The sequence below is a fragment of the Eucalyptus grandis genome, chromosome 2 (assembly GCF_016545825.1).
Source record: "Eucalyptus grandis isolate ANBG69807.140 chromosome 2, ASM1654582v1, whole genome shotgun sequence".
NCBI lineage: Eukaryota > Viridiplantae > Streptophyta > Magnoliopsida > Myrtales > Myrtaceae > Eucalyptus > Eucalyptus grandis.
Window position 1 is genome coordinate 49,135,457 of NC_052613.1, and position 143,650 is coordinate 49,279,106.

Sequence of the window (143,650 nt, forward strand, 5' to 3'; positions counted from 1 at the left end):
TTACCCGAATCAACGCACTCAGATCCTTAACAATTAATCGAAAAACAATATCAAAAGGCCGAGTGAAAAAATATATTCTTATAACGACTCTCCTATATTAGGCCTATTTGTTGATAAAACAACACTTACACGCCAACGGAAGCTCGCATCTAAAGGAAACTTATTATTGTCTGCTAGGCACGGCCTGCACACTAAAGTTCGTTGTGCCATAATTTCCTCTATGAAATTCTATTTCGAGCCATCTCACAATCCTTAGAAAGTTCTCTTGATGCACTACAACAAGGTGAAAAGCGCCCTCTATAGAGGCAAGAATACCTGCCTTTTTCTAATACTAGTGAAATTCGAACTAAAATAGCCCAACTTAGCTGCCCCAAAACCTCACCGAGAATGGCTAAAATTCAAAGTCAAAGTTACTGTTCCAGAATGTGCACCAAAAAATTTCGTTCTAGGCAAACCGTAAGTTCAAATCATAATTTGTAAAATGCTATAATTTCATAACACCCTAAACTATCATTTCTATAAAAATATGCAACTCAACGATTCAAAAATCGGACTTCACCGGACAAATCTTCAAGAAATTCGAATTTCGAGCCTTAATTGCGATGACTTGTTCGAATAGATGATTAAATGCTTCGATCACTTACCAGCACTGCAAAACAGAGTTAAGTTGGTTGGGTGAAGCATCCGAGACGTGAACGCGCCAAAAATTTTCCCTTCCTCCTTTCTTCTTTCTCCTTTCTCTTCTTTTCTCTCCTCCCTTTTTTTCTTCCTTTCCCCTATTTTGTCTCTGCCCAAGCCCTCCTTCTCTTCCCTTTAAAAACAGTCGAAGCCTCCATTGTTCTCCTTCAACTTCTTTTGTTGACTTTTCAAACCCTCTTCTTTTCTTTCTTTATTTTTTTTTTCTCAAAGCTCATATATTACGGTATGTGCGGAAGAGAGAGAAATTTTGAAAATGAAGAGGAGAAGAGAAGAGAAGAGAGACAAGTAGGGGAAGAGGACATGGCCATCACTCCACCAATGACTAGGGTCGCCAAACCAACCTTTGGACTTGCCGGTTATGCTTCTCCAGTTTAGTTATATTTCTTCATTGTTGTCGGTGTTGTTAAGAGTACACAGTAAAAATCTAATAGCTTCATTAAAAAGTTTAAATCAGTAAGTTATTGGACAACCATCCTATATTGGTTCTCGAATTAAGTTTTTCCAACACAACTCACACATACATCTCAACAATCTCCTTCTCACGTGTGAGTTCCATGTTAAGCCTTCTTCCCCCTTAATTTAGATATTCTTATGACATCAAACTTGGTCTTTTTTCCCCAAGTCTCCTTTGCTAGATCAAATTGTCTGAAAATTGGTCACAAGATTCCTTAAATATTTATACCAATTAATCATCAACTTCGATACCATTAGTTGAGGGCGTGCTTTAGAAAACTAAAACCAATTGCATGTTTTGCCCCATTGGCAAGATATGTCAAAAGTAAAATAAATTTGTTGAAAGTGAGACCTTTTTTTTTTTCTTTTATTGTCAACAATCATAAAGAGGGGTTGCCTGGAGGAGGACTGTCATATAAGCTGTTCCTAAAACACTACTGCATAAATCAAGTAAGTTAGAAATGCTGATTGCAGGGAAAAGGTTCGGAGATTCACTTGCAATTTTGACATAGAGTTATGAGACCAAAGGTCTTGTTATTAGTTTGCAGCCCCAAACAAAAGTAAAAACTGAAGGAAAAGATAAGAGTTGGAAAAAATACAATTAAAGTAGATACACAAGCAAAAACTAGTTTTCTACTGGAAATTTTACATGGAAAGCTTTATACCTATCGAATAATTTGAGTCTTAAAATTTGCAAATTTTTTTTCTAAATATTAGATGCTTTCTAACATAACTTCTTAGTGACTCCCGGATAAAAAGATGTCACCTCATATATACTATTATTAGGTGCTATGTAGACATTTTTATGATACTCTTGATTGCACTTTTTAAAAAGTTTTTGAGAATTAATTTGAAGTGTTAGATTTGATTGTAGCAAGCTTCTTCCAATTTCAAACTAATTGTCATATTTTCACCAACTTATATGTCACTTCACACTGCAAGAGAAACTAGTTGACGATGGTCAAGAGTTGTATATGATCTTTGCGGCAGAAGATGCACTACAAGTGCCATAAGCTTTCAAGACACCTATTACCCTAAGTCGCCATAACTTCAAAAAACGATACACTTAAGTGCCACTTTTTTTCAGTGGGACACTTAAGTGCCACCTTCAGCGACCCTGCCGGAAATCCTACGTGTGATATTTTATTATTTTTTTGCCTACGTGGCTCGCTTGGGAGCTCCAAATCGCATAAAAATAAAAAAAAAATTTAAAAAAATTAAAATTTTTTAATTTTAAAAAATTTTAAAACTTTTTTTAAAAAAGAAAATTTTAAAATTTTTAATTTTAAAAATTAAAAATTTTAAAAATAAGAAAATTTTAAAAAGAAAATTTTAAAAATTTTTAAAATTTTTTTTAAAAAAGAAAATTTTAAAAATTTTAATTTTAAAAAATTAAAAATTTTAAAAATTTTAATTTTAAAAATTAAAAATTTTAAAAATTTTAATTTTTAAAAAAATAAAAAATTTTAAAAAGAAAATTTTAAAAATTTTAATTTTAAAAATTTTAAAAATTTTAAAAAAATTAAAAAAATTTAAGAAAATAATAAAATTTAAAAAATTTTAATTTTAAAAAATAATAATAAGAAAATTTAAAAAATTTAAAAATTAAAAAAAAGGGGGGGAGGCGGCGGCGGCGGAGGTGGCGGTGGTGAGGGAGCCGGCGGTGGCGCAAGGGAGCCGCCCCGTTCGGCCTCCCACTCCCCACTTTTTTTATAATTTTTTATAATTTTAATTTTTTAAAAAAATTTCTTAATTTTTAAAAAATTTTAAAATTTTCTTAAATTAAAAAATTAAAATTTTCTTAAATTAAAAAAATTAAAATTTTCTTAAATTAAAAAAATTAAAATTTTCTTAAATTAAAAAAATTAAAATTTTCTTAATTTAAAAAAATAAATTTTCTTAATTTTTTTTTTTTAATTTTTTAAAATTTTCTTAATTTTTAAAATTTTTTAATTTTTCTTATTTTTTAAAATTTTTAAAATTTTAACATTTTTAAAATTTTTCTTAATTTTTAAAATTTTTAAAATTTTCTTAATTTTTAAAATTTTTCTTAATTTTAAAATTTTTCTTAATTTTTAAAAAATTTTAAATTTTTCTTATTTTTTTTAAATTTTTGAATATTTTAAATCTAATTTAATTAATTTATATACTATTATTTACACGTAGACGTGAAACGGCGTCGTTTTGCATTTTCTCCGCCACGTCGGCGTGCAAAACGACGCCGTTTGGGGACCGAGCTCGCCGGAAAGTCGCCACGTCAGCTATTTGGCGGATTTTCGCCGGAGTGGCACTTAAGTGTCCCATTTTACTCCGATGATGGCACTTAAGTGTACCATTTTAAAAAGTTATGGCACTTAAGTGTCGGCGTGCAGAAAGGTTATGGCACTCAGGTGTCCCCGCATTTCGATCTTTGGCATATCTTCGTTTACTTCTCCTTAAACAATTTCATTTGGCTTGAATGCTTAACCTAATCAAATCAGATTTATATGCTTTTGGGAAAAGAAAATGAAACCGAACCAAACTAAACCATAGCTTAAAACAAAACTTAGTTAGATAACATTTCATGGTTCGATTTGGTGAGGAGCCAAATCGAACTGTTTTCTTCTTGTATTACTTTTTTTTCTTCAAATTATTTGCTAAGAATCCACTAAATGGTGCGAATAATCCATGGAGTTGCTATGATTTTTAAAAAACGTTGGCAAAGGTGTTATGTCATGTTAGATTTTCAATACTTAGTGAACGTTTTGAAAAATGTTTAGCACTTAAGGAATTGAGTCATCACTCCTCCTCCTAGTCACTTTTATCCCTCAATATTTTCCACCTCTTTCTGTTTTTAGAATGTCATGTTTAGACATTTCCGACCACGAGAATCTCTACAATCCAACAACTTACACAAGATGTTTTCCTTCTATTTCATTTTTTGTTGAATTTTATCTTGATATTCTATCTTGTCTTAGCTTTTAGTAATGGGATAGTACCGAGCAACTACATTGCAATATCACGACTTTGACCAATTATATTATTATATAATAGTACGTCATAAACAACTATTTTCTTTTTCATTTCCCAAGTAGAATCACTATTAACATGTGTAACGCACACCTCAAATTTCACATGAAAAGAAATTGAATATGGTGAACTTACAGCTTGTGAGAATAATGATTGAGTAGTTATATCTTTCAAATCGTACAATTGATTCAATTGAGGTCAAAACGATACCATATCATTTATGAAACATTATCAAAATTGCTCAAATTTCATTTTGTACGATCGATTTGAGGTCTAAACAATATGTATTTAGTAAGTAAATCACTAATCTCTACAACTTTTAGGGGAATATATCGACTCATTAACAAGTCTGCCATTTAATATGTATTTATCAACTTACTTTTTAAATAATAATCTATCCAATAACGCAATTTTTTGGTACTTTGAATAAATACGCTATTTTGACCCGCACCCCCCAAAAAAAAATACAAATAAATAAAAACATACGCTATATTTTTTATGGTTTCAAATTGATCGAAATCGAAAGTACATTTTGCACTTTACATTGCAATAATATATAAAATGGCATAAGATATATGATTTACATTTGAGCGTGATCCTCATCTAAATAAAACAACAGAAAATTATGGTTTCTTATATCGTGTGCGATCCTAATACCTACTCCTCTTCCCATCTTTCAGCTTTACAAAACATAGGCAAAAAGATCTTAAAAGTCACCATGAATGAAAAGCTTTCATTGTTTAGATCCTCACCCTCGAACTCCAACAGCAATTCATGATAGCAAAATTGGAACCTTCACATTGTGTAAGATAGTAGCTCAATCAGTTAGGCATGAGATTGCACCATGGACTCTCCGTGCATATTCCAGCTATCATCTCATAATACAATTTAAGGAATTTATGGACTTTCATTTGCTGTATTGATCGCTTTCAGAATGTCAATGTAAGTAGCAGGTAAACTATCGCTACTTCTCTAGAAAGAGAGAAGAAGAGAGTGGAAAACGAAAATCTCCCACCGCAAGGACACGAAAATTGCTAGACCAACCTTCTCTTTTGCAACAAGGAACTTCAAGATCATGACACCCTCCTTTCCCAGGGCGACTGCTTTCCAGGACAGAACAGAAGGATAGACTGCATGGCACTTGAACTCTACGTCAGAACAGGAATTTGAAATTTACCCTCTGAAAGAATCAATTAGAGAAGCAAAAATGAAGATCAATTTCTGTTTGAAAGACCCTTGAGCACGAGGATTCCTAGACCGCCGAAAGCCAGGGTGCAAATAAGAGGAATTTTCACACGGTCTGGGTCAAGCACACTTTTCCTGCTTGTGGTTAGATGGCGGGATCTCTCCCCTAATGTCTCCCGGAGTAGATTACTGAGGTTGTCAAGCTGATGCATGATTTGTCTCTGCCCACGTGCAACTGTTGATATCTAATCAAGGCAAAACAGGGGCATAATCAGAAAACATGAGGAAGAAGAACATTAGCCAACTCTCCATCTCAAGTTCTAGGATATAGTGGATGGCAGAAAACTCAATTGCAGATGTTTGTTTATTCAATAATATAGTAACAGTCAAAATACCAACAAAGAAAGAGACGGTAAACTACAGCAGAAGACACATAAACAAAATCAAGTCTACCTCTTCCATCAACGGAGACTCCCTAGCAAGTTGGGAGGATGACGAGGAATTGGGCATTATGGATCCAGTCAAAGAACCATTTCCCAAACCAGAAATAAAATATGAAGTTGGAGCTGATCCATTGCAAGCCTCAGGATTAAGGGCCATATTTTGTTGGCTCAAGGAATTCTTCTTTATTGTTAACTTGGAATTCAACTCTTCAATACGGGCGGTAAAATCATCCATTCTGTCATGCAGGGAGGAAATTTGATCTGAAAGCTGAGAAATGACACCCTGTGAGGAGAAAAGGTATCATCGAGATCAGTATAAGATAAGGCTTTACAACAATCACAAAAGAACAACATCCTCAGACAAGTCACCTGGTTAGGAAGTGTTAACGATGCACCCGAGATTCTATCATCATATCTCGGATTGCTGAAAGCAAAGCCAGCAACCTTTGACAGATTCTTGTCCCTTTGGGTTGAATATGAGTGTGACATACCACTGCCCAGAGAATTTTATGTCATTCCAATAGTTAGAAAGGATGACAGAAGGGCAATTTTGTGAATGTCTACTTTACCCATGCCACATAAATTCAAGCATGTTTCTCCTCCTTGAAAACAGATCTCAGCTGATCTAAGCAATTTGTGCAGAGTGTGTAGGAATGTCATGTAAATCATTGCATCTGATTCTGGAATACTTCATGTGTATATGATGTCCAAAAAGATAATAAGGCAAAAACTGTCAAACAACACTATTACTTAAGTCTCTTCCTTTGGAAAAGAACACATAAAGATATCACTCAATTTAAATACAGCAGCAGCACCCACTTAACACGGAATATATGTACTAATTTACTGATCTAAGAAGGGCAATCAAAGAATTTAGTTGATGAAAGAAACTACATCTACGGCGCACATCCTATAGTATCACATTGTGATTTATAATCCTTCCCTCTTTCTCTGTCACACATTTCGTGATAATCAATCCAAAAATTTGGGAAACATTATACTATCCTATAAACTGGAGCTCTGAACATGCACATGGAATCATTCCATAACTCCTAAACTTGTAATACACATTGGACATCTTCAAGAAAGCATCAATCTGGAAGCATATGTGATAATTGGATTAAAAAGTCTCCTAACAAGGGGGTTATCCAGGAAGCCTCTTTAAGGAAGCACCATCACCTCTTTAATCATGTGGAAATGCATACAAGGAGAATTCTCAAGCACAATTTTACACATAAGATTATATAACTTTAGAAAGCAACCATTTCTGAGGATGCAAAGAACTCAAACTGGAGAGGACTAAAAGATGAAAAATAAAAAATCGAAGGATCAGACTATTGCACCTCTTCAAATGCTTACTTCTCATAGCTACCCTATCAGCAGATGCTTGAGAAAGGGCTTCTTTTGGACTTGCAACAAGATCCTCGTCTAGGCTAAGTTTAGTCTTTAAGTCTTCTGGCAGTGCCTATAAATGCCTAGGTCAGCATACATTTATAAGAAACAATATTGTGAACTTGGGAAGCTGCCATACCATGACCTCATTAACAAGCTTTTCCAGTTGTATTTGTTCAATATACGTGCGGGCAACATATGAGCCTTCCAACCCAAGCTGCTCGGCAACACCTTGCACAACCAGGCGATCTCTTCCTTGCACCTATTATAAATGCCTACAGTCTCAGTTTGAATATCAAAAGGAAAAAAAAAAATTGACACATGAAGATTAAATTACCCACAAACTACTGAATATGACCACTCCACCTGACCCCATCTCTTAAATTCGCCAGATCCGCAAATAGAGCCCTAGAACATTCTACCTGTCTTGAAAAATTCACTAGAAGATATCTAAGTTCTTGGCAGTTCTAGTGATCTAGAGATTATGTTAAATCAGAATGGATACTTCAGTTTCATTCAAAGGAAAAACTCATATTACTTCTTTAAAACAACCTGTTCAATTTTGATGGGTTCTTCTGTGAGTACTCATAATTGCAATTCCAGAAAAGAACACGTGATTGCATCAAACAAACAGCCGCAAGTTGACAGTTAAACCAAGGACTTTCCAATATATATATATATGTGTGTGTGTGTGTGTGTGTGTGTAAACGGGGCAATAAAAAAAAAAAAAAGATATTGAAACTCATCCAATAATCAACATTGTGTGAAAGGAAAAAGGACGACAAAAAAAAAAGAGCACGTACAAGCTTGCACAATGTTGCGTGTGCAAAAGCACCCAAGGAGAACAATGGCTCATGTCAGGATATACAAAAGTTACCTGAAGATACTGACGGTTCAATTGTTCTAGCCAATCAATCTTCACAGTCACCCTATCATCGGAGAACACGTGGCTGCTTCTCTTGAGAATTGTTGCTATTGTGTATCCCAAGGCCATCAACCCACCTAGGAGGCGGACACTCACTTCAAACGTTATTCTAGGTGATATCACAAAAGGGTTGTCAGTCACCCATTCCTGGGAGGAAAAAAAAAAAATCAGATAAAGTACCATGTCAATATTGCTGCCAATGAGGATTGAACTTTTAATTAGTAAATATCTTAAAGTAAAATTGTTATCAAAGAGAGATGGAAGCAGTCATGTTCTGAAACTCAATGCCTAAAATTTACAAGCCCTGGAGCTCAAAGTAGATGCCCCAAATGACACCGGATTCATCCACTGATAGCCTCGACTGAAACTTTCTATTTCTTATTAAGTAAACAAACAATCATGAAACCTATTCTCTTGCTGATGGTACAGTAGCTGATGCTCAATAATAAAATAATTAAAGTAAAGATCTCAGCATTAAATACAAACCTCAAACATAAGACTGTACTTTCCATCTTTATTCCGCATCCTCAAATACGATTGGCAAGATTCTGGATCTTCCCCTGGGGGTAGAAGATAGATATCGTATGTCTGCTCGGAAGTTTCAACATGTTCCTCAGAAAATACAGCCTTGATTTGATCGACCGCTACATTCCTCGATGACTATAACAGCAACATATACATGATATGGTATCTCAAATTTGCAAATTACCCATAGTGACCATCTCCAGAATGAGGTGAAGCAAAGAAGTAGCCAACAAACCTGTCGTCAAATAACAAACAAATAAGCAAGATGCCATACCTTCAATATGTAAGTGGGATTCTGGAATCCCGTAAATGGGTTGAACTTGTTGATTATTTTAATATGTGCTGTTTGAAGGTCAGGCTCAATGAAGGCTTTGTACATTGGATATACCTGTCAATCATAAATATCATCAAGAAGGTTTGCAGACGTGTATGTGATTAAATAACCAAGTCTTAATGACCATGGAAAAGCAAACCGTTTCAGATATTTGGTGGATTATCTCTTCTGGTTCTTGACCAGCCCGCTGTATATCCCTTAAAACCCGTTTGACAAGATCAAAATGAACTCCACCAGTGACTGATATGCGAAGATCCAGCAAAGGTCTCAATTTTTCATTCAGTGCATAGATTCCCTCAATAATAACAATTCTGGAACTTGGAACTTCAAGAGTCCTGACAAAATTACTCCATATGAGAATGACTTATAAAGAAGGTGTGGGTTGTGTTTGAGAAGGATTGCAAATAAGAGGAAGAAATGATTTAGGGAAAGTCAAACAAAAAGAAAAAAAGTTAAGAGATAAGGCGCTACAACAAGAAGCCACAACTTAAAGGAAGCAGAACTACATAACCGACATTTTATCATAACCAGACCATGACGAGAGCGAGGGCTATCTATTTTTTTTCACCTAAAAGCAATGGATTAAGAGAAAAATGCATTGCAGACTACAGGTGAAAGCATCAGCATGAAGACATAACTATGTTATGCACCAAAATCTCAGAGTTCCTTCAGTCATTCACTATATTAAGCATTTGCAGAAAACTTGAATGCTTAAAAGAATTGATTCCCCAGAGTTTTTTCTATGGAATGGCATATATAAACTCAGAAGCCATCCTAATTAGTAGTGATAGATCATTCCACCTGTATCCTGTGCGGGAGCTAGTCTTGAAGTCATAAATAGGTACTTGGACTGGTTTCCCTGCTTTTAACTCCTCGACATTCCTGAGCAGAGTCTCATAGTCTGTTATGCGTGGATCTGTACCAAAAGAATGCACTATTCATCTTTGCAAAGGGATATGATGAACAAACTAGTGTGTTACAATTTCAAGGCACAATGGAGATGTTGGATTATTCAAAGCTTTGAGAAAACTACAAAAGGTCCAATAACAATTGACAGCTTATACAAGCAAGCAACAACCCCTTTGATCAGCCTTACCATTACTCTTCTTTGTCCCCTTATTATAGTAAAATGTCCTGTACACCAAAAGCTGGTAATCACTCATTTTATCAACGATCAAAGAGATTTGTGTGCACAGATTTCTTTCTTTCTCTCTCTGTTTTTTTTTTTTTTTTTTTTTTTTTGGGGGGTGGTGTTTGGGTTTGGTTAGGTGATGGGTCATAATTGACGACCCTCCCCAGCCCTCACAAAGCAAGAGGCCTCATGCACTGGGGATTCCCCTTTTTATCTCTCAGAATGATCAAACATATTGCTTCAAAGAGATTGCTATCAGTTTTCCTAACCATGTTGCTCAATCATTGGTTTAAAAGCATACTAGGAATAACCAGATAAGCCTGGTAAACTAATGTGTTCAAAACTTCATCCTTTAAATTCTTAGTTTGTTCCTGAATTTTCTCCACTGAGGACATATATTGTCCAAAAGAAAATAAATAAATAAATAAAAACTCCTTAACTGCATAAATAAACCAACTCACCCAATCTCTTCAAGCATAATGCATGATGAATATAATTATATTTCCTGTACTCCTTTCACACAAATCTGAAGATGATGAGCAATATGAAGCTACATAAAGCATGATGGTGAGGTACATTTCCCAGTCAACATGTTCAAAACCTGTGCGTGACTCTCATCTTCAATATCAATTTGAGGAAGTACTCAAAAACCATTAATATAAGCCAAAAGGAATCACATGCTGGAGTATAAGTGTGAAAGATGTTATAGTGAATATGGTCACTGGTCATAATAGCTGCCATGCCCAGAGTGCAAACATGTTCTACTGAAAAGCTGTGGAAGAAGGAAAAAAGAAGGGATAAATTTATCTACCATCAAAGTTGCCATCAACAATTCGACTAGAGTCATTGTAGTTGTCCAATGATATAACAGATATGCTAGGCATAAAGTTCACAATCTTTTCTGTAAATACAGTCTTTCCAGCACCAGAGGGACCAGCCAAGCCCACCAATATGATTTCTTCATTCTTCTGAGCCAGTAATTGGCATGCACGAATTACTATGAAGAACCCTTTCTCAAATGACAAAGGATCTTGGATTGAAACTATCTCATGGCGACCACTGTCCTTCCTCTTCACTAATCTGACCTGATCTTTCAATAGTCCTGGCTTTCGTTGGTTTGATTCAACACTAGAACCATCTTGAGTCATTTTGCAATTATCCTGACTCCACGACTGAAAAAAAGCCATTAGTAAGTACAGTGAAATTATTTATAGTAGTGGAAAGGGACAAAATTATGGTTCTCAACAGAAATCTACATTAGAATGCCTATCAAACGCCATATGCTCAATCGAAGAAAAAGCCGATGGAATGAAAGTTATGAGGAGAGGGAGAACAAATCTTAGGTGGGTCAGGGCCACATGAATTTCCCAAAAAGTTTCAACCAACGTTGCAGTTGCACATCACAAATCCTAAAGTACAACATAAAGAAATCGGTTGCAGAAGCCACTCCACGCGGTACAAAGATATGATCACCAGGCACTTCACTAACTTTAAAAGGAACATCAGCAGACTATCACAAAAATCTAAATTTAGGTCAGATTCTGTTAAATTACACTGAGTTGTACTAGAAAAAAAGTCATCTTGCAGGCACCAACCGCAAAAGGCCCCATGTTTCACCTTTAGCAGTAGTAGTTCGCACGCAAGCCAGATGGAGACACTGGGGACATAAGCGAAAATCGACACAAGGAAAAGGAAAGGTTCAGAGACTCGATCACACCTCCAAGCGTTAATTTCAAATTTCCCAAGAGAATCGAGAAAAAACAAAAAATAAAATAAATAAATAAAACAAAACGGGTCCAAGAGAACGGAGGACGATCCGAACATCCTAGTCAATTACACCCGTCCCGCCCGCCGCCCTCACTACGGACAACACAGTCCGACAAACAAACACGATCAGCTCCTCCCGGACCCCGAGCGCCTACATAAAAAAATTAAAAAAAAAACACTCGGACGCCAGCCGGCGATCAGTCGCCGGGAGGAGCCACCTCAGGCCGAAACAAACTTCAGCAGGGCAACATTCCTACACACGCGCCATCCACCGAAACGAGGCCAAGACCTCCGGCACAACCGCTCGGTCCGATCCGCCGCCGCCGCCGACTCGGCCGGCGGGCATCGAATCGAGAACCACCGCGACACGAGAAGAACGGAACCGACTCGAGCAATCATCGAGAAGAAAGGAACGAACCGCGATCGCGAGACCGACCCCAATGCGCCGATTCCGAACAACCGGGAGGAGGAGCGGTGACCGAGTCGCGCGGAGGAGAGAGCTAGCTCGCCGCCGCCGCCGCCACTCACTGAGCGAACCGAGCGAGTCGAGCAGAGACAGAGAGAGAGAGAGAGAGAGAGCAAGGGACGAGTTATGGCAATCTCTGGCGGAGCGAGTTGGAGTGGGAGTGGGAGTTGGAGTTGGAGTGGCTTTTTTATACGCGGCGGCAACGAGGGCGATGGCGATTCCGCTGCCTCGGTTTGGAAAGAGAAGGGGAGGAGGAGGAGGAGGAGGAGGAGGAGATATTTGTGGGGGATTTTATGGGGAAGCGGGATTTTAATTTCTCAGATGATTTCCGCAAGCTCCCAAGCTCCCTCTCTCTCTCTCTCTCTCTCTCTCTCTGGAGACACTGTAAAAGAGAGAAGACGGCAGAGGAGGTTGCCTTCTTTTAAAACAATTCTGCATAATTGCTATTTCTTTAATTACTCATTTTAAAATATAATTAATATCACCAAGAATCCGAATGTCAAATTTACTCTTGAATTGATTTTTGCATCTATAATTACTCTTTTTTACTCTCTAGCCACCTTATAATAACCCATCACTGTAAAATTGAATGAAAATTAATAAAAAATAAATTTATTATAAATGTATTAATTGAGATTTTTATTGTATTAACCCTTTAGAATATTTATTGCCAAATGGCTCGAAACACTTGTTAAATTATGGTGACATTAAATTTTCTTGCGATGTAAAGTCTGTGTAAGGAATTTTTTGGAGAAAAAAATTGAATGTTGAGATATGCTTGATAAATGTGGTCTGGCAGATTACTAAAGCGCGTTTTTTTTGGAAAATTCAAATGGAACCATCATTGAGAAAGTCACCCTGAGTCGCCCAAGTCCACGGTGTACTTGCCCGACACGGATCGCAAGTACCAAAAATAAATCATTTCCACGTTTCTTAATGTCAATCGGAGAAGGACAGGCTCGGGCCTAGAGTCTGGGCCAACTAAAAATATGTGCGTCCCCCCTTCCCGGGTACTTGTACCATTCTCTCTCGCAAATAGATCCGCCGAATGAATCGATTGTATTAAATTTGAGTTGAGTCGAAAATAATATGATTCAAGTTGACGTATTTTCATGTAATTTTTATCTAGCAACGCATATTTGACTCACCGTATACTATTAAAATACTTGATAATTAACCTAATTTAGAAATATCCATATAGAAATTAAGTTTGTAAACCCAATTTAACATTCATCCCATTTTGAGTTTTACAATTCTAAACCCATTTATAATCCATTAATTGAATAAAAATAATTTATATAACAACTCAACTCATCAAATATATATTCAAAAGTAGGTTTATGATCCATTTTGACTGGTCTAATTGCAAAGCATCCCTTCAATCACACTTTATTCTTCTAATCTAGCATTGAAATCCAGAACTAGTAATTTGACTAATTTTTCCGAAGCAATTTTGAATTGTTAAATAGCGTAACGCATCCCGAAATCTCTATTGTATATGGTGTTCACAAAATATGAACAGGATCCGCAATGACACGTTACGATCTCATTTGTGATTCACAATTCAAGCGTGGGAATCTACACAGGCCCAAAGTATCGATTGTTGCTTGATACTCCAATGTCTGAATTAGAGCCTTGATACGTCTTCAAGGGGAGCTTTGTTTAGCTTATTCAACATTCATACTGCAAATTACAGAGTCATTTCGAAAGAACTTCAAAGCATCAAGCGCGGGCAAATACAAATGTCATCATGTGTGTCTGACGAAATCAGTTTCTTACGCCATCAGCAACACCCGATTGACACACACAACAACACAATATAATGATCAAATTTGTTGTTCGCATTTCGATATGAAAGATCACACGCAATGCGAGAGCATTCACATGCATCTCGCGTGACACGATCTATGCTCAAGAATCTGCATTTTCAATCGCGCAATACGTGTATATGTGTAAAGGAGTCGATACTATAATATCAGTTGGGACTGCAAAGCATTTTTAAATGCATGGATAAAACGTGTACTTATGCTAAACGGTCACTTTAGAGTCATTAAATTGCACCAGATGCACGTAACACAAATACGTCATACGTGCATCGCGAGCTCAGCAATCAATTGTGCATGATCGATGTCTGTGATTACACACTATGATCACATCAAGACCATCCGCGCGCATCCTCGCAATGCATCCCAAACCCTCGTTTCACTAATCTTATACAGTCCCGGACATTGCTTGAGAAACACATCGACATAGGCTTCCAAATGCATCAACCGCGCGAAAAAGAAATGCAGCGAGGCCAATTGCGTGCACGTGCATCATCCGCTTCTTTCGTTCATATCCCATATTCGCGGACAGGCAAGGCAAATGAATGCCCCCACATGCACAAAACCGTGCACAGATCCAAAGAAAATTGTCCCTTGCGTATCATGCTTAATGCGCCCTCTCCTTCACAAGTTCGATCTCTCTTTGACCCTAGTTCGATCAGTCACTGTCACCCTCGAGTTCAAATAGGTCTATATGGGAGCCGCTCGTCCCGAGAGTTTCGACTCGCGTCTTAATCCACTTCATAAAATTAATGGGACATCTCGTGCCACCACAACGATCCTATCTATCTATTCATCAATTAGCAAATAAATCCCATCGAACGAGGTAGAGAAATTTGCCTACAATAGCGGAATAGCTGAAAAAGACGACTTGGTCACTGCATTTGGAAAGATCTACATCTGCATTAGCCCATCTCAAGATGTAATGCACTTGGACGCTTACCCGATGTCCTCGATGCTCATATCCACGTTGCTATGTCGGAGAAAAAAAAAAAGGCAGTCAAAAAAGTCGGACATTCATTTGTACATTTTTGGTCGGAACCAGAATAATGGCTAGTACCATGATAAAAAAGGACACCGCCAACTAGAGAAGACCGATTTCAGACTAGAAAGATTTCACACCTGAAATTTGTAATTTATAATCTACCCACCTTATCAGACCGATTTTTACTTTTTGAAATCTCAAACCGACTATGTTGATCCGATTCGGTTTCTCTTTTTTTCTTTTTAATCTCATTTTTTTGTACAACCAAAACAAATAACAGTTAAAACTAAATAGTATAAGTAGCAAAACAAAAGATAAATAATAGAAATAACTACAACAATCCTTAAGAAATGAACATGTATAATAAAATAAATAATAAAATGTCTAAAACACATAACATAAAACGTGAATTGGACAAAGCCATTCCTCATTGGCTCATTAAAATAAAAGTTCCTCCAAATTCTAACCCCCTAAAACAAAACAAACAATATAGCTAATCACTTAAAAATAGTTTAAATTAAAATTAAAGGGCAATTTTCCTGCAATGGAGTATTTCAAAAGAATGCCGTTCAAATGTTACTTCACATATTTTTAAAGAATGATGTGCTATGTTCTCTATATGAGACTAGAAAGTAGAAAGTGAGAGTGAGAAATGAGAGAGAAGAGGTTGATATCTGAAAAGTAAGGAAGTAATAGGGTTTGGTTTTTAAAATAGCTTCTAAGCTACCGATTCTCGAGTGGATGGGTTCTACATGCAAAAATGGGAACCTACCCGCACAATATTGATTCCAAAAATTTGGAACTCAAGAATGATGGAACTGAACCAAAACCAATCGGGTAGGAGCAGTTCGATCCGATTTCTTGGTATACCTAGACATGAACTCACCCCCTAATATTCGAGAGAAAAGTTACACACCAAGTGGGAAGTCAAATGCAAACAAAAGTTTGCAATTGCAAGTCATGTGGATTTTGCTACTATCTAAAAGGGTGATTTGTCCACAAAATTGCCATAAAATTGCTACTCATGTAATGTAAAGATCAACGGATCAACGATGCACATAATTCATTGCCACGTTGTACACGGTCTTGAGCAATTCACTTTGAAGTTAGATGCCAACTAACCTCAGTCAAGAAGATCGTTTCGATGGTAGATGTTTTGTTGAATGTTCTCCACTCATATCAATTATGGCTAGATCCACTTGCATTGGCCAAAAAGGAAGGGGACAGGATTAATGGAGCAGTGAATCAATGGTTGGTGAAGATGTTGAATCAATGTAGGTGCATTTTTAATGAAGTGATTGGATTGTTGGAGTAAGAAGAGGGGATTTGCAGAGAAGAGCGAGGAGCGAAACAGTATCGCGCATAATTTATTGCCATACTCTATGTGGTCATCAGCCGTTCACTTTAAAGCCGATGCCAATTAACCTTAGTCACGAAGATCGATTACGATCTACTTGCTCTGATAGGGTTTATAAAAATCTTTTACTTGAACTAGATAAATGCCTATCCCACATACAATGATTTCACGAGTATATTGGGGAGCAAACAGAGAACGATGTGACATCTCATGATAAATCCCAAATATAAATACTAACAATGCAGTATCAATTGAACTAATATCCATAATTTCACTCCTCTTCATTTTTGGCCAGTGCAGGTGGCAACATATATTTAGGGATGTGACAAAATTTGCCAAGCATAGGTGCAATTTGTAATCTTTTCTTTTTTTTCTTTGATGTCGAGGATCTAGCCTAGCTCACCTTCGAGAGCACAGCACCGACTATACTTTGGGGGAGATTGGCCCAACAACTCACCGTCGGGCCCCCCTGCTTAAATTACGAAACTACTCTGAAAGTCGTGAGTAGTCAAACCTCTAACCTTGTGCCAAATCAGGGGGTACGCCTCAACCAGCGTAGTCATGCGTATTCGTGAGTGGGTTGCAATTTGTAATCTTTAGTATTAACTGATTGAAAGAAACTGTCAAGAGAATTGATGCTCTTTGCGCAACATGAAGAAGCCTGGGCATGTGATAACTTCATCAGGCCTGACTAATGAGCCTAGAGGAACTTGCAGGACTTCTAAGTCCATTTCCCTTGCTTGGCTGTAATTGGCAAAAATGATTAAAATCAAGTTAGGTGCATTATTGATGAAGAGATTAGATTGATGGAGGGAGAAGATGGGACTTACAGGGAGGAGCGAGAGGAAGAGGAAGTGGAGCAGAGAAACGGCCAACGACAATGATTTCGACCCCGTGCTCAGAAATTCTCGCACCGTGCCATCCCGACCGCGGGGGCTACTATCAATTATACATCCATCAATTGGAAAAGGGCTAAAATTCATCGTTAGTACATGATTGGTGTCATGTGTTAATTGGGTTACAGCTTGTCAAAGAAGAGGTGTTATGTCCATAGCATGGACTGTCTGTTTTTGTATGTTGTGAAATAATTCATCTTCTTTTTCTTTTCTTTTTCACATTTAATAATTCACATGTTAAGTCAAGTCCCACACTTACCTAGGAACATGACTTTTCCTGAAATTGGGAACTAATAAATATCTTACCATCTGGGAGAAACCTGCATAACACATGGAAATATCTCACCAACCTGCAAGCCCTTAAATAGTTTCTTATTTGTGAAATAGACATGCCAAATAGGCTCTGGATATTTAAATAAGTGTGATGTATATGTGCAAACATGTTTGCTTAGATCTCTCGTCTTGTCGCCTTATAAATAGGTTTCAATATTAAACTAAATTGTTCCAAAAAAAAAAAAACCTCGGATATTTGTTAATCAATCAATATTGAAAAGTTTGCAGTTTCTAATGCAATACGATCATGTCAATGTGTAATCAAGGATCCATTCTTGTTGCTTAAATGCATATATAATCAGTACCATGAAAATCAAAATATTCTTAAATAGTTCAACAGATATTCGAGAAAAAAAGCAACCGTCAACGACAAGCAGTCTGCCAACGAAATTTCCCGAGAGCTTCTTCGCCCTTTTTTGATGGAATATAATGGTTGGACAACCTTATCATCACCAACCAATCGCCGACCAAGCAATGACATTTCTCCACGAAATGACTCGTGAAGAATCCTAGTCAACAAACTCGTGACCTTTTTCCAGCAACCCCACATCTCCAAACACGTCCTAGGCATCGTCCCTTTTCTAAACGATGCGGAAAGGTCAATATCGAATCGATGAATACAAAAAAGAAAAGGAAAGAAATCCTAAAAGGCGTGATTCCCATGATTAGCGTGATTCCCATGATTTCACATTGGCACAAGATCTTTCATTTCTCTCTTCCTTTTCACTATTGCATGATTATTGCTGTGATTAGGAGAAGAATAGAGGAAGAGAGAGAGCACAAGTAACAATCGACTGCCTAGATCTCTGGAGCCCATGTGTTTATGAACCTACAGTTCTTCCTCACTTCCCCATTGACGAAGCTTTCCGGGTTCGTGATGTTCCCCATCCTCACCATCGACTCCGAGAACTGCTGAAAGAAGGCGATCGGGTCGGCCGCGTACTTCTTCACGATTTCCCTCGTCTGGACCGCCAGGATGCTCGAGTACATTTCCTGGTCCGAGTTGAGCAGGCCCTCCCCCTGTAGGAGCAGGTGATAGAAGGAGTTGTCGAACAGGTTGGGAGTCACGGAATCCATAGGCGCGACGTTGTTGTTTCCTCCCCCTATCGGGGGGCAGACCGACTTCAAGTGGCCGAGGTACGCCTCTGAGGCAGGACTGGCCCCGGATGTCGCTTCAAAGTCCCCGTAGATCCGGGCTCGGAAATTCTCGCACCGTGCCATCCCCACCGTGTGAGCCCCTAATTATGCACATCCATCAATTGGAAAAAGGGCAGAAATTTGTCATCACTACATGATTGGTTTCGTTCGTTAGGTTAGAGCATGCCAAAGAAGAGTCGACATGTCCATAACATGGACCGCAAGTCTCCACTTTCGTATGTTGCGTGATGATTCATCTTTCTTTTCTTCCACTCAGATTAATGAACCTTGCATCGCTTTTTAGCCTCTCCTTTTGTGTACGATAGTACAAATTTCGATAATAAAATGGAAATTCGATCTTGAATTGGTCCACGCTACCTGAGGCTAAAGCCTTATCCTTTCCGCTCGTCGTGATTCTTCTCGATATTTTATTACCAGAGGAAGCTAGAATCTAATTAGGACCGAACAGACTCAACAGTCATGTACAATTGAAATTTCTGTTTTTTTGTGGGCGTGGCTAAATGAAATGTTTACAAATACATCATAATTTATAAGCGACGTTATATTTTTCCTTGAGAATTTGATTTTGACCGGAGAATAAGACGTTTTAGAGACGGGTGCACATGTGGTTGGGGGAAATATTAGGTAGAGTTAGCTTTACACGAAGTCGCATTTAATAACAACATCAATCTGCAGTCTGGAGGTGGAATCTATTATGTAGCCATCAGCATATTCATCCGACACTCGAGAAGTTAGCAAAATCATAGGACATTAAAATTATTTAAAGAGCACGTAATCGATCGCGTGATAGGACATTCTTGAGCTTAGTTAATTTACCGGCGAGAGCGACCATGTCGGTGACGGAGAGGCCTTGGAAGAGAAATTTGGAGATGATGGACGGAAGGCTCTCGTCGGCTGTCGGGATGGCGGAGGCGAGCTCGTAGCCCGCTGTCCTCGAGTCCTTCCTTCCCAAGGGTACGTCCCAATAAGGTCCACCAACCTTGGCGAAATCCAAAAGATTACAATTTATCATCGCATTAGAACTTCGTCTTAAGTTTAACACCACGACTAGCGATGGCATAAGGACATGAATGACGAAATGGAGCAATCAATGCTTTTATGCTTGAAAAGAGACGAAAGTTAGCGGACATACCAAAAGCGTAGCATCTCTTGCGGCAACCGTGAGTATGTCGGCGCAAGAGACAACTCCGGGGCACTCGGATTCAAGCATGTTCTTGATGCGGTCGACGATCCTGAACCCTCCTAGAGAATTTATGCTGGGGGGAGCTTTCTTCTCTCCTTGGAGCGTGATAGTGTCATCTAGCAAAACCGACCCGTCGCATCCCTATATTCGTATCCCAATTGTTAGGGGAAAAACAAAGGACCGATCACGATTTTACAAGTTCTAATAACCTCTGGTTAGCTTCATCTTATTCTAGTCGTGGTTACTAGCTCGAGCTCTAGACTTATTGATCGTGTCTCCCACATTCAAATCTCTCAGCTTAATGCACAATTAGTAGAAAGACATTTTCGCATGTACATAATGAAGTTGATCTGTAAAAATGAGATTGGTGGCAGCCCTTCTTGAAAATTAATCATTCACTGGGCCGAATCAGGTATATATATCTACGAAGACAGAGACACATCATTCCCCGTGAAATCAAATATAGAAATACCCATTGTGTCTACAAAGTTCAAACCTTAGCAAGCTTGCAAAGGTGGCTAGTCCGGCCTACGTGAAAATACTATACAAAATGAAAACGAACCTGAACAAAGCAGTCGTGGAAATGCAACCGAATGATCAATGCGGCATTGCGAGGGTCAGAGAGCACGGCACATTCCATCTCCTTCCTCACAATCTCGAGCACTGACGGACACGACGACTTGTAGTAATCCAACGTCAATGGAGGGTCGCTGGCGCAATATGTTTTGCCGAAGCCTAACAAGAGAAAGAGAGCCAGGAATTTGGAAAATCGGGGCGTCGAGCGTGGCGATGAAGTTGCCATCGTCTGTAATGGTCTAGTACTTCCACGGTAAAGAGAACTCTAGTAGAGAGGGTGGAGGAAGACGGATGTGACTCTGAGCGATATATAAGGGAAAAAGCCTGTGGACTTTGCGTTGGTTTGTTGAATAGTTTCGAGTCAAGAGAAGATGCAACTAATATTTGGCCCGGTTGGTTGTGACCCCAAAACCATGCACACAGAGAGAGAGAGAGAGAGAGAGAGAGAGAGAGAGAGAGAGAGAGAGGCCTGCATAAATGTTACTTGAAAAGATAAATATGAGGAAGCCACCAAACAACATAAGCAGATGCTTGCAAGAATTTTCTTTGTAGTAACAAGCTTCACACGCCTTCGTAGAAAACCCTTCGATTTGGAGTATATATTGGATTGCAGGTTATCTCGTAATCCAGACCAATAGCTATCGAGATAATTCGATGCGATAGTCAGTCAAAAAAAGCATACAAGGGATGATTTGTGTATGATGGATTCTCGTGCAAGGGGGCTCGTTCTTCTAACTATTTGACACTGCCTAGCAAAATAAATCAAGGTGACCACTTCTCAAACCAACAGAGGCCAGAGGACAGCTGAGGGATCTGTCCCTATAAACGCTAAGCAAAAGAACTTAAATCCGACGTTCAATTTGATGTTGACCAGCCCACCCTACAGCCCCATCGTTGCACTGAAAGTCAAATACCCATCTGCACGATGCTAAATACATGCACTACCCCTGCAAGTAGTTTCGGCTTCACGATTCCAGTATCCATTTGAAAATGAAAAAGTAGATTATTGTCTTAACCAATTCTAGTTGTCTTTGAGCACGATGGTCTCAAAAGCGCACCAAATTACGACAAGGGGGCTTGTTCTTCTAACTATTTGACACTGCCTAGCATAATAAATCAAGGTGACCACTTCTCAAACTAATGAAGGCCAGAGAACAACTGACGGATCCGTCCCTCTAAACGCTAAGCAAAAGAACTCACATCCGGCGTTCCATTTGATGTTGGCTTAGCCCACCCCTACAGCCCCATCGTGATACTAAAGTCAAATACCCATCTGCACGATGCTAAATACATGCACTACTCCTGCAAGTTGTTTCGACTTCACGATTCCAAGTATCCATTTGAAAATGAAAGCGTAGATTATTGTCTTAACCAATTCTAGATGTTTTCGAGTGCAATGGTCTCAAAAGCGTACCAAATTACAACGTCCTAAGAAGTAATATTTACCGGTCAACATTGTCAGCGACACATAGCAGGATTCAGGTGTGCAGTTGAGAAACTTGGAGCTGGTTGAATTCGCATATGTTTGTGTGTTCTCCAAGCAATATGAACAGGGGTATTGTTTGACCAACTGATTAAACAATGGTGGATGCAACACTCGTTCATTTTGGCTTCACATAAAGGAAGGCTATCAGACTGAGAAGGAAGAAACAAGAAACCAAGTAGAGGAATGACTCATATCAGCCATCAAAGACAGTGCAGATTAACATAAACACAACAACAGTACTCAAAATTCATGAGGTGAAGTTAAAACATGGAGGCTGAGTAACACAAGGGGTAGAGACGATCTGACCCGAATCCATTCTCTGCATAGTCTAAGGGTTTTAAGTCATCTATAAATCTTTTATCGCAGACAACTGGAGGGAATGGGCATCAAAGCGATAATTAAGAATCTCACAATATAAAGTTCAAACATCTAATTTCCACCCTTTCCTTTGAGAGTGAAGTTCTTCTTCTACTTCCTGTTTTTTTTTTTACATGAACCGATACTCACATTGACATGAATCTAAAGCAAATGAAAAAAATAAAATCCAAAATACTCGGGCCTAAATAAAAAAGAACTCTAAAGCATACTCAAATCTAATTTACAATCGCCTCCAGCAAAGCGTAGCTTTACATTTCAGAGGACACGTGCAAGACAAGTGAATATAATCTGACCCATTCTAATGGACTAATAGCAATTTGAAGAAACACAAAGCCTAGCACTGCATTGGGCTGCACTTAAACAGACATGGAATTTGCATTTTTTTTTATTCTGGTTGATTCTGTCTACTGTGTCAGTAATAAAATGAATATGAACCCACACAATATGTTCCCAAAAAATGAAAATATGAACTCCAAATGATCAAGAATAGATTACATGAGACAGCTGTCCTTTACCAAGCGATATTGCATCAGAAACCTCATCCTTCTGAAATAAAAGAACCAAAACTGGTTCTAATAAACGCAAAAGTTAACAGATTCAACTTTCATACATCTGTTGAAGGAAAGATAACTCATTCAAGTTTTAAAAGTGTAGGAAGAGTTTCCTGCTAAGAGGCATCCTCTAGCATAAAGTCTAACCCTGTAGTATCACCCCTTCTAACTTCCATAGGCCATACAAGAAAGAATCACAACTTGACACATCAGTAAAAAATTAAAGCATTCGACGCAACAGTCCAATGTCAAAGACAGTTAACATTACAACTGTACTTTTTTGGAAGTAAAGAGAGACGGACCGCCCTACTGGAGTAGCCTTCTTTGTTGTTTGCTCATGTTTGTTGTCGCTTGGATTTTCATTCCCTCCTTTTTTGAGCTCTACTTCAATTTTATAGTGAGAAGGTGTCAGGTATAAAATTCTGGATCCAATGGCTGGTCCTTGTAAAGAGTAGACCTTGATAACTGCTCCCCTCCATCGCAATTCAAGCGGAATCTAAAGTGAGGCAACACATTCCTGTGCAGGATAGATTTTATCATGGCCACAACAGAGCCATCAAATTCAGGCCATGAAACACAGAGCGCCCCTCTGATGTTCATCATCTCACATCGTCCCAACAGAGCAGCGGCCAAGCCATCTATCATACTTCCTGATGGAAAATAGTCTAAGCCCTTTAGCAAAGATGAATGTCCAGAACCAGTATCTGCACTACTTCTTTCTGGTGATGTCTCCAGCTTGAAAGCAAAGGTTTCATCTGGTGAGAGCTTCCCTCTGAAGTTCTGGCTCTGAATTGAAGTAAAAATTAGAACCCTCTCAGCAAGAATACATTGACCAATCAACATCTTGGCAATGAGGTGACATCTTTCTGCAGCCACAGGACACTGAACAGTGACCAGTAGTATCGAATTATCAGCAGCATCATCGATAGCATAGATGTTGCAGGACTTATCTCCACGAGAAGGTTCAACCGAGATGCCAGACAAGGCAATCTCAGGGAGGATGAGAGTTCCAATTAGATTTTTAGAAGGTATTTGGTCGAAGATGAAGAGAGACGGAGAAGATAAGGCAATAATCAGGAGAGATGGGCGAAGAGGTCCATCAAGTTTAGGTTTTGAGAACACAAAGAAAGGAGTAGGAAGAGGAGGCGATGGGGATATAAAGTTGTTGAGGTCTTCCTGGAAAAACCTTGACGGTGGAGGTATCTCAGTAAGGACATCTTCCATGGTTAGACCTGCCCAAGTTGCACACCCTGAACAATTATCACAAAATCACATTCTCAAGTCTCGCCCCAGTCCGGGGGTTCTCAATAGTTAAAAGAAGAAGACCACAACAATATGTTAGACCATAGTCAACACACTGAGCACCACATTTACCATATTAGAGTTCCTACACCTATAACCTGAGTCCATATGTTTGATTATGCTGGACTTAAAACTTCATTCTTAACCTGGGGACCATATAATGTCAATAACAGCAAGCAATCAATTCAATAATCACCAATGCCCTTGCTTGCCGTGTTGTGTAAACCACACAAAATCACGGCTTCAAATAGCATCTCCAATTATCGTGCGCGAAGCATGCAATATCCATGGTCGCAACTGACCAGTCATTTTTACGGCAGTTGCTAGAATCGTCACCGAGCAACATCATTTTGGGGCAATGAACGAATCATACCATGGGAGCAAAACCTGCGAACGCATCACGCATACGAGAAAAACTATAACCATTTTTCTTCCTTAATTTTTGCCTACTTAATAATGGGTAAAAGAAAATGCACGTTATAGATGACATCCTCCCTTGAACAGCCGATAACCACAGAAGACGAATTGCGGAGAACAAGAGGAACATCCGAGGGCAGAACTAAGATCCGTTAACGACAGCCGCCGCGGCCGACAGTTTCAGCGGAAGCGAGGGAGAAAAAATTCGCGGAGCTAAAACCCAAAATCCGAACAAAACCACCACCGCCAGCAGCCGAAACTAGCCTACCACCGGCAGCATCGCCCCAGGCTAAGAGATTTCGCAGGAAAAAACGAAGAACCACCGAAAGAGAAGCCGAACACGAGAGTAACTCCCCATAAAATTTTTATTAAAAAAAAAATAATAAAAGAGAGAGCTTGTCGCTTGCTAGAGAGGGAGAGAGGGAGGGAGGGAGGGGTTGAAGGTACCTCCGACGGTTGAAGAAAGCAAAGCAGAACCAGTGAACCGAGAGACGATTCGAGAGGGCGAGTGAGTCTCTGCTTGAGCTGGGAGTGTCGAATGGCGACGGACTGCTGCCAATCGCAAAATGCTGTGCCCCCTCCGAATACCCGATTTTTCTTCTTCCTCACGAAAACCGAAGGAACTCGACTTTCTCTTTCTCTGCCGTTATTCCGCCGTCGTGGGCCGGGTGATAAAGCCCATTCTGCATAGTCCAAAGTAGAAGCCCAAGACTTTGTGTTCGATTGACCCGGACCCGACCCAACTCCCCCCCCGCCCCAAACAAAATTTAATAGCTCTCGCTCTACTGTAGTCCCGGCTTCTACATAGATCCTCTAATTCGTGTCCACACAATAGGTTTGTTGCCGGCGTGGGAATATGTATCTGGTGGTGCACTGACACAAAATGACATGTTAATCTATACAATTAACATCCTTCGAATGAATCAAAAGAGTCAATTTGCATATTATATATCTATTATTCAATTAAATGAACGTGATTAGGCTCAACGAGAACATGCTCCGTCACGTGTGATGCGTTGGATGCATGATTACCGGGACAGGTCTTAATCAAAACTGGCAGACCAAATTGGAGAGCTAGAACACGACGGAAGTTGGGGGGAAATGATAGAGTTCGGACTCATCGAGTGAAGATTTCGCGTCCATACTTTTGGAGAAATTCGCGATGCTCCTCTTGTGTACTTAACCGGGGTCAAGCATGGTCCGACCCGAGCAGTGCCGGGCCGAGGACTTTTCGAGAGGGCGCGGACAAGGGTATTTAGTGAAAAACCATTGCCCCAGGATCCATATGTAGAAATCATCACGAGCAGCCTTGCGCAAAAAGATTAGATCTATCCCGAGACCGTCCAATGATCATCTCTAAAAGAGACTACTCAATAAGTTCAAAACCAAAGGGTCAGAGAGTGAGAGAGAAATTCTTCATCTCAGCCTGGATTCCATACCAAGGTTTCTAAGCAATGAGCAGCTTGATAAATTGTATCAACGAGAACCTCTTTTTTCCTACAGCTGGAATTGCATCAACAAGAATTCAGTTCCTCAAGAATCCACTTTATTCAATGATACAGGTGAGAGAGTTGTATCCAAAGTCAAGAATCAAGCTTTGGTTAAAAGAGAGAAATGGCCAAGAATCAAGCTCTCTGGTGGACAATTCGAATAAATCTCCTCTAAAAATGCTTCCGTATCAATCCTAAATGAAATCACACATCCCTTCGGGGTGCAAAAATCAGCTTTACGCAGTGGCACTTGGTATTAGCAAACGAACATATCAAGTACAGAAACTAGGCTGCAGTTTCCCATCTGTGAAACAAGAAAATCATTAGCCACCATTCCTGAATGACCGGAAAACACAATGCCCTGAAACAATTCATATTCTAGCAACACACCGAGCCATTAACGTACAAGGACATATCCCAGACGGGGAACTATGCATTTCAAGAACAAATCATCCCATTTGATGTAACATAGAATTTCGAAATGGAAATTCTATGCACTCTGTATTTAGAAGCAACTTAACATGTAGAAATCCTTTCATAAATCTGAAATCTGAGACTAATATGTTCTGCTGTATATTTCTTTGGGGACTTTTTTTTTTTACAAGTTATATAATGTCAATTATTTTATAACCTCGGTCGTATCTAACCAACCAAACATAGCATAGGATGGTAGATACCGATCTCCCATCTCTAACCCAAGATTTCTCAAACAGTGCACCTGACATAAGAAACATGGAGATTTCTCCACCTATTTTGTCCTATTCTCCAGTTGCCATATCCTGTAATCACATGCAGCTAATGTCTATGGCATTGGATGGCCAAAATAAGAAAAGAGGGTCCACAGCATTCCCACTCACATTAGAGCTTAATGCTTCTGGCAAGAAAATCCAGTCGTCCCAAACATAAAACCAAGTTGCTGCAGTATACCAGCATAACTCTAGTCCACAGTCTTCCACAAATTTGAAATTTGTGACCATTCCAATTCATACACAAGTTCATAACTTTTATGTGATTTTAACTTGCACACTAAGCATTCAAATGGTTTTTGCAGTGAGCTTTGGATGCTACAGCAGCTTACCATTTCCTACTCAATCTTCATGTCCATCTTTTTTTTTGGTAAAATCTTCATGTCCATCTTCATCTTCAGAATCTGCAAGGAATTAAAACTTTTGAGAGAGGCGGGACAAGCACAAAAGCCTTGTGTAAGAGCCACAAAAATAAGAAGCATAGGCTTTGCAAATAATGGTTCCTTAATCTTCCTATCATCCTGAGACACCATGCAGCGAAATTAAGGAAGATGACCCTCCGTTGCGTCTACAGCATTCCAATAACTTGTAATGGTGTTAACTTCTGCTTGGTCCTTTACAAGTTCCAAATCAGCTAACAGTAACCAAAGACAAGGAGAAAGAAATGGAAATCTAATGGACGTTCTGTTTGAGTGCATAAAGAAGGGAGTGACAATGTGTCATGATACCACCTAAGCAGATCTCTGTAAAAGTTTTCCTGATAAACAAGATCCTGACAGTGTACAAATCAGTTATGACAACTGGTGAAAAGATGGAAATCTACTCAGTGTTCCATAATAACGTTATGGGTCCATAGCTCCCCCAAAATCCTGCTTGGACTAATGAATATTCAATTAATGCAATCTTTTGAGAAAATCAAACTTTTCCCATGGAATATATAATTTTGGCTCAAGAATTTGCTAAATATGCTTTATGTGCCTTCTACGTGAGAAAATTTCAGATCTACTTTTTGTCAAAAGAAAATTTTTAGTGTAGAAAACACAAAATGATGATCCTTTTTGAAGATCAAAATTCAAATAGAAAAGCCCATCCTTATATGTCCTCCAATTCCCCAATGCGTTCTTATCATTTCACGCACTCTAATATCTTAATTATGAATCTCATGCATTGAATGATGACAAAGTTTTCCATAAATTTGCCTTCGAAGATCACAGCTTCCATTTCAAACTCTACCAATACATACTGATTATTAGTTATACATCAGATTGGTAATTTTGTCATAATGATATAGAAAATGAAACAAGGGCCAGTGTGGAGATATTTCTCCATAGAGAGACTTTGAAATACTATTCCTGAAAAGTTCACAGAGGAGATGACATGGTAACGCAGTTTATTATCTTTCTTTCATCAGAGGCATTTTTAACATTAGACCAAGGGAGACTAAAAGTCTTCAAACAGAAGGGAAAAAATCAGGAGTTCCACCGAGGGAATGATAATAAAGCATATTCACTTTTGCAATCGTTAAAAAGGCCCACGCTTGGACTCACCAGATCTGACATCATCAGTGACCTGCCCCCTCGCTTGAATTTGCTTCACAAGCATCCGGAATATCAATACCCACCAATAGACATGAAGAACAAGCAAGCAAATTAGAAGAAAATTGAACACATAATAATAAATTGGGCCGTCCACTGTGTGTTTGTCCTTATCCAATGTCAAGATAACCTCGTAGCTGTGGTTTACAAATGAAAACAAAAAGTCAGATATTAACTCCTGTGCAGGAGGCAGCAGCATATCAAAAGGCAGTCCCGTGAATGGCTAAAAGCTTATAATTAGTTATAACTAGTAAAGCTAAATTCTACGCTAAGAAGTGATGCTTTTCCACTACGATGTATGTTGATTAACATTTAAGAATGCCAAAGATTCACTGAGATTAGCACGATTACCATGAAGCAGCCTTTATTTTCTATGTTAGACAGAAAAAAGGACATCGGAACCGTTGTTCCGCTTCGATAAGATGCACACAGATTTTGAAGTTTGGACCACACAGCAATGGAGTGTAGCCTCTTTATAAAGAAAGAAGGCAAGTATATGGTGGGAGTCAGGACCATGAGAATGTTCAAGAAGGAAGTTACTGAAAGCTTTGCACTTTAAGGATATACAAAGTTGCTACCTTTTAGAAGAACCTAGAAATAGCATGACAAACAACTTTAGCAGGGATCAAAGTCAGGTGGTTGAGTAATCATGTGCGATAAGTTTCATTGTCAGCATGTCGCATCATGTGCCTTCCACTTATCCTGTAGTATCTGAAAGATTTTGAACTACGAAATATTCATGCAATAGCACAAAATCATTGCCCCAAGTAACTGCACATAACTCTTAGCTTGTCATTCTTGAACAAGTTAGGAGTATAGTAAGTAAATTAGAGTGGTTGAGTATTCTGTTGAGTCAAATGTGAGTGCAACTTTACAACAGGACTTACATCCGCACTGACTGATTATTTCTATTTGGCTCATAAAAGTTTCACCACAGGGAAGGATGTGTATCCATAGACTACAGAACTTCAAAATCAAACCTGAAAACAATCAACCATACAAATAAACATGACCACTCTATAGGTGACTAATCCAATTTGTTACCTACGCCTCAGATTCAAAAGAGTCATGAATCGCGGATATGGAAAGTGATGGAACACGCTAAAATTTTGCCAAAGATAAAGCAAACCATGAGCACGCTAGGTGATAAATGTTTACCTTGTACTCCAAATGATCCAGAATGGATAATAAATAAGACGCAAAATGATCCAAGACAAAACAAAGAGTAAAAATGCGCCACTGGCAACCATCTCTGCCCCAATGTACTTGGACATCTTCCCTATTTCCAGAAAAACATCACTGGCATCATGAAGAGCTAATACAACCGAACCCACTCGGGCAAACCTGCATAGGATAAATATGGAGAAAAAGAGAGAACTGTCATATGACAGCTTAATTTGAATAAAGTGTAGAGCCAATGGTGGAATAACTATCTTATCGAATGAATTAAGAAGCACGCTCTCTATCACAGGTGCCTATGCATCTAAAGAACTACCAAAAATTTTAGAAAGAAACTGTGCAGTGTTCTCCTGAAGCAAGAACCATGCCTTGCCATGCATGAGTACCCGATGCATCTACATTGCCAAATAAGATAAGCCTTCTGCTACTCTCTTTCTGCCAATTTACACGAATTAAAGAGTGAACCCTTGAGCAAATTTTAAAACATACCTAAATATGTAAGATAGCACAATTAGAATCACAGTTGCGACATGATGACTCATTGACACTCCAAAGTCGGATCTTCGTGTTTCCCAGAAAACCAAAGCAAATATGGAGTATGTGTAAAATCCAGCAGCATACATGTACACCGCCTTCAATTTCAATCTGAAATTCCAAAAAGAAAAGTCATTAAACCGATAAGCATACTTTCTGGAGGAAAACAGGATTAAACCCATTAGAATTTCAGTATGAGACACATGGAACTCACTTAATCTTCTGGTCAGGCCAGACCTGATCTCCTGGTCCTACCCAAAAGTATCTAGTATTAGTGAACCAAGGTTCATCATAGGTTACGTATAGACCCAGAAGCTGAGATGAAAGAAAGTAAACAAATTTCCATGCTGACTCCTTGAATTTTCGTATCTTCTTCCTGCCATCTGACTCTACATCCCTCGTTTGCTGCCCCTTCCCCAAAATCATCCATCTACCAACTGTCTGCGACATCATCAATTTTTTAGATGAAGCACAGAGATTTAGAAAGCAGGCTAACTTATCAAAGTGCAGAAAAGAAGGCTATAGTACCATTGAGAGCAGCAGTTAATAGCATTTTCAGTATGTTAAATACTTTTTGAAAAAAAAAAAACCAATTTAAAAGAGAGACTGATATACTCATTATTCAGTAACCAACTAATGCCAGAATCCTCAAAACCCCCCAATGCCCTCCTCTATACAGACCACAAAATAGCAAACGCAAGTCAAATGGTGTCCAAATAAAGGTTCAGTTTGCACAACCAAAGTGACTATACGCAATCACATAAATTTGATTCCCACCCAGGAGCCACGAAACGGAGAGGGCCAGAGCAAGCGTATGTACGTTGCAAGAGGAAAAGACCTCAGCCTCTGAACTGCTACACACTTTTGGGCAAAACCCAGCATCTCGACGAAAAGTTAACTCATGAAATTCAGCCTTTTCAGCGAGTCAAAGCCCAAGTCAGTACCCAGGACAACAAGTAGCAACGCCGCATGAATGCAAGTAACGCATCCGGTGATGTTATCTACGCTCTTCCAGTCGAGGCCTAGTCGAGGCATGATTAATGAACAGCACAGAGAGCTCGACCCTGTAATCCCCCCACGCGAACCATACACAACGCACCACGACACGCGCTACTACTACGTACTGCAACCGGACAACAAGTCACCGACCAGCTCGAATCGAAGTCAGGGACTCGCCAATACGCGGGGATGAAGAAGAAGGACGGCAATAATCCAGTAGAGCCGAATCGAACCGTACGCATCGACCGAGCAACGCGCGGGTGGGGGGCAAAAGACAAAAAAAGAAGAAGAAGATCTTTACCTCGAAGACGAACCTGTCGAGGAAGAATCGGGCGATGAGGAAGAAGAGGACGGAGAAGGGGAGGACGGCGACATCGCCGTACTCGGGGTACGACTCCCGCTCCCAATCGGCGCGCCTCAGCTCCTCAAAGTACTCCATGCCGGCGGGGTCGACTCGGGGCCACGAATCCCGACGCGGAGCCAATGCGTCCGGGACACGCCGATGCTGCTGGCGTCGGCGTCGGCGGCGGCGGCGGCGTCGGCGATGGGGATGGTTTCTCGCCTCGTCCCCGTGCGCGTGGCGTTGAAATCTGGGGAGAAGCGGAAAGGGACGGGACGGGGGGTTGCGGAGTTCAGGGGATCAGCGAAAGAGCGTGGCGGATCCATTAAAAGAGGATGATGACGATGGTGATGGAGGAAGGTCACGAAGTGGAGGTGGCGGCGGTGGTGGAGCCATTATTTTAATCGAGGATCCCAGAAATCGCACCCCCGCCCGCCCGCCCCCCGAAGCGCAGCGCCCGTCTCGAAGCCGCCCGTGTCGATGGCCCACCGCGCGGACACGATCCGCGCGACGCGGCCGAGCTCGACGAGCCTTGCTCCGCCTCCCCGAGTAGACCCCCGCCGGATAGTCGGTGGGGCCGGATTGGATTTTGTTCGGGGTCACATAAAATATTATTTGATCTGAATCTACTTATTTGTATACAAATTCAACGATTGGTAGCTCACCTAATTGTATCAATCCATACGTGACTTATATTACCATAGCGTGTAGATGCTTAAAAAACACCAACTTTTATGTTATACACGTGGTGCAAGAGACAAAAAAAAAAATTAGTAATTTTATGAGATTCGAATAAGAATTTTGACTTGTTTACGATTTTTTCCTTATTAAAAAAAAATTCGAGCTTCACAACAAAGTTTCTAACATCTCTTGAATTTAATAAGATAATAAATATTGACACGTAAAATCAAATGCTAATTTTCACGATTTTCAAAAGTGTTAAATTCTTTTACTATTTATGCTGAGAATTAGAGAAAACTAGATTAGTTGCAATATATCTCATAGTAGGCAAACCTCATGTTCAAGCCTTTCAAAGATTGCCTTTTAGCTACAAACTGCTTAAAGATTTAGTTTAGAATATAGAAATAATAAAAAATGCTAGGATGGAAACATTTCTAATTAGCTAAGCTGTATTTCTCAGAGAATCCTACCAGACTGAAAAAAAAAAAAGAAAAAAAGAGATGTTTAAAGAGAAATGAGAAAATTTTCACAAGCACACACTTTACATTCTTCGTGCCTTTTATAGGCTTCAAGAGGTCTCATAAAACAAAGATCATGCTCACGAGTCTTGAAACAAACATAAGCTGTGGGAATCCTAGTTGAGAATTATTTTAGGTAATATGAATAGTGATTTTTCTAGCCTATTGCTATCGTACTATTATCGTGATATGTGCTACGATATATTGTGCAAGCTAATCATCTTTGAGGGATAAGGATTCGTCTTCTGATGAAGTGAAGTCTTCCGCATTACGTTCTTGAGAGAATCTTTCTTTTCTGGCTCTCCTCCTTTCTAAAGCAAAAAGGACATTTTCAAAATTGTCTAGAGTTTATTTTGCTCTCTCATTGCTAAAGCTTGGGACATTGGATGCCCTATAGATACTAGGACAAGGTACATTAATGTCTCTAGCATCTGGGAAATTTGGCTGGGGCCAAGTAGAAGTGTTAGGCATTCCGTATGGAGGGGCATCAATGAGCATGCCAGCTAGTAGAATTCTTCTTTCAGGCATGATTGGCTAAGGCCAGTTCAATGTTTGGACATAATAAGAGACAATGTTGGGGTCTGATCCAAGAGATAAGGATAAGGTCTGTGATCATAAGAGTCTTGAGAGAAAGGTCTCCCCAATGAGCATAAGAGTCTTGAGAAGATTGTGCAAGATCATCTGTATCCATCATCTCTTGTTCTTGTGATTGAGTTGTCCTTACCTGATTCCGTGTCTAATTGAATTCTTCGAGTGTCTATCTGACTTCAAGTGTAAGTTCGAAATAGTCTCATGGGGCAGGTGTTGAATAATCCATATTTCTTTAGGAGCGGTTCGGTTTTCCTCACTTAGAATTCTTTAGAGTTCTCTCTAGTTATATTCAATAGATTCGGTGCAATTAGGGAATGACTTGTAAATACAAACTTCTTGAAGGTGTGGTTGAGGTTTGTATGTTATGGTTTCTACTCCTGTTGGAGCACTGGTGAAGTGCTACTATTTTGCATAAAAGTCCATGGTCATCAGAAAAACACAAGGGTATGTGTTTCTGGCTCTACTTGGGCAATTCTCAGCTCTTTTAGGAAGAGGCATTTCCTGTAAATCGGAGGATAAAACCATTTGAATACAGTCATGAGGTTTTTTGTCACTTTCATTCTCATTGTTATAGCCAAGTGCAATCAGTTTGATTAACTTAACAATGGATTTTTTAGTAGGAAATTCAATAGTTATTAAATACTTATTAGTTAAGTACCATAACAGTTATCGAAGCTTTTTAGGGAAATTATCTTTATTCCAGATTAATGGATATATGAATGGATATATGGGGTTTAATTCAAAAGGATGAAGAATTAAGAATCCATGGAATTTGAAGGGATATGTATGACACTACCACATGAGATTGTTAAGATTTTCAGTGAAATTGTCATTCTAGGTTTTGCTCAATGACCTCCTAGGGCTTTCCAGACTTGGCCATTCCTGCATTCTCTCAATCTTATATTTTTCTTATTGGAGAAAAGAATGCCTTGAAATGTACATATTGATTTCCGCCAGTACCTTTGGCTTGGAGAAAAAATCAACAAGCACATTTTTTTGCTCGCAATGTGTAGTTTTGAAGGAGTACTTCGAGGATCATTTAGCCCATTGAAGCAGTTAGGAATGAAATATTTGAATTTAGTCATCTGAGGAAAGGATGCTATATCCATTTATACTAGAACCAATAATATGAAGTTCAAACTTTTTTATTCCATTTTTGATTGCCAATATTTCATTAAAAGTAAAATAATAATGCATTTCAATCTAGGATAACTTTCTACTTTTGTATATACAAGATGCCGCTTACTATAAAGAAGATGTGAGTAGAATATAGAAATAGAAAATAAATTACCCCACCCAAAAACTCCAAACTTGAACCCAAAGATAAAGTGAAGAGGGCTTGCAGGTGAATTGAATTTTAGGCCCATTTAAAACCCACATTTTATTGGATGTTATTACTTATACCCATATGAATTTATTTAGTAATATTTACATAACTCATTTATGATCCAAATCATCATATATGGATCAATAAATGGATTTCAACTCATTTTGACATTTCTACTCCCAAGTTAGAATTAGGATGATCACAACAATTTGGCTTGTGTGTTGCGTTTTATATGCATCTCACTTCCTTTCATTTACGAATTGACGATCTAACCTCATTGATTAATTGCATATTGCGTTCGATGAGTTGTACACAATAAAAGCTTATGAAAATGTAAGGATTTTCTATTTCAACGCAGATTTACTCCATAGATTTTATAAAATTAATTGAAAAATAGGAATTTGTAGACGTGGCGTGACTTCTTATCCAGATGGAGCTACAAGGCTTGTAAAATACAATTTTTTTTGGTCACATTGTAATATACAAGTTCAAAGATTCATTTTTTGGGGAATGTTTCAGGCCATTTTTCCAAACTCAACTTAACACTGCATTATTCGGCCCATTTGATATTTTAGTATTGATTTATCCTATCTCAAAAGTTTAGTTCAATAGGAAGTTCAATTAAATGCGTTTGGCAATCATGATAAAATTCAGAATATAATAAAATTTATCCTATCTTACGTTTGGTACTTACTTAAGACAGCATAAAGTTGGATGGATATAGGCAAAATAAAATTATCCCATGGAAAATGTGAAATAAAAGTTGATAGAATTTCTAATATCCCCAACCAGAAAGTTAATTTTCTTAAATAACAAACTTATTAAATTAACAAAATTGAAATTGTTTTCAATATAAATAATATTTGAATTCTAATATAAGAAATTCAAAATAACAAAAAATAAAAATGTAGTTTTTAAATTTAATCTTATATATATTCGAATTTAATTCTATCTTATTATATAAATTAAATATATAAATATAAATATATATTTGTATTTATTACATATTTTAGGTATTTTTGTATTTTAAATATACTAGTATATTTTAATATTTAATAAATTTTTATTAGAGAATGATGGAAGGAGAAAAAAAGAAATAAAATAATAAAATAATTTTAAAAGATAGGAAAAATAAAATAAAAAGCAAATAAAAATAAATTAGGGAATAGTATAGCGAGAGATTTTTATCATCTCCATTTGTGAACTTTTGGGTTTATTTACACTAATATACCATATATAACATTTATGATATTATGTGAATATATTCAATATAATTATTACGATTCACCAAATAGTAGATAATATATAGCAAAATTCCCGAATTTCATAATCTATTATATCAAATTATATCTTGATTAGAAATCCAGATGTAGCCTTAAAGGTTTGTTCCACTTTGGAAATAAAAAAGAAAAAAAGCATCATGGGAGTTTCTCGTTTCTAATTTTACAACAAATGTGAGGGCTAGCTTGGTATGCAAAAGCTTTTATAATTTTCATCTAAGCGAAGAGGAAAATAAAAAAATAAAAAAATAGTCTTGATATCCTATTTTCTTGAAAACGTGTTTGTTTTGTGAAAACAAGAATATTTTCAATAGAAATCAAAATTTGGAAAGGTATTTGGTTGGGTTGTTTTCAAAATTTAAAACATTGTTTAATCTTATTGTTTTTTCACGTACATATCCAGATAGACTGTCTTATAAATTTTTGAAAAAAATAAAGAATTTGTCACGCCCCGAATCTCGAGACACGTGAACAATCTGCCATGGTCATGTAAATGTGACATTCCCAAGTAGTGTCGCCGACCCCATTTAAATTATTATGCGTATGCGGAACGTGCTAATAAACCCCTAACAAAAACATACAGGATAGGACAGCAGAAAAATCAATTCAAAATCAAACGAACATACTTTCATACATCATCATTCCAAGGCTTACATACACCAACATGATCCAGAGACTATATGCACTAAAAATGGGTCCGAGTTTATGTACATAAAAAAGGATCAGTCTACACAACATGGATCGGTCCGTCAAAAAGAGGAACAATCCTAAGACTACTAGTCGGCCTCGTTCGTCGATCCCACATCTTCCACATCTGACTACACTAGGTCCGGAGACGGTGGGTTGTCCACCCTACCATCAGGAAGGTCAGCTACACCCTCACCCAGAATAGTATCCATCACGGCCAATGGAATATCAAAATTATCGAGTGGACCAATCCTAAAGCCATTGGCCCCAAAATGGAACCAAGCCCTAAACCTATGTGGTACCCTAACATCCTCAGTCTCCTGAATCCATACGGTGGTCCTGATCAGCTCGTAAACCCAATGACTTCCAGGATCAGGGAAGTTGTGCACCTGCTCGATGATATGCAAACTGGGATGCCATTCTTCTCTGGAGGTCCTACCATCTACAGCCCTATAATATTTTTCCCACAACAGGGATGAAACATTGTCTCAGCAAGTTCACCCCTCCTAAACCCCTATTAGAAAGAAAATACGCCACATAGTGATCTAGCCACACAGCACAGAAGACTTACCTCGCCTTCTTGCCTTCCTGCAGTTAGTACAATTCATATCACTCAAACACAGGTAATAATAGGAACTTAAACCATCGGAACACAATCAATTTCACTTAATTTCGCAATCACAGTAAGCGTTCCAAATTATTATTCACTGCCACATAAGGGCATAGCCTACTCGCAGTTCGGCTATCTATTGACATATAGCCAAGCATCGCCTCCTCACCTTGGAGCGTGGCTTCGTCAATACATCAACGGCGTTCCCGAAGGAGCATGAGCCCAGAATCAACTGCGACCCGCATCCGTTGTATGGGGCATCTCATATAGGGGCAATTCTAGCTCAATAACTCAAGACAATTCCTCTTAATCATCATACAACAACTCATAATCAACCCAAAGCACTTTGCACATCACTCACATACCCCAATTACAATATTAATCTTTAAAAATTCAATTCCGATGCCAAACCCAACATTTGAGATTTTCTAAATAAAATCCATATTTTCCACAATCAACACTCAATTTGCATTAACCACTCATCAATTTCAAATTCTAAATATACAAAGAGCGATCGGCACGAAATTCTAAGTAATTGGGATCAAAAATAATTTTTCGAGTTTTTTTTTTAAATTTAAAATTTTCGGAATATAATAATTATTAAATAATCAAATAATTTCGAAACATTTATTTAAATCATAAACAAATCCCTTTAAGTCGCATCAATGCTTATATTAAAATAAACCTACTTAACCTTTAAACTGAACATACTTTACCTTAATTAATCACCTTAATCTAATCCACAACTAAATAAACTAATCTAATAACCTAATCTCAATCAACCTAAGCTAAACACACTTAAGGCATCATTAACCCGCTAATCAAGGTTTAGTGAGCTAAACTCACTGGAATCGTTTTCCGACGAGTCTTCGGCGAAGAGCATGACGATGCCGACGACAAATCTACACAAAGCAACACCAAAGGAGGTCGGGAAGAGCCCGGAAACGCTCCTTGAAGATTCGGATCTTGCTGGCCGAAGGTCTCACGGTCGGAACGGAGGCACGCCGGCGGCAACTTGGATGGAGATGGACCGATGGAGGCAGTCACGACTCGAGATGGCAACTTGCGGCGACGAACGGCGGTGATAGAGGCTTCGGCGAGGTGCTGCGATGTTGGGCAACAGTTGAGGGACGGCGGACAACGGGCTGGAACTCGTGGGCGAAGGCAAGGTAGCTTGCACGCGGGACGGCGTGTGGTCGTGCGCGGACGAGTGGCGACAGCGAGCTCTGGCGGCGAACGGCAAGCGGCGGTGAGCGAGCGGGCGAAGGGCGGACGAAGGGGGGGTCGGTTTTGTTGGTTTTCTTTCAGCTTTTCCCTCTCTCTCTCCTTCCCAAGCTTGAAGATGATGGAGACAATGGGGAAGTGACATCCCACCTTTTTGGGATTCAATCTCCACCCTCCAAGTGTCACCACCCTAGCCAATCTTGCCCCACCCCATGACATCAATTGTGATGTCACAATCTACTAACTCCAACCTCCCACAACCTTAGTCCAATAGGTTCAATTTCATTTTCCGCCGGAGCATAAAATCTTGTGAGCTAATTTCTTCAATTCCATTCAATCCTCTTCCAATTAAGTCCAATTAAAGTCTATAAATTAATCCAATGTTCCTAATAAGATTTGTGACACACCATGACTTCCAATTTCAAAATTCAATCTTAATTTCACGATTAATTTCACTTTGGTACGATACTAGCACATTCTAATCTACCGGGTAGCTTATAGAAATTTTTATGCATTTGACCTGTGGTTGATCAACTCAAGCCACAATGTACATCTTTGATACATTGGCAACTTTTAGTTGTCGGGGTAATCTCAAGATTTCAAATACGGGCACAGGATACCCAATTGATCGAAAAGCTGGTCTAGTGCCGATCGACAAGAATTGTGTAATCCGGTGGAATCACCCACACCTGATCACATGCCTCTGTTGAGCCGACCTATTTCCGATCTCTAATTGATTTTTATTTGTGCCGTAATGACCCTTGCAGATTATCTCGGTCGAAAGGTCGCTTCCTGATCAAATTCTCGAGTCTGATGCATTAGAATTTTTTAACGGTTTCACCTAATATACTAGTTTTCACATGAGTGGCCGACCCAAGGAAATGAACTATATGCGTGCCAAAAATGCCCGTCTCAATTTATTGAAATTAGAATTGGAAAATCGGAATGTCACAACTCTTCCTCTCTTATAAAAATTTCGTCCTCGAAATTTAAATCATTACACATCTGAAGCAAAAAGGTGAGGGTACAATTCTCTCATCGAATCTTCGGTTTCCCAAGTTGCTCCTTTAGTGCCGTGGTGTTGTCAGACCACTTTGACCAATGAGATGGTCTTGGTGTGCAAAACTTGCTCCTTGCGGTCCACAATTTGAACCGGGCTTTCAACATACGACACCCCGTCATCCACGTTTAATTCCTCAAAATTTAGAACGTGTGTTGGATCAGGTTCATACTTCCTTAACATCGACACGTGAAAGACGTCATGCACTTGTGCCAACCTCGGCGGTAGTGCAAGACGATACGCCAAAGTCCCTATTCTTTCCAAAATCTCAAAGAGACCTACGTACCTCGGACTCAGTTTCCCCTTTTTGCCAAAGCGGGAAGTTCCTCTCATCGGTGACACCTTCAAAAAGACATGCTCACCAACTTGGAACTCCAATGGCCTTCGACGCTTATCAGCATAACTTTTCTGACAGTTCTGAGCGGTTTTTAATCTGTTTCTGATGACTGCAACTGCCTCCACTGACTGTTGAACTAACTTTGGGCCGGTGATCTTTCTTTCCCCGACTTCGTCCCAACACACTAGCGTTCTGCATGCTCTGCCATACAACGATTCAAAATGAGCAATTTGAATACTCTGCTGATAACTGTTGTTGTAGGCAAACTCGACCAGATGAAGCTGTTCCTCCCAGCTTCTTTTGAAGTCCAAGACGCAAGCTCGCAGCATGTCCTCAAGAGTCTGAATTGTCCTCTCAGACTGGCCATCAGTCTGCGGGTGATAGGCCGTACTGTACTGCAGCTTCGTTCCTAAAGCGGATTGCAAGCTCTTCCAAAAAGCGGCGGTGAATCTCGGGTCCCTGTCCGAAGTAATTGTAATCGGCACTTCATGCATACGAACCATCTAACGTACATACATATCTGCGAGTCTATCTAAACTCAAGTCCCTTCGAACCGCAATGAAGTGAGCTGATTTTGTCAGCCTGTCGACTACTACCCAAATCGAATCATTCCCTCTCTAGCTCATCGGTAGTCTCGTCACGAAATCCATCGTGATATGCTCCCATTTCCATTCTGGGATCTCGAAGGGTTGTAGAAGTCCTTCCGGTTTGCAATGCTGAGCTTTCACTTGCTAACACGTCAAACACTTGGCGACATGCTTGGCGATGTCCGCCTTCATGCCACGCCACCAGTAGTGTTGACGCAGATTTTGATGCATCTTGGTACTACTAGGATGAACGCTGTAACTACTACAATGCGCTTCTGATAAAATCTCCTCTCTAAGCTCCACATCATCAGGTACAACCAATCGTCCTTGGAACCTCAACGTTCCATCTTCAGAAATCTGAAAGTCAGCCTTCCTTTTCTCGGTATCCTCTTGCAGGATTTTTTAAATATCTAGATCGGTCTGCTGAAGCGTTCTTATTCTGACCTGCACTTCCGGCTTAATTCTAAGGGTGACCATAAGATTTAAAAGGTGGCCCACCTCGAATTTGAAATCTGAATCTCGTGTTCTCTCAATTAGACCCCATTCCTTGAGTACCATATGGGCAACTAAAGACTTCCTACTCAGTGCATCGGCGACCTTGTTCGCCTTTCCGGGGTGATACAAAATCTCACAGTCATAGTCCTTTAAGAGCTCCATCCATCGATGTTGTCTCATATTCAACTCATTATGAGAGAATAAGTACTTGAGACTTTGATAATCAGTGAAGATCTTGAATCTTTCTCCGCATAGATAATGCCTCCAAATCTTTAGGGCAAAGATGATCGCTGCAAGTTCTAAGTCATGCGTTGGATAATTCAACTCGTGAGGTCTCAACTGATGAGACGCATATGCAACAACCCTACCATGCTGCATCAATACACAACCCAATCCTTTAAACGATGCATTACTGCAGATCTCAAACCCTCCCAGACCAGATGGAATAGTAAGCACAGGTGCGGTAGTTAGCTTCTACTTAAGCTCTTGGAAACTACTCTTGCACTTCTTCGTCCACACAAATTTTTCTTCCTTCTTCAGCAGTCTCGTCATCGGTGATGCTACTCCTGAAAACCCTTCTACAAATCGTCTGTTATGCCCTGCTAAACCCATAAAACTTCTGATTTCTGTCATTGTCGTTGGTCTTGGCCAGTTGATCACTACTTCAATCTTGGCTGGATCCACTAAGATTCCCTCTCCGGAGATGACATGACCTAGGAAAGCCACACGAGTTAGCCAAAACTCGCACTTATTAAACTTGGCGTACAGCTCATGCTCTCTCAAAGTCTGAAGCACTATCCTTAAGTGCCTTTCATGATCCTCAGTACTCCTTGAATACACCAAGATGTCGACGATAAAAACAATTACAAACTGATCTAAGTACTCTCTGAACACCCAATTCATTTGGTCCATGAAAGTAGCTGGGGCGTTTGTCAACCCAAACGGCATTACAGTAAACTCATAATGGCCGTATCGGGTGTGAAACGCCGACTTCGGTATGTCTTCCTTCTTGATCCTTAACTGATGATACTCTGTTCTCAAGTCGATCTTAGAAAATATCGATGCTCCCTGAAGCTAATCAAACAAGTCATCAATCCTCGGCAATGGATACTTGTTCTTAATCGTCATCTGATTGAGTTGACGATAGTCGATGCACAAGCGCAAGGAACCATCCTTCTTCTTTACGAACAGAACTGGCACTCCCCAAGGTGATGCACTAGGACGAATAAATCCTTTATCCAACAGCTCTTGCATCTGCACCTTCAGTTCCTTAAGTTTTGATAAGGCCATTCGATAAGGAGCTTTAGAGATTGGCTCTGTCCCGGGGGCTAATTCAATCACAAACTATATCTCTCTCTCTCTAGCGGTAAATCCGGTAACTCTTTCGGGAACACGTCTGGGAACTCTCGCACCACTGTGATATCTTCGATCTTCAACTCCTCCACTGTCGTGTCCACGACAGTCGTTAGGTAACCTTGGCAACCCTTGCCTAGCAAGCAAGTTGCTTCGAGCGATGAGATTAAGGAAACCGAGGGTCCTCATTGACTCCCAATAAATTCGAAACTCTCACTCCCTAACGGGTTAAACTGAATTGCTTTGCGATAATAGTCCATTTTAGCTCGTTGCTTGGTGAGCCAATCCATACCAATTATCATGTCAAAATCAAACATGGTTAGGACTATCAAGTCTATCTTCCCCTCTTGCTCACTAATCATTAACTTGTAACCAAGACAACCCAGTGTAGCTAACACCTTATCCTCCAACGGCGTAGATATGCTAATCACAAACTCCAACAACTTAGGAATTAATTCTACCAACTTAACATATCTTTCAGCTATAAATGAATGAGAAGCTCTAGGATCAAATAAAGCACAAGCAGGTTGGTCGTTCAGTAAGACCATACCTGTGATCACGTTAGGCGCTTCCTCTACCTGTCCTCTGGTGATTGCATAAGCCCTTCCATGAGCTGGAGGTCGGTTCAATCCACCATGCGGCATGATCTGCGGCGCGATTCCTCTTTTCTGACCCAACGGTGGCGATGGTGGCAACTGACGCTGTCCCATCTGATTCCTAGGGTAATTCCTGGATATATGACCCTACTGGCCACACTCATAACAGGCACCTGTCCTAGAGGAACATGGGGCTGAACCATGTCGCCTTCCACATGAAGGACACACTCCATGATGGTTCGGTGATGGTTTCCTTATCCCACCCTTCCTATTGAGTGGAACAGGATATCTTCCTCCATACATCGGCCTCTTCCCAAACCGATTACCTTCTCTGTTCGAATTAAACCGCGATCCAGATGCAGCAGCTCTCTCATTCTGGTCTTTCTCAATCAGCTGGGCCCACTTATAAAGGTCCTTGTACTCCTTCAGATCTAATGGTACCAAAAAGCTCCTCACCTCTGGTCGAAGCCCATCTCTAAACCTTCGAGCTCAGTCTGACGGTCTCTAAACTAACTCAAGGGCATACTGCGATAGCTTAGCAAACTTCGCTTCATACTGATCGACTGTCATCGTACCTTGACGAAGACACTGAAACTTTGCCATTTTCACCTCTTTAGCACAATCAGAAAAGTATTTCTCATTGAAGACCTCTAGAAAAGCATTCCACTCTAGAGCTACACCTTCAGGGAATACTATCCCTTTATTAGTCTTCCACCAGGTAGCTACGATCCCCCTCAATTGATAGGCTGCCAAAACGACCTTATCTGCTTCAATGCACATCAGCAACTCAAAGGCATTCTCTAACTCCTAAACTCATAGTGTTGCGGCTTCAGGATCTCCCACTCCCGTGAACATTGGCGGATTCAACCTCAGAAAATGTTGTACCAACTTCTACCTAGGCCTCCCAGCGGCCACATTCTCAGGTGGAATTTCAACATGATCCATTTCAGCTTCAACGACCGGTACGACGGCAGTAGGTGCGGCGGCAACTGCGGCAACAACAACAGCGTTGGCGGCATTAGTAGCATTGGTGGCAGCGGCGGCTGAAGCAGCCGCCTGCTGGTCTAGTTTGTCACCCATCAACTCAAGCATTTGCATGATTCCAACAAACCTCGGATCCTCAGGGGCTACTGCATCATCTGGAGGCGATGTTGCTCCACTCGCACTGGCCTCAACCTGCGCTCTCCCCAGGGCACCTCGAGCACCGACCTTTATCGGCGATCCACCCCGAAACACAGGGCCTATTGCTCTCTTCCTAGCAGCTCTTGGCACTCGGTCACTCATGCTACAGGCTCAATATAGATGTCTATTTGCAAATTCTAATACCACATTAGAATCTGAGTGACCTCACAACAAGTTAACAAACAACTAACAATCACTTGCATCAATATAATAAAAGCATTTCCTATCAACTATCCCATGACACCCACGTACCTTATCAGTCCATACATGAACCATGCTCTGATACCACTTAAACGGGGTTATCACACCCCGAACCCCGAGACAGTGAACAACCGGCCATGGTCATGTAAATGTGACATTCTCAGGTAGTGTCGCTGACCCCATTTAAATTATTATGCGCATGCGGAACGTGCTAAGAAACCCCTGACAAAAACATACGTGATAGACGGCAGGAAAATCAATTCAAAATCAAACGAACATACTTTCATACATCATCATTCCAGGGTTTACATACACCAACAGGATCTAGAAACTATATGCACCAAAAATGGGTCAAAGTTTATGTGCATAAAAAATGGTCAGTTTACATAACATGGATCGGTCCGCCAGAAAGAGGAACAGTCCTAAGACTACTAGTCGGCTTCGTTCGTCGATCCCACATTTTCCACATCTAACTATATTGGGTCCGGAGACGGTGGGTTGTCCACCCTACCATCAGAAAGGTCAGCTACACCCTCACCCAAAATAGCATCCATCACGGTCAGTGGAATATCAAAACTATCAAGTGGACCAATCCTAAAGCCATTGGCCCCAAAACGGAACCAAGCCCTAAACCTATATGGTACCCTAACATCCTTGATCTCTTGAATCCATACGGTGGTCCTGATCAGCTCGTAGACCCAATGGCTCCCAGGATCAGGGAAGTTGTGCACCTGCTCGATGATCTGCACTGGGATGCCATTCTTCTCCGGAGGTCTTGCCATCTACGGCCCTGTAATATTTTTCCCACAACGAGGTGAGATATTGTTTCAGCAAGTTCACCCCTCCTAAACCCCTATTAGAAAGAAAATACGCCCCAGAGTGGTCTAGCCACACAGCACAGAAGACTTACCTCGCCTTCTTGCCTTCATATAGATTAGTACAATTCATATCACTCAAACACAGGTAATAATAGAAACTTAAACCATTGGAACACAATGAATTTCACTTAATTTTGCAATCACAACAAGCATTCCAAATTATTATTCACTGCCACACAAGAGTATAGCCTACTCGCAGTTCGGCTATCTACTGACATATAGCCAGGCATCGCCTCCCCACCTTGGAGCGTGGCTTCGTTAGTACATCGATGGCGTTCCCGAATGAGCATGGGTCTAGAATCAACTGTGACTCGCATCTGTTGTATGGGGCATCCCATATAGGGGCAATTTTAGCTCAATAACTCAAGACAATTCCTCTTAATCATCATACAGCAACTCATAATCAACCCAAGGCACTTTGCACATCACTCACATACCCTAATTACAATATTAATCTTTAAAAATCTAATTTCGATGTCAAACCCGACATTTGAGATTTTCTAAATAAAATCCATATTTTCCACAATTAACACTCAATTTGCATTAACCACTCATCAATTTCAAATTCTAAATATACAGCAGCGATCGGCACGAAATTCTAAGCAATTGAGATCAAAAATAATTTTTCGAGTTTTTTTTTTAAATTTAAAATTTTCGGAATATAATATATTATTAAATAATCCAATAATTTTGAAACATTTATTTAAATCATAAACAAATCCCTTTAAGTCACATCAAGGTTTATATTAAAATAAACCTACTTAACCTTTAAACTAAACATACTTTACCTTAATTAATCACCTTAATTTAATCCACAACTAAATAAACTAATCTAACAACCTAATCTCAATCAACCTAAGCTAAACACACTTAAGGTATCATTAACCCGCTAATCAAGGTTTAGTGAGCTAAACTCACCGGAATCGCTTTCCGACGAGTCTCCGGCGAAGAGCACTACGATGCCGACGACAAATCTACACGAAGCAACACCAAAGGAGGTCGGGAAGAGCCCGGAAATGCTCCTCGAAGATCTGGATCTTGCTGGCTGAAGGTTGCCGCTCACAATTGGAACGGAGGCGCGCTGGCGGCAACTTGGATGGAGATGGACCGATGGAGGCAGCCACGGCTCGGGATGGCAACTTGCGGCAACGAACGGCGGCGATGGAGGCTTCGGTGAGGTGCTGCGACGTCAGGCAGCAACTGAGGGACGGTGGACGACGGGCTGGAACTCGCGGGCGAAGGCGGGGCAGCTCGCACGCAGGACGGCGCGCAGTCGTGCGCGGATGAGCGGCGACGGCGAGCTCCGGCGGCGAACCGCAAGCGGCGGTGAGCGAGTGGGCGAAGGGCGGACGAAGGGGGGTCGGTTCCACTGGTTTTCTTTCAGCTTTTCCCTCTCTCTCTCTCTCTCTCTCTCTCTTCCCAAGCTTGAAGATGATGGAGACAATGGGGAAGTGACATCCCACCTTTTTGGGATTCAATCTCCACCTTCCAAGTGTCACCACTCTAGCCAATCTTGCCCCACCCCATGACATCACTTGTGATGTCACAATCCACTAATTCCAACCTCCCACAACCTTAGTCCAATAGGTTCAATTTCATTTTTCGCCAGGGCATAAAATATTGTGATAGAAAATTTTTACGTATCATTTCTATTCCAAACTTATTTCTAGAGTAAAAATTTATTCTAAAAATAGAAAAATGAAATTGAAGCTCCGTTTGGTAACGTTTCTATTTTTCATTTTTTTTTGTTCTTTTGTTCTCCTAAATAAAAAAGAACAAAAATCCATTTGGTAATGTTAGTTAGTTTTTCTAATCCTTGGAATAGACTAGTAGCTAAGAAATAGACTTGGAATAAAAATAAGAAGTAGAAAAAAATTATTTCTTATTCCCGAAAACAATTTTTGAAATAAGTCACTTTCTTTCACTTCTTTTTCTCTTTTCTTCTTATTCCTCTTCTAACCTGGTTCGTTGCTCACCGCTCGCCACCGTCACCGCCACCCCTCCACCCCCCGGTTGGCCGCCCACCACCTAGCCACCAGCTAGAGGAGGAAAAAGAAGAGAGGAAAAATAGGAAAGAAAAAAAGGAAAAAAATCAAAAAATTATTTAAAAAAAAAAGAAATTCTACGTTACAAAAAATACTTGTAAGTCATAACAAACCCATTCCTATTCTTTTTCTATTCTCGGAATATAGATTTTGTGCAGTTATCAAACGTGTTCTTTTATTTAGAAACTATTTCATGAATGGAAATTTAAAAAAATATTTTTGAAAAGAAATTGTTTTCAGAAATAAAAATGTTACCGAACGCACCGTAATTAACTAAACCGATTTCAATTTCGAACCTATTTCCAGAATAGAAAAATAGAGAAACATAATGATTATCATGAGAGCCTTAGTCCGCTATAGCCATTGCTAATATTGCCAACCACCAATGAACAAATAGCTTTATGAGGAGTAGACGAGCTTCACAGTGGCCATATACGCTGAATCGCTGATGGTCACCAACGCCAAAAGAGGCGATGAACTTCCCCTATCTATTTCATCACAAGCCGAATGATTGTAAGCTCAAGTATAAATGGTGAAACAGAGTGATTCGCAGCCATTAAAAAATACTGAAAACGACTTAGAGAGTAGTCTTTACTTTCCATGACGAAAAATTCAGCTCCTCATTTTGCATTTCAAACTAGCGCGTGTTGTTTTTACTGGAAGAAAATACAATACTGCTGTTTCTTCCCCCAAAAATTACACCACAAGGTACCTCAATTCTGGACATTGAAAGACACAGACGCATCAACTTCAAGGGTCTCATTTGAACGGTTCAAATGCACACTTCAAGCTACAACATCATAACTCACAACTAACACGATGCTCCCAAATTCAATTGAAAATCAACTGCATATGTGTCTCGCTAAGCACCGACCATGAATGAATGTTGAAAGAGAGAGAGAGGCCGATCAATCTATGATCCCAGACAAGGGGGCATGTCCGGAGGCATGTCTCGCATGCTCGTTTCCTTAGTAGGACCATTCGAGACGATGAAAGCCATGGCCATTCCCCAGTTTGCATGGCGTTCCAGATGACAGTGCATGAACCAGACTCCTGAGAAATGTGCCCAGGAAGTTAGCTCGTGCACAAAAACTGGGGTAAAAAGTGAGATACTACTCCAACTCCATATATTCGAAACCAGTTTCACATTGATATTAGTCCATACTAGTCAATTCCTGCTTCCGGTAGTTTATAGGAAAAACTAGTGCATGTTCCTCTAAGCCGCAACTTGATAATATACTACTTTCAAATGATTATTGCATATGCACTCTAGTCGTTTTGATAGGCGAAAGTACCAGGATTATCGGCTTTGAATCTTATGGTTGCCCATCCATTTTTCGGTACCGCAACGGTGTTGACTTTGGGTGGACGGGTCAAATTGTATGTTGGTATGCTCGTGTTCGGAGAGAAATTCCCGCGACCGAAACCGACCAGGTAAAAGCTGTAACCGTGTAAGTGCATTGGGTGGTTCTCCGCTGCAGGTATATTAGTCCCCTGGAAAATTATTTCGACCTCTGAACCGTATTTGATTGGCTCCACCAATGTTCTTCCCACCACTGGATATATCACATTATCACCTACGTCTCCCGTGAAGTTGAAATAACGCGGAGGTCGATCGGGAAAATCTGTATGGTAGATCCCAGGTAGCTTCCTGTAAATTAAATGCATGGTTGAGATGATGATTTTGTTAAATAAGCTATTGGAGTACAAAGTGCTTGAGTTCAAACGCAGAAAGTACCGGTAGTACGCTTGTAAAATGTCGATTTTTGGCACCGTCCAGCTTATGTTATTTAAGCTCGCCGAGTGCCTGTTACCATGTGGACCTTCACAAGTGTCACCCTTGGCGCATTGCACGTTATTCACAGAGACCGTGAGGTACAAACGTTTCGTGATGTTCAATGGGACCTTAATAGGATGCTTGTCATCGGCCAGACTCTTCAAAAGCCGCATGAAGCTCTCAGCAGAATCCCTATCTGACCAGCCTGGAAGTGTAATAGAATTAGGATGTGTAGGTAGTTGGTAACCTCCATTGTAATGGAGTATTGCCGAGGGCGTAGTTCTATCAGTTGGAGCCTGGGTGTCCACAAAAGGACTGCCGAGCATGTAATAGCGACTAGGTTCTTGGTCTGTCGTGACTAGAACATCCATAGTTTGTCCCGGAGCTATCATGATGTAACTAGTGTTCACTTGCTCTAGGTAGGCTCCGTCCATCCCAACCAGGGTAAGGGTGTGGTTGGCTATGCCAAAGAACATCTCTTCATTCATAATAGCACTGGTGATCCGTAGAAGGTAAGTCTTACCGGGGTCCACCACCATCCGGAAGGTAGATTCTGCATCATAATAGTGTCAAGAGTCAGGTAAGGTCCAACCTATTCATTGAAATTGTGATTGATGTTAGCTAGACGTAAGTTTATCTGATGGAATCTTTGGTACTTCACTTTCTTGATCTAACCCAGCATGTGCTCTCTTGTATGATAAAGTAGAAATGATATTGTGCGGTTGTAGTTTTTTTTTTTTTTTGGTAAAGGTAAGATATGTATTGAGCAAATGCCAAATGTACAAAAAATCTCGTCACCAGAACCGTGTGGTTGTAGTTCTTATTGCTCTATGACAATGATATAGACATCATCAACTGTACCGAATGAAACTTGCGAACGAACTCAGTACTAAACAAATTAATACCTTTGGAGCACTGATAGAAGTCACCGGGTTGGCCATTAATGGTGTAGGCAACTGATGTGTTCACGTCCCCACCGGTCCTCATCGCATTAATGACCATCTCAGTTAGGTTCTTTTCATACCATTCACCTGCATCGTCAAAACCAGCATGGAAGTGTGTTATCCTTTAGGTTGTGTCCACACTTAACCTTTAAAGCGATCGTTGAATCATATACACAGGCCTCACCGAGTATAATCGTCTGCTCCGCATCATGTTTATACGGATGCTCATTTCCAGGTTTAGGGTAAATAATGAGAGCGCCATGCACGGATGCTCTACTCCAGTCGCTATGAGCGTGCCACCAGAGCGTCCCTTCTTCTTTGTCAAGCAGGACCGTCTGAGTGAAATTTTGCTTGGGTTGGATGGGACATTGCGTGACGTACTCTGGACCATCGTGCCATGGATTGCCCATCTGCCTCGCTCCGTGCCTGCATGTGTCGTGTGGTTCAATGTTTTGTTCGGTTTGAAAACAAAACCCATACGCCCTATAAACCGCGAGCTCCTCCATGATTTAAAAAAAAGAAAAGAAAAAAAAACACCAACCAAAGAAGAAAGGCGATTTTACCAGTGAATTGTGACGCCGTAATTTCCATTGTTCACGACGGTAACGACGAGAGTATCTCCTCGGTGCGCCCAAAGTGTCGGACCCGGGAAGCTGCCATTGGCCACTAGAATGCTTTTCTTCTCACACAACCTCTCAAACTCCGTCTCTTGTAGCTGCATCGTGCACCACGATTTCGTGTCACTTCGAGCATGTGAGTACCGCGACAACGTTGATGCGCATGCTTATAATGATGATGATCACGACGTCATATCAAAGGAAAGGCCTAAAGAAGAGAGATTCGCAAAATGACAGTGTCAAAAATACAACATATTGCAGATGATGTCATTGTTCACTCACCACGAGCGTATAGGCGTGGACATCGCCTTTGGCCATGCAGAGAAGAAGGCTGAAAGTGAAGAGAAACCCTAAAAACACAGCCAAAGAGCTTTTCTCACGAGCTCCCATTTTTTCGAACGCAAAGCACGACAGAAAGGAAAGCCTTTTTTTTTTTTTTTTCCTTGATTTCCTTGTCTTGGTGATCCTTAACGTCGCACGGATGGGCGCAATTTATAGGGGAAGTGTTCGAGAGAATATCAGGTAATCCCGGAGTACTGTGTCGACGTGCTCTCCGAGAGGTTGCCCGTAAGCTTACCAACTGCGGCACTCCGCCCGAACCGGAAGGACCGTCGCTCAGGCAGAGAGAAGACCGAAGATTTGCACACCTCGCCTTCAGCCGGTCGCAGCAATTGGCGGGAGCGTTAGAGTCCCCAGCGACCGTTGATCGGGGACTCAAAGTTGCTCATCGAGTCTAGCAATGCTTTGGAATCGCTCGGATTGCATGCAGGACCTGCGCTTGGAGGCATATCCAAGAGACGGCGACGACCGCCCGCAGCAACCTCGAACGGCCACGCGAAGAAACAGAGCACCCAAAAAAGAAAAACCTCACTATGCTTGATCGCAGAAATGGTACGAAAAGGCAACAGAAGAAGAAAAGGGCCGCGGGCGAATCAAGCGACGAAGAGACCCATCTGGAGAAGGATCGGGATTTCCCAACTGCGAGAGCGTGCGAGCGTGGGGTGAGAGAAGGCGGAGAGGGAAGAGGAGGAAAGGAAATCCAAGCGGCGGCGGTGGCGCCGCCTCTCCGGCTTCCTTCCTTGGCTTTCTTTCCTGCGTCGCTGGAACCAAAGAACGAAGAAGAACAAGGGGAGGAAAAGAGAGGCTGCGGTGAGAGAAGCGTGCTGGAGAAAGTGAGGGGGCGGTGCGCTTTGACTTCGAGTCAACGGACAAAAGCAGTTGAACCTGTGAATGAAGGATCTGCTTTTGGTTTAGATTCTTTGTGATTTTGAAGATGAGGATGGAGAAGATGAAAGAGGAGAGAGAGAGAGAGAGAGAGAGGAGAGAGTAAAGGGAGAGCGACCCTGACCATTGACCCCTCCACGGCACCCCTATAATTCATGCGAACAGTGAATATTTGTTCGTGCCCCCATGTGGAAAGGGAAGAGAAAGGACGCCTCCTGAGAGCATGGGACCTTACGAAAAGAAAAAGGGACAGTCTTTACTGCGGACTTTTGTGTCGCGGATACAGGCAGCAGGTAATCACATGATCCCCACGTTCTATAACGAGCGTGAAATCTCTGCTCTTCGGGACAACTTCAAGAGGTCACCGGCACTTGTCTCTCTTCTTCCTTGCCCTTTTAAGAATAAGGAAAATCATGAAAAAAAAAGGGGATATTTTTAGTTCGTTAATTTTAATATTTATTTTTGGCTTATTGATCAAACATATTCGAGTCACCAAGGCATCTATTCAGGGCAAACGATGGCCCTCCGGCCATCGGGTAGATACACGTGAAAGGATTGGTTATGTGTTTGCGCATCTATTAGAGGAGCTGAGATGTATGCGACTTCGATGCGTTGTCGTGAGAGGCGGCCTAGTTTGATTAGGGTAAAAATAAAGGGAGCAAGGGGGGAAAAAGGGAAGTAACGGAGAAATAGGGACCCGACAAAGAAAAGACACATGTCCGGTCTTGAATTTAAAGGTGTTGATCTCATTTGCTCAAATGGGTTAAATTGAAGATGTTAATTATTTGCTGCTTAAATTGAGAGGACCCATATCTTTCATGATCATGGATGAGATTATATATATACGCGCGCACATACATAGAGGAAAATAACAAGGAGTGACATGTGCAACAAAAAAAGGGAGGAAGTGCTAGCTCTGTTTTCGACTTCTATTGCTCTCTTTGGACCATTTGGTACCTTATAGCGTCTTGCAACATCAACAACATATGGATTCGCTGATAGATAAATGACATGAGAAATCTGTGCCATCTGACGAGAGGCCAACTCCGTAAAAGAGAACTGGCACTCTTCCAATATGGAAGGAGGAGGTGGAGGGTTCGAATCCCTACCTTCTCAAGGGGGTTGGGGGTGGGGACGAATGAGTTTCAAGTGTGGGTTTCGACTCTCACGCCCTGCAAGGAGACACTGAGAGTTAGAGTAGGAGTAGAGTATGACCAACTAAAATAAAATAAAATAAACTCCGTAAAAGAAAGGAAAAAAGAAACTCACTGGTTAAAATTAGGAGAAAAAGGAAGACCAAAGTTAGGTTGCCAATTTATTACACTTTACAGTCATTCATGCTAAGTATTGGAGCGAAATGCACGGTTGCGTATAAGTATTAAACCGTATGTGCTTGTATAATATATTTTATAATAACTGACCGAACAGAGTTAGATATATTAAGAAATCTTACCATAATTCGTTTAGTAAATGATGTGGCCCCTTTCTAATTGGGTGTTGAAACGAGATTCGGATAATGTTTTTCTCTAATTGAGATTTTTCAATGCACATATCTTTTCTCTAATTAAAGTGCCTCACATTAATTCGACCAAAAAAAAAGTGCCTCACATTAAGAAAAGAATGAAGAGATCTATCTCTTCATCATCACGTGGTAATTTTTCATGGGTGAAATGGGGTATTATTTACTAGCGACATTGGCTTAATTCCCTAAAAAAAGAAGACCAAACTTTAGGTTTAATCTCAATTTTATCCCAAACTTTTTTTTTAATCTTAGAAAGAACTCATAATGTTAGGTTTAGTCGCAAATTTGCCCCAAATTTTGTTTTGTCTAAAAAAATTTCAATTTTCAATTTTTTCTCAAATCTGCCTTATTGTCCAGTACCAACTTAACTTGGCATTTCCACATCAATTAGAAATTCACGTCAATAAGGCGACATGGGAAATTATCTCCAAAATAAAATCATTCTAGGAAATGAAAATTAGGGATGACTAATAGTGATTTTTGGATGAAGGGCTAATGGAGTCAAATTTGGAATTAGAGTAAAACTTTGTGATTTTTCTCTTAGAAAAAAGAAAAAAATTCAAGGTAGATCTAGGACTAAACCCAAAGTTTGAGGATTTTTATGAGAGAAAAAAAAAGTTCGAGTTAAATTTGGGATTAAACTTAAAGTTTGGAGTTTTTTTTAGAAAAAAAAGTTTGAGACAGAATTGAGATTAGGCCTAAAGTTAGAGTTTTTTTTAGGGAATTAACCCTAGAGACATTAGTGTTAACTTATTTATTATTCTTTCATCAGGTTTTCCATATTAAGATTGCTCTAAGATTGACTATTAACTGGACAACCAGATGCGCATAAAATAACATTTTGAAAACTAAGACTGTGATTTGATTGATGTTCATGAGCTCCTACTATGACATTGACACCAATTATTGTTCTTTTTCTTTAAAAAATTATTTTATATTGTCCTTTTCTAGGGCTGACAAGTTACGATGTTCACGTGTTATGTCGGATGTGTATACTTCTGTTTTGTAATTACTAAGGACAAAAAATGCTAGCTTATTACTGATTTGTTCCGTGTATGTCAATCCCTTAAGGCAGCATAGGCCCAATGCAGATAATTCTGATTCATTTGATATATGTTTCCAAATTACTCATAAGAAGAGGTTTCTGATGCAAGGGGACTTAGTGCTAGTTCAAGTAAGAACACGGTTGGGATGAGTGATCCTTTAGGAAAAACAATTTATTATGAGACCGAGTGTAGAATTGATAGAAGCAAATACATAATATTCCAAGTGAATTAGACTAAGGGTGTCGCATATAGTACTCGAGTAGGACTACCTTCTACGTGGTTCGGGAATGAACCACACAGAAACTAGTGGCTTCTTGATTGTTCAAGAGGTTGTGAAGAGATCGTTGGGAGAAAAGGGGTTAGACAAGGTATAAGTCCTAATAGATTTATAAAACATCAAGTATAGGAATCAACTAGATTACACATTAAATATGAACGGAGTATCTTTGAATTATATATGTGAAATTGGACAAATTTCATAAACTACAACTTTTTGTGTAAAGACAGTTTGGGAGCGCATGGAAACATTTCTGCTCTTTTTTTTGTTTTAACGAAACAAAAAAAGCTGTTTATTCCGGGCGAGACTCGAGGAGAGAACGAATTTTCAACAAAAGAACGCGTTTGGTAAGTGTATGACCCGACCCAAAAAAAAACTGTTTTTAAAATAAAAAAATGATATTGCTAAAATGGTTTTATACAACATAAATTTAATAGATAATTTTTATAATTTTTAAAATAATTATGTTAAAAAATCGAATTTTAATTATTTTTTGTTTTTTTTAAATTAATTTTTTTTTTTTTTATTTTTTTAAAAATAATTTTTAAATTTTTATTTTTATTTTTAAGAATATAATATAATATAATATTTCTTTTTTCTTTTTCTTTTTCTTTTCTTCTTTTTTCTTTTTTTCTTTTTCTTTTTGCATCTTTCCCACGGGCGAGCCTCGAGCTCGCCGGCTCGGCCGAGCTCATGTTTGATAACTACAATCAATTTCTCTTCCTGAATAGAAAAAAAGAAATGCGAAACACGCGTTTGGTAAACGACAAAAATGTTGAACTAACTTGTGTAAAACAAATCATACATTGAATTTTGAGCTACAAGAAATACATAGTAATGCTACATATAGAATGCAACCATGAAATTCAGCCATCAAAAGGCAGCATTACCCTTAGTTATTACCTTCTTACGATGCCACACAACCACGCTGCGGCCCGACTTCGGCTGGTTCTACCCCTTGGTGGTGAAATCCTCGTTGAACGCCCTCGCCACGTGCTTCACCAGCCTGTCCATACCACATCACCATGAGCAACAAAACAACAATCGAAGGAAACCCCAATCCAATCGATGAACTGAAATTCCCCCCCCTTCCAAAACTGAATCAAGCAACAACACAACATCACTCGAAGACCCTGCGGAATTGAAGGATCCACCTGGCTGCTGCTCGAGCAGCAGCTCGCTGAGCAGCAGCTCCACTGGAGCTGTAGCTCGCTGAGCAGCAGCTCCACACTGGAGCAGCAGCTCCAGTCGAGCTGCAGCTCCAACTCGAGCAGCAGCTCCAGTGGAACTGCAGCTCCAACTCGAGCAGCAGTCCAGTCGAGCTGCAGCTCCAGCAGCAGCTGCTCGCTCGAGCAGAGCAGCAGCTGCTCTGCCAGCTCGAGCTTGGCAGAGCTGCAGCCAGAGCAGCTCGCTCGAGCTGCTGCTCGAGCTGGCAGAGAGCTCGCTCGAGCAGCTCGAGCTGGCAGAGAGCTCGCTCGAAGCAGCTCGAGCGAGCAGGCGTCCCAGATCTGCCGCAGATCTGGGCGAGCACACTCGCTTGAGGCTCGAGCGAGCAGCCGTCCCAGATCTGCCGCAGATCTGGGCGAGCAACGCTCGCTTGAGGCTTGAGCGAGCCGTCCCAGATCTGCCTCGCCGAAGCCCATCGTCGACCGGAGAAGGAGGAGAACCAGAAAACCTACCTGGATTCGGAGCTTCAGCCGGTGGAGTCGCCGGAGAGACGAGGCCGAGTGGGAGGCGCCGGAGAGAAGGGAGACACGCCGGAAAGTTGCCAGAGACAGCCGGTGCGTCGGCGTCGTTCTTCGCCGGAGCGTTGGCCGAGTGAGGAGTCGCCGGAGAAGGAGGACGAACGAAGGAGAAGGGGACGAACGAAGGAGAGCACGAACGAACGAAGTGTTCCCGTTTCGTTTTTTTGTTCTTTTCATTTTTGTTCCTTTCGAGCGTCCAAGAAGTGTTTCTCAAGCCAGAAAGAACAATTTGTTGTTTCTTTTTTTTTGTTTCTATTTTGTTCCGGAAACAGAAAAACAAAAAAAGAACAGAAACCTAACCAAACACGTTTCTGTTTTTTTTTTGTTCCCAAGAACAAAATCCGTACAGAAGTGTTCCAGAAACACTTCTTTGGAGCGTTTCCATGCACGCCCTTTATAACTCAGCCTCCAATGAGTGTACTTAAGAGTACTATCAAGATGTATGACTTCTTGAGAAGGTGTTCACTTATACAACACAAGATAAAAACATGAGTTTCCATGTAAACAAGCCTCAATGGCAAAGAAAGCTTTGAAAGAATGAGCAATATCTCAAGTGAGTAAAATCATGATATCACATCTTCTTAAGAATGGAAGTGACAGTGGTGTGGGACGACTGACCTAGTACCAATCCCATTCCCTTAACTTTATGTTATTCCCCAAATCGATCTGCAACCCACCACAAATTTTGACATGAAATTGGAATCCTGCTCATAGTTGGAACACCAAACACTAAGTAAATGATAATCATATTAAGTTTGTAACACAACCTTTCTTCCAAATTAATGCAATGCAGACCTCCATTTAGAAACCTACAAAATCGTAAAATACAACATTCAAAATCATAAAATTTTCATATTCTAAGGGTCCGTTCGTTTTGTGGAAAATTGGCCATTTTCAAAATATGTTTTCCTAAAAGCCATTTTCCAGGAAAATGACAATATTTTTTAGTGTTCGGCTAAAACCTGAAAATGTTTCAGAAATCCAATGTTCGATAAAAAAAATATTTTCTAAGACTTCACTACTTAGGCATGTATCACTTACCGACCTATAAATCTATCAAATATGAACTTGCCTTTAAATCCAGGCAAAATTGCTTCATATCTTTATTCCCTCATTGTCACCAAACGCTCACCTATTCTAAAAAAATGTTCGTATGGATTTTAAAAAGAAAAGAAGTAAAGCATGTACAGCTCTAATAAGAATTTTCCAGTTGAGTGGCCTATTCTCCCCCATGTCTTTTGTGTTCTAATAAAAAAAAAAAAAAAAAAAAAAGAAACAAGGCATGTAGAGCCCTTTACTTGAATAATGTACAACTACAGGGTAAAGTAAATAAAGAAAATAATAAGAAAGAGTACAGAGCACGGGCTTAAGATCGACGAGCTCGAGGTTCGCTTGGCAATGTAAACTAACGACTAGCTAAGAAAGAAGAAGATGGGAAACAAAGAAAAGAAAAAAAAAAAAAGGAAAGGAAAATTAATTTGAATTAAAAAAAAATAATTTGAATTAAAAAAGAAAAAGAAAATTTTAAAAATAATTTGAATAAAAAAAGAAAAGAAGAAGAAGAAATGGGAGGAGGAAGTGAGGATTTGTAGAGGTGTGAGATAAGAGAGATCAAGTGAGGGAAATATTTTCCACTTTTCAAAAGTAGAAAACATTTTCCCTAATCTAAAAGACTTTTTTTCCTCTCATGGAAAACATTTTCCCAAGGAATTTATTTTCCATAAAACGAACGGCGGAAAATTCGGAAAACGTTTTTCTCGGAAATTATTTTTCGCGAAACGAACGGAGCCTAAAGCTCTATTTATTTAATAGAAAATAAATGATTTGGAGAATTCTTTTCCTAATTTTGATCATTTATATCTCTTAGAAAAAAGAGGCAATGGAAAATATGCTCGTTATAAGAGAAAAATGTTTAGGTATGACTTGTTGTTAACAATGGAATAATTTGTTATCTATATTTGTAATGGATAATAATGATTTTCTAAATTGTCCCTTTTTTGAAAAATAAATTTCATTGTTAATATTTGCATTTGCACTTCGACACCATTGCAATTGACTCTTTAAATACGGTTTCCAATTTCCAGAGTGTAAACGTTGGCTCCTAAACCAGAAGAGATTGGAAAGACACTGCACGAGTGTCCCTCAAACCGGATGTAATGTCGGCCACACACGTCTCACAAAAATCACTTCACTCTCCAACCTCTTCCCATATCCAATCTCTCTCTCTCTCTCAAGATGCTCCTGCGTGGCACCACCGGCACCCCGCTCCCCACCTCCCTCCACCTCCCCACGGCCACCACATACCGCCACCACCCCCACTCCCTCTCCATATCCGCCTCCTCCTCCTCCTCCTCCTCCTCCTCCTCGGCCACCTTCCCTGCCACTCCACTCTCCATCTCCGACGCCGAGCTCGAGTCCCGGGGCTTCGCCCTCCACCGCGACGCCGCGTCCCTCGACCTGGACCGGCTCAACGCGGTGTTCGTGGCCGTCGGGTTCCCGCGGCGCGACCCCGGGAAGATCAGGGTGGCGCTGGAGCACACGGACGCCCTGGTGTGGGTGCAGCAGCGGAGGACGGAGAAGCCGGTGGCCTTCGCGAGGGCGACCGGCGACGGCGTGTTCAACGCCATCATATGGGACGTGGTGGTGGACCCCTCGTTCCAGGGAATTGGGCTGGGGAAGGCCGTCATGGAGAGGCTGGTCGACGACCTGTTGGCCAGAGGGATCAACAACATCGCGCTGTACTCGGAGCCCCGCGTGCTCGGGTTCTACCGGCCACTGGGCTTCGTGGCCGATCCGGACGGGATCCGAGGGATGGTGTACTCGCGGAAGCAGAAGAAGAAAAAGTAGTATTTCAGAACCGAAGGGAACGTCATTGATACCGAAACTATTCACAGTAAAACAGTTCGAGAATGACTGTTCGTTTTTGTATATGTTTCGTTTAATTTAGTTTAGGACCGGTTCCCTTTTTTCTTTTCGGAGAAACTGTTAACTGACAGTGCCGAGGTAGTTTCATCCTTCCTCATGCATGATGAAACAGCATATTCCTTGAAATTGAATTTAAGTGAACTTTATTGAGCCCTCGCGGCACATTGCCACGAAGAAATTCGAGACGTACCAATCTTGCTTCCTGGTCCGTTTCGAAAGGCATTGTTTTCTCTCGTCCCAGCCTGAAGACGCCAGACGGGAAGTGCACAAGATCATTGAACTGAAATTTATAGGATGACTCTGTGAAAATATGCGAGGACACGAACTCAGCTCATTCTATATATGCTGAAGACTGTTGTATAACTCCTGCGCTTCAGCAGAGAGAACGGCAAAATAGAATCCGAATGATCTATTTTCAGGAGAAGAGGCTACTCTAAAGATAAGAGGGCTCATTCAGGTTTGAATGACTCTTGAGTTTGACCATTGTAGAATCAGAGGTAATTGGTAGATGAAGAAAGACAATCCTCGACACTCCAGCAACATAAGCAAGTGCAAAATAAGAGGGCTCATTCAGGTTTGAATGACTCTTGAGTTTGACCATTGTAGAATCAGAGGTAATTGGTAGATGAAGAAAGACAATCCTCGACACTCCAGCAACATAAGCAAGTGCCAATCACCGAGGCAGGTTATAAGCAAAGAAAACTAAGAGAGCAAATCATGTGAATAGATTCAATCCCTGAACCCTAAATGAAGTTTTGGCTGCCTTGAACTGACGACTCAAGAACCTGGACTTGTTGCAACTTCTTGAAGTCTTAAGCTATGAAGACGGAGGAGTCCGAACTAACAAACTCACACAATGTAAACGAACGGAAATGCTTTCTGCAATTCTTTGAGGAAAAAAAGATGATTAAGTTCCTCGATCAAATTTTTCCAAGAGGTATACTACAACACGAGAGGGCTTGCTGGCATGGCTATTATTCAGCATAATCAACAGACTTCCTCAGAAACTCAAAACTCAGTTTCTCACAAGGTTTTCTCTGTTGGATGCATGAAAAGAGTGTCCGTAGTCCATGGGCTATCTGAACACAAGGCTTGATTTCAACATAGCCTACCGCTTCCCAGAAAGCACAGGAATGCTCTTCGGATCTTGTTCCCGCATGGCTCCATTGAAATATCTAGACATAATCAAATCAGGCAATGAGTTACCCATGAATGGTACAATTTTAATATATCCCAGCTGAAGACTTCAGCTGCCAATCAGAAAAAAAGCAAGAACTGGATAAGGGACTTCATTATTTTGACACAAGTTATATATGCCATCAAGAAATGACGTCAAAGCCAATTACTAGGCCTTTTTTCTTTTTTCAACGAAAACATGTCTCAGGTGTCACTTAAATCAATCCTTTCCTCAAGCTGCTTGCACCTGTATTGGTTATAAAGTAGACATACAATGGCGTCCCATTGAAGACGTTGAATTTATGCACGGTCGAATTGATCTAAATAGCCTCTCCACTTGCCATACGACGACACAATAATTTACCGGTAAGCAATAAAAGTGCAGCAATGGTAGGCAGATCACAGTTAGAAAACAGAGCACTAATTCAAAGTTTACAACTATCTTCAATCTCGATGCTCCATTCGAGCTAATACCACTTATAGTGCCATATAGAAGTGGGTTCCTTCATTTCGCATCAAAACTCGTACCGCCTCCTTATTCTCTCAAAAAGGGAAAGATGGCTTCCGGAGCCACCCCTTGCATCTGAAGATGAATATAGAGGACCCTTCTGCTCGGTTCTCGGAAACAATACTATCTGGTGTATGCACACACCTTCGATCGAGGTTCACAGCACCCGGAAAATTAGCTGTTTTAATGAAGTCTTTGGCTAGAGAGCGGTCAACCAATCTACAGATGGCTCAAGAGACTACATATTGACACGACCAGAAAATTGCCTCGTCGAATCCGCGCAAAGGGAAACGGAAAAGAATTCAAGGCGAGACGGGACGGCGACACAGTGCTAAAGGGATGCGCTGTATTGGGCAGCAAAAAACGAGTACCAAGATGCAGCTAATGAACAGCAAATGTAGGTCATCAAACCATAGATTTCTCATCCATTAAATGCTAATTAGATCCATCCAGTTTCAAGCATGCTCCATGGAGAGTATGAACTAACCAAAAATAGCCCCTTTTTTCTTTCCCAACAGGCCTTCATCACTTTAAAGCATCTCCCTCTCTCTCTCTCTCTCTCTCTCTCTCTCTCTCTCTCATTGAAAAGAGAAAAGAGAGAAGTTTCCGGATAATTTCCTGCCGTCTACGAAGAACCCAATCATCCTACACCGAAAACGGGATACGGCACATGCTTCCAGCCAAAATTCACCATGAACTTCGAGCGGAATCGTGCGAACCTGGGACGACCATCGGGTCAGGAGACGTCCTTGACGTTGTTAACGAAGGCGGCGGAGCAGAGGATGGCGGCGACGAACGCGAAGAATCCCAGGCCGACCGCCAGAGAAATCCCGGCGACCGCCAGATCCATCGCGCACTGCAGGCTCACGCCCATCATCGGCGTCGGGGATTCGGAACGGGCGTTCCGCAATTACGCTTCCGAGCCCGGATTTCTACGCGAGAAATCGACTGGCGAATGAACGAGGCGGGTTCGATTTCGCGAACGGAAAGCAGGAAGGAGGATCGAGCTCGATCGGTGGCGGCGGATTGCGGATTTTGGGCCCGGACCGTCCCGAAGATATGGGCCTGGCCCGAGTCGAAACGGTCCGGATAAAGCCCGACTGTATCTTTTTTTTTTTTTTCCTTTTAAAATGATGTTATCAAATTTCAAAACTCAAAAATACTACCAAACTTGGCCCAAAAAATATTATAAGCTTCTTTGAAAGAAGAATCGGAGTGGTGCACCTTATTTTTTTCAGAAGGTATAACCTTCGGAAAGCAAAGAGTGTATTCAACAAGTTTATGATTTGGAAAACTCATTTAAAATGCTTTTACTTACCTCCTTAATTGAGCTTCTAAAGCGACACGTTTGTTTAGCTCATTTGATATATAGTCATTAATAATTCATGGCTAGACCGGAGTTTCTAAGAGAAAAAAATAAATAAACTCGAAATTTTTATTCCTTTAAAGTCTTTAATTCCTATACATATCTTTCATCCTTTAAATTAAAATATATTTAGCTATTAATGGTTTTTTGGGAAAATGCCATAAAAAATCATAAACTATACAGCGCATTTACCTCAAATTTTTTTGTGATACCAAAAATCTCAAATTTATACTCGTATAACACATTTACTCCAAGTCTTTTTTTGTGGCACCAAAAATCCCAAATTTATATCTACGTGATACATTTATCTCAATTTTTTTTTTGTGGCACTAAAAACCCAAAACTTATACTAATGTGACACATTTATCCTAAATTTTGGGGTAAATGTGTCATGCGAAGATTAGTTTAAGGTTTTTTGTGTTACAAAAAAAAAATTGGAATAGATGTGTGTCACACCAGAACAATTTAAGGGTAAATGTGTCACATAGGTACATGTTTGGAGTTTTTTGTTTCATGAAGAAAATTTTGAGGTAAATATATTATAATGGGCACAATTTAAGGCTTTTGGTCGCTATTTCCCTAATTTTTATTTCCTTAAACGTTTGACTTAAAATCACAATACCTTTGATTGTCCGAAAAGAGATAATCTATCATAGAAAACATGTATTCTAGACTTAATTTTCCAAAATAACTAGTTCTGGTTGACATTAAAGATTCCAGATATTATCCTATGTACAGGGAAACTGTACGTCGGATCCATGCGTTTCCTGTTGCTATTGCAGGCCGCATTTGCATCATGAGAGAGAGAGAAAAAGGAAGTGGGGGATGTGGTGCTGATGCTTCCTGAAAAGAGGAGAGGGGCCTCAGATTATTCACTGTTCAAGCAGCACCTGAAGCGTAAGTGTGTTGTGCTGCGCAATATCCGAACAAGGTGACAGCAACACCACCTCCGAAGAGCAATGGCTGGACCAGGTTTGGCCGGCCTTCGTTTTCTCGCAGAAAGCCAAAAGAACAACAACACAGAGTCTCTCTCTCCCTCTCTCTCTCTCTCTCTCTCTCTGAGTGTCTTAGTGGATAGAGACACAATTTGCAGCAGTATAAGTTATTGATTGATGAGCCACTACCAGCAGGGCCACTACCAGCAGCACCTCCACCACCTGCTCTCTCTCTCTCTCTCTCTCTCTCTCTCTCTCGGCTTAGACTTGGCGATGATGGCCATATTGATTAGTCCCTCGTATACATTTCATGGATGATGTGCTTTCATCATTCGCATTCACTTCCCTTTTTAGAAAATGTAGAATGATCACGATTATGTCCCGATGTTTGCATCATCCATCCATGCATATTCCCCATATGGATATAAATGTGCTATGATGAGCATATGCCCGGTGGGTCTCATAATGATTAACATGGATGCGTAGCCATCGGACGCCCATAATTAGGTCAACATTAAATACTTCTCCAATATGTTAGTGTCGGAATATCCTTATCTTCTTGTGCATTTTCTTCTCTTCCCTTAAAATGCGAAGAGAGCTAGAAGAGGGCTGCTCTAAAATATGAATGAATAACACAGGGAAATGCCCTGAAGCAATTAAGATTTTATCAATTTAAGATGGTCCAGGTGTGAAAAATATGAATAACCGGAGATATTTAGACATCTTTTATGATTATCATTGTGAAAACTTCATCCAAATTCATTTGCTAAACAGGACAAGTAAAACTTGCCATAAACAAATCAAAGGTAGATGATTCTCGTACGTAATGCCCAGAATTTTATTTTTCATATGGCGATTTTTCCCGACAATATAATTTCACTCCCATAAGATCATTCTTGACGTTGAAAAGTTAATCAAAATCCATGACTCTCAGTCGAGCAACTCAAGGAACACGTTACACCCATCAGTTTATTTCGAGGATAATTCATCCCTCACTTTTGATCGACGGACTAGCTCCCGTCATTGCACACGACCTCTTCCAGATCTCTAATGCCACCACTAGCGTCGTTGTAAGGGCTATCGAATCTCACGTCCCTCAGCAGCTGCCGCAGATCAGCAACCTCCTCCTGGAGCCTCGCGTTCTCCCGGACGGCCCTCTCGTGGCGCTCCGTGGCCTCGTTCAGCCGCTCCACGAGGCTCTGGTTCTCGCCACGGAGCCTCAACACCTGTGACCACAGCTCATCCAGGTGCCTCTGCTTCCGCATGCGTGACCGCCTTGCCGACTCCCGGTTCGATATCATCCGCCGCCGGCGCCTCTCGTCGATGAGCCGGAACTGGCGGTCGTCAGCCTCATCAGAGGTGCTGCTAAGGCATGACGTGGCCACCGTCTTGGAAGATAGCGTCACTTGTTGGAGGATCTGCTGAGGGTTTGGCATGTCGGCAAGGAGTCTGGCGAAGTTGAAGGGCGATACTGACGATGGTGCGTTGTTTTGCATTGAGGGGAATGGAGCGTAATCGGGGTTGTAAATCATTTCGGTGATTGCTTCACGTGGAATCATTTCGGTGGATCTTTTCTTTTATGGTTTCAGAAGGTATCCAAAATCAAGAATGGTTAAGTGTAGGAAAGAATAGGACGAGAAATGCAGGCTTTTTATAGGAAGAAGATGAAGACGAGAAGGCAATCAAAGTGGAGAGAGAGGACAAGTTTCGGCTATGGAGAAACTGTGCATCATGCGCTTACGTTAGCTGCTATTAAAACTAGCAATAATGCTAGGTATAGTATAAGAAAGGATTTCTAAAAGTTCGTTTCGAAGTGATGTATGGGGATACGTAGATACTCCAAATCTTTATAAAGGATAATGCATAAGAATATATGCAGCCATTGATAAATCACTTGCTTTTGCATTAGAAAAGAGTATCCTCAATGACCGTATCACTGGTGGATATGGACTCTTTATGTTATCTCTCTACCTTTTCCCCTTTCTCTGCGAGTAAGAGCCACCACCACGGCCCATCTCCAACCACCGCCGTCGTCACCTCCTCCAGCTGCCACCTCGCCGTTGCATCTCCTCCTCTCTCGCAGGACAATCCAACCATAGGTTAGGGGTCACTGACCTCAACGTCATGATCCCATGGTTCCATGGTGTGCGACCACAAACTTTAAGGTCGTCCATGGGAAAAAGACGCCAGACCCGGGATCGTTAGTGCCAATTTTGGAATTCAGGAGGCACGACTAAGGCATAACGGGCAACAAGGTGAAGGGGGAGAGTAAAACTAGGGGTTTTATATATAATATATATTATATCGGGTTGGGGGGGTGTTGTGTAAATGTTCATCAAATTAGTGGCATGTAAGCTTTTCTATATTAGTTTTGGGTATCACTAACAGTAATCGGCATGAGTTATGCTCTAATGGACAAAGTAAAATTCATACAAAGGAGTATCATATGACAGAGTGAACACAATTCTGAATATTTTGGTGCTATATACGATGGAACCAAAGTCTATAAAACAAATTATAAGACCCCACTTTAGTAAACCAGGTATTTCAAATTTTGTACATATCTCCCTTAGTACCTAGCATTAGTCTGGTTCGGACAAATAATGACACCAACAATAGGGTCGCGCCCTAGAATTTTCAAAGTTTTGTCAATTGAATCTGGTCATGCCGTTACCTGGGCCCAGCCACTTCCATCACCATTTCGCCATACATATGATGTTACTAATGCATGCGTTTCGCTTTGTGTAAACTATTAGTATCCACTGAGAGAGAGAGAGAGAGAGAGCATTTGATGCAAGAGCGATGACGACTCGATGAACCTAGGTCAGCTTGAAGGGCGACTCTTGCAATATAGAATTCGCATTTGATGGTAACATCGTTGATTTTATAACTACAAGCCTAGTCACGGGGCACTTCAGCTGAGACTACTAGGGCAAAGTGAAGATGCATATTGATCTCGATATATTCAATTGCGTCCATCACGTACCTAACTTCCATGCATATTTCAAACGTGTCGCTTCCTTATTTCCCCCGGTTGATATGATTATCGCGCGACCCCGTTGATTAAAATCACTAATCTCTTGATTTAATTAAATTATTGAACAACCATGGAACTTGCAGAAGGGCACGCAGCAACTGGCAAACGCATGTGTCGCACCAAGTTTAATTATGAAGAGATCGATGAGCCGTCCCGCACTAACAGAGCCATAGTTTAGGTCACTCTCCACTGAGCCTCCGCCGTCTAGCGCAATCTGCTTAAATTACTATTACAACTAGAATAAAAAATGATATATACTTTTTTTTGGTTAAAAAAAAATGATGTATACACACGACTAATTTTTTTTTATAGTTTATGTTAGATATTAAGTACATAGTTGTAATGATGTAATCATTGCGGTTTAGTTTGATTTAGGCAATTGATGACTTTACAAAGAGATAATTCGTCAAATGAGTTTTTTTTTTTTTTTCGTAATTGACTCAGATATTTAGCACATTATATTTAATTGGTTTAGCCATATTTTCTCAATGGACAATATGTAACCACTTATCCCTCTATGAAATTGCCAGGTGTGGCAAGTTTTCTATTTTCTTCTATTTTGTCCTCTTTTGATCGGGATGAGCTACGACAACCAATTACGAAAAGCGCAAAAATAATTCAATTCCTTTTTCTTTTCTTTTTTGTTTCTTTGAGATGAGATGAGATTTTATGCATATATGCATGCAATACGAGGAAAAGGACAGGAGAAAAGAAAATTCCTATTATTTCCAACATACTAAATTAATAATTGGGTGGAGGACGAAACGTCATAGAGACGTGCGCACTAGCATGGTATCCTATTCTATTCAATGGAATTATTTCGATATGACAAGCCAGGAAATAATTAGCAGTATTCTTTCTTCTTAGGTGAGTGTAAGATGTAGGAGTTGAAGAGATTTTCAGCCTCCCCCGATGCACTGTTCTCACGTTTCTTACACGCATGAAGCAACTGTATCTGAGTTCATGAACATGGACTCTCAAAAAAGAAGAGGGAGATGTTGGGTAGATTTGGACTTATTCAATGTCATATAATTAGTAGTATTTTTTTTTTGATAATTTTTTTATTAGGGACCCAAGATTGCATGATGAATAAATTACGTACATCAAATCCATCTCAATTATATATCAAGTATAAACTTCATGATCGGATCCACATAATTAATGATTAAGATGCTATTGATCAACAAGATCCATAAAGCATGTAATATATTTCAGAATTAGTTGAGTGTTTCTTTATTGCAGACTCGTTCGCACCCCCCCCAACCCAATTCGATCGATCACGACTTTAGATCAAGGTCGCCCATGTCAATGATCTAGATTTGGCTCGTTCAAGTTCGTTGAAGGTTGGAGGGAGGAGAAGGGGGGGGAGAGAGAGAGAGAGAGAGAGACGGGATTATATCTTATATATGAAGATTTATGAAGATTAGTTGAGTCAAAAGTCCAAATAAGGAAAAAAAAAATTGTAAGATTCCTACTGCAATATCCATCCTACTTCAGACACTTACCGGCAACATGATTGACTAATGGCAGTTGCACTAAACATACACGGAATTGATAAAACTTCTGGTTGGATATGAGTCCATATTCTGGCTGGTAATCAACTTCGTCTTCATGAAACTCGTCCTTCCAGTGATCCCTTAACGGAGTGCCCTTTAGACGTCACTTCCTAGAGCATTAGTTTGTGCTTTCCATTGATCGCCCGGCATTTGTCGACACAATATCCATACACTCGACGAGTTTAATCAAATTTCCAATATCGTGGAAGAAAAGTTTTATGGGAGACACTGTTCGTTAGGGTACTATCCCACCACTTTTTCCCCAATGCATGCAAAGACCACCATGCTTTACTCAGACAGGGTAGGAGCAGGATAGAAATGGCGCGGCGGCATTTGGGTACGGAGGGAGACTGAATTTAGCAGCCTCACGTGAGGAGCGAAACATGATATGATATGATGTAATTGCTCGAAAGGCAGACTTTCAAATAATATAAAATTGTACGAGCCTCCATTTTTGTATTTCCTTCATGACAAGACAATGATGTATATGTGGGTTTTGATTGGATACGGCACAGATCAGAAATCTACCTCTTATGAACTTCTATATTGTTTATGCATACGGACGACACTTTTTGCTCAACGTATTTGTCTTTTTGGCCACATTCATCGATCTTTTGATTATAGATACATTCAATTTACGACGAGATGAGCATATGCTGGAATGATCCATCTCTCAGTCACCAACTCCAACTTGTCCTTTCAAAAGCAAGTCGACATTCTTTCACTAATTATGCACATTGCATTTGAAAGGGAGCGCATTTTCCTTAGCTTAGATCAGGGCCCTGTCATGCATAAGCCGTGTTGTCCGATCCACTCCAAAATAACGATTGCTAATAACATTGATTTTAGAGTAACTTGAATCTTTTACTTCGTTTCAAGTCGTACTGCACTTACAGTTTGACTTTTGTTCAATCTCAAACACTCGAAGTCTCACAAAATTGCACAAAACATATACAACAGAACCATATATAATTTTTCTAGGGTTTGGATAATGTCGTATGCTTTCAGGGCCGCCAAAAAAACTCAAAATCAGCATGGCAAACCACACTAGCATGGCTATCGCTAAACGACGCATTTACAATGTGGGTGGATCGATGTCGATCACTAATGCACACACATATATACATCCTGAAACAAGTCAAAGTCATTGGGTTTCCAATGATCGAAACAGTAACTTGCAAAATCATTGAAGTTTTGCTTCATCCCTGTTCTTGCTCAGGTTCACTTTCGTCTTAGGTTTCCACGAGCATTCTAAAAATCAATGACGCTACCCGACCACCACAAATGTCGTATCCATTCACGCCACTTCCCAAGCTTCCCCACGATCAGAATTAGCCACAACTTGGGTATGCATCGAACTGTATGTACCATGTGGGCGTTGTCTCCACTTCATGCGTCCCACTGAGCTACTACCCACACGCACACACAACTTTCTTCTTCTTTTTTCTCCAGTCATTATTAGAATTGATATTCCGTGATGTCATCGCATCGTGCAGCCATTGGCTGGAAGAGGATAGGCATACCACCACCACTTTTGTTTTCCAATGTTTTTATCATGATTTGTGATGTGAAAAGCATTTTGGATGAGATTTGTTAGTCATTGTAATAAAAAAAAATGATTTATCCCATCATCCGTCACTAGAAAAACATAACGTCGATAAATAGTATTGAGGTATATATATAGATATGTACATAACAAATCTAACACACAAAAAAAGAAATTCTTCATGCGATTTATGTGTTAATAGGGATGGTGAAGCATCCCTTGAAGGCCACTAAATTTGGCAACTTTGGAAATAGTCAAAATATTAAGACCTACAATCAACTGTATTTCCTATATTTTCGATGTCTTATAGATGTGATTATTGCATTTCTTAGTTCCTAGGTCTTTATGAGTCTTGATTGTGATGAAGATTCCAAGAGTCAAAGTTCTAGTTCCTAAGATTTTATTATGTTATGTCTTTCCAGTGATTCTGGAAATTACTCATGCTTGGAGGGCTCATCCATGCTTCATTATATAAGCATGCTATGATGAATGAAAAAACCAAGACTTGATTGATTCATAACTTATTTGAACATTTGGCTCAAGAACAAGAAGAATTTCTTATTTTGCTCTTATCTCTTAGGTAGATTCTTATGGATAACAAGTAATCTATATCCATCTAAATTCTCACTTGTGTTACTTTTTACTTTTTTTACACTCTCCCTTGGCATCAAGTAGTCACTGCACGCATTTCAATACTTGATGCTTCTACATGAAAATATTTTTTTCCTGAAAGATGCAAGGAATGTATGGTGTTTGGTCGCATCATAGGATAGGTATGGATAGCCTTAGCCTTTTGGCTTATGTCAATGCAGATAATCATTCAGTTAAATATTCGAGGTGGGTGGTTCGATTTGTTTATAGCAAATTCAGGTTGCACGCATGTTTGCACAAGCTCACTTTGGTTCATAAAGGACGTCTTCCACTCACGATGTGGATGTTAAAGTTGCTTTTTGTGCATTCAAAAGTCTTCTTGGTCTTCTAAAATTGCCTCTTGCTACCACCCGTGCATGTGTGGCTGTGGCTGTGGCTGTGCGTGAGTTCTTTAGCTACATGCATGAGCCAAGCCACATCACCAAATGACTCGAAGATCTCTCGATCAAAATTGAATTATCTATCTTTTTCCTCTAATAATTTAAACTGCTTGGAAGTAAGTCGGTCCGTTTTGCCCGCGAGACTCGACTCCAAGTGATGATGGACATAGCTCCTTCTCTTGCATTAGCAAGTTGTGTGAACCTGATGCCACCAGCAATTTTAACCAGTGCTCCAAACCAGACTAACCGGCTTTTCTAGTGACTTAACTCAGTTAGGAAACATGTCCAATAATATATTTTCACATCGTTTTTCTTGAAAAAGTAAATGCTTGAAGGCCAGCGTGCTAGTTTGAAGTCCAGACGACTCCATTCTCATCGCTGTCCTTCATCTTTTGGAAGCCTAATCTCACAAGCTTACTTGTCTAATGGGGACACTAGGTCGTTTCAAAATAAGAAAATGATTATATGCTTTCGACTAAGCATGCGTGGAACGGGTCCCATGAAGCTAGACGATTATGTAAGATCGCCGATGAGCAATGAAACCAAGTGGACGTGCTCACACCGATCAAGTCCCCATCAGTTTCAATACTTCTGGACAAAATGAACGTCCACTTCTCTCTCGTCACTTCGGCCCGTTGCGCTTGTTTGGTTATTAAGGTTTGGTTTGGTCATCAAAAAGTTTTCAATGTTGTCTTCTCTTCGATACCTAGTGCCCTACAATGCGAACTTGCAATTGGTTAGTATTTTTGCTGGAATTTCTCCTCCAACGAAATATCCTTCATTGAAAATCGTTCTTCGACTTTTAATTTTAAAAAAATCAGAGGTTTGTGTCAACTCTGGACAATAAATATTATATAAGTGATAAGAAACCAACAACTTTTATTATAACAGGCTGTACAAATGCAAACCATACTAGAATTTAATCAACAACAAGACTTGAAAGATATTGACTTAGTAAAGTAACCAAATGTAAACAAATTATGTTGGAATTTAATTGACGACATAGCCCGAAAGCACAAAGACACTATGCTGGAATTTAAACAAATTATGTTGGAATTTAATTGACGGCTTATGCATTAATGTGTCCCCACACATGTGAATAATTTCTTGGACATTTTTTTTATATGAAGAAAAAAGGCTGGGATCACTATTTAAATTGAAGCATTGAGTGAAATGCAAAGTGTCATGGGCTGAGTATGAATTTATTGTATGATAATTAAGAGGAAATTGTCTAGGGCTGTTGAACCGGACTTGCCCCAATATGGGATGCCCCTTACAAAGGATATGGGTCGCATTAGATTCTAGGCCCATGCTCCTTGGGAACGCCGTCAATGTAGTGACGAAACCGTGCTCTAAGGTGGGGAGACGATGCCTGGCTAGATGCCAGTAGATAACCGAACTGCGAGTAGGCTATGTTCATGGGTGGTAGTGAATAAATAAATAAAAATTGGATCACATGCTATGGTTGTTGTTTATGTGAAAGTAATTGCGCTACAGTTGTTTAAGTTCTTATTACTACATATGATTGAGTGATATGAACTATACTAACCTACATGAAGGAAATAAGACGAGGTAAGTCTTCTATGTGACGTGGCTAGGCCGCCCTTAGGTGTATTTTCTTTCTAATAGGGGTTTAAGGGGGGTGAACTTGCTTAGACAATGTCTCACCTCGTTGTAGGCCAAATATTTTCAGGACTGTAGATGGCGATACCCCCGAAGCGATATGGTGTCCCCGTGCAGATTATCAAGTAGGTGCATAGTTTTCCCAATCCAGAGAGTCATTGGATTTATGAGCTGATTAGGACCAATGTCTAGGTTGAGGAGGCCATGTTTGTCAGAGTGCCTCATCAATACAGAGCGTGGTTCCGCTTTGGAGCCAATGGTTTCAAGATTGGTCCTCTTAGTGATTTTGACATTCCACTGGCTGTGGTGGAGGCCATCCTAGGTGAGGGCGTAGTTGACCCTCCCGGTGGTAGGGTGGGGGACCTGTCGTCTCCGAAGGTTGATCAGTCAGAAGTGGGATCCACAAACGAGTCCGACTAGTGGTCATAGGACTGTTCTTTCTTTTTGGTGGGACTGATCCTTTTTGTAGGTTAACCCTTTTTGATGCATATAAACTCTGACCCATTTTTGGTGTATGTAATCTCTGACGTGAATATCTATGAAAGTATGTTTGGTTTTGAATGAGTTGGTTTCCTACTTTTCTATCCTGTAAATCTTGTCAGGGGTATTATAATACGTTCCGCATGCGTATATAAAATGAATGGGGTCGGCGACACTACCTAGGAATGTCGCAATTGCACGACCATGGCGGGTTGTTCGCGTGCTTGGGGTTCGGGGCGTGACAAAGGGGATGCATTTATGATTGCTTCACAAGATGATGCCAAGCCTAAGACTGTCCAAGAAGCTCTATCATCCTGTGACAATGAAGAATGGAGAAAAGTTTTGGAAAATGAAATTGAGTTAATAAAGGCAAACCACGTCTGAGACTTGGTTGATCCACCACCCAATCACAAGACTATCTCTTTAAAATATGTCATATTCACTAGAATTACCATGATAATGACATGGATTGTGATAATGGTTACGGCATTATTCTATGCAATACAAGTCTTAGTATTAACCAAGCATCTTAAAAAGAACACAATGTATGAAACGGCGGTATTATAATTTTCGGAATGGACATATTTGTGTTTTTGCTTTTATTAAGTCAAGTTATGCCTTCTGCATCCAAATTCTATTGTTAATGTTAAATGTGAAGTCTGTAATGTCCAAATATACGGGCCCAACACCCAATTATGTCATTGATCGGGAAGAATCATACGCCATTCAATATTTTTAATAAATATATATTATGTTAACTATTGTCTTTCTTATTTTTGAATTGACCGTGTTTGTGAAAATATTATGTATAGATTTACGGCTAGGTTTCAACACAAGAAACAAAAGGCATTTCACTTGTCATTCTTAGATGGACAAGCTGATGGAAGTATGCTTGAAATAAATTAATAAGATGTCACATTCTTGGAAAACGATTTTCCTAATAGAGATGAGATTGACAAAGACTTTCATATATATGAGATGAAAGATCCTAATCACACGCCCACTAATGTTGTCGAGAAAAATGAAAATTTTCCTTAACATACAAGACTTAATGGGAGTATCGCATTACTTGGCAAACTAAATTTAGATTAAGTTTAGTTATGTAAAAGTAATCGTAAAAATTCTCTCTGTTGTCATTTTGAGATAAAATGAGAAGCATTTATGATTATTTTGCAAGATGATGCCTATCCAAGACGCTCTCTCATCTTCTGATAAGGAAGAATGAAGAAAAGTTTTGAAAGATGAAATTAAATCAATAAGGGCAAATCACATTTGAGACTTGATTTATTTGCCACCCAATTGCAAGGCTATCTCTTTAAAATATGCTATATTCACTAGAGTTATCATAATAACAACGTGGATCGCGATAATGTTTGTGGCATTATCCTATGCAATACCAATCTTCGTATTGACAAGGATCTTAAAAGAATGTAATGTATGAAATGACAGGTATTATAGTTTTTGAATGTGGCATATTTGTGTTTTTGTTTTTATTGGCTTAAGTTAAGTCTTATGAATCCAAATTACGTTGTCAATGTTAAATGTGGAGTCTGTAATGTCCAAATATACAGGCCCAACACCCGAGTATATCATTGATCATCAAAAAATGTACGTCATTCAATATTTTTAATAAATATATGTTATGTTAACCATTGTCTTCCTTATTTTTGAATTGACTTTGTTTGCCAAAATATTCCATATAGATTTATGTATAGGTTTCAACAAAAGAAAAAACAAAAAAAAAAAACATTTCGCTCGTCATTCATAAGTGAACAAGCTGATGGAAGTGTAATTGAAATAGAGTCACGAAATGTCACATTTTTCAAGAATGATTTTCCTAATAGATGTGAGATTGACAAGGACTTTTAACTATATGGGATGGAAAATTCTAATCACATATATACTAATGTTGTCTAGGAAAATGAAGATTTATCCCAACATACATGACCTAATGGGAGTATCGCATCACCTAGCGAATTGAATTAAGAAGAAGTTCAATTACGTAAAAGTAATCGTAAAAGTATTCTCCATTGTCATTTTGAGATTGAAGAGAAAGTTTTTATGATTGCTTTGCAAGACGATGTTGAGCCTAAGACTATTAAGATGCTCTCTCATCCTTTGATAAAAAAGAATTCAAAAATATTTTGGAATATGAAATGGAATCAATAAGGGCAAACCATGTTCAGTATTTGGTTGATCCACTATCCAATCGTAAGGCTATCTCTTTAAAATATGCCATATTCATTAAAGTTACCAATAGAACGACATAGATCGGGATAATGTTTGCGGCATTATCCTACGCAATATCAATCTCGGTATTGACCAAGGATCTTAAAAAGAAGCCAATATTTGAAACAACGGGTATTATAGTTTTCGGATGGGGTATATTTGTGTTTTGCTTTTATTGGGTCAAGTCATGCCTTCCGTATCCAAATTCTATTGCCAAAGCTAAATGTAGAGTCTCTAATGTCCAAATATACAGGCCTAACACTTGAGTATTTCATTGATTGGGAAGAATTGTACGTCATTCAATATTTTTAATAAATATATATTATGTTAACCAATGTCTTTCTTGTTTTTTAGTGGACTGTATTTGTGAAAATATTCTGTGTAGATTTACGGCTAGATTTTGACATGGGAAACAAAAGACATTCCGCTCGTTATTCATGTAATTGGTACTAACAGACCTTTATTTTTTTTTTTTTGCAAATAAGGAACACTTGAAACTCTGAAATGTTTAATAAGAAACAAACAAACTAAACAATAATCAATTTTGATTTGGTCAAAGCAAACAAAACCATACCCAGCAAATTAGAAGACTACTCCTAAATAATTTATTTCGCAGCAATGTGCAAACTACGCATTCGAATTATGTTAATTAACTTCGTTTGGAATTAGACGTTCTCAAATGGTATAATGAATTCAAAAAGTAGAAATAGAGTTCCATCTCATAAAAATAACATGTGGGTTTTTTTATTTTATTTTTTAAAATATTTAAAGAAACAAACAAACTAAAAAAAAAAAAAAAATTAATAATCACTAATTGATTTGGTCACGCAGTCAAAGCTTATCCTAGCAAATTAGGAGGCTTCCCCCTTATCATTTATTTCCAAGCGATGTACTAATTAATTTGGCCACACAAACAAAACCTATTGTAGCAATTATAGGAGGTTTCCCCCTAATCATTCGTTACATAGAAATGTACAAACCACGCGCTTGAGTCTCCTCCCTAATTGCCCCCAATTTTAACATATTGACACTTGAAATCCCGAATCGCAAACCACCATCTGTTCTGAAAGCAAATTCGAAAAATCTTCAAACCACTATTTGTTTCGACACCTCCCTCTCCCTCCTTGACATGGCCCCTCCCGTCAAGTGCCTCCCTCCCGCTGGCTCTCGTATTTCTGTTGTTCGTTATGATTTTTTAGGGTTTGGTTCCAGAGGAGATCAGAAGTTCTTTTTGAGCCTCTGATTCGTGTGCTCTTTTTCCTTCGTCGTTTAGGCTGATTTAATGTCTTGTTGCGCGAGGATTTATTTGCGGAGTGGTCGAAGCTCGACGATTCTTGTTTTCACGTGGGTTTGTTGCGATTAGTTTTTTTCTATTTAAGAACGATTGGAAATGAGCTGTAATTGTTGATAAACACACGGAGGAGGAGAGAGGAGCCGTCAAGGGTCGGAGCCTCTAAATTAATAATGAAAAGATTAACGTGAAAAGCCAAGACTTCCAATACAACATTCAAAAGGAAAAAAAAAAAAAAAAATCTCCCAACAACATGGCCACCTTTCGACGTGAAGAAATCATCTAGATAGTAGTATAATTTGACCTATGTACGTTTCGTACACCCATATAACTCATGTTTAAATAACTTTATCGTTTTTTTAATATGAATACATCAACAAGAGAGCCGCACGATTTACTCTTTCTCGCATAACATAAATTCCATTCTTACATTATCATACTAAAATGATAATTAAATTTGCAGCACGTTAGTTCATTCTACGATCATAATCTTTTCCACCCTAATTATAATTACACTAAACATGTAAAACTTTAGCTCAAAATCTCATAAATAAAGCAATAAACTTTAGTTTAATTTGACCTATGTACGTTTCTTTCAATCTTTAGCTTTTACTGACAAGATGATGCCATAATGTATCGTGCGATAATGTCAGCATAAAATCTGGAAGATGATCTATGCGGTTTTTTTATGAATTTAAATTACCCAGAATTTTCGTGCCTCGTTTATCTCAAGAACACAGAAATTGCTTCCTGTGATATATCGCTTCATGTATGAATGTGAAATTCACGAGTTCGTGTTATGTGTCCCCACTTTCGTCTCAACGCGGGAAGAGAAAATACAGCGAAGGAAGAAAATAAGGGAGGAAAATGATATAGAAAATTGTAGCCAGACCCGTTTAATAGAAAACTAACCACAAATTGAGAAATAGTGAAAATTGCTACGAGGCTTCTGGGAGAGCTCCTGTGAGAGAGAGAGAGAGAGAGAGAGAACGCTTTAGGCACGGCAAAACGAGAAGTAAGAAGGCAAACCGCGTGCCCTGATCCAGAACCAGAAGACTACCAACTCATCGCATCAAAAGATTAATCGTGAGCCCCTTCACCTTCCTTGAAGTTCTCGCGCATTTGCCTCCTCTCCCTCCATTTTTTTGGCTCAACCCCGCCGCGCGCACACCTCAGATAAGAAAGATCATGGAAAGCCTATACAGAGTCAGAGGGATCACACAGTGAGGAACGAGGGATGATGTAATGCTTTATTTTGAAATTCACTTTCTTTTGATAACAAGGTTGAGTAATTGCCTTATCCAAACAAAATTGCAAGAAAGTACGGCACCTGGATAAGGTCCTTTCTTTTTGTTATTGTACTTTCTTTCCATATCGAGATAGGAAAGCACGCCCAACGTTCTCGGAACCATCCCCCGAGACGACATTTCAACCGCCCTTTCTGGGAAATTCTGACAAACTGTATCTTTCAGTTTATAAAACGGTCAACTCGCCCCTCGTCACTTCGACACAGCCCTCTTACTTGTTCCCAAACACTTTGCTCCGCTCCCAGATTCACACACCCTAGCTCTTCTTGGCATCATGGCGGACGTCGGGTGGCCAGCTGCTGCTGCTTCTTCTCAGGGGAACATCGCTGGACTTGCGCCAGTGGCCCAGGCTGAGACCAAGAAAGACATGCCATCGGCTCTCTCTGATGGTGACGCAGTCCCGTTGCCGCTTTCTAATCACGAGACGATCCTGTCTCCTCTCTCTGATAGCGACGCAATCCACGGTCTGGATCACATCCCTCCTTCGCAACACCAAGTTCTCCACTTTCGGCATGCGAGGTTGCACATAAATCCGCCTCCAGAAACCCTACTCCACCATCACACCATCAACATTGAGCTAATCCAAACAACCGATGATGATGAGGCAGGAAGGAGGAGGCTTCCGCCAGTGAATCTGGGGAAGGTGTTCCTCGGACTGACCTACCAGGCAATGGTGGCGTTCATGGTCTTCCACTTCTCGACCTCCATCGACATGGAAAATTTACGCCACTCAATGATTCTTTCATTTCTCCTGAACTTCTCCGAGGTCGCAGTGGTGGTAGGGTTCACGGCTTCCTTGGTCGGGGTTTTGATGCGCGAACTAGTGCACACGGAGATGGCAATGGTCGCTGAGAGAGCCGGGTCCGCTTCTGCCGCGTTAGGGTTTTTCCTAATGATGAGCATGTTCTTGAGCAAATTGTCCATAGGCATTGGATGGGTTTGTGCTGTTGTATCCTTTCTGGCTTTTGTCTTACTCTTCATGAAGATGAGAAAGGCAGGCTGATCCCAGTATACTACGTTAATTAGGTCGACCTTTAGTCTCGACGGTAATTCAATCTAGTTACAAGGATAAGAATTTTGTTGTACTTTCAACTAATTGATGGGAGAAGTTTAGCGGATAATCATTGATGATGGGACTTTCTATTTGGACGGTTGCATTATCTTTTTTCAAGCAATGAGATGTATAAATGTGTCGTGAGTAGAGTATGAAAATATGATATAAAAATTTCCAACTCGGGCTCCGAAGGATATTCATTCACATCTCACTAACTGCATACAAATTACTTTTAGCTGCCTTTATAGCTCGAAAACCTAAACTTAACTTGTTCATGGGTCTCGAGGAGTGTTCCATAAATAAGTCTCTAGGTGGCCGATTTTATGCATCATACGCCATGAGTTATCACCCAAAAAAAAAAAAAAAATGTCCCTAAATTTTAAATAAAAATGATTAAGCAACAGTTTTTAATATATTATCAAAATAAAAGTCTATTTTGGATCATAAAAAACTAAATAATAAATAATTATAAATTATTATAAAGCTTACTTCTTCAAAATTATATGACTCACAACGAACTGTTATTCTTTCACAGTAATTCAAAAATTGTTATATTAGCAAAACCCACCCTAAATAGATCATTTTGTTCATTATCATGGATGGTTATAATAGGTGGTCGTGTGCAAGGCCTTTGTTCTGCGTGGTCGACGGTCTCTTTCCTTTTTGAGTCCAAAAGACTTTTTATTTTCCTTTCTTAAACAGTAATAGATATACAGTAAGATCGATAGTTTTTTTTTTTTTTTGGTCGGTAATTGGTATATTTTGCGACAAACTATAAGTGTTTCCATTCAAAGATCTCCAAATTCTCTTCCCCTTTTGATGATAGCTTCCCAGATATTCGTTGACTCCTCGAGCTGGCGGGTGTGTTTTTGGTACCAACTTTAGTGAATAAGAAGCGATTTAGCCTGCTTAATACATGTTATTTTGTGTGACGCATAATTTAAACACGCATATTTAACATATTTATGCATATAACCTTGAAATTATTATTCCTTGTGAGGAAAACAGTCTGATCACATACTTAGGACCTTAGTAGTCAGACGCACCCAAGACCAAACAAAATCACAAGAACCCATCATACACCAACGTATATGCTTGAAACATAAATAATCATTGCTCAGCTACATCAATTCCTACAACACCATCAGCCCCCGGGGAGCGGACCTGGGACACGGCCAAGACGGACAAGAACGCTACCGCGGATGTCATGGAAATCACCGAAAAGTAGCAGCAAGCGCTAGCGATCTGTGGTATGTGGTGGACCATGAGGGAGGAATAAGCCCCGGCGAAGGCGGCCATGAGGGAGAGGACAAAGCCTTGGAAGGTCGAGGGGGACGGGCCACCCTTGAGGAACAAGGTGGGGATTGGGTTGCCGTCGACGAACTCGCACGGCAGTTGTACAAGGGCCGTGGCCGCCGTGAAGGACACCCATATGATGCATTGCAAAATGGTGATCCTGGTCGTTTGATGAGCGTTTGATGGGTCGCGCGACATGATAATGTACGCGGATCGGAGGAACAGTGCTGGGTGGGGTGTGTAAATATCGCAGGGTGTTCACTTCGGATTGAGCGGTGTCTCTTATATTCTCTTCTCAATCGACCGTGTCTAAGGAGTTGCATTCTCTCTTACTTGAACTTTCCAAGAAATTGATCGCATCTCTGTTCTCCGTGATGGCTCATGGTTGGCCAAGGGAAATCTCAATCGACCGTATCTTAGGAGTTGCATTCTCTCTTAGTTGAACTTTCCAAGCAATTGACGTTGTCGAGTCCCAAAGGCATGGAAAAATATGGAAGAATCTGTCTGTGGTCCGAACGGAAGGAAGATGTGTGCTAGGGTTCGGAAAAGGCGTGGAAAAGGCAGAGAAGTTTACATGAAGGGCGTGACGAAATGGATGCACATCAACTCCAACTATACCATTCACTGGTGTTTACAACTGAAGCCATCGCCCACTTTTTTTTGAATTTGCATGTGAGCATAGTTCATATGGTTCGATAGCAAATGGAGTTCTTGACATATTTCACTCGAATTTACTACGAAATTAGGTCGGTCATATGGATAAGGAAGCTTCGACTAAACAGGCTAAAACGGGTCTTGAAAGGAGAAGTCCAATCCCGTATGGATGTTATTTATAATCGAAATGGTATTGCTGGAAAAGGTAAATAAAATAAAATAAAAAATAAAAAATCTGAGTTTAAAAAAGCTGGTGTAGCTAGGACGACAATGGCCACGTCAACACGTCTCTCACGCGGGGAGGGAGAGAGAGAGAGAGAGAGAGCACTAGACAATTTCAATACAAAAATTGACCAAAAGCTACAGAAATTTTGTCGCCGTAGGTCCATATTCAGTCGCCTTTCCGTTTCCCCATCGCCTTTTCTAAAGGTTATAAGCCCATAATGGTATGTTCGATGATTTTTGTTCTTGAAAATAATTTTTTATCATTTATATTCTTGTTGATAAAGTAATAGATTTTTTTACTTTTTATTTCTATTTTAAATTTATTCCATAAATTACTTTTTCCATTCTCGAAATAAAAAAGAAAAAAAGATTGTCACCAAACAGACTTTAAATTTTTTTTTGTAATTTTTGTACCCTTTGATCACTATAAGATAATTAAGAGCGCGCATGACAGGTATTTTATTTTTATTCCATTAGACTTATTTCAGGAACAAAAATTCATTTGGTGACATAATTTTAATTTTCTATTTTTGAAACAATTTTTAATTCAATAAATTAGAAATAGAAATAAGAAGTAATTTTTTTACTTATCTATATGGAACAAAAATGAGAAATAAGAATCTTTCTATCATTCGTCTTCTCTATTAATCGGCCATCCACTCCCCATTGTAGGCCGTTGCCAATCACTAGTTGTTGCCATCGTCCACAACTCGCCGCTTGCCAATCATTGCCGCAGCCACCATCCACCCCCTTGGGAGGGAAAAATTTTGTATCATTATCAAACGAAATTTTATTCTAGGAATATAAATTTTGTGTTGTTATTATATATGAATTTTTGCTTAGAAACTCCTTTAGAAATGGAAATATAAAAAATTATTTCTTTTTTAAAAATTAATTTCCAATCAAAATGATTATCATTTTTTTGTTCGGTAAATGATTATCATTCACGTCCTAAACTTTTGTTGCCTTTCCAAACTCCAAAGCGATGGAATCTTATCGCCTTTGGCCACCTCTCGTGGTCTTGAAATGGCCTTAAGTCTTTTTTTTTTTTTTTTTTTTTTTCTTTGTAGAAAAAGAAAAGCTACCGGGACTGAAATTCTTGTCATCATCGGTCTGCTTTATGTTATCTTAGGATGATTTTTCAGTCATGTTACCGCGAGAAGTTTTCAAAAAAAAAAAAAAATCACTCTACAATCTTATCGTTGCTTTTTTTAAAGTTGATATATGACAATATAATATATTATAAAAAACAAAGCTAGTTTGTAAGTTAAAATCGTACCTAATAACATCGGGAAAAAATAAAAAAGTATTGTTCATGCTCAAACATTAAAAAGTGGTAAAGTAAAAGCTAGAGAAAGAGAGATTTCTTCATTGTCTTTCGTGCTAAAGAGATTTGTTGGGTTTGCAAAATCTCATAATTTGGAACAATAAAGTGTAACTTAATGTTTGTAAAAAAGGGAGCAAAAGAATTTATGCAACCTTTAACACCTAAGATAAAAATAATGTAACCTTTTAAACGTCACCAATAAAACCCCAACCTTTTGCAACTTGGGCGAGAAGAACACAATGCTTCAAACTTCCAAAAGAAATTCAACTGTTCATTCGTGGGACAAAAACGATACAAATTCCTTCCATTCTCACCATTTAATTGCCACAAGGAATCTTATAAGACTCGCCAAGTAATAGCACCAAAAGTGTATGATGTTAGAAACTTATACAAGTAGGCACCAGGTGTCAATTTATCAGTGATGCATATTCTCTTCTTTTTTTTTTTTTTTTTGAACGAAAAATTGAATGTTATCCTTAAATTATTGTAAGTTATAAGTTTGGAGGGTCCAAGTGTAATAAAATGTTATCCATGGCCAAAATTTGAGTAGTAGTATGATGATGAGTTTTGTAAATCATCATTATTATCGTTGTTGGTGCTGTTGTTTTTCAATTCCCATAAAACTTCACTGTAATACACATGTTTTTCCACACTATATTTATCACGTTATCAAATTGTCACATTCTATATATTAAGATGAAAGGGAAGTCAATAGTAAATTGGCGATGTGGTTTCTCGAGGAACTTATAATGAAGATTTTTTTATTCACAAAAATAGCTATTATCTTTGGAAAAAAATATTAAAGAATATATTAATTTAAGTGGAATTAGAAAGTGAAGAAGAGGATTTATTTAATTGCTTTTTTTTTTCTAATTTCATACTTTACTAATTATATTCTTAGTTTTATACGTACTATTAAACATTTTACTATTTACTGAAATAATATTTTTTTTGGTAAAGATTACTGAAATAATATTTTTATATTAGATTATTTGAATCATAATTTTTTAATTTGTATTCCAATTGTTATATATTTTGCAACATTGAATATATTTATCAAAATAAAATGAGAGTACAATTACAATAGGATGACGTGGTTGCCTTAGGAATGATGAATTTATTTTCCTTTTTGAAAAGTTGATAGTGATAATATTAGTTGTGTTATGAAAAGCAAGCAATTGAACAATATAGTAAGCTAGACAAAGAAATAAATAGGACACTAAATTTACATAGTTTGATTGGCATAATAGACATCGAGGTGAGCAGCATTGATATTAATTATAGATTAAACAATGTAATGGAGATTACAATTACACTTATAAGTCATTCAAAAGAGGAGACCTTAAATTAGGGAACTTATTCAAATTGGGAAACCACTTAAAGTATAAACCAACTCAAATAAGAAAACCTAGTTGAATTAGGAAATTTTTCTTTTTTAGCTCAAATTCGAGACATATTCTCAATAATTTCCACCTTGGCTTGACAATTGAGCCAAGTCATAGTCACTTTGCTTTGTTGCTATTCTCCCATAGTCCCTCATGGACTTAAACTTTAATTATGGACCTCATTAGAAAACAATTCCACCTATACTTTAGCTACTTCAAAAAAAAAAAAAAAAAATTGGACACAATCTTATCAACCACATTGATAAAATGATACCATTGTTGCATTCATATATATCAAGAAGTCGAATATGTGTATTGTCAAACTCAACAATTATAACAACCACTAGCTTTAAAGGCTCCACTTCATTGTAAGTACCATCCGTATCAGTTACTTTGCTAATACTTGCTAAATTAGGCGTTTCTGACTGGAACTTCACCTTGAGCCAAACACTGTTTAAATCTCCATGAACCTTGCCACAAGCACTCCTATCTAGAAGTACTGGAGACTTATCAAACATAACTTCTTTATTGATTATAGGTGAATTTAATTCAGGCACCACCACCTGTAACCCCGTTCACCTTGTGCATAGCCTAAGAAAATTTACTTTCCTGCCCTCCCATTATCTTACCATCATTCACCGAATATAACACAGGCAACCGAATATTCTAAGAATAGTTTTTTCACCAATGTCATGTGACCATACTTCCTCAGTAGTTCAACATCCAATTGCAGTCGACATGAACCTATTAATTGGATAGCTCACCACACTAAAAGTATCCAAAAGAAATGTCCTAGCCATGGCTGTGTTTGCCAAGGCCTAGGTGAGCCCCGTGGTGGCGTTTGCCGAGGCCCGAGTAAGGCCACCTTTGCCCGCGGCAAAGCCATGGCGATGCTAGCCTTGCCCAAATTTTGGCGAAGCCGCTTCGCTCGCAGCCCCCAGGCCTCTCCCAATGATTGGCAAGCCTCACCAGAGCCTTGCTAGCCATTGCGAGGATCCAAGGAGGAAGAAGAGCAAAAAAAAAAAAGGAAAAAGAAAAAAAAAAGAAAAAAAAATCAAAAATTTTAAAAATTATTAAAAAAGTTTCATGTTAGCAATGGTTGGATACCCGCATTCACATCAGCACCAGCATGCTAAAATTAGCCAGATGGATTGAGTTGATACTAACGTGAAAATGTTTATAACTGAATCAATATTAATGTAATAAGTTTATGACTTTTTTGGTACTTTTACATAATCTATTGTATGATAACGTTGGCATAAAATCTGGAAATGTTGAACAGTTTTACAATTAAGTATACTCCTAGATATCTCACAAAAAGAAAAATAAGGATCAATCTGCAAATTCGTATTTAAAGTACCCAGAAAGTTCGTGGCTCATCTATCTCAATCTGCAAATTTCGGGCCCTCACTGCGGATAAGAAACGCGTAGTTTTTGGTGTTATGCGTCTTTGCTTATATCTCAACGCGGGGAGGGAGAGAATACAACGAAGAAATTAAATACGAAGGGAAAAAAAAAAGGCCAGACCCATTTGAAAGCAAACCAACCGGTGCAAACTGCAGCGATGCTTCTGGGAGAGCTTCGCAGGGGCTTCTCGACGACGAAGGGGAGGGAGGGCGAGAGACGGAGTTATTACGGACCCTTCAGACACGCAATAAAGAACCGCGTGCCCTAATGCAGAACCAAAAGACTACCACACCAGAAGATCAATGGCGACGCCCTTCACGTTCCTCGAAGTTCTCCTGCATTTGCCTCCTCTTTCCCATGTTTTCACGGCCGAAACCACGAGAAAGCCGGAGTCTGGCGTCTGTGCACCATTAGCTTATTCATGTGGACTCACCTTCCATCAAACGACTTATATTATCAGGTCCACATTACACCACATCCCTCCGACGTAGGATTTATTTAGCCTACACCTCGAAAAAGAAAGATCATTGAAAACTTATGGAATCATGAAAAAAAAATAATTTCTTCCAGGAATTTGGGGAAAAAAAAGTACAAAGGAAACTTTGTGTCTTGTTTTGAGATGAGCGCTTAATCTAGATTGAAATCCACTTTCTGTTAATAAGGCGGCTAAGTGAATGCAGTCTTCAGATAAGATTGCAAAAAGAAGAGCGCCTAAATAAGATCCCTCTTTTTCGTTATTGTTCTTTCTTCGTACGTCGAATTAGGAAAGCTGACTCAACATTCCGTTTTGCACGCGAGACTCGACTCCAAGTGATGATGGACATAGCTCCTACTCTTGCGTTAGCAAGTAGACTTTGGATTTTGATTAAAAGTATTTTTTTAGGAAGGAAAGCTTGGTGATTGCAATCAGAATTGGCGTCGTGGATGATACTTTCTTATTCGGATATTTAACCAACCAGCTAGGAAGGAATAAATCTCTCGTGCAACGGCTAGTGGAAAATTGATTGGATTACTTGTTACATTTTGGAGGAGCTTTAAAAGGAAAGTTTTCATAAAAATCTTCAAGTTTCTAAACTTTCCTCAAACTTTGAAGGCGAGCTATTCTTTATAAATATAGACACTCGACTTTTGGAAACCCGACTTGCTGTATGGGCAACAAATCTTACGGGAAGCTTCAACCTTGGCGATCCTCATGCCATCAGATCTTCTTAACCAAATCCAAGGCCAATGGGTGGATTGGCCAGATGATCCTCTTAGAGATATGTCTAACAGTTAGCTTGGACTAGGAGGGATATAAGAGGAGGTCTCAAAGTAGAAGGAAAATAATTTGCTTTCACAAGTATTGGAGCTTTTAATTCTAAAGTTTGAATGATGTTTGTGATCATTTACATTTTATTCAATGAGCAAAATTGTGTAACCTTTTAGAGGTCGAAGGGTGTGAGGAGTTTCACAAATGAGCCCGAGTGTTCAGTGCTCAGATCTTGTAATTTTTAATCAGTTCTTATCAGTGAATTCCAACCAATTGGCTGTAGCACGGGAGAGTGGACATAGACTTGCAAAAGCCGAACCACTATAATATTGAGTTTGCAATTCTCTATCTCTTACTCTTCTAATTTTTTAATAGAATTGTGCACTGGTAAGATCTAACTACTTTACAGGAAGGAAATTGCCTCCTGATTTATTCTAGATGATACATCGATTCATCATGTTTCATGTATGAATGTGAAATTGGACATTTCGATTCATCAATAAATGTGTCACGTCTTATCGATTGTCCCATGTTGATAATAACCAAAATTGGACATTTCGTCCCAATTCGCAATAGAGAGAGAAGATAGAGCGAAGGAAGAGAGTTGGGGAAATTCGCGAATCCGGGGACCCGCTTTAAATGGAAAACTAACCACAAATTGAGAAATAGTGAAAATTGCTACGATGCTTCTGGGAGAGCTTCTGAGAGAGAGAGAGAGAGAGAGAGAGAACGATTTGGGCACGGCAAAACGAGAAGCAAGAAGGCAAACCGCGTGCCCTAATGCAGAACCAAAGACTACCAAGTTATTGCATCAAAAGATCAATTGTGACCCCCTTCAGGTTCCTTGAAGTTCTCGCGTATTTGCCTCCTCTCCCTCCGTTCTTTTTGGCTCAATCCCCCCGCGCGCGCACCTCAGATAAGAAAGATCATGGAAAGCCAATACAAAGTCGAGAAAACAAATACTTTCTTTAAGGAAATTTGAAGAGGAAAAGAGAACAGCAAGAGGGATCACACAGTGAGGAACGAGGGATAATGCGTGCTCTATTTTGAGATGAGTGCTTAATCAAGATTGAAATCCACTGTTGATAACAAGGTTGAGTAAATGCCTGATCCAAACAAAATTGCAAGAAAGTACAGAACCTAAATAAGGTCCGTTCTCTTTATTGTTGTACTTTCTTTCCATATCAAGTAGGAAAGCACGCTTAACATTCTCGGAACCATCCCCCAAGATGTAATTTCAACTCCTCCTTTTCTGGGAAATTCTGATAAACTGTATATAAAACGGTCAACTCCCCCCTCATCACTTCGACACAGCCCTCTCACTTTCCCAAAACACTTTGCTCCGCTCCCAGATTCACACACCCTTGCTCTTCTTGGCATCATGCCGGACTTCAGGCAGCCAGCTGCTGCTGCTGCTGCTGCTGCGTCTTCTCAGGCGGGCATCGCTGGACCTTCATTGGTGGCCCATGCTGAGACTGAGAAAGACATGCCACCGGCTCTCTCTGATGGTAACGAAGTCCCGTTGCCGCTTTCTAATCATGAGGTGATCCCGTCTCCTCTCTCTGATAGTGACGCAATCCACAGTCTGAATCTCATCACTCCTTCGCAACACCAAGTTCTCCGGTTTCGGCACGCGCGGTTGCACATAAATCCACCTCCGGAAACCCTACTCCACCATCACACCATTGACATCGAGCTAATCCAAATGACCGATGATGATAAGGCGAGAAGGAAGAGGCTTCCGCCAGTGAATCTGGGGAAGGTGTTCCTCGGACTGACCTACCAGGCAATGGTGGCGTTCATGGTCTTCCAGGTCGACATAGATAATTTACACCACTCAATGATTCTTTCATTTCTCCTCAGTTTCTCCGAGGTCGCGGTGGTGGTAGGGTTCACGGCTTGCATTGTCGGGGTTTTGATGCGCGAACTAGCGTACACGGAGATGGCAATGGTCGCTGAGAGAGCGGGGTCCGCTTCTGCCGCGTTAGGGTTTTTCCTAATGATGACCATGTTCTTGAGCAAATTGTGTATAGGCATTGGATGGGTTTGTGCTGTTGTATCCTTTCTGGCTTTTGTCTTACTCTTCTTGAAGATGAGAAAGGCAGGCTGATCCCAATTATACGACATTAATTAGGTCGACTTTCAGTCTCGATGGGAATTAAGTCTAGTTACAATGAAAAGAATTTTGTTGTACTTTCAACTAGTTGGTGGAGGGCGCTAAGAGAAGTTTAGCGGATAATCATTGATGATAGGACTTCCTATTTGGACGGTTGCATGTCTTTTTTCAAGTAATGAGATATATAAATGTATAGTATGTAGAGTATGCAAATTTGGAATAAAATTTCTAACTCGGGCTCCGAAGGATATCCGGTCAGATCTCACAAGCTGCATATAAATTCCTTAGATTCAAGGTCGCCTTTATAGCTCGAAAGCAGGAACCTCTCTCATTCATAGGGTTTTGTGGAGTGTTCCATATATGGATATTTAGGTGTATGCATCGTGTATGCTGTAAGTTATTAAAAAAATAAAAACATGTCCCCAAATTTTAGATAGATCCTTTTGGCCATTATCGTGGATGGTTATATTAGGTGGTTCTGCATGGCCTGCATGCTGCGCGGTTGACAATCTCTTCCTTTTTTGAATCCAAGATCTTTTCTTTTTTTTTCTTTTTTTTTTCCTTCTTAAACAGTACTAGATATATAATAAGCTTGATCGATAAAATTGGTATATTTTGGGACAAACCGTAATAAGTGTTTCCATTCAAAGATCTCCAAATTCTCTTCCCCTTTTGATGATAGCTTACCAGATATTCGTTGACTCCTCGAGCTGGAGGGTATGTTTTTGGTGCCAATTTTAATGAATAAGAAGCGATTTATCCCGCTTAATACGTGTTATTTTGTGTGGCGCATAACTTGGACACACATTTATGCATATAACCTTGAAATTCTTATTCCATGTGAGGAAAACAGTGCGATCATATACTCAGTACCTTAGTAGTTAGACAAACCCAAGACGAAACAAAATCACGAGAGCCCATCATACACCAAAGTATATGCTTGAAACATAAATAATCATTGCTCAGCTACATTAAATCCTACAACACGATCAGCCCCCGGGGAGCAGACCTGGGACACGGCCAAGACGGACAAGAACGCTACCGCGGATGTCATGGAAATCACCGATAAGTAGCAGCAAGCGCTAGCTATCTGCGGTATGTGGTGGACCATGAGGGAGGAATAAGCCCCGGCGAAGGCAGCCATGAGGGAGAGGACAAAGCCTTGGAAGGTCGAGGGGGATGGGCCGCCCTTGAGGAACAAGGTGGGGATTGGGTTGCCGTCGATGAACTCGCATGGCAGCTGAACGAGGGCTGTGGCGGCCGTGAAGGACACCCAGATGATGCATTGCAAAATGGTGATCCTGGTCGTTTGATGAGCGTTTGATGGGTCGCGCGACATGATAACGTACGCGGATTAGAGGAACAGTGCTGGGTGGGGTGTGTGAAAATTGCAGTGCGTTCACCTTCCAATCGACCGTGTCTCTTATATTCTCTTCTCAATCGACCGTGTCTAAGGAGTTGCATTCTCTCTTACTTGAACTTTCCAAGTAATTGATCGCATCTCTGTTGTCCGTGATGGCTCACGGTTGGCCAAAGGAAATCTCAATCGATCGTGTCTTGGGAGTTGCATTCTCTCTTATTTGAACTTTCCAAGCAATTGACGTTGTCGAGTGCGATAAGACGGATGGGTCGGAACAGAAGGAAGACGTGTGCTAGGGTTTTAAAAAGGCGTGGAAAAGACGGAGTAGTTTACAGGAAGGGCGAGACGAAAGGTATGCACATAAACTCCTATAGTAACTTTCGTTGATGTTTACAAATGAAGTCATCGCTCACCTTTGTTTGAATTTGCATGTGAGCATAATTCATATGGTTGGTCCGGTGGCAAATGGAGTTTTTGTCATATTTCGCTCGAATTTACTGCGAAATTAGGTTGGTCATTCGGATAAGGAAGCTTCGACTAAACAGGTTAAAACGGATCTTGAAAGGAGAAGTCCAATCCCGTATGGATGTTATTTATAATCGAAATGGTATTGCTGGAAAGGGGAAAAAAAAAAATCTGAGTTTAAGAAAGCTAGTGTAGGAAGACGACGATGGCCACGTCAACACGTCTCTCACGTAGAGGGAGAGGGAGAGAGAGAGCGCGCTAGACAATTTCAGCATAAAAATTGACCAAAAGCGACAGAATTTTTTGTCGCCGTAGGTCCATATTCAATCGCCTTTCCGTTCGCTTTATATCCTTTGCTAAAGGCTACAAACCTATCATGATACATTCGATGACTTTTTTATTCTTGAAAATAATTTCCATTCAAAAATAATTTTTATCATTTCTATTTTGGATAATAAAGAAGTAGATTTTTTTTTTTTTACTTTTGTTTACATTCCAAATTTATTTCATAGCCACTTTTTCTATTTTTGAAAATTAAAAAGAAGAAGAAGAAGAAAAAAACATGATAGTTACCAAACAAGCTTTAATTCTTTTGTAATTTCCATACACTTTGGTAACTCTAAAGTAACTAAACACGTACATGACAACCAATCTATTTTTGTTCTAGAATAAATTTCCTGTTCTAGACTTGTCTCGGGAACAAAAATTTGTTTGGTGACGTAATTTTATTTTTCTATTTTTGAAACAAATTTTTAATCCAAAAATAGGTTTGAAATAGAATTGAGAAGTAAAATTTTTTTACTTTTCCATTTCTGGAATAGAAATGAGAAATAAAAACTATTTTCATCGCTTGTCTTCTCTAATAGTTGGCCATCCACCCCCATAAGCCACCATTCGTCGCCGCCAATCACCAATTGCCACCGGCATCTGTGGCCCGCCGGTCTCCACCATCTGCCATCCCTCAAGAGGGGGAAATTTTGTGTCGTTATCGTAACAAAAATTTTGCACCATTATCAAACATGAATTTTTACTTAAAAAATCATCCATAATAGAAAAATAAAAATAAAAATATATTTCTATTCTAGAAATTAATTTTTGACCAAAATGTTATCATTCGCGCCTTAAACTTGTCTTCTTCTTCTTCTTCTTCTTCTTCTTCTTCTTCTTCTTCTTCTTCTTCTTCTTCTTCTTCTTCGTGCTAAGGGGATTTGTTGAGTTTGCAAAATCTCATAATTCGGAGTGTAACTTATGTTTATAAAAATAAAATAAAAAAGAGCAAATGAATTTACACAACCTTTAACACCTAAGAAAAAAATTATGTAAACTTTTAAACGTTACCAAAAAAAAACCCAACCATTTGCACCTTGGGCAAGAAGAACAATGCTTCAAACTTCCAAAGGAAATTCAACTGTTCACTCGCAGAACAAAAATGATATAAATTCCTTCCATTCTCACCATTAAATTGCCACACATAACCTTACATGACTCGCCAAGTACTAGCACTAAAAGTGTATTATATTAGAAACTTATACACGTAGGCAAAATGCATCGATTTACTAGTGATGCATATTCATTTTTTTTTTTTTTTTTTTTGAATGAAAAATTGAATTTTATCCTTAAATTATTGTCAGTGATAAGTGTGGAGGGTCCAATTGTAATGAAATGTTATACATGTTCAAAATTTGAGTAGTAGTATGATGATGAGTTTTGTAAATCATCATTATTATTATCGTTGTTGCTGTTGTTTTTCTATTCCCATACTATATATACATTGTTGAATTGTCACATTCTATATATTAAGATGAAAGGGAGGTAAATAGTAAATTGGCCATGTGGTTTCTCGAGGAATTTATAATGATGATTTTTTTATTCACAAAAATAGCTATTATCTTTGGATAAATATCAAAGAATATATTAATCTAAGTGGAATTAGAAAGTGAAGAAGAGGATTTATTTAATTGTTTTGATTTTTTTCTAATTTCACACTTTACTAATTATATTCTTAGTTTTAAAGGTACTATTAAATATTTTATTATTTACTGAAATAATATTTTTATATCAGATGATTTGAATAATAACTTTTAATTTGTATTCCAATTGCTATATTTATTGCAACGTTAAATCTATTTATCAAAATAAAAATGAGAGTACAATAGCAATAGGGTGATGTGGTTGTCTTAGGAATGATGAATTTATTTTCCTTTTTGAAAAGTTGAAAATGATAATATTAGTTGTATTATGGAAAGCAGGCAATCGAACAATATAGTAAATCGAACAAAGAAATGAATCAGACACTAAATTTACATGGCTCAATCTAAGTAATAGACATCAAGGTGAGTAGCATTGATGTTCATCATAAATTAAACAATACAACGGAGATTACAATTACACTTATAAGTCATTCAAAAGTGGAGACCTTATATTAGGGAACTTATTCAAACTAGGAAACCACTTAAAGTATAAACCAACTTAAATTAGAAAACCTAGTTGAATTAGGAAAGCTTTCTTTTTTTAGCTTAAACTCGAGAAATATTCTCAATAATTTTCACCCTGGCTTGACAGTTGAGCCAAGTCATAGTCACTTTGCTTTGCTACTATTCTCTCATGGTCCCTCGGGGACTCAACCACTACAAAGATCTTCGAAGCTCACTTGAACTTCACTATAATTTTGGACGTCTTCAATAAATAATTCGATCTATACTTTAGCTACTTCAAAAGAATTTTTTGACACAATCTTCTCAACCACATTGATAAAACAATACTATTGTTGCATTCATATATGTAAGAGGTCGAACATGCATATTGTCAAACTCAACAGTTACAACAACCATTGGCTTTAGATGCTCCACTTCATTATAAGTACCATCCATATAAGTTATTCTATTATTACTTACCACCTTAGGAGTTTCTCGTTGGAACTTCACCTTGAGCCAAACATTGTTTAAATCCGTATGAACCCTACCACAAGCACTCCTATCTAGAAGTATGGGAGACTTGTCAAACACAACTTCTTTGTTAATTATAGGTGAATTTAATTTCACCCACCACCAGCCGTAATCACGTTTACCTTATGCGTAGCCTAAAAATATATACTTTCCTACCGTCGTATTAATCTTACCCTCATTCACCGAACATAACACAGGCAACTATATATTCTAAGAATAGTTTTTTCAGCAATGTCATGTGAACATACTTCCTCAATAGTCCAACATCCAATCGCAATTGACGTGAACCTATTAATTAGATAGCTGACCACACTAAATGTATCCACAAGAAATGTGCTAGCCATACCAACATTAGATAGCATTTATGGGTCATCTCTATTAACATTTTGTTCATCAACCTTTGAAATCTATTATGGTTCATCGACATTATTGTAGTGTCTTATTATCCCTTCCTTCATACATAATTTGTTTAACAGCTCTTAACAAAACTTCATACTACTATCAATCTGCACATGCCTAATGGTCTTACAAGTCTCATTTTTTATCAAACTCTAAGTTACCTGATCTTGATAACAACAGCAAATTTGTGCCATGACACAAAAACTCTAGCCTTCCTCAAGTAATCATCAGCAACTATTAGCATAAATCTATCATTCTTCCTTTAAAAAAATCATGACAGCTCACGAATTTTCAAGTAAATCAACTCTACAATCTCCGTGATTTTTTGGAGAGTCATACTAAATTGCATTTTTTTTTTTTGTTATCCCTGTATACATTCAGTTTATTAGCCACATAACCACATAACAAATTCATTTCGTCTAGATACTTTAGGTTTCTATCGTTAATATGTTCCAAATGCATATGCCACAATTTAGACTCTCGAACAAATCATTTGACATCTCCATGGTGATATTCATTACCATCTTATTTTGAAGTTCATACAAACCACAATGCGTGAGTCCTCTCATTATCATCAAAGCACCTCGAACAACCTTTAGAATTACACATTTTAAAGCATATCAACACCCACTGAATCTAGTTACTTAAGAAAATTACGTTTTCTTCAATTATGAAAAATGTCTTACTCCAATCAATGTCCTCACGATGATATCATGTATTTTGATTCCAACTTTGCCAATATCTACAACTTCCTACTCAATCTTATTCATTAATTGCACATTACCACTATTCATGCACCAATAAGTAATAAGTCAGTTCCTAATTGGTATAGCATGAAATGAATAACTGGAATCCATAATCCATTAGTCAAATGATGAATCATTGGTGATAGGCATGACATAATAAACATTATTTAAATTACAGTCAATTATAGCTACAACACCATCCGCATATACCATTTTAATTCCCTAACCTTATCTTTTGTAAGCTTAAGGCAATCCTTTTTAAAATGCTTCTTACCACAATTTCGACATAAAACACAACCAATCCTAGATTGACCGCCTCTATTCAGACTTGCATTACTTCTGCTAACACAAGTACTAGTGCTTCATCTTCCTTCACCTACTAAATGTGCATGCACAAATTCACATGATTCTCTTTACGGAATGTCCTCACTTAGAGTCAAATTACAAATATCATTGAACATCAAGCTTCTCAACCTAGAAGAATGACTAATAGAAGTAACAATAATATTCCAACTATAAAGTAACGAGGACAGCATAATCAATGCACACATCTCATCCTCAAAGTTTATATCAATTGAACTCATTTAACTAACAATCACACTGAATTCATTAATATGCTTAATAATCGACACACCTTTGCTCATTTTTAAGTCAAATAGAAGTCGCATCAAGTAAACCTTGTTGATTGCATATGGCTTTTTATACATGTTCAATAAGGCATTTATTAAACCCACAGTGATCTTCTCTTCCATAATGTGAAGCAAAACATTACAAGCCAACATCAGCCAAATAATACCAACGCTTGTTTATCTATCGAATTCCAATTAGCATGCTTCATTGCCTTTGGCTTCCTCCCAAACAAGGGCAAGTGTAGTTTTCTCTAGTACATATATTTTCTAAAACCCAATTATTTCTCATCAAATCTATCAATTTTTACTTTTCCTTCTTCTATCACCATCGATTAGCTTAAACTCAGGCAAGTATGGCTCTGATATCAATTGTTGCGGCAACAAATAATCGACAATAATATAAATAAATGAGGAAAATGACTCTGACACGAATTTTATGTGGTTTGGTTGATGTGATCTATATTCACATGGAGAGTAGCACTAAATTGCACTATAGATAAAGCGACACGACGGAGATTACAACCACATTCCAACTATTCAAACACTTTCAATGTTTACTAGCCCCTGATTACACTCAATAGTTCATGGTATTTAGCACTTAAATTTTCACGAAAGAAGTACTCGTTCTATAAAGAGAATTACACAAAATATTACCTGCATAATTTTCATTGTTTCAAACACTTTTGGATTACTTCAAGATGCAATTCACAAGAAGTCACCTCTTGGATTTTCTGCATAAAGAAAACCCACTTCTTAAATAGACAAGAATTGGATTTAAAATAAGAAACTCTTTTTAGGAAACCTATTTAAATTAGGAAAAATTCATTTTTTGGATTTAACTCTAGACATGTTTTTGTTTTCAACAAAATTCTTGTTTTATGAACACTTCTTTTATTCTCCAACTCTTACTGCCATTATATGCCATTATATATTGGAAAAGTACCAAAAAAAGTCTATGGCATTGGTACCTATTCAGTCATAAGCTTTTTGATTTGATCAATTTAGTCCTAAATATTTTTATATTTATACAAATTTAGTCCTTCCGGTCAATTTTGGTGGGCCGGCACACCGGCCGTATGGTTTTCCTTTTCTTTTTTTCTTCTTCCTTCTTGGGCATCTTCTACTTACAGTGGCCAATGAGGCTTTGATAAGGGTTGCGAAACCCTTGTCGGTAGCCTCACTCGGCCTCACCTAGGGCCACGGATGAGATGGCTTTGCCCATATCTGGGCGAGGCTGCCTTCACCTAAGGCAAGGCCATGGCGAGGCTAGCCTCGCCCAAATCTAGGTGAAGCCACCTCACTTGTGGTCTCCAGGCCTCACCAGCCACTACGGGGATTCAAGGAGGAAGAAGAGCAAAAAAAAAAAAATTAAAAAATTGCCACGTCAGTGTTGGCCAGATGGTCGACGTCCACATCAGCATTAGCTAGCCAAAATTAATCAAATTGACTAAATTAATACCAGCGTGAAAATATTTGGGATTGAATTAGTTTAATTGAAAAATTTATGATTGAATCGGTACCAATACCATAAGTTTAGGAGTTTTTGGTACTTTTCTCCATAATCTATTGTACAATAATGTCAACATAAATCTAGAAGACGTTGAACAGTTTTGTGATTAAGTAAACGCGTAGATATCTTACAAAAAAAAGAAGAGGATCAATCTGCAAATTCGTATTTAAAGTACCCGGAAAGTTCGTGGCTCATCTATCTCAATCTGCAAATTCGGGCCAACCAGTGAAAACTGCAGCGATGCTTCTGGGAGAGCTTCACAGGGGCTTCTCGACGACGAAAGGGAGGGAGGGAGAGAGACGGAGTTATTACGGACCCTTCAGACAAGCAAAAAAGAACCGCGTGCCCTAATGCAGAACCAAAAGATCAATGGCGACTCCCTTCACGTTCCTTGAAGTTCTCCTGTATTTGCCTCCTCTTTCCCCATGTTCTCACGGCAGAAACCAAGAGAAAGCCAGAGTTTAGCGTCTGTGCACCATTAGCTTATTCATGTGGACTCACCCAACTTAGTCCATATGACACAACATCCCCCCAATGTAGGACTTATTTCGCCTAACACCTCGAATAAGAAAGATCATTGAAAACCTATGGAGTCGCGAAAAAAATATTTTCTTCAGGGAATCTGAAAAAAAAAAAAGTACTAAGGAAAGTTTGTGTCTTTTTTTGAGATAACCGCTTAATCTAGATTGAAATCCACTTTCTGTTAATAAGGAGGCTAAGTAAATGCAGTATTCAGATAAGATTGCAAAAAAGAAGAGCGCCTAAATAAGATCCCTCTTTTTCGTTATTGTTCATTCTTCGTACGTCGAATAAGGAAAGTTCACTCAACATTCTCGGAACCAACCCAGATCACATTTCAACCTCCTTTCCTCGGAAATTCATGTGAAATGTTAGAAGTATCTAAATATCTACAAAAACGAATGAACTTCTTCTATAAGAGTCGAAGCTCCACTACCGCTTCAGCACGCCGGTCTCACATGCTCCCAAAACAAATGTTCCCAAATTTAGATATCCTCGCTCTTCTTGTCATCCTGGCGGCCGTTGAGCAGCCAGCTGATGCCTCTTCTTCTCAGGTGGACGATGCTGATCCTGCACCAGCGCCCCAGGCTGAGAACGAGAAAGACAAGCCGTCGGCTCTCTCTGATCGTGATGCAGTCCCGTTGCCCCACTCTGATCGAAATGCAGTCCCATCTCCTCTCTCTGATAGCAACGCTATCCGAGGTTTCGATCAGATCCGTCCTCCGCAACACCACGTTATCCGCATCCGCCGCATGAGGCTCTGCATGAATCCACCTTCGGAAACCCTACTCGACTATCACACCGTTGACATTGAGTTCATACAAGCAACCGATGATGACGAGGCAGAAAGGAGGAGGCTTCCGCCGGTGAGTCTAGGGAAGGTGTTCCTTGGACTGACTTACCAAGCAATGGGGGCTTTCATGGTCTTCCACTTCTCGTCCTCCACCGACATGGATATTTTACGCCACTCGAAGCTTCTTTCCTTTCTCCTGAACTTCTCCGAGGTCACGGTGGTGGTAGGGTTCGCTGCTTCCTTGGTCGGGGTTTTGATGCGCGAACTATTGTCCACGGAGATGGCAATGGTCGCTGAGAAAGCGGGGTCCGCTTCCGCCGCCTTGGGGTTTTTCCTCATGATGAGCATGTTCTTGAGCAAATTGTCTATAGGCATTGGATGGTTTTGTGGTGTTGTAACCTTTGTGGCTTTTATTTTAGTCTTCATGAAGATGAGAAAGGCAGGCTGATCCTAGGTATACGACATTAACTAGGTCGACTTCTAGTCTCGATAGAGATTAAATCTCCTTACAAATGAAATGAAGCTTGAAACCATACTTTCAACTAGTTGGCGAGGCCACTTTTTACAAACATCCTCTCCTGGGGCCACTCCCCTTTCCTGATTTAGATTTAGGTCAAATTTTGGGAGTTTTACTCTCTTGAACTAGAGCTAGATATGGATTCGGGAGTTTCTCACAGATATTTGATCCATGTTTTTTCAACATTTTGATATTGGCGTCTCTACATGGTGATGGTCATGAGAACATTGAACCTTGACACCATCACAAGCTGTTGCAAATGGAGTGGAAGATCTCGGCGTGTGTTCTAAATCAAGTGATCGGTTGATTGTTTGCAATTTCAGATCTGCTCTTGAGGGATGAAAATGTGCCTTTTAGCTGGAAGCTGTGCAATGATAATTGCTTTCCGGCTTTTGATTTGTTCTGCAGTTATTTGAAATTTACTAGACTTGAAAGCTATCCATGTACCTCTCAAGTATCATTCTAATATATGAATGGCATATTTCTTTCCAAAAAAAATGTTGGCGGAGGGCAACAGGAGAAGTTTAGTGGATAACCAACGATGATGGGACTTTCTATTTGGACGGTTGCACATCTTTCTTCGAGCAAAGAGATGTTTGAATGTATCATATGTAGACTTTGCAAATTTGACATAAAAATATGTAGCTCGGGCTTTAAAGGTATCCGTTCCAATCTCATCAATTACATATAAATTACTTTGAATTAGGGTTGTCTTTAACTCGAAGACCTAAACTTAACATGTTCGTGGGTTTGAGGAGCGTTCCATATATTGGTCTTTGGGTGGCCCAGTTTATGCATCATACGCTGTGTGGGTTGTCCCCAAAAAAAAAAAAAAAAAAAAAAAAACAAGAAGCGTGTTCCCAAATTTTAGATAAATCCTTTTGGCCGAGTTTATAAATCATACACTGCGGTTGACACTTTCTATCTTTTTTTGAGTCCAAAATTCTTTTTTGTTCCCCTTCTTAAACGGTACTAGATATGACAGCATTTATCTATAAAATTGGTACAATTTGCGACAAACTGTAATAAGTGTAATGCCAACGCGGGTCTCATAGGCTTGAAATATAAACAATCATTGCTTAGCTACATTAATTCCTTCAACACCATCGGCCCCCGGGGAGTGGACCTGGGACACAGCCAAGGCGGAGAAGAACACGGCCGCGGACGTCATGGAAATCACTGACAAGTAGCAGCAAGCACTAGCGATCCAGGGTATGTGGTGAACCATGAGGGAGGAATAAGCCCCGGCGAAGGCGGCCATGAGGGAGAGGACGAAGCCTTGGAAGGTCGAGGAGGACCGGCCACCCTTGAGGAACAAGGCCGGGATCGGGTTGCCGTCAACGAACTCCCACGGCAGCTGTATGAGGGCCGTGGCAGCGGTGAAGGACACCCAGATGATGCACTGCAAGATGGTGATCCTGATGGTTTGATGAGTGGTTGATGGGTCATGCGACATGATAAGGTGCGCGGATCAGAGGAACAATGCTGGGAAGTTGGGGTGGTTGGGGAGGGAGGGGGAGGGAGGTGCAAAAATCGCATTAGTGTTCACCTTCCGATTGAGCGGTGTCTCTTTATTGGGGAATTAAAAAGTTGGTCAAGCAAGTCTCAGTCCACCGGCACATAGGAATTGCATTCGCTCTTCTTTGAACTTTCCAAGCAATTGGTCGCTCTCTTTTGTACGTTAGAGCTTATGGTGGGCCAAAAGAAATCTCAATCTACCGTGTCTTAGGAGTTGCATTCTCTGTTATTTGAACTTTCCAAGTAATTGACGTTGTCGAGTGCGATAAGACGCATTGAAAAGTCTATCTATGGTCGGCACGGAAGAAAGGCGTGTGCAAGGATTTGGAAAAGGCGTGGAAATGGCAGAGTAGTTTACATGAAGTGCGCGATGAAAGGATGGATACAAACTCCTAAAGTACCTTTCGTCGATGCTTACAAATGAAGTCATCACCCACCTTCGTTTGAATTTACATGGGAGCATAATTCATATATGGTCCGGTGGCAAATGGAGTTCTTGACATATTTCACTCAAATTTACTATGAAATTAGGTTTGATATGGATGAGGGAGGTTCAAGTAAACAAGTTAAACGGATCTTTGAAAGGAAAAGTCCAATCCTGTACGGATCGACTTAATGGGTCTAAAATATGCAAGTTTTAATAGAACTGATATTACTGGAAAAGAGGAAAAAATAAAAGAGTCTCGAGTTTAAAATATGCATGTTTTAATCGAAATGGTATTACTAGAAAAGGGGAACAAATTAAAGAGTCGTGAGTTTAAAATATACTTGTTTTAATTGAATTTGGTAATTTCTAGTTTATCTATGTTCACTAGTTCCTAGAAAATTATTTTAACCCATTTAAGGAAAGCTTTCCAAAATTGAAGTAATCCATATTTGACCCATTTAAAAATTGACCAAAAACAACGGAAATTTTGCTCGCCTTAGGTCCATACCATCGCCTTTCCGTTGGGAAAATTGTCCAAAAATAACTAAACCTATCGCACTTTTGCCAATTCAATCATAAACCTTTTAATTTTGTCAATTTAGTCTTAAACATTTTCACTTCTTACCGATTTAGTCCATATGGCCAATTTTGGCCGGAAAATACTGACGTGGACACTGGCAATGCCATGTAAGAATATCGGCACTTATGTGAACAATTTTTAATAATATTTTAATATTTTTAGTTTTATTTTATTTTTTTAAAAAATTCTGTTTTTCCCTTCTTTTCTTTTCTTTTCTTTTTTTCTTTTTTTTTTTTTTTTTTGCCTTTTCCGGTGGCGGCCATGGGCCACGGCCAGCCCAGCCCGGCCTTGCCCGCCACAGCAAGCAGAGGGGGCTGGCTCCGGGGCGAGGAGCCTCGGAGCTCCGAGGGAGGGGAGCCCTCGCCCAGTCTTAACCCGGCAAGGGCTTAGGCAAGGCCGACCCTCGCCCAGGCCAAGGCAACGTCCCTAGGTGTTGGCCAGGCGAGGCCTTCGCCTGCCACCCACCTCGATGAAATCACCTCTCTCTCCTTCGACATCGGCGCCGCTGCTGCTGCCGTGTCTTCATCTTCTCCATTAAGGAAGATGTGCCTCTCACCTTACCTGGCCCGCATCTTCAGTCAACAACTCCAAGTCCACCTGAGCTCGGCTAGGGGCAAGGGCCGGCCTCGCCAGATCTGGTCTAGGTGAGGCTGACGCCGCCTAGGTGAGGGCGAGCCGGGCGAGGGCTTCCTCGCCCAGACCCGGGCGGCCTCGCTCGACGTCGCCGTCGCCGTCGCCCAACCGACTCCTAGCAAGGCCGCCCGGCCTAGGCAAGGGTCGGCCTCACCCAGCCCTTACCAAGTCGCAACTAGGCAAGGGCTCCCTCGCCGGAGCTCCTCCTTGCCCAGCCGAGCCTCGCCCGTGGCGGGCAAGGCTAGCCACCGGGCCTGTGACCGATGGCCGACCACCAGAAAAGGCAAAAAAAAAAAAAAAAGCCAAAAAAAAAAGAAAAAAAAACAGAAAAAATAATAATAATAATTCAAAAAAATTCAAAAAAAAAATATTAAAATATTATTAAAATTTGTCCACGTCAGCACATCAATAGTCTTACGTGGCACCGCCGGTGTCCACGTCGCATTTTTCGACCAAAATTAGCCGGATGGATTGAATCGGCAAGAAGTGAAAATATTTAAGACTAAATTGGTAAAGTTAAAAGGTTTATGACTGAATTGACAAAAGTACAATAAGTTTAGGACTTTTCGGACAATTTTCCCCTTTCCGTTTGCTCCATCATCTTCGTTTAAGGCTATAAAATTTTTTGTAATTTTTTATATCCTTTGGTCCATCTATGGCAACAAACTTTTGTCGCCTTTGCAAACTCTAAAGCCACGAAATCCGGTCGCCTTCGGCTACCTCTGGTCGTCTTGGGTGGCCTTTGGTCGTTCTTTTATTTTATTTTTTCCTTTTGCAGAAAAACATAGCTATGGGGACTAAAATTCTTGTCACCATTGGTTTGTTTTTTATGTTGTTTTAGGGTGGATTTTCAGACGTGTTACAGCGACAAGTTTTCATATATTTTTTTTTTTCACTTTAGAATCTTATTATTGCTTATTTGAAAATCGAAAATATTGTAACACGACCCAAGTTGTTTTGCCAAAAAAGCGATATTATCTTATAAATGGTTCTAATTGAATCGACAGCGGCCGTGAAATGGCTGTTTATTGACTTAGAACAGGAAAGCAAATTGATAGATATTAAAATACAGGAAAGGTAAATGTATTGGAAATTTAAGATAAATATAAATTCATAAGAGCGTGAGTTATACAATAGATTGTATTACAAAAGTAAGTGATCGAATAATAAAATAGACAAAATAAGTAAATATATCAGACATCAAGTTTACATGGCTCATTTATAGTGACTTGTGTCCATGGGAAGAGTGGCAACAAATTCCACTCTAGATCAAGCAATACAATGAAAATTACAATTACACTTAAGTCATTCAAACACTCTTCAATATTTTCCAAATCTCAAAAGTACCTAATAACTCATGCAGTGTTTAGCCTCGCAATTTCTCACTAAATAATCTCTCAATTTCACAAAAAAATTGTACACAAATTCTTGTCACAAGAATTTAATCTCGGTTTCAAACACTAGCACCCGAATTTAATTATCCGAACTTTGAAGTCCCATGATGAAGTTCTTTGCGCACCGTGCACTCACAGCGCTTCAAGGCTAAATCAATAAAAGCGCTTGAAGACTTTCCACAAACGTGTATTTATATAATATATTTGAAGAAGGAAACCAAATATAAGTCTGACCAAAACAAAGAATTCCACACAAAAAGAAATCCTCACATGGCATCCTTCTTAGATTCGGTCAATGATGTCCATGGGAAAATTGTCCAAAAAGTCCTAAACCTATTATATTTTTGCCAATTCAGTCCTAAACTTTTTAATTTTGCCAATTAAGTCTTAAACATTTTCACTTCTTACCAATTCAGTCCATCCGGCCAATTTTGGCCGAAAAATGCTGACGTGGATGCCGGCGGTGCCATGTAAGACTATTGGCGCTGACGTGGACAATTTTTAATAATATTTTAATATTTTTTTTTTATTTTTTTCTATTTTTTCCCTTTTTTTTTTTTTCCTTTTTGTCTTTTTCCTTGCCTTTTCCGGTGGCCAGCCACCAGCCACAACCGACCGGCTGGCCTCACCCGCCATAGGCGAGGCCCGGCCGAGCGAGGAGGAGCACCGGCGAGGGGAGCCCTCGCCCAGGCACGGCTCGACAAGGGTCGCCTAGGTGAGGCCAACCCTCCCCCAAGCCAGAGCGGTCTCATTGGGCGTCGGCTAGGCGACGGCGACACCGGGTGAGGCCGCCCGGCCCCGGCGAGGGCTGGCCTCGCTAGATCTAGCAAGGGGAGCCCTCGTTGGGGCTCGCCCTCTCCCAGGCGAGCATCGGCCTCACCCCTGGCTGGGTGGGCGAGGGTCGGCCACCAGCCATAGGCCGACGCCCGGCCGACCAGAGGTGAGGGCTGGCCTCGCTAGATTTGGTCTAGGCGAGGCCAACGCTCGCCTGGGCGAGGGGAGCAAGCCCCAGTGAGGGCTCCCCTCGCCCGGGCGTCGCCGCCGCCCAACAAGGCCGCCTAGCCTAGGGAGGGTCGACCTCGCTCAAGCGACCCTTGCTGGGCCGTGCCCGGGCGAGAGCTCCCCTCACAGGTGCTCCTCCTTGCCTGGCCAGGCCTCACCTATGGCGAGCGAGGCCAGTTGGCCGGCTATGGCCGGTGGCCGTCGTCACCTATGGCCGATGGTCGGCCACTGGAAAAGGCCAAGGAAAAAGGGAAAAAAACATAAAAAAATATTAAATATTAAAAATTATTAAAATATTGTTAAAAATTATTCACATCAAGATGGCGAGTCTTACGTGACACCGCCAACGTCTACATCAGCATTTTTCAGACAAAATTGGCTGGATGGGCTGAATCGGCAAGAAGTGAAAAGGTTTATGACTCAATTGGCAAAATTAAAAGGTTTAGAACTCAATTAGCATAAGTGCAATAAGTTTAGAACTTTTTGAACAATTTTCCCCAACTTTCCTATTTATTTCACCTTGGCAACTCCATTACCTAAGAAATTTATGTGCACCTCTTTCCTTTTTTTATTTATTAATTTTCAAAATTTAGATTTTCGCTTTAGCCTCAAATTTGAAATATATTTTAATAAATTCGATAACATTTTTTAGAGAATACAAAATACTTATTAATATCCCACGATCACAATTACTTAGGAGTAGTTATTGATTTCAAATGCACCAATAACTCAGGATCCTATAAGCGATTACAACCTAAACACCCGATCTCTAATTATTATTTTTTTTGTCGATTTTACTCTACTTTTAATTTAACTTTCACTTTCAAATTTTTGTCATGCCTCCTTATAGGGCATGGAAGTCAAAACTCACATACGATCTTTAGTTATCTAGTAATAACTATCTATAGAGAGTTACAAATACCGAGACTATAGGCATAACCACCCAGCAGATTTACAATTGTGTGGATCCATCTTCTTTATATTCGAGCTCCAACAGATAATTCTATTGATGAGTTGTCAGCTACCGTTCAAGTTGCGGACCCTTTTGTTCATTGAAGACTTCTCTGCTTTGACCAGGCTTTGCTCTTATCAACTGAACTTGCTACTTATCGATGTCAAGAGCCGGTAATTTTTTTGGTATCAACACAAGTGCATGTTGCGCCTGAAAATATCTCATCCCTGGTTTCCTTGGCAGTCCTCGACTCCGCAATCAGTTTCTGCCTCTTCCATCCATGTCTAACAGCAGTTGTCAATCGGCCTCTGTGGACCATCATCTTCTGTAGCATAATCTATGTAGGTTTTTGAAATTTAAGGGCGTAGAATCATGTGATTTTAATTTGAATATCATATAGAAGCTAGAGGATATATGACGTAAGTAGGTTGACGGCTTTTATGATTTTCAAATTCCTTAAATCATTTTAATTTACTGGTTTGTTGGCATCTCACACTTCTCGTACGATATCGTCCATTTATCAAGAAATTTTTAAACATTCTAACACATCACCAACATGTTATATGTGCACTCAATTTCATAGAAGAGATATCAAGCGATCACATGTTTAATATTAGTATGATTAACTTAACCTATATATTTCCAGAAATTTATTGCTAGAAAATTGTTATAAATCATCTATGAATTTTGGTCTAATGTGCAATGCCGTCCCTAGATTTTTAATTTATTCAATAAAGTTTCTAAATTATTGTTGAATGTACAATCTAGTCCATGAACTACATGATAATGTCCAATGCCATCATTCCATGAATTCAAGTTAATGCAATCTTTTGATGTGGCTTTTAATCCGTTAAGTTTAAATGGAGGACAACTGAAAAAAAAAAAGTTACGTGTAAATTATTTAAGTAAGATATTTATTCCGAATTGAGATATATAGTCTACATCATCAAAAAAAAACGATGAACATACTGATGTCTTAATTTTCTTCTTCTTTTTCTAAAGTAGATGGATAGAAAGATGGATGAGTTAACTTATTATTTTAAAAATCTGATTCAGCATATAATAATTTACGTCATCTAATAAAAGTAATGGAAGGACTACATTTAACATTTTCCAATGGTACAAGATTCGTATTAAAACAAATTAAAACTCCAGGGATCGCATTACATATTAAAATAAAGATCACAACCGTTTATATTATTTTTCTTTTATAGCCTGTCTTGCTAAGTGGTAACTAAATATGGGTTTATTGTGTTGGACTTGTTTTCCTTCTAGCAATTTCCGAGAAACTTGTCAGAAAAAATGTCACGAGCTGAAGTTCATGGACGTTGAACGCGCCACTTGGGCGACCAAAGCTAATTTTCTATTCATTTGCTAAAGCAGTATGTTAAGGACAACTTTTAAGTTATGCGAAAAACATTTGCCGTTACAAACAAGTGAAAATCGAGGAAGAGTGCAAAAGGGCGAGCGCTTGTATCTTCACTTTTGTGGTGGACAAAAATCTGATCATTAAGGTGAAAAAATTGAAATGATTAATGCCCAAGAAAAGGGAAAAAATTTCTGCGCGGATAAATTCCAGTTAATATCGATAAGGTTCGAAAATTGATGGTAAAAGAATGATTGGTGGCTTATTGGTAAGTTTCAGTTGATATTTCATGATCGGATTTTCGCAACTGTGTTACGTCACGCCGCTAGGAAAATCATGTTTAGAATTTTAAGTAGCCACATGAGAGCCAAAGATCCACCGAAGCGATTTTATCCAGTTTATATAAAGAAGATGAATCTAAACAAACAAATATAGTCAAGGGACGGAATATATAAATACAAAAATTCAAGGAGATTGAGCTTACTCGCTTAATTAAATGATCTCAGAGTATAATGGGAGGAAAAATCGAATCCAGGGAAAATCTTACGAAAATTGAAATTGTTTCCCATTGGTTTGGAAAGGAGCAAATGAAAACATCGTTAAAATAGTAAACATCAATTCTTATTTTGTAAGAAGCAGCGAAGAAAAAGTTTCGAGCTTATCCCAATTTTCTTCGTTCCTTCTTCCCATTGCCAAACAAAGCATAGCGAGCTCTAATTTCGGGGATGGTAATTGTTGACATGACACAAATACTCAATCCAAAATTTGCACTTTACTGGGAAAGGAGAGAAGGCGAAAGATGAAAGGGTCTAGAAAATTGGTAAAATTAAATATTTAAGGAGTGAGAGAAAGACTAACCAAATTCTAAAGAGATCATCGGGACATCAAATTATAAGGATGATAAATTTTGATATAGTATGATCATATAATTTTGATAGCACGATATTGAGTTATCAAGATAAATCAAATACAAAGGAATGGGATGAATTATCAACTCTAATGAGTAATGACCATTTACTACTAATCAAAATCAAAGACTTATAAGCTATTAACTTTTAGGGTCATGATCGAAACTTTAGGGCTTGTTTATTCTTTAATTTAACTTAAGTAAGCAATACTTCTTTATTTTCTCAGTAAAATTTTAATTTTATCAAAATTTTAAGGGATAAGTGTAATAAAAGTCCTAAAACTTATTACGAAAATACAATTGAATCATAAAACTTACAAAAAATGCAATCAAGTCCTAAAACTTGTCAAATTGGTTCAATTGAGTCACAAAATTAATACCGTCAAACTTATTAATAAAAAAAAAATTTGACGTGGCGCGAACGTAGCAATTTAAATAAATTTTCATTTTCCACATGGCTTTTTAATTATTTTTTATTCAAAATTAGATTTAAAAACAAAAAATGAAAATCTAAAATTTATTTTAAAAAAAACTGTTAAAAAAAGAAGAAGAGAAAATGACAGCTCCTTCGCCACTGCCGCCACCACCCATCGCCAGAGGGGGCAGTGGCGGAGGAGCTGCCTTTTTGTCCTTTTTAATAGTTTTTTAAAAAATTGAATAAAAAATAATTTTAAAAAGCTATATGGAAAATAAAAATCATTTAAAATGCCACGTCCACGCAATATCAATATTTTCGTTAGTAAGTTTGACGATGTTAATTTTAGGATTCAAGTAAACTAATTTGATAAGTTTTGGACTTAATTGTACTTTTTTGCGTTTTAGGATTCGATTGTATTTTAATGTAACAAGTTTTGACTTATATCAAATTTTAAAATATTATGAAAAACTTATCTCAAACTATGTATCAACATTAGTATGTCGTGAAAATCTTTAGTGCTTTCGATTAAAAAGTTAAGGTGCGCGTGCTACTAGTTTCAAATAAAATAAGGAAAAAGAAAACAATTCAGATGGGCAAATGGTACAATTATCCAGACGAAAAATAAATAGCAAAAAAAAAGGCAGAAAAGAAATTAATGTTGACACGTCAGCCCTAGTTGAAAATAAAATGTCCTCCCTTGCAAGGCTCGCCCTAGGCGGCGGATATAAAACATACATCTGCCTCTCTCTCTCTCTCTCTCTCTCTCCCCCGCCCCCTTCTCTGTTTTTGAGTCTCACTCACCCGCAGTCACTGCCTCAATAGGCTTCAAATTTGCCGCTTCGAGCGTCCATGTATCTCGATTTATGTCCTAGTTTGATGCACCGACAAGCCCCTTGTTTCCTCTAATGTCTGGATTCAAGGAAAAATTCGAGAGAAGGTGGTATCAAAGGTGCAAAATTTAAGAATTGGCAGAAACGGAGCATGTGCTGCTGTGCATTGGATTAAGAGGGTATCTCTTGCACGACCTCTGCTTTCTGCCAACAGATCAAAGTCCCTCGCTTTAAGCCCGTGCCCCCCTTTTTCTGGGTTCCCCTTCATTCGACCTTGGTCGCCTAAATGTCTGTCCTTGATTTGAAAAAATGTCCACTGTTTTCTTGATCTTGGTAGTTTTCATTTGCCCACCGCGCATGCTATCGTTTGATGTGGCGGTGTGTTTTTTATTTGCTTTTCTTTACTTGTCTGATCAAGGATTGGTGACAAAAGTTTCGCTTTTGTTTTGGTGTCAAGCTTTTGAGATGATGGTCAGTCGCGTGTTATTTTGGTAGTGGTTTTTTTGAAGCTGGGGTGTCGCCTAATTTGGCTAGCCGTTTGGTTTTGCGTGTGCTTTTCATTGCACCGGATGCGGTTGAGGCAAAATGATGAGTTTCTTGTATCTGAAAATGGTGTGGATTGCCATATCACATAGGTCTTCAAAGTTCTCTGATTGCTTCTTGATATGTCAGAAGCTAACGATAAATGCTGAAATTTCCCACTAATCATTTGATTTTGTGCGTTTGTGTGAATATATGGTTGTGCCTGAAGTATTTATATTAGTCTACGGCCTGTGGTTGCCTGTTGGGTCGGTTTGATATTTCAAAGTTCTTTTTATCCCCTTTCTAATTCTCCGAGTGTATATTGCCTTGATCACATGTGCCTTTGCTGAGTTCAGAGTGTCATATGCTACTTCGTCTGAACAGTTCCTGCATTCATAGAGTAACGGGGATAAAAAATAGCGCAGTCAGTCCATGTGTAAATTTGTGCTGGTAGCGATGTTTTTGACATGTTTAAATTATTTGCTGCATATTGTTCTTTTCGAAAATGATTATAACCTTCTTATATGGAGGTTGGTTGTACAAGCTTTATACGAGATGTGCGGGATTTTTAGTCTTGCTTTCTCTTTTGTGGTTTTCCATATGGAATGGCACTTATGATGAGGCTTCGGTTCATTTATCACAGTGTCGACGCAGGTTACTTGTCATGGTAGTTTCCCACTATCTAAGTGTTTTCCCCTTGTGTTCCTCTCAGAGGTTCCTGAATGAAAATAGGGAGTAAATTGAGTTGGAGATGAACAATTCTTCCCTAGTGATACTAGTGTCCTCTTCGGTCCAAATCAGAGTTCAATGTACAGTTGCTATATCCAGAATCTTTTGTTGCTGCTGTCGATTGACTAGCTCTTACTAAGCAAATAAGTCTTTCTCGGCTACATTCTAAAAGCTATATTTGTTACTTTTTTCTTCACAAGACCTTGTCTCTTTTGAATGAAAGCAAATGATGAGCTTATGAAACTGAATTTCATGTTGAAATCAACATCATATGGTCTTCAAAGTTCTCTGATGCTTTATTTATCTTCTATCCTCATGGCTCATGCTTCTGTAAGAGCTAGTACATATTTGCATGTCTGGTGCCACTGGGGTGACTCTTGTCACATTTCTTGGTGGTAGGTACTGATTGAGTTTTGAGTGTCCTGTAATTGTTTGTAATATTGGGTGGAATCCTGATTAAGTCCCTGAAATTCTGGTTGAATGTCTGATGAGATTCATCTGTCATTACTGTGTTGAAATTCAGTCAAATGGTTGCTTCCTTATAATTTATGTAATTCCCATCTGTTTCTTTTCACCACTGAGTAATACGCATCTGTTCAAGCTCACTGATTTTCTTACTAAAGAGCTTTTATTTGCTCAAGAATGTGTTTTTGGTATTTGTATACGTGCTTGTTTCTGATGGAAAACAAGGCACCATTTTTTCATAGTCTGTGATGCACTTGTCTCACAGGCTATACGAGCATGGTGCAAGAGTAAAGAGTCTCCCTTGTTCAGTTTTGCTCACTCGATCAGCTGACAGATGCAGCAAGAACTGGGAAGACACATCTTTTGTCATATTTTCACTTTCAAACATGCATGCTGCTATGCTTTTGTTCATAGATGTGGGTACTAGCCTACTAGGTGATATTTACAATGCTCTGTAGGGGAAGCCTTTCTGTCCACAGGAGTGGGACAATTCTAACTTTTCTTTGTTGGATTTTTTGGTTTTTGCTCTCTTCTACCTGCTGGGTAAGATGCTGCTCCTTCTATCATTGGATGTGTTTCCGGGCCAAACTTTGATGTCAACAGTAAATTTCATTGCGAAGCCGTCAAAAATTCACAAACATGGGGAGAGGGACTGAAAAAGTGGAGGGTACACCGCACAATGTCTACACATTGATTTCTCAAACAGATTCATCATAAAACGTGATAAGAACATGATTTTGTGGCGAATACTTAGTCCAGTACTCCACCGCACGAACATGTGTGTTGACGTTAAAATAGCATGACTAGCATTTTAAGGACAATAAGCGCTCTTTTTTTTTTTTTTACTTTTTGGTTGAAGAATGATCACCTTTGCTTGAGCGTAAATGTTTCCTCTAATCACATGGAAATTCTTTAACAGGCGCGTACAGTCATCAAATTTCCTTACAGAGAGTGGGATCCCCTTGTACATGTACATTTTCATGTACAGAGAGTGGGATCTTCCAGAGTCAAGCATGTCAAATTGCATAACTTTTCCATACAGTCTCATTATGAATTGATTTTGGGTCGGGGTCTGCATCATTTTATTGATTGGCTGCTAAAATTTCCATATCAGCAGAAAGTAGGCGAAGTATCAAGATTGTGGCCTTCCTTTTGGATGATCATGTCATGTTATTTATGAAAGGGTCATAGTAACGAATGTCCGCTGTAAACGATAACTTGTTTCGATGCAGCAACGCCTGACTGGCTCCTGAACAGATTGGAAAAGAAAGATTGAGGTATTCTTTTCAGGCTTCATCCGTCAAAGACGATCTCATGGATCTGAAGAGGGGAAGAATGGATTTTTCACACCATTTGTCGTATGATTGATCATGTTTACATACTCTATCAAATGTAGACACGAACTCTGTCAAGTCTATCATACCCTCATTTAAGCGGTATTGAAACTCTCCCATGAGTCAACTTTTACATAACGTAATTGTAAACAGAGATTAAGTCTTAGTTAAATGGTTTTTTGGAGAATCAAGGGAGTAATAAATTTATTTATTTTTGGCGAGTCCGCCTCTATAGAATTCAAAATTCACATATTTCCACCAAGCACAGGACTTTGTATGCTAAATTTTGTTTAACATTGAATTTGTACACCCATGAGAACCCAATTCTCCCATACGCCTATATCTATCCGTTAACTTATCGAGTCAAGCCCCGTAGAATTGGGGAGCTAATGATTGACGAAATTTAGTGCTATGATAGGAATTTGTGTGATTCTCTTTGAATGTTGACTAATTTAGAAAAGGAAAATGCATTGTTACGAATGGCCTTTGAATGTGCGCAAAAATACAACACTGCCTGCACCTTTCCTCCAAATCGTTGCAAATTCCCCCACGTACTTTCACGATGATTGACTTGTAACCAACCCTCTTTTGCACATTTAGAGGAGCAATAATCAAGATATCTTTCCCTTCATTCGATCCACGGAAATGCCATTTGGAGGCCTCCCAAAACAGGTCCTCTCCGACGTCCGGGGGATGCCGGATCATCGAGACAGGACAATTGGACCACGGTAGAGACTGGTTTGGTATTTGCCGATGTGGGCAGCGAAAGGTTTTTCTAAATGAGAAAAACGTGCCAAATTAAGGACCTTTGTCCTTACCATGATTGACCCTTGATTATCCACTGAAAAATAAAAGGGAACCGGCCAAGAAAATAACTCGAAAAGAAAAGGGCCGAGGCCTTACTTAATATGGGACGTGATCTATGCAATGTCGATAGACGAGGACGCCCGAGGTTCCTCCATATTCAAATCCATCGCCAAAGGAAATCTTCGAGTGGATGGGTAGCTAACTTCAATCCGCCCACCTGTCATGGCTAAACTGGCTAAAAGCGCTTTGTGTTCAAAGAAAAGGACTTCATCCTTGTCGCTAAATCTAGACTCTATAGAAATTTAGGTATGACCCAAATTTCATATTGCGTCCTGCTAGATGGTTAAATATATCTTAAAAGTTACTGCTTGTATGCCCATGAACTTAGTTTTGTTTGGGGTTACATTGGAATAGATGGGGTTACTCCTAAGACACGACTAGATGAGGTCGGATCACAAGAAAGTACTTACCTATGAGATTCTGATTTTGGCATGGATTGCTTGCCTTTAAGCAAACTAAAGAGACGAATTTAATTTGAGTTCAAGAAGGTTATGAATTTGTACTTCGCTTTTAGCAAAAGGAACGTTGACTCAAAGTGCTTTTGTGGAAAAGTTGTTTGATAATTGGTATTTTCAGATACTTAATTTGACGCAACTTCAACATGAATATTGAAACTGATCAGAAAGAGATATAGAAGTGAAGAGAGCTAGAGAAGCATTCATAGCGGCACAGGGTACACTGCAGCGAGAACAAAGCCGCAAGGATAGAGGGGCCACATGAACCCAGCGAGATCTAACTGGTTTGGAGATGCAAGGGATCGTAGCGAGGCGACACAAGGTCGAGCGACTTGCCTCTATTAAGACGAGATGATCACCGCCACCTCCCTCCCTCCCTCCCTCCCTCCCTCTCCACGCGCGTGCGCGAGCATGTTCATGCACCTCGATCTAATCAACTCAAGGGCGGCAACAGCAACTGTCGTACAAGGCATGTGACCCTTGGTAAGCAATTGTAGGCGGAAGCAGCAACATCTCCGTCAATGTTTCAACCGATTGCCGATTGAGCTTCGCTCCTGACAATCGTTGCATGGGTTTAGGTAATACTAAAGGAAAAAAAAATGGTAAGTATGATAGCACAGCGAGGGCAAAGGAGGAAGATGAAAAGTCCCTTGACCGACATTTTGAAAATGTTGTAAGCTCAAGATCAGTGGGTCCTTGAATTTTGGATTTTGGAAAGGATGTTTTCGGTGAGTCTTCCCAAACACCAAAAGTTTCGTTAGAAAGTTTTCTTCTTCTGTTTTTATTGAAAGAAAATTATATTCATTGCTGAAAAGAATACAAAAGAAGTACATAGCAATTTAATTTAGTATATGAAAGGCAATAAGATACATCCTGATTGCAAGAATATAATCAATCCGAAAAATTGGGATTGTGTATCTCTTCTAGTGATGGACTTGATAAACTTATTATTATAAGACATCTTTATCAACAGTTTTTTTTTCCACATTTAATGGATAATTTCTGCAGTAACTTTAATAAGCAAATAAATCAAAGGATAGGATAGGCAATATCTTTTTTCTTCCAAACTTCTAAAAAAGGCCATTAATACCCCAAATGTTGGAAAGTTCGTTAGTATATAATCATATCAAAGACGTGAGAAATTTCTAAAATTCAATAGTCTTATTTTTTCATGGCACTTTTATGATTGACTAAAAGAACCCTTCATAATGCCATAAATTGATTCTATGTGTTACAATGGTTATACTTAATTACAACGGCGTGACATATGATTATACTTTATAATTGGGGTACTATATAAGTGCCCGAAAGACATTAGCTTTTGAGATGGCCTTATCTTCTAAGATTTATGCTGCCTCATAAGAACTAAGGCCACATGTGATGTTACAAGCGACCTAATTAAGGTTATCTGGTTCCTTTTTCTTTTTTTTTTTTCTTGTTTTGTTGATCAAGGAAAATCTAAATTGCAAAATCAGTCATTTTGCACTCAAATATATACACCGCAAGCATATAAGGCCCTCTATATAAGCAAACCCTACCTAATGTCAATAATCAATGTGATGGGCACATGAAGGGCATGGATTGGAGCTGTAAAAGAAGCAAAAGCAAAAAAAAAAAAAAAAAAAGGCTGACTTTACGTTGCCTTTATTTTCCTTAATTTCAGTTATATCATGGACATAAATGGGTGCCTAACAATGATGGCCACATCGATGGGAAATGATTGAGAATAAAAAGCAAAAATTCATTAGACAAGTGACATTTACCCGACCATGTGTTTCGTTTTCATCTGGTTAGCTCTGCAGGGGATGATATAGAGATAGGGCTTGTCCTTAATCGATTTGGCAAATTTTGGCCCCGAAGAAAGGACAGAGAAAAAGGAAAAAATTGATGAGGGAATCCCTAGGATGAAGATCAGTAGGAGGAAAAATACGTGGCAACGAATTTTACACGGCATTAACTTTCCCAATAACTCTATATTTGGAATCCAAAACATGTACTGTGGGATCTTCATATTAATGGAGGACCTAGTGTTTGGTTTTGCCATCATTCTGCTTAGTACAAGCAATAATATCATGATCGATAGACTCATAGACTCGAGTGCAGGTACAACGATTTAGCATGCTGCATATGATTTAAGCCCCCCCAGAGAGATGGCGATCATTTGAAGATGAGTTTTACTCATAATCACTTCATCGCACCGTCATATTCAATCATGAATTTGGATTATTACGATTGTAAATACTCCATCTCGACTTGAATTCATGTATGAACCAACGGTTTAGTCAAATTTTAAAGTTGCGAGTGGCTGAATTTGACCTATTGGGAGTGAGTAATAAGTCCATCTCTACCCACAAGGGCTTGTTTGTTAAAAACAATTTTTGTTTTCCGGAGCAAAAATTTCTATTCTTTTGTTTCAAGGAATAAAAAAAGAATAGAAATGTATTTAGTAAAAATTTTATTCCTAGGAATAAAAAATCTATATTTTTGTTTTTGGGAATAGATTTGGAACATAAACAATAAGTAGAAAAAAGTAACTTTTTATTTCCGGGAATAATTTCTAAAATCAATTTTTCCCTTTTTTCTTTTTCTTCTCTTTCTTTTATTATTCTTCTTCTTCTTCCTTTTGGCCAACAACCTTGATGGAGCGTCGGCAGCTCCTGGAGATGCCGAGCCACGGCAAGGCTCGGCCTCACTGGCCGGGGCGAGGTTGACCTAGCCCACATCTGGCGAGGCCAAGCTCGCCCAGCCATCGATGAGGCTTAGCCTCGTCTCGGCCACCTCCAGGACGGCGGCGCGAGGTTAGGCCTCGCCAGGCTAGGGCAAGGTTGACCTCGCGCCACCTAGATGAGACCAAGGCTCACTGGGGCCAGACTGGCCTCTGGCAAGCTTGCTGAGCCTTGCCCTAGCCTGGCAAGGCTCTGGTGAGCTTGCCGAACGTCACCCTTGACCCGGTTCTTTGGCCAAGGTAGTGGCGATGATCGGCCAAAGAGAAAAAGAAAAAAAGAAAAAATAATAAAAGTTAAAAAATTAAAAGAAATAAAAAAATCTAAGAATTTTACAAAACATATTTCTATCCCGAGAATAGAAATTTTGATAAGTTACAAAACGCGTTTTTTACTCATAAATTGTTCATGAAAACAGAAATAGAAAAAAAAAATCATTTTTCAACAAAAATTGTTCTCCGGAACAGAAGCGTTACCTAGTATGCCCTAATTCAAAGCATGTGCTAAGACCTAGCAATCCTCTTGCTAAAGAAAACTTAATTCTATGTTACCTCAACGAGACTAAAGCGATCTCCCATTATTCTCTTACCTCATGTTGGCCACCATAAAATGGGAGATGGAAAAAGGATTAGGTTTCTAAGCAAAAAGTGGACGATCTTTCTACATTTGTGGGCAACATCATTTCTTCAATAAGGAAAAGAATATTATTATATGGTAGATGAAGAAAAAGCTAGCTAGTGAAAAATAGGAAAAAATAAATAAAAATAAAAAGAGACTGCAAAAGCTTGCAAGACATTAATCATTCTCCAAAATCTTCTCATGATCCGCAATGATTCTTGCATGAAATTCATGCAAAAAGGAAGATGATATCATTGCAATTTGGTATACAATCGCTGCAATATCCAACGGACATTCCACCTCCCTACCATTCAATTCGATAGGTCTTTACAATCTCACATTGATATATTAGGAATATCGAAAGTAGACTCTTCTTTTGCTATCCGTCGAAGGAAAGAGGTCATAAAGAATATATATAATTAGGTTGGAGTAAGCAAGCCCTTGAAACGCACATGTAGCTAACTTAGGATAAGATGTTTTCGAGCTTGAAAATGTAGGCCTATCATGACTAAGAAATAATTGGGAGCTAGCCAAACTTTCATATACCCTTTTGCTTGGTGAAAAAACAAAAAAGCGGAAAGTACTATTAGAATATCTATATGCAGTACTCCCTATAGTAAAGTTTTGGGCAAAATAGGGAGGAAAGAAATCAAAAACACAGGGGTTGACCGGGTCATCTCCACAATCACAGTGGCGGTACATAATTGTCCCTGGAAATGATAGTCTAGCTGCCTTTCTTAGCTTAATCTAAGTTATGTTGGATTCACTTTGTTTAATTGTGAGGTCTTCTTTTTGTTTATGGGTTTGGCGGGTTCGATTACGACTTTTCAAACTTGAGATTAGGCAGACCCGTATAGATTATTATTTGTCCAAATTATTGATTTGATTTTCAATATCATATATGATCATGTTACAGTGCGATTTGCAAAAGCTTTTATGATATTGGTTTCAATTCTTCGGTTGCACAACCTTGTCATGGACATGTCATAGATAATTGCAGCTACTTTAAACAACAAGAGAAATGTGAATGAATGGACGATTTTGAGCAATGGTAATACTAGGTAGATTGAAATAAACGAAAGCGGAAAACGTGCATCTTTTTCGTTTGATTAAAAAGCTGATTATGACCAAAGAAACCTAAATTTTCATTGCGGGCAAAGAGAGAGAGAGAGAGTAATGATCAAGGAGTTAGATTAAAGAAATACTAAGCTCTTGTTGAGAGATCTCGAATCCCCAACTCCATCCCATGTTTGCTTTGGTGATGTGATTTGGTTTTAGCTTGGAGTATTTGAATAGCCTTTTTTTTCTCCAAAAGCAGAGCCAAATGCCAACCATGAACCAACTCTTTCACCAATTTAATTATGCACGAAACCTGCTTAAACAAACACTAAAGAATTCTGTTATCTTTCATCGTTTACCTATAGGACATCAATCAATAGGGCCCTCTCCCATGAAAGGGCACACCACCACACGTGGCAACACTTCACTGGCCAAGCTCTTGGCTTCCTCATAATCTAACTGGAGAAATTGGTACAAAAGGAATCTGATCCTCTTTTCTTTAATAGGGGCTGAGGGGTCTCTTATATCATTATTGTCTTCTTCCTTGGACTCTTCTCTCCTCAAAGATCCTTGTTCATGGTTTCTTGTACAATGCGCAGAATTGTAATGATATGAGACTGCATGCATTGGTTTGTGTAATCGAAAATAATCTTTACCTAGCTTTCTTTATTCCCCATTTCTTTGTTAATACTCCTAGTGAAGCTAACCCAATCAATACAAATCATTTTGGGTCCTTACTTAGTCAGTTTTATAAAGGGTGTGTGGGTTCAAATACAAGTTAGGGTTTTGAGAGAGAGAGAGAGAGAGAGAGAGAGATTCCATTATTTTAAAAAGCTTAGGTCTCTGTGATTGCAAGTCCCTATGCCAACTAATAATGACATGAGAGAAAGAGAGGGGGAAAAGGGACAAGTCCTTCAGTGGCATGAGATGTAAAATGCATGCAAATTTGGAGAGGAATGATCCTTCACGAAAAAGCTTAGTTTAAAGAACCAAAAAATTATATTAAATAAACAGGAATTATTATTATGGTCAAGCCTGAGAGTTGCAAGTCAAGCTCCTGTCCCAACATCAGATGTGTCCATTTTGGTGCGAGAAATGCAATATTTTCCTAACATGGGCAGGTCAAATTTAGCGGAGTTTACCTTTTTTCTTTTTTTTTTTTTTTTTAAAGATTAAAACAACCTGCGTAGAGTTGGCATGTTCAGTTCACCAGAAGTACTAAAAAAATTACATTTGACTCATATATGAGTGGACTTTAATTTAATCCAAGTTTAATCAGACCTACATATCTACTACAGAGGTTTATTTAAACCTGACAATGACAGTGAGAATATGATTTATAATCTATAAAGGAAAAAAAGAATCATATAACAAGCACCTAATTTCTCTGGCCATCATTTATTGATGTTTTCAAATTGCAACATGTACTCTCTATATCGAAATCCTCCAAGTGTTCTAACTTTCATTGCTAGATGCCCTTTTGCTCAGTCGACTTTTACAAAATATATATCATTCGTGAAGGTTGTATGGATGCATTTCATACTGGGTGCAGGACTTGGATCTTAATATCCAAAGGGATTAATCCTGCTCGCCCCTTCCCACCATTTAACTTATCAAAAAGTACATATTCATATCTATGGTAACTTAATCCTAAGATATAATAACATTGAAAAAAAAATTATATGTTTCTTATCATTTCATACGTTTTATAAAGGATTTGTAAATAAAAGAGAATTTCATAAAAAAAATACGATAAATTAGCATTTACCTAAATATTTTACACGATACCACGTATCTTCCTATAAGGTACATAGCAAGACAATTCCAAAACCCCAAAGCTTACTCGTGCTCACCGATTTTGGAATTTTAGAGTATGGAACCTATCTTATGATCTTTGATGCACATCCTCATATCTATTTAGCAGTGCTAATTCCAAAGGTTCCACTAGTTTCAAATGTTTCCTTGCACATACTAGAGGAGATGACATTGGGGCATGATGCTAAGGGTTTTTAGAAGACGCTTTGCTTACTCACTTTGGCAAATCAAGAAATAGAATTGAATGGGATAAGGCGAGTATAAGTGTGAATATGTATATTCAGTTGAAGTTTTTATAGACCAAGGATGAGATTTAGCATAAATAAAATATCAAGCAAAGTCAAATATTGCAAAATACATCTAAGAAAGATAAATAAAGCCCTAATATAAGGTGGCGACAAATACCATGGACGAGAGAGAAATGTATTTCCTAATGCGATGATGATCATCCCACAATGGTAGATTCTATGTTTGTAGTTAGTAGTGACAGTGGTAGGATCACTGATTGTGGTAACAAAATTAATTGTCTTTCGAAATCTTTCTCAATGAACTTACTAGACCTTTTTCATTTAAAGTGTCTGTTAACCACACGACGGATACGATAATCTTGACTCGTCCGATCTCTTATCTGGGCCTATTAAGCACGCCTTTAAAGGCAGGGAGCAACCTAAAGCGTAGGGAAAATACTTTGCGAACCTGGGAAAAACAAATGCATCCTATGATCCTAAGCAGCAGCAGCTGCTCTCAGGACACTAATCGCGCTGACAAAAACGCGATCCCCTCCGGTCAAACGGCAGGAATGAGGACAGATAAGGCGGTCCAGTTATCATCACGCCTAGAGATACCGCTAAGATCTCTCTCTGCCCCCACGAGGTATGCAGGTACAGATACTCTGCGTGACCCCCGTATGGCAACCTGGTTCTTCTCCTACAAACTTTAATTAAATCGGCAACCGGGGGCTTTTCAATTGAATAAAGCCAACGGAGGGCGGGCTAGATCTTCGGCTCCTTTTCTTGACCAGCTGAGCAAAGCAAAAGACGCTCCCACCCCCACCCCTCCCGAATTTAAAAGACCGAACTGCAACATTGTTCTGCACATCCCCCGAGGCAAGTTTTATTTTTATTTTTTTTAAATTGCAGGACAATGTGAAAGAGAAAGATGAACAAGGGAAAAGCCCCTAATGGGCAGAGTTGGCAATGTCAGTCGCTTCTCTAGCTCGAACTGGCATTCTTACTATTTACATGTTTAAAAAACAGAATTCCTCATTATTATTATTATTATTATTATTATTATTATTATTGCGTGCTGAGTAAAGTTGGAAAAAAAAAAAAAACATGAAAGGACCACCCTCAGAGGAAAAAGCCAAGACACAAAAAGTAAAGAGTGGTGAAGAAGGCTTTAGTGAAATTGTTTCATTAGTTTAATCGAGGAGATTTATTAATTTACGGTAGCAGTGGCGGTGGTTAATCATCAAGAGCTCTCTTTTTGATGCAAGCGTGGGTATAAATGCAGGGAGTTTTGCTCTTGCTTGCTTCTCTTTCCTTCTCTCTCTCTCTCTCTCTCTCTCTGCCTCTCTTCCTTCACTTTCTCTCACTTTCTCTCACTTTCTTTTTGGTGTTGACAGTGTCTGTGGCAGATTTTCTCTTCTTCCCTCTGAGCTAGAAAGAAACAGGGGAGAGAGGGGTTCTTGAGTGGCGAAAAGCTCGAATTCGATGGAGGGGTTCCGTGAAAAGATTTTTGGAAATGGAGGGGAGATCAACAAAAGCAGAGCAGAATCTGAAATGGGTATCTCTCTCTAGCTACTTTTGGCCTGGTTTTCTTTATAAAAAAAAAAAAAGTTCTCGGGGCTCTCTGCTTTAAGGGTTCTGTTAAAATTCTGACTAGGGTTTTGAATGCTGCATTTATTGTACTGAAATCAATGTGTGGCTTTCTTTTGTTTTTTCATCGATTGACTGCTTCCTTGGACTTTTCTTCTGTGTTCTCCCCAGGCTCTGTGTCTCTGTGTTCATCGTCTTTCTCTCTGAGTTTCGTCTATCTTTTTCGTGGTGAGGGCTTCATTTATGTCGTTTGGTACTTCAGTGTTTCAGTACATAGCTTTTCAAAAACGTTTGCCCTCAAAAGTTCGCGACGAGTCTGTGATCTCTTTACACAAGTCAGTCGTGTTTCTTTTGTAACTTTGATGCATATGCCTTCCCCAACCCTTGTCCCTTTGGTTAGCTTCATCTGGTTACATTTTATTGTCTATTCTATGATCTGGATGTGCTCTGTCTCTGAGGAATATTGTCCATCCCAGTTTTCCAGTTTCATCTTTCTTCTTTTCCTCAATTTCTTGTTGCTCCATTTTCTGGTTGAAGTCTAATTTGTTGTTCTTCCAATGTCTTGTTTCCAAAATTTCACATCCTTTTTTTTTTTTTTTGTGCGTTTCGTTGGTTAACTGGGTGTTGGTCTAATTTCCAGGTTCACTATATGTTCTGCTAGAGGCCTAAAGATAAGAAATAGATTCCGGGTTTTCTCTTAACAAGAGAAACTTGGGTGGTAGAGAGACAAGAGATAGACTCCGGGTTGCTTAACCAGAAAAGCTTCGGAGGACGAGACCTCGTGCCAGCTGCTGCTCTTCTGATCGCCCTACAGTGATGGACTCAGATGACAAGGATAAGTTTGAGCCGGCTAAACAGAATGAGGACCCTATGAACTTCAATTCAGCTAGCATTTCCTCAGACTGGCAATTCTGCAGTGCAAATCTTTCAAGCGCACCAATGAATTTGGTTAGACCGGGCAATTCAATGGCTGTTTGTAGGGAAGATCTGATTGGTTCCTCTTCTTGTTCCTCTGCTCCAATGGCAGAGTCATTTGGGCCAGCCTTATGGGACCACCTCTCCACCATGGAAAATTTGGGTTTTGTTAATATTAGTGCCCAAAACAATTTAAGCACTTCACATCTTCTGGGAATTAGAAAAGTTGGTCCTGAATCTGTTAGAGGCGATATAGGATGGAATCCACCGAGCTCAATGCTCAAAGGAGGCTTGTTTGTGCCAAGTGCACTCGGAACACTCCCAATCACGGAGGGCTTACCTCATTTTCCCACCGACTCTGGATTTATAGAGCGTGCAGCTCGTTTCTCGTGTTTTAGTGGAGGAAATTTAGGTAGTGTGATGAACCCTTTTGGAATTGCTGAAAATGCTGGTCTTTACCAAATTGCTGGGGGTTTGGTGCCTGGGCCACGGGATGTCTTCCCAGCTAGCTGCCCAAAGCCATTGCCTGGTGCACAAAGTGAGAAGAATGAGATGAACATTGAAGCTTGTAGAGATGTTCATTTGGCTGCTACTCAGGGAACTCCTCAGGGGAGCCCCCTAAAAAATGAGGGTGAAAGTGAAAGCCTGGCTAGATCTCGTGGTGAAGCAAAACAAGGTGCCACTGCTGGGTCCAGTAATGAGTCTGATGAAGCTGAGTTCAGTGGCGGCGGCAGCGGTGGTCAAGATAATCCGTCCATGTTAGAGGTTACTGGTGGAGAAGGTTCTGCTAAGGGTTTTGACTGTAAAAAGAGGAAAAGAAGTGGAGAGGTAATTTTTGCCACTAATACTTATCATTTGTTTCATGTGAAAGTCATCTCACCTGCATGTTTTAATTGATCTGCGAATAGGATGCCGAACTTGATAAAGCGAAAGGGGCCCCTCAACTTGCTGAATCCCCAAAAGATGACAGTAGAACTCAACAGAAACTAGAAAATAACCCCAGCTCCAACACCAGCAAGGCCACTGCAAAGAATAATAAACCGGGAACTCAGGGTTCGGATCCCCAAAAGGAAGATTATATTCATGTCAGGGCCCGAAGAGGCCAGGCAACTAATAGCCATAGTCTTGCTGAAAGGGTAAGGTTCCAACACTGAAGTAAATTCATCAAAGCTGACTTTTTTTCTGAAACTTGGTTGGACTGATTAGTGTTTGTGGCAATTGAAGGTGAGAAGGGAAAAGATCAGTGAAAGGATGAAGTTTCTCCAAGATCTGGTACCTGGATGTAGTAAGGTAAACCTTTTTCGTGGGAATCGCTTCAACAGTTGTTTAACTCAAAGAATGCCACTACATTCTTATGTTGCCATTATGGCTTGTAACAAAAGGACTACATGATTTTTTCAGGTCACTGGCAAGGCAGTGATGCTGGATGAAATAATCAACTATGTACAATCACTTCAGCGACAGGTTGAGGTACTGGAAGAGGACATGTTGACATAAGTTTTCTTTTGCATTACACAATATTGTTTACAGTCGTCTCTTTGACATCTACTTTTCTTATATTTCTTAAAGAATTAATCTGTTTATGTATTTAGAATCATCGACATTAAGTGACTTGCTCTTAGGATGGGAGTTAATACTTTTTTGAGCTACTACAAATGATTGGTGATTAATGAATGTCATTTAGATGAAGCGGGTGTCTGAAATTTTATGGCTTTATATTTCATACTTGGTTTGGTTGTCTCCTGTTTTTCGCAGTTTTTGTCCATGAAACTTGCCACGGTGAATCCAAGGCTGGACTTTAACATTGAAGGACTGCTGGCTAAAGATGTAAGTGCTGCTATATCAGATGCTACTTTACTGTTACTGTGATTCATGGATCTACTCAATTCTCTTCAATAACCTTTTTTCCTTTTATCTGAATATTAATTTCCATGCAGCTTCTTCATTCAAGAGCTGGTCCTTCATCTACTTTGGGACTTCCACATGACATGCCTATGTCCTTTCCTCCGATGCATTTACCACCGCCAGGACTTATGCAAGGGGGCCCTACTGGTATCGGGAGACCTGTTGATCCATTGCGGAGACCCATGCAGAACCAGATGATACCATTGGCTGGGGGTTTTAAGGAGCCTTCTCAGGTACTTACTCTCTCTGGAAGTTCCATGATTGCGTTGCTTCAATTTCATGTGCTCTATTTTCTTGGCAATTATGAGTGTTAACTATGGACTATAGACCATAATGAGGACAATAATCTGGGAAGGTTATCCCTGAAGTTGGCCCTTCATTCATGGGAAAGGGTTTGATATTGCTGTTGTTTTCATATTGTTTGTCTAGTGTAGAAGAGGCTTGAAAATTTTAATCTCCTACCAGAAGATGCCCAACTACATTTTCTGCACTCAAATCTTATTGTTTTTGTCTATTTAAAGAGAGCTAGGTGTCCTATACTGTAGTTTTAAGTTCATAAGCAGATTTGGAACAAACTAGTAGCTTGAGTCGATATCCATCTGTTGTAAGAGGGCCTCAACCGCCAATGAGAAATCATCTGCTAAGCTTAATAATCTTTCATCTACTTGAGTACTCAGATAAATTCGTGCCACCCATTTCATTGAGATCTTTCTTTTTAGATTTTTACATAGAAAAAAGCAATTTCCATTTTTAAGAGTCTTGTTAGTTAGAGCCACTCAGGTTGCTTCTAAAATGTACTTGTTGTTGCCGAAGTCTCCATGATCACAATTTGGTTATTCTTACTCCACAACATTTTTATTGCAGCTGCCACACCCATGGGAGGATGAGCTGAACAATGTTGTACAGATGGGCTTTGTGGGTGGTGGTGGTGGTGGTTCTGGTGCTGCCCCAAGTGGTCAAGATGCAGAGGGTATCCTTATGACCTCATCTCAGCTAAACTTTATTACTCTCACCTCTTTTGAGCAAATTATGAAATTTCCAATTTTCATTTTGCAGGGTCTGTCCCACCACCGAGTCACACGAAAGTTGAACTGTGATGTGATCGTATCTAAATTTTATGCCATGTAACATCCTGTACAGCTTATCTTACACTCAACAGCAACCACAGGAGGTGGATGAATTTGCTAGGCCTCCCACTTATGTGGGCTTCACCATTGTATAGTCCCATATTGGAGGATCAAGCTTTTTAAGTCGCCTCATGCAAAGCGATGGCAAATCACCATGCAGTTCAATCGTACAGCCTCTAGCAGATTGTCAGCGAAGTGGTTTTCGATACTTAGCCCCACAAAGTGCATCAAGTTTTTGATTCTGTAACATTGGGTGGTCCTACATTGATGCAATGAGATTTGCCGCCGGGAGCCAGAGACGATATCGTTTGATCTTCTAATGCCGTTGGGAGAATCGGGAGCCAGAGACGTTATCATTTGATCTGGGAGAATCAGGACTTTTGAGCACGGGGCAGCTTCTCTGCTCCTTGGTAATTAAATTTAGTGAGCTGTGGCAAATTCTACGAGATTGCTATGCAAACCATGCCCATCTTGGCAATTTTTAAATGATGATATATATGAAATGAGAGATGCATTCTGATTCAGTTGATTGATTGCTTTTTCACATGATTGCTAACGACACTGCAATGAGGCCAGATCTTTTAGTATGGTTTGTGGAGAATGTGTATAAATTAGCTTCTCTGAAAGAGCATCCCTTGAATACTTGGACTCAAACCATGTTTGCAAAGATGATATTGACTGTTGCATTTTGAAATGTTCTCAGATTCTTGTTCATGTCCTAGGTAATTTTTTCGCGAGTGTACAGATTCAATCTCATGGTGAAGCTTTAGAGTTTTGGGGGCTATCATATGATTGCAACTGTAAAAAGCATGAAAAAAATTAGCTCTTAAAGCTATAGCATAAACCTTCTGAGGCACAATGAAGGTGCAAGAAAGCCATCTTCTATGCGAAACAAGGTAGTGGAGGAGGGAGATTGTGTCCGAAAGTATTTGTATACGCTAGCCACCGACTTGAACAAATTTTTCCCGATTCAAGTGTATCCTTATTTTGGGATAATTCCAATTAAGGACCTGAGATGAGAGCGTTTTCTTTAAAAAGGTCTACATTAGACCTTGTTTCAAAGGCTTCCAATGCTACCCTCACTTTAGGCCGTCTTCAATTTTCTCCTTATTGGACCTTTTTCATGTACTTTTTTTTTCCCGGTTTTTCCCATCTTTTTTCATTATTATTTATGGATTCTAAAAGTATTTTACATCATTATACGGTCCGCAATTTTCGAAGGAATATGATACAGTACGTGATAGCCATATTTCATATTAAATCACCTTGTGAACAAAAGCAAGAAGTATGTCTGAATGATTTGTTCTGGTTGAGTATTAAACATCTCTGAACTAAAATAACAAAAACATGATTCTTCTACTCATTAAAAAATGGGTTAATACCTTAAAAAACCCCAAACTGGTACACTTGTGACAAATTTACCCCAAACTATTTTTTTGACCACCAAAAAGACCAACCAGAGTATACCTTTGACAAATTTACTACAAACCGGTACATTTGTGACAAATTTACCCTATGCCGGTTTTCGTTAAATTTTATTATCAAATTATTAAGTTAAATGACACGTGATGCTTAACCGGTATACCAATTTAGGATTTTACGCTCCGTTTATCACAGTTTACAATTTTTATGATTTTTTGTGGTATTAATCCAATTTAGCATAGGGTATATTTAACAAAAAATTACCATTTTAGGGTTTTTTACAGTCGGATAAATTAGTTAAGGGTAAATTTGTCATAAATGTACAAGTTTAGGGTTTTTTTTTTATAGTTAATCGGGGTAAATTTGTTACAAGTGTACTAGTTTGGGGTTTTTTATGATAAAAAAAATAATTTATGGTAAATTTTTCACAAGTGTACCCGTTTGGGTTTTTCAGGGTATTAACCCTTAAAAAATTAGGATAACTTTCAATTAAGAGCTGAAAGAGGATTCGGAATGATCCAAAGTGATATTACTCTTGACATTAAATCCAACAAGTTATATTAAATAGGTGATGGATATCATGTAGGGTAGCCGTTGGCAATTTACCATTTCAACTTCTAACGTTTCATTTATGCTGCATTTGGTTTAGTTTTCCAAGAGGCTTTGGGTTTGCAAAACCTCTTGGGAAAATATTAGGTGTTTAGTAAGCCTTTCGAAGTGGCTCTTGGCCAAATACTGATCTTGAAAAAATTGAAAGCCTAAGGCAAGTAGGGATCGGCTTTAGGCAAAATGCTATTTCTAAACATTTTTCCTTTCACCTTGCCCTCATTATTATTAGGATTTGTGGATAGTCGCCAGGTGCTTGGGCTTATTGGTGACCCCGAGCCTTATCACTTGGGTCACGCCATCCTTGGCCTCATTGCTTGGGGTTGCATAGTGTTGCTGAGGTCATTGACGCTAAATTTAGCTCAACAACAAATGATTTGATTTTTCAAATAAAAAGAAAAGTTAATACTCTTAAAAATCTAAAATCAGTATATATATGATAAATTTATTCTAAACTAATTTTTTTATCATAAAAACCCCAAATTATTATACTTGATGTAATTTGTTCGACCGCCAAAAATTTCAAAATGGTATATTTGTGACAAATATATCCTCCATTAAATTAGATTAATGCGACAAAAAACCACAAAAATTATACAACCGTAACATATAAAGACTAAAATCTCAAATTAATACACTAGCCAACTGTTATATGTTGTTAAACTTAACAATTTAATAGTAGAATTTTACAAAAAATTAATAGATGGTAAATTTGTCACATGTGTACCGATTTGAGGTTTTTGAAAATATTAACCCTAAAAAGAATAGAAAAATTATAGCCGCAGTCAGTAAATTTTTTTACCAAACACTACTTAAACCTAGAATTGCTTTGCAAAGCAGTTTTTACCGAACATGGGCTTTGGCTTTCAAACTTTAACATCACACCAAAAGCCCGTTTCCAAAGTCGGAGTAAAAACCCACTCCCACTTTCCCATTTCGAAGAGGGGGCGAATTTGGAAGAACAGCGACAGTACCCGTTGGAAGTTGGAACCCTTCTTCCTCTCTCTCTCTCTTCCTCTGCGGCCAAAACCAAGAAGAGAAATCCTCAGAGACAGTCGCATCATCTCTCTCCCCAACTCCTCCTCGTGCGGCCGTTCGTCGGTGACGGGACGCCCCAGCGTCGGGCCGCAGATAGGCTGAGCAACGACGTGAACCGACGCCGACGCGTGCTTTCGTGACGCGGCCTGAGCATTTTCCTTTTCCGTCTCGGCATGCATTAAACGGCCGGCCCCGACTCCCAACGGACGAAGGAAATGTCCGCCAGCTCCGACCGCTACTGTTCCTTACTGAAGCTCTGCTTCCACACCCGCAATGTGAACCAAGCGAAGAGGCTTCACTGTCTCATCATCAAGACCTTGACCCGTCCCGAGACCATCCTGTACAACACCCTCGTCGACGCCTACGCTAAACTCGGCAGTCTAAAGCACGCGCGCCACGTGTTCGACCGTATTCCGCAGCCGAACCTCTTCTCCTGGAACACCCTCCTTTCTGCGTATGCGAAATCGGGGGACATCACCAGGGCGCGGGAGATATTTGAATCGATGCCGAACAGGGATGGAGTGTCGTGGAACTGTCTCATTTCGGGGTATGCGAACAGAGGGTTGGTGATTGAGTCGGTGAAGGCCTATAATGAGATGTTGAGAGATGGGAGCGCGAACTTGAACAGGATCACGCTCTCAACGATGCTCATATTGTCTTCAAGTAAAAATCGTGTGGATTTGGGTCGGCAGATACACTGCCATGTGATAAAGTTCGGATTTTGGGCGTATGTTTTCGTGGGTAGCCCTTTGGTGGACATGTACTCGAAAGCGGGATTGATTCACGATGCAAAGAGGGTTTTTGATGGCATTCCTGAGAAGAATATAGTAATGTATAATACAGTGATGACAGGGCTTTTGAGATGTGGGATGGTTGAGGAGTCTGAGCGCATATTTTGTGGAATGAAGGAAAGAGATTCGATCTCATGGACGACAATGATTACAGGATATATTCAGAATGGTTTAGAAAGAGAAGCAATCAAATGGTTCAGAAAGATGAGTTTTGAAGGCTTGGCAATTGATCAGTTTACTTTTGGGAGTGTGCTAACTGCCTGTGGGAGTCTGGTGGCTTTGGAAGAAGGGAGGCAAATTCACGCATATGCAATCAGGACCAATTACACCGACATTGTCTTTGTAGGTAGTGCTCTTGTTGACATGTACTGCAAGTGTAAAAAGATCACATATGCTGAAAAAGTATTTAGAAAAATGACCATTAAGAATGTTATATCATGGACAGCAATGCTTGTGGGGTATGGTCAGAATGGGCTGAGTGAGGATGCTGTCAAGGTTTTCTGTGATATGCAGAAAAATGGCATTGAACCCGATGAGTTCACACTCGGGAGTGTGATTAGCTCATGCGCAAACCTAGCAAGCGTAGAAGAGGGTGCACAGTTTCATTGTAGAGCCTTGGTTTCTGGCTTTATTTCATTTTTGACAGTTTCAAATGCTCTCATCACCTTGTACGGTAAATGTGGAAGCATAGAGGACTCTGATCGGCTGTTCAATGAGATGAGAATTAGGGATGAGGTTTCCTGGACAGCACTTTGTCATGTTATGCTCAGTTTGGCAAAGCTAAGGAGACCATAGATTTGTTTGAGAAGATGTTGGCCCAGGGATTGAAACTAGATGCTGTCACTTTCATTGGCGTTCTTTCAGCGTGCAGTAGAGCAGGATTAGTTGAGAAAGGACAAAAATATTTTGAATCGATGGTCAAAGATTACAGAATTACCCCAATCGCTGATCACTATACTTGCATGATTGATCTTTTTAGCCGATCAGGAAGGTTAGAAGAAGCCAAAAATTTTATACACAACATGCCCTTCCCTCCTGATGCAATTGGTTGGGCACAGCTGCTGAGCTCATGTAGACTTCATGGTAATATGGAAATTGGGAAATGGGCAGCTGATTCACTGTTAGAATTGGAGCCACAGAACCCAGCAAGCTATGTTTTGCTCACAAATATCTATGCAGCAAGAGGGAAGTGGGACTTTGTGGCCCAACTAAGGCGGGATATGAGAGATAGATCAATAAAAAAGGAACCAGGATGTAGTTGGATCAAGTACAAGAACAGAGTACATATCTTTTCAGCTGATGATCAATCAAGTCCTCATTCAGAACTTATAAGTGCTGAGCTGGACAAGTTGACTGCTAGAATCATAGAAGACGGATATGTGCCAGACATGAGCCCAGTTCTCCATGATGTGGAGGAGTCAAAGAAACTGAAGATGCTAAATCGCCATAGTGAAAGGCTTGCAATTGCTTTCGGATTAATATATATTCCTTCAGGCCTCCCAATACGGATTTTTAAGAATCTTAGGGTTTGTGGAGATTGCCACAATGCAACAAAATACATATCTAAAGTCACTCGAAGAGAAATAATCGTGAGAGATGCGGTTCGTTTCCATATTTTTAGGGATGGAACATGTTCATGCGGAGATTTTTGGTGATATCTTCTCGGTATGATATCTTTTCAAGGGGATGAGATTACCTTTCAGGTTACCATAAGTGACAGAGGTTTTGTTTGATATGGATAAAAAGGTTACTAAAGCATTTAGCTTCTTCAGCATCATCTTCGTAGCTTTTAAAAGCTATCACGCCAAGGGCAGTGAGTATTTCCTGAGAAAATTTTCAGGGTTTCATGCCAAAGTTGGGTTAATCTGCAAGATCCTCGCGAAGTACTTGATCCCAGTAAACCGAGGTGACCTTTTGTGGGAAAGGAAACCCTGATAATGCTCATTAATCTTGATTTGGTGAGGAAGTGCATAAATTATAGAAAGCTCTTTGTTTTATCAGGAGGTGTGCTGAGAAAGAGGAAAGAAATGTTTTCTTCAATCAGAGTTTTTGGCTAGTTCTTGCTCTCTCAGGACATGGAGGTATTAAGGAAAGAGCTTATTAGTTTCAAATTGTAATTACTTGCATTTTCTTTTGAACTCATTGGCTGTACAGCTAGAATGACGATTTTTGTTCTTTGTCAGAATATGGATATACAACATGGACCCAGATGTGCCTCAAACTCCTTAAGGATGTTAAAAGCTGACCTAGACATCAGTTTGAAGCGATATCTGCTTAATCTGTGGCAATTTATTTCCATGTCACTGGAAACACTTAAGCCACAGAAGTAGGGGGATGTTTGGTGGGAAGCCTTCATGTTTGGAGTTTCTCTTCTTTGTCCAAGGATTAGAATGATTGCAGAGACAATAACAGTGAGACATTGAGGCAGGTTACCGCTTCCATGTGAGAGGAATGTACAGCAGAAATACACTCAGTAACTCCCGCAAAGATGATCACCTATCAGTATCACAACTACCACAGTTTTGGGTAACTCTTCTTCTGGCGCACCAAGCAATGGTGACACCAAAGGCCAGCGGTTTGTCTCACTATTGAGTTCTGGGAGAGTCCTGGTTAAGTTCTTTATTTGTTTATGAAACAAGCACAAATGAAACAGCACACGTGATATAGATGAATAAAAGTGAACAATAAGAGATAAAATGTGTTGTTGACTTTCTTGACCAGTGATTTTAACTTGTGCTTGCTGTTCTATTGTATCAAACATGGTAGATTAGCAGTATCGCTAAACTCCCTTGCAGATTACCAGTTGGATATGTTAGTTTCACTCTATGGTGCACTTACATTCACTTTCTGTGAGTTGGAACATGGTTTGCATTGCTTAGTCTGGAGATGGATTAATACACTGATGCTGCAGCTGACTTGTGCTGTCTAAATACAGCTACATCTGAATTAGTTTTTATCAACCCTTGCGGTGGTGGCTATGAATGAATGCTAATCTTGCTGAATCCGTTGAGATCTTGCGGCCCCAAATTCTTGGAAGGAGCTGATAATTCGTTGGAGTCACAATGGGATGTTGGAGGGGGTGTGGTTTTGAATGATCTGGTTCCAATGCTCCCACAAACACCAATAAGTTACTACGACCATAGTAGGAAAATCGACGGGCAGAAAAACATTTGCCCAATATAGTAATTCAGACTGGATAAGTTTCTCACAAATACCATCATACTGCAATATTTTGAAGCGAAGACACCAAGATAATGTACCCCACGTGCCTTTTCTTGATATATGCAATACATTGTTGGATCCTAATTAGCCACTTTCCATATTGAACCATGAAGAGTTTGGAGATCCTCTGCCACAATTTTAGTCCATCATGAGTTATGCGCCTTATGATGACATTTGCGAAGGGGGATGTCCTCTGTCAACCCTCTCCTCGTCAGCTCTTATTTCTTTTATTTGTATTTGATTGTTTCATTTGTGTGATTTATTTCTCTTTTAGGAAAAGCTTTCACCTGAGTATGTTCTTACTGGTATAACTTCTCTAGCTAACACGTTTTGATGTTCTGTGTATGCATGAATTTTTTTTTATTCTAACAAGTTTTATTGTGTGGTAGTCTGTAATCCTATGGGACTCTGGTAGTGACTCCCAAGTGAAATGAGTTCACGAAAATGATGTGCTCATTTTCCAGATTTGAAAATTTATCTTTTGTTGATCTAGGAAACTGGTCACTTGTTCATCTATTTTCCTGCAGTTACTTTAGCTAGGAAACCCTTAATTCCTTGTTAATTGAAGTCTATTCATTCGATTAATTGATTGTTACAACGCAGATGGTTCTATATGTGAAGATGCCCGGGAATTCTAGTCCCTTCCCTGAGCTTCAGTATGAAGGGCTGCTTGATATGCAGTCACCTGGAACTTATAAGCAGTTGCCTGCCCTTCGTGTACTGGGAGTAGGCTTGCCATCTATGAATATGCTTATCGAAGTTTCAAAGCCTGTTGTCTTTAAGTTTTAATTTCTATGCGAGATTACAGGCCTCAAATCTTGGACCTGTTCTTGATCTGAACTCTGTTCCGAGTCTGTTACAAATTTTACACAGTTACATGCTGAGTCCTACATGTTCTATGCACCCATCAACTTTTGGCCTGGGAAGCATTTGCAACCCTTAAGGCTGTTTTGTTCTTACGCCTTCTCACTTTAATTTTGCACTTTGTTATCCAAGCCGTGACTGCAATTACAGCAACAGTTTATTTTCGATTGCTAAATCAACTAGGTATCATTTTTGTGGCAAGCAAGCAAGTTTTAGTAACAGGCCAGTTAAGCACTCAAATGTCCTCTCTATATGCGATTCCGTTTCCCCACTCCTTGTTGGACTGGTGGTTTCGTGCTGGTGCTTGTTAGTTAGCTGAATATGGTGAAAGAAAAAAGGCCCCAAGAAGCTGGACGTGCCTTCTGCGTCTGCTTATCCTGTGTCCTCGACCACCCTTGCTAGATTGTGTTCCCGTGGATGGTATTTATCGGTGTAAACAAAGTGAAATAGGAGTGTAAAGAAAAGTGAAATAGGAAGTCATACGATGTCGAATTCACCACCTATTAGTCCCATCACCCTCTTTTTGTGCGTTTTCAGGGGTGAATCATTATTAATAAGTACATGGCCCTCCAGCTAATGAACTCATCGCTAATCAACTTAAGCTGTTTTTCAGCTCCTTATAAGCTGATTGCACTTATTGTTTGTACAATTTTGTCAAAAATAGTAACATTCTTTACGCTTTGCAAGTTGAGCATGTTGTTACCAATAATTATCTAATAATATAATAATTTTATTTAATTAATCGTTATTAGTAGTTCTATTAGGGTTAGTAATTCCCCATTGCTTTATTCTTTGTAACTCAACGATGATATTCCTAAGCAATTGTTCTGCTATAGAGTTATTTTCCTCAACATATCATAACTTGTAGTTCGTGTCCTTAGTAATTATACCTCCAACAATTTTAATTTGCCTAAAATTATTGCGATTTCAATTGCACTTATTGATAGTACTTTGCTTTATTGCATAGTAGTTAAGCTATATTGCAATATTAAGAAATTCCCATCACTTAGTAATTAACTAATGGAATGGTAAGGTGAAATTGACCTTATAATCAATAATTGATCTCAATAATCATAACTTACCTTTAAGTCCATCTAAATCGTAGTTAGTAATTATCTTCAAAGTTTGTAAATGAACTCAAGTTATCATATGCTCAAAGGTCTTCATGATTGTAACTTTTCTTGAGAAATAGTAATCCACTTAAATATCAAAGTTAATATCACTAAAAACTCTAAATTGGAACTCCTGTAATGAATTTATTCAAAATTAATTTCGGGTCATCAAAAACCTTAATTTGATTATTTGTGATAAATTTACTTTAAACTAATTTTTGAGTCATAAAACACCTAAACCGATACACTTATGACATATTTATCCTCCCTTAATTTCTATCAAATTTTATCGTGAAATTACTAAGTTAAATGATACATGACAATAGTTCAATTGACATGGTAAGTCCATATGAAAATCTATATCAATTTGGGATAAAATTGTCACAAATGATTGATTTGGGGTTTTTGATGATAAAAAATTAGTTTACAATAAATTTGTCACGAATATACTACTAAGGAGTTTTTGGTAACCTAAAAATTAGTTTAAGTTAAATTTATCACAGATGTTCTAATTTGAAGTTTTTCGGGATATTAACTATAAATATTATTGTAATATCTTTTTTTTTTCTATTCTTCACAAATTACCCAAATGATTGTAGCGTTGCTTTTAAATCCGTAATCAGTGAACCCTATTCATAATTAATTTTCCTCAATTAATTGTATAATTTACAATTCTACTTCAGTAAACTTCCTTAAACATCCGTCAAATTACTGTTTTAACAAATACTTTATTTAACCGCCACAAAATCAAATCAAGTCAAATAAAGAAAATCCATAGCCGCGTTTAATATTATGAGTGATCTAGTCCAGGGTGGGTAGGGTTTAGATCTGGACCTTGTACCTGACCCTGTTATAACCGGTTCTCTTTTTTTAGACCATGTACTCAACCCTGTTTGCATTGGACCATGTTCCCGACTCACCCTATTTTTTCGGTTCGGGAACAGGTTAACCGTGTTTATATTGGAACATGTTTTGCATAAAAATTGCTGTACAACACTTATATGTAAGATAAAACATTTACAATCTCGATCAGCATAAAGCACATCCACCGTTGTAGCAAATAATTTGTACCTCATAACATCACCTGAAAAGGAAAAGAAAAAGAGTATTCCATCACATCTTTGTCAGTAGATACCCACCCGCACAAGTATTGTCTTCCTTGTGTTGTGCGTGGCCAGGAAGTTGAAAATGAAATTCCTTCCTTATCAGGTAGGATTAACAAATACTGTGACAGCAACAAGTTAGCAAAACTAGCTTAATAATTGTTGTATAATCTATTGATGAAACTCGAAAGGTAAATGATTTACACACCATAACAGTTTCATAATCAATACAAAATCAATCGGTGAAACATGAAAGGCAACACAACCATTTTAAAACTGGAATCCATTGGTGAAACCGAAAAAGTAAAATATTTAAGAATGAGAGAGTGACTATTATTGCTCATTCGTATAACTAATCAATGAAGCTAATAATTTCTAATTACCAACCATCACTGATCGGCGGCGGGGGGACCAGAAGTAGCGTTAGGGTTGTCATGCGGTGAGGACAGGGACAACGGAGGAGTTGGGCTGTCGGTGGCAGGGGTGTTGCTCAGGAATAGGCTCGGAGTATATCTATTGGGCGTCGGAGCAAATTTGTCGAGCGTCGAGCAAAGGAGGACCTAGCAGCAGGGGCAACAACGGCTTCGCAGGGGAGGGCAGCGCAAGCGAGGCAATGCAGCAGGGGGCTCGGCGAGATGCGGTGATGTCGGGTTAACGCGGATCAGCATAGCAACGACGGCTTTGACGGGCTACTGGTATCGTGGCTGGTGAGGGTGGCAAGGATCAACGTGGCTTCAGTGGGCGTCAACGAGGGGGCTAGGCTAGATCGCGAGTAGAGCGGGGGGGCGTCGTTTGGGCAGCGGTAGATCAACAGCAGGGGAGCTCGGAAAACAGCGTGTGGTGAGAACAGGATCGGCGAAGGGCTATTGTGGGTTGCTCGAAGATTCGACAAGGTGGGCTTGCGGACGCGAGATCTGCGGGTCAAGGGCGTCGACGAGGCAACAACAGCAGGTGGAACGGCAAGATCGAATGGAGGCAGCGTCGGCGCTCGGGTGTGAGCTCGGCGAGGGTCAGCGGCTTCATGGGCAGAACCAGTGGAGTGGAGCTTCAAATGACCGGCGGAACGGTGGCGGTGGTGCAAGTGCGAGGGGTGTGACGAGAGCGGCAGAGGCGGCGTCGGTTTTGTGATTTCGGGAGGAGAGCTTGGAGCAAGGCTGGTGAGCAGCCAGGAACCGGGTTGACGGAGGCGACGTTGCAATTTCGGGGGGCGACATCAAGATCTCACGCGCTGCGGGTGTCGCGGGAGGAAGCCGACGGTGGGTGAGCGGAACCAGGATCAACGGACGAGTGGAGGTCGCGAGCTCGGGAAGTCCGCCGTCTACGGGTGCGAGAGCTTGACCCTGAGAGGTAAAGATAGAAAGTAGAAACATATTAGGGTTTTGTGTTTTGGTCTTTTTGGGGGTGTCTTACAAACCGGTTCTCAAACCGGTCCGGTCGATCCGATTCCGGGTGGGTAATCCCTCGGAACCGTTCCCGAACTGGTTCAAACAGAGTCTGAGTTTTGGGAACTGGTTCCCGGACTGGTTTCAACTGGAACTGGTTCCCGACCCTATTTTCCGGGTGGGCCGATCCGGGAACCGGGTTGTTCCGGTCTGATTGCACACCCCTATTGAATATCGCGGGGCTAGCTGTTGGCAATTTACAATTCCAACCTCCGACGTGCAACTCACTTTCCTATTTCGAAGAGGGGCAAATTTGGAACATCAGCTACACTGAATGCTATGGAGTGTAGCCGTTGCCAAATTATCATTTCAACCTCCAACGCGTTCTGCACTTTCCTATTTCAAAGGGGTTCAAAATTTGGAGCAACGGCCGCACTGAATACTGTGGAGTTGTGGCCGTTGCGAAATTACCATTTCAACCTCCAGCCGCACCATACACTTTCCTATTTCGAGGGGGGAATTTGGAACAACAGACGCGTTGACTTTTAGAATTTACCGTTCCGACCTCCGGCCGGTAACTCACTTTCCTGTTTTGAAGAGGGGCAAATTCGGAATCACGGCGACGGCGGGGCTGAAAATGCCTGTCGGAACTCTTCACGCCTAGTCGCTTCATCTCTCCCCCTCATTCGCCTCCTCTTCCTCTTCCTCTTCTTCTTCCATATGGCCGATCGTCGGTGACGGGAAGCCCCATCGTCGGGCTCCACAGAGAGAGGGGGGAATGGGATTGTGATCGGGGCTCGGCGACGGGACGTGCTCGGCAGCAACGCTCGGCGGAAGCAAAGGCGAGGCGGCTGAGCGACGGCGTGCAGGGGTGGGCGAGTTCTTTAGGGCTGATTCTCGTAAGTTTCTCGAACATATATATATATATATATATATATATAACTCTGGCTTGTTCAAATGGTGTTGTGTTGGGGGACGATTGTGCTGTCGGTTCTTAAACATGTCTGGGGAGTTCGAATTTTCTTGTGAAGAACATGCATATATGTGATAGATTGATTGTCTCACAAAAGGAAAGTTTTGGATGTTGTTTTTGTACTTTGAAAGTCAATCTCTTTGCGTAGAGAGTTCTCTGTTGAAGAGAAACATGATTCGTTTGCCAGGGTTTTGTGGTTTTGCAACCTCCCTTTGATGATCTTCTGTAACATGTATATATCAACGACATATGTTAAGAGATTGACTAGCCTCACCGAGAATACCGTTTGATATATTTCGATTTTGGCAAAGTGCCTTATTTTTACATAATGATTCGCTATTTTCAAATCAAAGCCTCGAAATCATTTTGCTACAAGTCGTGCTCCGGCGCTTTTCGTTATCATTTTTCTTTTTCCAATAGCTGCATCTGATGGGAGTTTCTCGTTACTCTGATGTATACATGACTTATATTTGTCTTTTAATACCATTTTGCTTTTAAAGAACCTCATGCAAATCATTTAAAATTCCTATCACAGGTTTTTCCATTATCTTTCTTAACAGCTTTATGAGCAGCAAGTTGTTAAATCTTTCTTTTTTGCTAAATAAGTTAAAACTTTTGTTTTCTTCTTTTGACTATATATATCTTTTTTTCTAAAAGCTCTTTTAAAGCCATTTCATATAAACCTCTCTTTCTTTTAAAGAATTGTGAGATCGTTTTCTATTAATTGAGAACAACATTGCGAGTTAAATTTGATAAGAGCAACATGCATATTGTGTAATATTATATGACAAGTTTGTTGAATCTATTTCTCAATTGCTTCATGAACAGCACGTTTAGAAATATCTCTTTTTTGCCTAACAAAAGTTAAACAGTGTTTTCTCCGTTCGAATATTTTATCTCCTTTTCAAAAGTTCCTTGTTAAAAAAATTTCATAAAATCTATCTCTGTTTTAATTTTACAGTGTTGTGATACTTTTGTTTTGTCTTTTGTGAAAATTAACTTCTTCTTGATTTTAAGTTTTCTGTTAAAGAGTAACTAGATTAAAAGTTTCTTGTCAAAATCGTTTCCAAATGTTGCAAATTATGGCAATTTTCTTCCTTATGAGACAAACTATTTTCGAGCAACCTTGGGAGTTTAAATTTTCTTTTAAACAACGTCATGCAACCCATTAAATTTGTACACGGCAAACAATCACAAGTTTTTCCAAACCATTTCACCATTACTTTATGAGCAGCAATTCCAATTTCTTTTTTTTTAACCAAAAAAGTTAAACTTTTGTTTTCTCCTTTTGAATATTATTCTCTTTTTTTAGAAGTTCTTTGTCAAAGAGATTAGTCCATAATATATCTTTGTTCCTTAAAATTGTCAGGCTTTTTTTTTGTCCATTCTAAACTTCTTGTTTGTTGGTTTTTTGTCTTTGAGTAATTAGATTTGAATTATTATTATTTTTTGTCAAAATTGTTTCCAAATGTGGCAAATGATGGCAATTTTCTTCAATTGTGTGCAAGACATACTATTTTCAAACAACAGGCGAATTTAAATTTTCTTTTCAAAAATGTCATGCAAATTATTTTGTATTCTATCACTAAGTTTACTAAGTTTTACCAAAGGTTAAACTTTTGTTTTCTCCTTTCATATATGTATCTCTGTTTTAAAATTTCTTTGTTAAAAATATTTCCTAATATCTCTTATCTATTTTAAGACTTGTGAGACTTTTCTTTCTAAAGTATTAACTTTGATCTTAAGTATTCAGTCAAATAGCAACCAAAATTAAAGTTTTCTTTTGAAGTTTGTTTTTAAATGTTGCAAGTGATGGCAATTTTCTTGCTTACCCTGTTTTGTAAAAGACCTACTATTTTCAAACAATATTGGAAGTTTAGTTTTTCTTTAATAGAACATCATTCGAGTTATGCTAAAATTTATGCAAAATTGTCCGAATCTCTTTCCCAATAGCTTTTATGAGTTGTAAGTTTTTAAATATCCCTTTTAGTTGCTTTCTCCTTTTGTATATTTATTTTGTTGTTAATAATTTTTGTTAGAGAGAATACCTAAACTCTCTATGTTTTAAAGAATTGTAAGACTTTTTCTTCAACAAGTTTTTCCAATCTATTTCTCAATAGTTTTATGAGTAGAAAGTCTGCTAGTATCTCTTTTTTGCCAAAAAAGTTGAAAGTTCTATTTTCTCCTTTTGTATACTCATCTCTCTATTTTAAAAGTTATTTGTTAAAGAGATTTCTTATTATCTCTCTGTTCTAAAGAATTGTGAGGCTTTGGTTTCGTCCTTTCTAAATACTAACTTCTTGATCAAGTTTTGTGTCTTTGAGTAGTGGGATTTAAAGTTTTCTTTCAATGTCGTTTCCAATTGCTGCAAATTTTGGCAATTTACAATGGTTTGAACAAGAACTACTATTTTTCAAACAACATTGGGAGTTTTATCTTGCTTTTAAAGAATGTCTTGCAAATTATTTTAGATTGTCTCACAAGGTTTTGCAATCTAATTCTCAATAGCTTTTCTGAGCAGAGGTCGGTAAGTATCTTTTTTCCTTTAAAAAAACTTTGACTTTTGTTTTCTCCTTTTGTTGACTAATAAATCTCTTTGCTTGGAAGAATTGTTCAGACTTTTGTTTTGTCCTTGCTAATTATTAACTTCTTGAAGTTTTCTATGAAAGAGCAACCAAATTTAAAATTTTCTTCAAGATCGTTTTCAAATGTTGGAAATGTTGGCAATTTTCCTCCTTACTCTGTCTAGTACAAGACCTATTATTTTCAAACAAAATTGAGAGTTCAAATTTTCTTTTGAAGAACGCCATGTAAATTATTTTGGATTGCATCACAAGTTTTTCCAATCACTTACTCAATAGCCTTATAATCAGTAAGTTTGCAAAATATTTTTTTTTTTTGCCAAAAAACGTATATTTTTTTTTTCTCCTTTTGTATTTTAGAAACTTCCTTTTTAAAAAGGTTTCCCAATATCTCTCAATTGTGAGACTTCTATTTTTTTTTTTTATAAATATGTATTTCTGGATTTTAAGCTTTCTGTTTTCAAGTAGCTAGATCGAAAGTTTTTTTCGACATCCTAATGTTGCAAATCTTGGCTTTTGTCTTCCTTACTCTGTTTTGGACAAGACTTAGTATTTTTCAAATCACATTGGAAGTTTAAATTTTCTTTTAAAGAAGGCCATGTAAATTATTTTAAATTTTATCACAAATTTTTCCAATCTATATTTCAATTGTTCAATATCTCTATTTTTTGCCCAAAAACCTTTTGTTTTCTCCTTTTTATACTTATCTCTTTGTTTTAAAAGTTAGGTTAAAGAAATTTTCTAATATCTCTTTGATTTGTGGAATTGTGTGACATTAGTTTTGTCCTTTCTATAAATAACTTCTTCTTTTTTTAAGTCTTATGTTAAAGAGCAATTAGATTTAAACTTCCTTCAAAGTTGGTTTCAAATGTTGCAAATGATGGTAATTTTCTTCTGTTCTATGTTTTGCACAAGGCCTACTATTTTCAAATAACGTTGGGAGTTTAGATTTTCCTGTAAAGACCATCATGCCATTTATTTTAGATTCTATAACAAGTTTTCCAATTCATTTTTTGATAACTTTATGAGAAAAAAATTTGCTAGTATCTCTTTTTTTGCCAAAAAACTCAAAATTTGTTTATTCCATTTGTATACTTATCTCTTCATCTTAAAAGTTCCTGATTTGAAAGATTTCCTAGTATCTCTGTTTTATTGAATTGTGAGACTTTTATTTTGTCATTTCTAAATTTTAACTTCTTAATTTTAACTTTTCTATCTTTGAATAGGGTCATAGTCAAAAAGTTTTCTTTCAAAGTTCTTCTCAAACGTTGCAAATCTGGCATTTTTCTTCTGGACAAGACCTATTATTTTAAAAACAATATTGGTAGTTTTAATTTGCTTTTAAAGAATCTCTTGCGAATCGCTTTAGATTCTATCACAAGCTTGTCCAATATATTTTTCAATAGTTTTATAAGCAGAAAGTTTGCTAGTAGTTCTTAACCAAAAAAAAAAAAAAAAACTTTGCTAGTATCCCTATTTTGGCCAAAAAAATAAAACTTATATTTTCTCCTTTTGTGTACTTATCTTTCTGTTTTTAAAGATCTTTGTTAAAAAGATATCATAATATATCTCCATTTTAAAGAATTGCGAGACTTTGGTTTTATCTAATTTAAATGTGAACTTTTTGATTTTTTTTTTTGGGAAAGAGAAATGGGATTTAAAGTATTCCATCAAAGTTGTTTCCGAATGTTACAAATAATGGCAATTTTCTTCCTTACTCTATTTTGCACAAACCTAATATTTTCAAACAACATTGGAAGCACAAGTTGTCTTGTAAAGAACACATGCCATTTATTCTAAATTCTATCACAAGTTTTCCAATTTTCAATAGCTTTATGAGTAGAAAGTTTGCTACTATCTCTATTTTAGCCAAAAAAATTACACTCTTTTTCTCCTTTTGTATACTTATCTCTCTGTTTTAGAAGTTCTTTTCTAAAGAGATTCCTAATATTTCTCTTTCAAAGAATTATGAAATTTTGGTATTGTCCTTTCTAAATATTAACATCTTGGTTTAAAGTTTTGTCTTTGAGTAACCGGATTTTAATTTTTCTTTCAAAGTCTTTTATCAAATTGTTGCAATCTTGGCAATTATCCTTCTCACTCGGTATTCTCAAAACAACATTGGAGAGTTTAAATTTGATTTTAAAAAACTTAATGCAAATTATCTTAGACTCTATTACAAGTTCTCTAATCTATTTCTAAATAACTTTATGAGCAGAAGTTTTGCATGTATCTTGTTTTTGCTTTGCCAAAAAACTTATACTTTTATTTTGCTTCTATTCTATTCTAAGTCTCTGTCATGTGAAAGACCTACTATTTTCAAACAACTTGGGAGTTTAATTTTCCAACAACTCTGTAAATTTAATTTTTCTTTTGATAGAATATCATTTAAATTATTTTGGATTTTATCCAAGATTTTCCAATCTCTTTCTTAATAGTTGTGACTTTTCAAATATCTCATTTTCACCAAAAAAAACATAAGCGGCTTTCTCCTTTTGTATATTTTGTTTGTATTAGTTTTTTTGTTAGAGAGAATACCTAATCTCTATATTATAAAGAATTGTAAGACACATTTCTTTAACGAGTTTTTCCGATCTATTTCTCAATAGTTTTATGAGCAGAAAGTTTGTTTTTTGTTTTTTGTTTTTATGCCCAGGGAACCCCGTACAGCCGGTAGCCGGCGGGTAAACTCTGGGGTGACGCTAGCGGAGGACCCACCACCCCGACATCATGCTTAAGTCACCAAGTGACTCTGCCAGCCACCTTGCGTTGTAAGGGCTTTGAATTCCTTACCTCCCTCATAGAGGATCACTGAAGCTTACCCAATGGAGCCACCACGGCCGGTGGTGCAGAAAAGTTTGTTTGTATCTCTTTTTGCAAAAAACTTGAAACTTTTGTTTTCTTCTTTGTATACTTATCTCTCTATTTTAAAAGTTCCTTGTTATAAATATTTCTTAATATCTATCTATTCTAAAGAATCGTGAGACTTTGGTTTTGTCCTTTCTGAATATTAACTTCTTGATTTTAAATTTTTGTCGTTGAGTAATATGATTTAAAGTTTTCTTTTAATGTCATTTCCAAAAGTTGTAGATTTTGGCAATTTACTCTAGTCTGAACAAGACCTACAATTTTTCAAACAACCTTGAGAGTTTAAATTTGCTTTTAAAGAACGTCATGCAAATTATTTTAGATTGTATCACAAATTTTTTCAATCTATTTCTCAATAGCTTAGATGAGCAGAGGTTGTAGGCAAGTTTTTTTTTTTTTTTTACAAAAAATTTTAACTTTTTTTCTCATTTGTTTACTAATAAATCTCTTTACTTGGAAGAATTGTTAAGACTTTTAATTTGTACTTTCTAATTATCAAATTCTTGAATTTTTCTATAAAAGAGCAACCGAGTTTAAAATTTTTTAAAATTGTTTCCAAATGTTGGAAATGTTGGCAATTTCTTCCTTACTCTATTCAATACAAGACATTATTTTCAAACAACATTAGGAGTTTAAATTTACTTTTAAAGAATGTCATGTAAATTATTTTAGATTGCGCCACAAGTTTTTACAATTGATTACTCAATAGCTTTATGATCAATAAGTTTGCAAATATTGTTTTTTTTTTGGTAAGGCGAGTTTGCAAATATTGTTTTTTGCCAAAAAAATAAAATTTTTGTTTTATCCATATTATAAGAAGTTCCGTTTTAAAGAGGATTCCTAATATCTCTTGCTTTTTAAAGAATAGCGAGACTTCTATTTTGTTTTTTGTTCCGTAAATATGAACTTCTTGATTTTAAGCTTTGTCTTCAAGTAACCATACTTAAAGTTTTTTTTTGCCTTCCAAATGTTGCAAATCTTGGCTTTTGTCTTCCTTACTCTATTTTTTACATGACCTAGTATTTTTCAGACCACATTAGAAGTTTAAATTTCCTTTCAAAGAACTCCATGCAAACTATATTTTAGATTCTATCACAAGCTTTTCCAATCTATTTTTCAATTTATGTTGCCAAAAAACTTTTGTTTCTCCTCTTTAATAATGATCTCTTTGCTTTAAAAGTTCTTTGTAAAAGAAATTTTCTAATATCTCTCTCTGTTTTGTAGAATAGTGAGACATTAGT

The 143,650-nt window shown here is 39.1% G+C and overlaps 9 protein-coding genes, 2 long non-coding RNA genes and 2 other non-coding genes across 17 annotated transcripts; 5 read left to right on the forward strand and 8 right to left on the reverse strand.

Annotated features, from left to right (window-relative positions):
- Positions 1-4,880: 4,880 nt before the first annotated feature.
- Positions 4,881-12,684, reverse strand: LOC104433337 (inorganic pyrophosphatase TTM2). 2 transcript variants are annotated; one of them, XM_010046035.3, is made up of 12 exons: positions 12,283-12,684; positions 10,909-11,269; positions 9,767-9,881; positions 9,105-9,300; positions 8,906-9,019; positions 8,593-8,766; positions 8,059-8,253; positions 7,321-7,443; positions 7,133-7,254; positions 6,159-6,282; positions 5,800-6,072; positions 4,881-5,591 (listed from the first exon to the last, which is right to left on the reverse strand). In XM_010046035.3, exons 2-12 carry the CDS (start codon positions 11,243-11,245, stop codon positions 5,376-5,378), a joined length of 1,989 nt encoding a protein of 662 aa, XP_010044337.2. In that variant the 5' UTR covers positions 11,246-11,269; positions 12,283-12,684; the 3' UTR covers positions 4,881-5,375. The 2 variants fall into 2 exon arrangements, with proteins under 2 accessions (XP_010044337.2, XP_010044336.2); XM_010046034.3 differs by lacking the exon at positions 12,283-12,684 and adding an exon at positions 11,354-12,251.
- Positions 12,685-18,357: 5,673 nt separating this feature from the next.
- On the reverse strand, positions 18,358-20,930 carry LOC104433339 (peroxidase 11). The gene is made up of 4 exons (XM_010046037.3): positions 20,628-20,930; positions 20,015-20,206; positions 19,699-19,861; positions 18,358-18,962 (listed from the first exon to the last, which is right to left on the reverse strand). Exons 1-4 carry the CDS (start codon positions 20,865-20,867, stop codon positions 18,523-18,525), a joined length of 1,035 nt encoding a protein of 344 aa, XP_010044339.1. The 5' UTR covers positions 20,868-20,930; the 3' UTR covers positions 18,358-18,522.
- Positions 20,931-23,029: 2,099 nt separating this feature from the next.
- LOC104433340 lies at positions 23,030-25,410 on the reverse strand. Of its 2 annotated transcripts, none has more exons than XM_010046038.3 (2): positions 25,223-25,410; positions 23,030-24,306 (listed from the first exon to the last, which is right to left on the reverse strand). In XM_010046038.3, the coding sequence occupies exon 2, from the start codon at positions 24,278-24,280 to the stop codon at positions 23,465-23,467; it is 816 nt and encodes a 271-aa protein (XP_010044340.2). In that variant the 5' UTR covers positions 24,281-24,306; positions 25,223-25,410; the 3' UTR covers positions 23,030-23,464. The 2 variants fall into 2 exon arrangements, with proteins under 2 accessions (XP_010044340.2, XP_010044341.2); XM_010046039.3 differs by having other exon boundaries at positions 23,030-24,288; positions 25,223-25,390.
- An 809-nt stretch (positions 25,411-26,219) lies between these two features.
- Positions 26,220-32,090, reverse strand: LOC104433341 (ASC1-like protein). Of its 2 annotated transcripts, none has more exons than XM_010046040.3 (7): positions 31,620-32,090; positions 30,534-30,760; positions 30,275-30,430; positions 29,765-29,950; positions 28,559-28,743; positions 27,344-27,415; positions 26,220-26,569 (listed from the first exon to the last, which is right to left on the reverse strand). In XM_010046040.3, exons 1-6 carry the CDS (start codon positions 31,755-31,757, stop codon positions 27,354-27,356), a joined length of 954 nt encoding a protein of 317 aa, XP_010044342.2. In that variant the 5' UTR covers positions 31,758-32,090; the 3' UTR covers positions 26,220-26,569; positions 27,344-27,353. The 2 variants fall into 2 exon arrangements, with proteins under 2 accessions (XP_010044342.2, XP_018724585.1); XM_018869040.2 differs by having other exon boundaries at positions 31,633-31,772.
- A 15,815-nt stretch (positions 32,091-47,905) lies between these two features.
- LOC104433342 (laccase-14-like) lies at positions 47,906-51,989 on the reverse strand. Of its 2 annotated transcripts, none has more exons than XM_039307851.1 (7): positions 50,931-51,989; positions 50,595-50,746; positions 50,216-50,457; positions 49,993-50,118; positions 49,049-49,640; positions 48,606-48,961; positions 47,906-48,363 (listed from the first exon to the last, which is right to left on the reverse strand). In XM_039307851.1, the coding sequence occupies exons 1-7, from the start codon at positions 51,036-51,038 to the stop codon at positions 48,224-48,226; spliced, it is 1,716 nt and encodes a 571-aa protein (XP_039163785.1). In that variant the 5' UTR covers positions 51,039-51,989; the 3' UTR covers positions 47,906-48,223. The 2 variants fall into 2 exon arrangements, with proteins under 2 accessions (XP_039163785.1, XP_039163786.1); XM_039307852.1 differs by having other exon boundaries at positions 50,595-50,856; positions 50,931-51,055.
- Positions 51,990-52,686: 697 nt separating this feature from the next.
- Positions 52,687-56,714, reverse strand: LOC104452830. Its single transcript, XR_005548753.1, has 3 exons — positions 56,397-56,714; positions 55,621-55,723; positions 52,687-53,044 (listed from the first exon to the last, which is right to left on the reverse strand). It is a non-coding gene; the product is annotated as an uncharacterized LOC104452830 (long non-coding RNA).
- A 1,889-nt stretch (positions 56,715-58,603) lies between these two features.
- On the forward strand, positions 58,604-59,561 carry LOC104435581 (serotonin N-acetyltransferase 2, chloroplastic). Its single transcript, XM_010048305.3, has one exon. It carries the CDS (start codon positions 58,698-58,700, stop codon positions 59,307-59,309), a length of 612 nt encoding a protein of 203 aa, XP_010046607.2. The 5' UTR covers positions 58,604-58,697; the 3' UTR covers positions 59,310-59,561.
- A 685-nt stretch (positions 59,562-60,246) lies between these two features.
- On the reverse strand, positions 60,247-62,057 carry LOC120290929. Its single transcript, XR_005548724.1, has 2 exons — positions 61,791-62,057; positions 60,247-60,562 (listed from the first exon to the last, which is right to left on the reverse strand). It is a non-coding gene; the product is annotated as an uncharacterized LOC120290929 (long non-coding RNA).
- Positions 62,058-64,192: 2,135 nt separating this feature from the next.
- Positions 64,193-65,002, reverse strand: LOC104433343 (basic leucine zipper 8). The gene has a single exon (XM_010046044.3). The coding sequence runs from the start codon at positions 64,929-64,931 to the stop codon at positions 64,383-64,385; it is 549 nt and encodes a 182-aa protein (XP_010044346.2). The 5' UTR covers positions 64,932-65,002; the 3' UTR covers positions 64,193-64,382.
- A 43,672-nt stretch (positions 65,003-108,674) lies between these two features.
- Positions 108,675-108,753, forward strand: LOC120290979. The gene has a single exon (XR_005548789.1). It is a non-coding gene; the product is annotated as a small nucleolar RNA R160 (small nucleolar RNA).
- An 814-nt stretch (positions 108,754-109,567) lies between these two features.
- Positions 109,568-109,642, forward strand: LOC120290980. Its single transcript, XR_005548790.1, has one exon. It is a non-coding gene; the product is annotated as a small nucleolar RNA R160 (small nucleolar RNA).
- A 10,503-nt stretch (positions 109,643-120,145) lies between these two features.
- LOC104433344 (transcription factor bHLH49) lies at positions 120,146-124,975 on the forward strand. Its single transcript, XM_010046045.3, has 9 exons — positions 120,146-120,467; positions 121,140-122,242; positions 122,323-122,550; positions 122,639-122,704; positions 122,816-122,884; positions 123,170-123,241; positions 123,352-123,552; positions 124,184-124,289; positions 124,376-124,975. Exons 2-9 carry the CDS (start codon positions 121,316-121,318, stop codon positions 124,414-124,416), a joined length of 1,710 nt encoding a protein of 569 aa, XP_010044347.2. The 5' UTR covers positions 120,146-120,467; positions 121,140-121,315; the 3' UTR covers positions 124,417-124,975.
- Positions 124,976-127,479: 2,504 nt separating this feature from the next.
- On the forward strand, positions 127,480-132,520 carry LOC104433345 (putative pentatricopeptide repeat-containing protein At1g68930). Its single transcript, XM_039305989.1, is given in 3 exon segments — positions 127,480-129,054; positions 129,057-130,384; positions 130,487-132,520. Coding segments are annotated over 2 exon segments (2,229 nt in total). The 5' UTR covers positions 127,480-127,727; the 3' UTR covers positions 129,959-130,384; positions 130,487-132,520.
- Positions 132,521-143,650: the final 11,130 nt, after the last annotated feature.

Bases quoted from the DNA above. Each gene is read 5' to 3' on its own strand.
- LOC104433343 (XM_010046044.3), bottom strand. From the start codon at position 64,931: ATGATTCCACGTGAAGCAATCACCGAAATGATTTACAACCCCGATTAC.
- LOC104433342 (XM_039307851.1), bottom strand. From the start codon at position 51,038: ATGGGAGCTCGTGAGAAAAGCTCTTTGGCTGTGTTTTTAGGGTTTCTC. The intron at 50,747-50,930 runs GTGAGTGAACAA...TGCACGATGCAG, and splicing joins TCCACGCCTATACGCTCGTG to CTACAAGAGACGGAGTTTGA. The intron at 48,962-49,048 runs GTACTTTCTGCG...TTTAATTTACAG, and splicing joins ATTTTACAAGCGTACTACCG to GAAGCTACCTGGGATCTACC.
- LOC104433341 (XM_010046040.3), bottom strand. From the start codon at position 31,757: ATGGAGTACTTTGAGGAGCTGAGGCGCGCCGATTGGGAGCGGGAGTCG. The intron at 30,761-31,619 runs GTAAAGATCTTC...ATGATGTCGCAG, and splicing joins TCGACAGGTTCGTCTTCGAG to ACAGTTGGTAGATGGATGAT. The intron at 30,431-30,533 runs GTGAGTTCCATG...TTGGAATTTCAG, and splicing joins TGGCCTGACCAGAAGATTAA to ATTGAAATTGAAGGCGGTGT.
- LOC104433340 (XM_010046038.3), bottom strand. From the start codon at position 24,280: ATGGAAGATGTCCTTACTGAGATACCTCCACCGTCAAGGTTTTTCCAG.
- LOC104433339 (XM_010046037.3), bottom strand. From the start codon at position 20,867: ATGGCAACTTCATCGCCACGCTCGACGCCCCGATTTTCCAAATTCCTG. The intron at 19,862-20,014 runs GTATGTCCGCTA...GATTTCGCCAAG, and splicing joins CAAGAGATGCTACGCTTTTG to GTTGGTGGACCTTATTGGGA. The intron at 18,963-19,698 runs GTAAATTAACTA...GTGCATAATTAG, and splicing joins CGACATGGTCGCTCTCGCCG to GGGCTCACACGGTGGGGATG.
- LOC104435581 (XM_010048305.3), top strand. From the start codon at position 58,698: ATGCTCCTGCGTGGCACCACCGGCACCCCGCTCCCCACCTCCCTCCAC.
- LOC104433344 (XM_010046045.3), top strand. From the start codon at position 121,316: ATGGACTCAGATGACAAGGATAAGTTTGAGCCGGCTAAACAGAATGAG. The intron at 122,705-122,815 runs GTAAACCTTTTT...TGATTTTTTCAG, and splicing joins TGGTACCTGGATGTAGTAAG to GTCACTGGCAAGGCAGTGAT. The intron at 123,242-123,351 runs GTAAGTGCTGCT...ATTTCCATGCAG, and splicing joins AAGGACTGCTGGCTAAAGAT to CTTCTTCATTCAAGAGCTGG.
- LOC104433337 (XM_010046034.3), bottom strand. From the start codon at position 11,377: ATGGCGTTTGATAGGCATTCTAAT. The intron at 9,882-10,908 runs GTAGATAAATTT...CTTTTGGTACAG, and splicing joins TGTTGATGGCAACTTTGATG to ATCCACGCATAACAGACTAT. The intron at 5,592-5,799 runs GTAGACTTGATT...TGCCTTGATTAG, and splicing joins AGTCTCCGTTGATGGAAGAG to ATATCAACAGTTGCACGTGG.